The sequence below is a fragment of the Chelon labrosus genome, assembly GCF_963514085.1.
Source record: "Chelon labrosus genome assembly, chromosome: 5".
Classification (NCBI taxonomy): domain Eukaryota; kingdom Metazoa; phylum Chordata; class Actinopteri; order Mugiliformes; family Mugilidae; genus Chelon; species Chelon labrosus.
In genome coordinates, this window is record NC_140341.1 from 27,319,654 (window position 1) to 27,463,832 (window position 144,179).

The 144,179-nt window shown below is 40.0% G+C and overlaps 10 protein-coding genes and 1 long non-coding RNA gene across 12 annotated transcripts in view; 1 reads left to right on the plus strand and 10 right to left on the minus strand.

Annotated features, from left to right (window-relative positions):
* Nucleotides 1-2,626: 2,626 nt before the first annotated feature.
* On the minus strand, nt 2,627-6,693 carry LOC311488084. Its single transcript, XR_014699066.1, has 3 exons — nt 6,544-6,693; nt 5,269-5,361; nt 2,627-3,137 (listed from the first exon to the last, which is right to left on the minus strand). It is a non-coding gene; the product is annotated as an uncharacterized lncRNA (long non-coding RNA).
* A 2,326-nt stretch (nt 6,694-9,019) lies between these two features.
* ifngr2 (interferon gamma receptor 2) lies at nt 9,020-15,828 on the minus strand. Its single transcript, XM_084545159.1, has 7 exons — nt 15,634-15,828; nt 15,028-15,145; nt 13,169-13,344; nt 12,446-12,591; nt 11,150-11,291; nt 10,745-10,884; nt 9,020-10,301 (listed from the first exon to the last, which is right to left on the minus strand). The coding sequence occupies exons 1-7, from the start codon at nt 15,716-15,718 to the stop codon at nt 10,197-10,199; spliced, it is 912 nt and encodes a 303-aa protein (XP_084401285.1). The 5' UTR covers nt 15,719-15,828; the 3' UTR covers nt 9,020-10,196.
* A 1,128-nt stretch (nt 15,829-16,956) lies between these two features.
* On the minus strand, nt 16,957-34,175 carry LOC311488445 (interferon alpha/beta receptor 1b-like). Its single transcript, XM_084545156.1, has 10 exons — nt 32,955-34,175; nt 31,803-31,920; nt 29,742-29,917; nt 28,043-28,172; nt 26,238-26,428; nt 24,418-24,578; nt 23,238-23,391; nt 21,445-21,587; nt 21,040-21,212; nt 16,957-18,930 (listed from the first exon to the last, which is right to left on the minus strand). The coding sequence occupies exons 1-10, from the start codon at nt 33,037-33,039 to the stop codon at nt 18,708-18,710; spliced, it is 1,554 nt and encodes a 517-aa protein (XP_084401282.1). The 5' UTR covers nt 33,040-34,175; the 3' UTR covers nt 16,957-18,707.
* A 117-nt stretch (nt 34,176-34,292) lies between these two features.
* On the minus strand, nt 34,293-48,949 carry LOC311488446 (interferon alpha/beta receptor 1b-like). Its single transcript, XM_084545157.1, has 8 exons — nt 47,924-48,949; nt 42,854-42,983; nt 42,085-42,275; nt 40,420-40,580; nt 39,164-39,317; nt 37,981-38,138; nt 37,579-37,751; nt 34,293-36,099 (listed from the first exon to the last, which is right to left on the minus strand). Exons 1-8 carry the CDS (start codon nt 48,012-48,014, stop codon nt 35,877-35,879), a joined length of 1,281 nt encoding a protein of 426 aa, XP_084401283.1. The 5' UTR covers nt 48,015-48,949; the 3' UTR covers nt 34,293-35,876.
* A 2,941-nt stretch (nt 48,950-51,890) lies between these two features.
* LOC311487802 (interleukin-10 receptor subunit beta-like) lies at nt 51,891-60,462 on the minus strand. The gene is made up of 7 exons (XM_084544182.1): nt 60,275-60,462; nt 59,898-60,021; nt 58,524-58,696; nt 56,561-56,715; nt 55,738-55,888; nt 53,670-53,812; nt 51,891-53,464 (listed from the first exon to the last, which is right to left on the minus strand). The coding sequence occupies exons 1-7, from the start codon at nt 60,330-60,332 to the stop codon at nt 53,201-53,203; spliced, it is 1,068 nt and encodes a 355-aa protein (XP_084400308.1). The 5' UTR covers nt 60,333-60,462; the 3' UTR covers nt 51,891-53,200.
* Nucleotides 60,463-61,796: 1,334 nt separating this feature from the next.
* Nucleotides 61,797-69,090, minus strand: LOC311487803 (interleukin-10 receptor subunit beta-like). The gene is made up of 6 exons (XM_084544183.1): nt 68,894-69,090; nt 68,505-68,628; nt 68,106-68,278; nt 67,001-67,155; nt 65,210-65,360; nt 61,797-61,999 (listed from the first exon to the last, which is right to left on the minus strand). Exons 1-6 carry the CDS (start codon nt 68,949-68,951, stop codon nt 61,854-61,856), a joined length of 807 nt encoding a protein of 268 aa, XP_084400309.1. The 5' UTR covers nt 68,952-69,090; the 3' UTR covers nt 61,797-61,853.
* A 1,995-nt stretch (nt 69,091-71,085) lies between these two features.
* On the minus strand, nt 71,086-79,342 carry LOC311487673 (interferon alpha/beta receptor 2-like; the record flags this gene model as incomplete). The annotated part of the gene is made up of 7 exons (XM_084544027.1): nt 71,086-72,186; nt 73,102-73,223; nt 73,743-73,905; nt 77,125-77,285; nt 78,158-78,333; nt 78,817-78,949; nt 79,246-79,342. 7 exons carry the CDS (start codon nt 79,340-79,342, stop codon nt 72,049-72,051), a joined length of 990 nt encoding a protein of 329 aa, XP_084400153.1. The 3' UTR covers nt 71,086-72,048.
* Nucleotides 79,343-81,204: 1,862 nt separating this feature from the next.
* Nucleotides 81,205-92,882, minus strand: LOC311488047 (uncharacterized protein; the record flags this gene model as incomplete). Its single annotated transcript, XM_084544550.1, has 7 exons — nt 92,597-92,882; nt 90,595-90,724; nt 88,821-88,990; nt 88,017-88,156; nt 87,562-87,721; nt 86,084-86,199; nt 81,205-81,948 (listed from the first exon to the last, which is right to left on the minus strand). Exons 1-7 carry the CDS (start codon nt 92,643-92,645, stop codon nt 81,205-81,207), a joined length of 1,509 nt encoding a protein of 502 aa, XP_084400676.1. The 5' UTR covers nt 92,646-92,882.
* Nucleotides 92,883-93,262: 380 nt separating this feature from the next.
* Nucleotides 93,263-104,572, minus strand: LOC311488695 (interleukin-10 receptor subunit beta-like). Of its 2 annotated transcripts, XM_084545548.1 has the most exons (8): nt 104,547-104,572; nt 104,115-104,219; nt 103,840-103,960; nt 99,370-99,527; nt 98,636-98,808; nt 97,793-97,952; nt 97,042-97,160; nt 93,263-95,868 (listed from the first exon to the last, which is right to left on the minus strand). In XM_084545548.1, the coding sequence occupies exons 2-8, from the start codon at nt 104,158-104,160 to the stop codon at nt 95,116-95,118; spliced, it is 1,530 nt and encodes a 509-aa protein (XP_084401674.1). In that variant the 5' UTR covers nt 104,161-104,219; nt 104,547-104,572; the 3' UTR covers nt 93,263-95,115. The 2 variants fall into 2 exon arrangements, with proteins under 2 accessions (XP_084401674.1, XP_084401675.1); XM_084545549.1 differs by lacking the exons at nt 103,840-103,960; nt 104,115-104,219; nt 104,547-104,572 and adding an exon at nt 100,806-102,243.
* Nucleotides 104,573-113,955: 9,383 nt separating this feature from the next.
* On the minus strand, nt 113,956-121,012 carry LOC311487843 (exosomal polycystin-1-interacting protein-like). Its single transcript, XM_084544237.1, has 2 exons — nt 120,748-121,012; nt 113,956-115,338 (listed from the first exon to the last, which is right to left on the minus strand). Exon 2 carries the CDS (start codon nt 115,273-115,275, stop codon nt 114,514-114,516), a length of 762 nt encoding a protein of 253 aa, XP_084400363.1. The 5' UTR covers nt 115,276-115,338; nt 120,748-121,012; the 3' UTR covers nt 113,956-114,513.
* A 22,783-nt stretch (nt 121,013-143,795) lies between these two features.
* LOC311488048 (CD276 antigen-like) overlaps nt 143,796-144,179 on the plus strand; it is a gene marked incomplete at its 3' end in the record, with an annotated part of 5,807 nt that continues 5,423 nt past the window's right edge. Inside the window, exon 1 of the mRNA XM_084544551.1 lies at nt 143,796-143,861. The remainder of the gene's footprint in view (nt 143,862-144,179) is intronic.

The following is a 144,179-nucleotide window of genomic DNA, read 5'->3' on the forward strand; positions in this document are numbered from 1 at the left end:
TAACAATCCTGCCACACAGGTGGGTGTACTCAAGGGATGGGAATGAAGGATCTGCACAAGTGGTTATTCTCCACGCTGGAGGAAAAAGAGTGAGAGAGGGACTGGTTGGGTTAAGGAGGGTAATGGGTTCAAAGGTGGCCAGGAAGGAATACACAAGCTAAGGGTACTTAACTTAATTGAAGTATAAAACAATAAAAGATAAATATGTAATAAAAGAAATGTGGTTATAAAAAACAAGAGATAAAAGCATGAAGAACCAAAACACATCAGAATCATGCTTTAATGAACATTTAACATTGTTAATGTAATTTCTTCCTAACAAACTCTTCTGATAGACGGTGCAAAAATGGTCAAATTACTTCTTTATCATAGACATGACTTATTGTCTTATTTGAAGTATGTCTTAGTTAATGACTAATGCTGCAATGAGTTACAGCTACTTCTTATTATTGGACTGTGATGTTAGCCACATAACTGTAAGACATATGAGTATCAACCTATTAATGTTGGAGTACCAAGATGAAAACCAGGTAAGCATTTGGAATGCAGAACTCTGAAATGTGTATTAGACAAACCTTGATAAAGCTAACAACTAATACCCTAGTCCTGTCAAACGTTGCGTAGTGAGGTTGTAACGTGAGGTTTTTAATGTATCATGCTTTTGAGTTGTTTGTCCGTACATTTATATAAATCAAAGCAGTCTAACTATTAGGAAAAGTTCAACAGCACCACCATCCGACCTTTTTAATCATCTGTTATCAAACTGGAGGATTGATTGATGACATTTTTAACCCATGTAATGATGATATTTCCTTCAACATGGCTGCAGCTTTCGTAAGTCCTTAACTTTAGAAGTTGGTTTCTCCCCCACTACATCGCTCTAAAAAACTAATCCAAAGCAAAGACAACTGGACTCAAGATGCTTTACAAAATGCAGCCTGAAACCTGGCCTGAAACCCCCAGAGCAAGCATGAAAGCGACAGTGGCAAGGAAAAACTCCCTTTTAACAGGAAGAAACCTTGAGCAGAACCCAGTTCATATGGAGGGACCCATCTGCCTAAGGCCAGCCAGGTACAGACAGAAAAGAGAGAAGAGAACAGCAAGATAAACATACATCTGTCATAGATACATACATCTGACATGTAAATGTAGAATCTGATGATGATGCAAATACAACATACAGCTGATGATGTTACATTGATGATGTGACAGTTTGAGAATGTAAGAGGTATCATAGGAATCATATCAAGCTAAAACTGCATGTAATATCTCTCTTGCTAATTCCTGTCAATGCTCTTGCCGCGGCATTTTGAATCAATTGGATCAAGGCATTTTAAAGAGCTATGTGGACAGCCAGACAGTAATGAATTACAGTAAACCAACATGGAAGACACAAATGCATGAACTAGTTTTTCAGCATCACTCTGAGACAGGATGTTCCTAATTTTGACGATGCTACGCAGGTGAAAGAAAGCAGTCCTGGTTACTTGTGTTATGTGCAAATTAAAGGACATATCCTCGTCAAGTATAACGCCAAGGTTTGTTCAGGTTAACCATGCATGTTCATTTTCTTTTTTTTTTACAATTCTGGGTTATTCTGATTTTACTTAGTTGACTTTATTTAATACTTTTTCATATCACCTCAGACTAAAGCAGTGTGCGTGTACCTTGTATTTAGGTGTATGAGCTACGTTGAGTGATAAATTCGTGGCAGGTTTGTGTTGTTTACCCACTGGACTGGTGCACATTCCTCACTGCACCAAACTACTGTATATAAACGACATTACCCAGATTTTGCTTTGCTGTTTTGTCTATGGAATGCAATTCCCATGTCGTTAAGTGACTTTTTATTATGATAGGTTAGATTAGATTAGTTGGTTAGGTGCTTATGACTCCTGTGTTTCCATGTTTCAATGTCTTATTTACCATCTGTCTATGTTTTATTTTATTATATAATATGTTTATTGTGATGCACGTTGTCATTTTTATCTGTGAAAATTGCTAAATATATAAACTTACTGGCTAGCAGGTAGAGCTAGCGTTCATACTTGATGCGCAACCGTTGGCGCGTGGTGGACCTGACGTGATTCAACCTCTGTAACACACACACTCAGAGGATCACATGAGAGGACAATGTCGGGTTTATTCCAGGTAAAAAAAAAAAATACCTGACAAAATCTGTTCAAGCCACAACCCACACAGCTTTCTACTGCAGCACCTGCTTTGCACTAGTTTAATATTGGTAAGCAGATTGAGTCAAGCTTGCTGAAAAAAATGGGATCATATTTTAACTATAATAATTCACTAGTGAACTTAATATTTACTACAGATGCATATGTTTACTAATAATTGCAATAATATGCATTAAAAAAAGAAGTGATGTATTAAAAGGGAAGTAGACCAAAGGGAAGTGCACCAAAAACAGGGAAAACAACTAAACACTGTATACAGTTAAAGATTATTGCCCTGTGTTCATGCTCTAATCCCACTTTCTGTCCTATATTAGTTTTTGTTCTTCTGTCTGTGTTTTTGTCATGCTTTTGTACTTGATGTAACTTGCTGTTAAACAAAAAAGAGATGAATCTGTACAATCACTGAACTCAGACACTGCAAGAACACACATGGAGAATGTTCATCTTTTACTTAAATTTATTAGGGTCACAAGAAAGAACAGCCCCGTGTACTATATGAGTATATGATTTGGCACAGCGTCATCAGCAGTATTATTTATCCAGACTGATCAGTTCCCCTGTTAGGGAATTGGTGATCAGGCTATCATTCTTTCTGCTAACTCCAGCTGGTCACAGCTTTGGATGAAGTATGAGTCAGAAAGAATACCGAAAGCTGGAAGCAGGTGAGAGTTCAATACAATGAAGGGTTTATCTGTGTGGCTTTTTATAGTGGGTGTGTCTGTGTGTGTCAGGGTGAAACCGGGAAGAGAACGTAGATAACCAGATCTTTTTGTGTGCACTTTTCTTTTGTTATTTTGTCTGCCCCCATGTTATGAACCTTTCACTCCGCCCTCCAGCTTTCTGTTTACTTTCAGGATCTGCACTCTTCATTCCGCAACGCCTCTACCTCCTGCGTTGGATGGGGAATCGATGCGGGTTTGGCACTCATTCTTCCATCTTTTTTCACTGCACAGACAGAGGGAGAGGGAGAAACCGAGGTTGAGTAACCATGAAAAATGGAAAGCAGAGATTTATTTTTTATTATTTTCACCCCACAGTCCATTTTTCTCTTTACAGTTTCGATGCGTTTCACCCATTTCTTACTGCAGCCACAGAAATCAGCAATCCACATTTGTTGAAAATGGTCATTCACAGCAACTGAGGTAACAATCAGTCCTTTATTTCAGTCACCGGTAGATTTAAGCCAGCTTCTCAGTGTCTCATCAGACTGACTGCCAGTCATGCAGTCTGAAAACTGCTAGCTCTAGATAGAAAATAACAGCTCTGTGAGCTGGTTGAAAATTGGCCCCATTTTAAAACTGTAAGAGGGTCCTATATGTGCACTTAAGGTGTCACCAATGACCAAGTGCGTAGGCAGCAAACCACATAAGCAAAAACGATCACAATGTGAGCTGCAGAACAAGTCATCCACCTGCTCTCTTTCCTCACATTTCCAGTAAAGGCCAAAAGTAAAGTAGTAAATTAGTGAAAAAAATCTTTAAATGTGCAGAGTTAAAACATAAAGGCCTAAAATCCTGACTCTCAGGTTTAATTTGAATGTATTCACATCCAGATTGAAGGAAAGGTTTCATAGACAGTTGTGGCATGCGCCGTTGTTATGTCTTCATCACTTGCAGGCTAGGAGTCGGGAGTCAATTTTAAACGTGGCATTTGAATTTGGAAACATTTGCTCTGAACAGAGAACATGCATTCAGAGGAACTAGCAGTGCAAGGGAAATGAACAGCAGGAAGACTAGGAGTGGCCGAGAGATGCATACAAACTGAAAATAAATATCACTCCTAACTTTGATTTACCTTTGAATTATACAAATTTTTAAGTTTAAAAAAAACAACAAAAGAGGCAATCATGGGTGATGTAGATTAAGTGCCATTATGAATCGACAGGAGAGGGTGTGCATTGCTCGAGAGAATATAATAGTAAAAGTTAGAAGTGACCGTACTGTGTACCACAAAAACACCCTGAGACAAAAAACACTCTCTTGAACCAATCAGGGAAAGCAACCAGACACCGTGGCCCCTATCTAAATAAACACACGGACAGTGTTCATGGTTCTCTCTGAGGGGGAACGATGGACCCCATTCGTTCATCCAATGTGGCCTCCAGGCTGATGCATGCTTCTCTGTCTGCCAGAGGGGCGAATGGTGCAGCTGTTACACTGGATCTGTATTCAGGCAGTGATTCAGGGGGCCCTGGAAAATCTGTGTGGGGTGGTACCCAACTCTGGTTCAGTTGGTGGAGTGGTCAGTCTTCTATCAATCCTGATATAGGCAGCAGGTGCCCTTCAAGTGGTTGAGAGGGGCATCGAACTGGAAAAGACTTGCCTGGAGCTATTGTCAATAAAGACAGCTCTAGAGCAGGTGGTTACTGCTGCTGAGAGAGCGTTTTATTTCCTAAACCTAATGCAAATGACGAGGAGAGGGAACTTTACATGCCTCGGGCACGTGTGCAGGGTGCGCCACCGTCAACTCAGCGTCTTGCCCATTAGATCTGTGATTCGATCCAACCTTTATTCTAACAGGTGGGTGACGGTGTTGACGGCTCATTCTAAGACGTCTGTGGATCTTTGTTGACAACAATTTTGTACAACTTTGTTGCCCATGCACAACTGCCATCCATATAGGGTAGTGACACCTCTAGCTCCTGACACTACTGGTCAGATTAGTTTGCAAATCAGGCAACCACGAATGGAAGATAGCAGGCCCCAATTTAAAGATACTGTGTCTTCACTTTTGTTCTGTAGCAGGAAGTGGTGTCACGTGTGTGATTTCAATCACATGAATCTCCTGAGTCACCTCAGGTTTACAGAATAGTGTATAAGTTAAGTAATTCTGTGTCCCACATCCCACAGTGATCTATAGAACACCAATAAGCCACCTATTGCACTTACCCACTGCCTTGAATGTAATTTGATTGTAAACAAATGTTTGCATTATTTTAGGCCACACTGAATGTGAAGTCTCCTGTCTGATGTTATTCATATTTCCATGAATAGGTAAAAAGTTACAATCTTTCTGTTCAAAAAAAAAAAAAAAAAAAAAAAAATTCAGACTTTATGATCATTTGAACTTAACCCACCTTTTGCCTGTTTACATGATGTGGTGCTTTTGCGCTCTGGCTGGGTCTCGCCTCCCAGTGCAGCCCGAACCTTCCGCACCACATAGCTACAGGCTGTAAGCAAAGGATGACATCTGTTCACATATAATCACACTTAACTCAACTTTCATGAAACCATCCCACGGGTTACACACAAAGAAATTAACACTACACTGATCAGGCATAACATTATGACCTAATATTGTGTAGGTCTCCCTTGTGCCTCCAAAACAGTTGTGACTCATCAGAGAATGGACACGGTCCTTCTGAGGGTGTCCTGTGGTGTCTGGCAACAGAATGTTGTTCGTGGGGGCCTTTGAGGGGAGGGGCCTCTGTGGATCATCCCACAGATACTTGATCAGTTTGGGATCTAGTGAATTTGGAGGCCGAGTCAACACCTTGTGCTGTTCTTCATGTTTTTTTAGTTGTTCCTAAAGCGTTTTTGTTGATATTGTTGTATATCTGAAAACAGACTTAATCGCTAGCAATTACTGTATGTTCTTGGTTGTCTGGAAATATGCAGTATTGAAATGTACAATAATCAGTTACAGTATATTCAAGTACTAAGTACTGTGTTTAGATCTGAAGTACTTGAGTGTTTCATTTTCCTGCCACTTTTGACTACTCAGCTATATTTTACAGCTTTAGCAGGAAGTTGTATATAGTTGAGTAATAGTTTAATAAAAGCCTTAATTATAAATCAAACTTCACAGCAGTACAGTGGTCTCTAGAACTTTGTCAACAGTCGAGTAAAACCAATGTTTTTGCTACTATAGGCTCTTGAATTTGAGATCAAAATACGAGACTGTGTTTTTTTTATTGTATAGTACAGAGTTTAATTCTTAATGTTCCTGTTTTATTGTTGTAATGAAATATTTTCTCAGTATCTCTGTTTAGCTTTCACAATTATCGAAATCTTTCTGGAGGCATTTAACAGACCCAGGAGCAGACAAGCCTGTACTTCCTGATGGGGAAATGCTGAGTCACTGTAACAGCTTATCCAAGAAGAACACTCCTCCTGCCTTCTTTAACTTTCTACCTGTCCACAACTCTGTGTGAAGCCAGTTACTTCATAAAACAAAAGAACCCAAGAAATAGGGAGAAAATAAAACGTATTTCCGAGATGTGATTTTGATTTCAAGTATTAATTTTGGTTTATGTCATGTAGGAAACAAGTGAACGCAATGAATTTCTCCTTACTGGTTGAACTGGAAAACAAATACTAAAAATGTGGATTTAAAATCAGCAAGGACTCACCATTAACGATCATTCACACCATTTCTCTCAGGTTTAGGTCTGCTGTACCAGGTCAAAATGCAGCCTCAGTGATGTGCAGAGTCCGGAACAAAGCTGTTTCTGCCTGTGTTAGCACTCAGATCTGAAACTGGATCTCTTCCTCAATAACAAGTTAATCCCTCCTCTGGCATATCTGCCCCACCCCTTCTGTGGTGAGATATCAACTGGGCAGCAGTCCTCCAGAGAAGGAATTCCCTCTTCTTATTAGTTTAAATTAGAATGTCGTGGTCAGCTGTAACTCATATTCAATATTTGTAGACATATATTTCATAGCAGAGGAGGTCAGTACCAATAAATATCATTACCCAACACCGTTACCCAAATGAGTATTGAAATGATCCATCCATGGCTGTTTTTCACGTTTTTGGCAGACCCAACTCAGTTATAGTCTTTGGCTATAGTTAGTGGACTTAAAACTTTGACATGCTTCAATAAACAAGACAAGTTTATCTTCACTTGGTTCATAATTGACAGAACTACACAGAGATAAAAGTGTAAGATAAAATATAATATTGATTACATAAGTCGTTATCTGCAAATGTCTCTGTCATTCATTATTACTTATGCTGACACTAGAGATGGGATTTATGGCTCTTTGGAGGGAGCCGGATCTTGAGGAGCAGTACAAAAGACTGGCTAGTTGTTACAGTCATTTATTTTTTTGAAGTCAACCAGGGGTAACTCGTTTTTTATCAAGGAAACAATCACTGGTAGGAAACATTCCACAAGGTGGTGCCACATCCCCATTCTTTGCCTGTGAAATCACTATTTTGAATTTTCCCTCACCTAAAAAGCTTTGTGGCACAATAAAAACTATGCAGGCTATTTTTCCCGTTGCAAATATCTCCTCCTCCTCCCTGATAAAGCTGAAAATCTGGCTCCGCTCCAATCTCCTGTCAGTCGACTCGGCGGTGCTCACACTTTTCATCCCCATTATAATGGGATGAGTTAGCTGATAGCTGCACATACTGTATATAGCTGTGTTCACGTGAATGAAGCCTGCTGTGGACAACTCAAACTCGAAGATGTCATTAGTTGTTCACGTGAACACACTGGTGACACGTGAAGAAAGCGTAGGTAATTTGCATATGAGAAGGGCTCGCAAACGAAAGGCTCGCAACTGCGAACCGAGTCTTATCGTTCACTTAAAAGACTGACTCGTTCGCTAACGTCACATCACTGACACACTTATTTACATTATTCCTCTCCTGATCATTTTGCCTCTTGCACAATTTACGTCCCTTCAGCCACTCAGCCTTTACCTTCAAACTGTTTTTAAGTTGTTTCAAACTTCATATACAGTACATTCTATATAGAGCACTTCTATCACAGCCAGTGGTACAGGTCAACGAGGTCAACCTGAGCATCAGATTCTAAAGAGTCTCAAGCCAAAAGATTGTATACAATATTGTATACATGTTTGTGATGGCATGGTGAACGGACAACTTGCCCTTAAGTTAAAGTTTTATATGAGAAAGTAAATGGGGGAGCCACTGTAATATTTAAAAAGTAGATAATATTATATAGTCATACTTGTATACTGCATGACAAAATAAAACATACTGACACCTTCAACATTAACACCACTGACAGGAGAAGTGAATAACATTGATCATCTCGTGACAATTCAATGTTCTACTGGGAAACTTTTGGACCTGGCATTCATGTTACTTCGACATGTAGTAGCACCCACCTAGACCAGACCAGGCACCCCAACCCCATAGCAATGACACTCCTTGATGGCAGCAGCCATCCCCAGCAGGATGCAGCCTGACACAGACACACACACAAAAGGGTTTAGGAACAACTCAAAAACATGAAAAACAGCACAAGGTGTTGACTCGGCCTCCAAATTCCCTAGATCCCAGCTGATCAAGTATCTGTGGGATGATCCACAGAGGCCCCTCCCCTCAACCCATAGGACCCAAAGTCCCCCACTAACAACATTCGGTTGCCAGACACCACAGGACACCCTCAGAAGGCCCATGTCCATTCTCTGATGAGCCACAACTGTTTGGGAGGCACAGAAGAGACCTACACAATATTAGGAAGGTGGTGATAATGTTATGCCCAATCAGTGTAAGATTGTGTAGTGCAGAGAAAATAAAGGTTTTACTGTATTCTGCCTTCAATGAACAGTGTTGAGTACTTACACAGTGCAGCCCTAGCTGGGTGGATTTTTCAGAGCAACATGCAATCATTCTGTTTTTTTAAATGTTTTCATGCTTTGAGCAGCATAAGTGGAATCCCATTCACATCCAAATGAATCCAGGAGAAAAACACTTCAAACATTCAACCATGATTTTACTCATTATCACAGAGAGGCTTACAATTATTACAGTAAGTAAAAAAAATAATTAAAAATGTCGATGGTTATTTAACAATTCCTCAGTGTCCATGAACAATTTCAACATTAGTAGTTCATTCATTTTGACACACACACACACACACACACACACACACACACACACACACACACACACACACACACACACACACACACACACACACACACACACACACACACACACATTCGTCAAATAAACTCACATTCCTTCACACATAATCATTCCATAAAAATCAACTGGACTTTTACTGTGGACCCAATTATATTCAATGTTACTTATTTTAACTAAGCTTTTCCACTCAGTCTTATGTCATCGTTGCCTGCTCTGTGTGCCCTGAATTGCCCCCTGGTTCTTGTACAAAAAAAAAAAAAATACATCATAATTTAATATCTGGCTGGCTGGGCAAAAAATGCACCTTTTGTATAAAATGGAAGCAATCTCAAAAAAGAAAAGCAAAACCAGCAGTTGCAGTGGAGGGAGCAGTGTTAAAAAAAAAAAAAACATATTAAAAAACAAGCATGAGTTCGTTAATACTGTTGAGCTTACATTTATTTCACTAAAATTCAACTGCATTTCTCTTTTTTTAGTATCTGAAAGAAATGTGGGATGAGTTGAAATGTTTACAACTTTTGAACAGGAAGAAAACACCAGAAAACATTTGAGGAACCATGTTCTTGAGGACACGGCTGGGTTGAGGTTATTGTTTAAAAGTGCAGAGAAATGATTAGCTAGAATTTATATACTATAAAAGATCAAATAGTCTTATCAGCATTAGCAGTGTTCTTGTCTCAAAGCAACTACCTGTGGCAATTTTCCTAAAACTAAGTAGTTGTGGTAAGGCCACCCTCATCCACTGCATAATTTAAAGGCACACACAAACTGGCCTTTTAATTGTAGTATTTCACAGTTATGCTTATAAAAGGTGCAAAAGGACTGCTGCTTCTGTGAAAACATGTCTAAAAATTGATGTTTACATTTTTTTATTAGCTATGCTAAAATACTTGGAAGCAAACGAGTATGGGATGAATAACGCCAAGCGGAGCTGACCAGTCTGGTAAGTGTCTCAGTCTTTGCTGGAATATCAGTTAAATGTAAAACAAATAAGGCCGAGTTTTAATCTTGCTTATCGGTCTCAGGATAGTGTGTGGGGGACATCGGTGGGAGCGTCTCCAGCAGTTCAAACATCAGCTCTGACGACCACAACAGCAAATAACCATCAAAGGCAGATTAGAAGGTAGTGCAGGAGCAGAGATGGCTGTCGTCATTCTAGTTTGAACTCCTCGTAATGCTTGAAAGTACATTACAGCCCTCCTCATTGTCGCCTGTAGTGAGGATGGAAATGTGACGTTCGGGCAATGGTTCCAGAAGCGACTACAGGAGAGAGAGACATCAATCAGTCATTATTACCTTAACAGTAACGCAAGGTACTGTTACTTTGTGTGTGTGCCGACCTCCTGAACAGCATGGAGCTCCAATGAGAATGTCATTGTCAACATTTACATGGTTTGTTCACATTCTGAGAGAAGCCAAATGAGGGTAATAATGAATTAAATAAATCATCATATGTATATGAATGTTAGTGACCCACTATAATTATTTAGTCTGTCTGGTTTCACTCTCGGCCCGAGAGTGAAACCAGACAGACACTTCCTCCAGACTCACTCATCTTTACGTTTAATTAATACTGTGCTCTATACCTACACTGTACTTATCTAATAAACTGTCTTATTAACTAACTAACTTATTGTCTGAGTGTACATTCGAGGTGACCAAGTGGTTGTGTGGTCAGTGTGTTGAACAGTGTTAGTGCTCACTTGTGGCATCTCATAAGGGGGCTGCAGCCACTGTTTGATTTTCTTCCGGTGGAATATGTAGACGTATGCTGAAACTGCTATCACAATGAGCAGGATGAAAACCAGCCCAGCTACAATCATCACAGTTTTATTTGAGTCACCTGGTAAAAGGGAAAATACAAACAATCAATACCATACACAATACAAGCCATTACCAGTTTTGTCATGTTCAATTTTTCCAACTTTATGAGATGGAAAACTTCTACCGTTTAACAAAACAAAGGCATTTGGACTTCATCATAGTGAAACACTTTAAAAAAAAATAAAGTATTTTAAGTATTTAAAGTATTTAAAGCTAGGATTTAAAGAATTCTTAAGTGGTGTGTGTTGGACTAGTCCAGTAACAGCTTCAAACACAGCTCTTACTTGAAAAAGGAATGACTTCACACTGGACACAGCTTGCCAGGCCAAAAGGCTCGTCATAAATAAAATACTCCACACTCGTACAGTACCGCTGTCCTCCCTCCAGATCGTTGATAGACATTGAGGAATCAGTGTCACGATACACCTGTTGAAAGAATTGCAGAATTTGGATCAAATTCACATGCATAATGCATTGCTGGGCTATGTAGGAGCAAACGTGTATATATTTTTTACAATAATTAATACTCGCTATATGAATATTAATAATTTGAATATCTTCTTATTCTAACAATTAAAATTCATATAGTGAGTATAAATTATTGTAAAAAAATGTCTTAATAACAACAGGTCTCCAAGTGTATTCTTAACTATTCATCTGGAAATCTGATTAATAGTTAAATGATAACTATAATCAAAATTAACAATCAATAGTAAGGCTTGATAGATTTGGAGTTGGAATGGTGGTAACATTCACCTCTGTGCAACATTAAACAGACCAACTTATATATTCAAACATTTATTTAACGGTAATAAATGAAAAGACAGCATATACATCTGAATCTAAACTAATCTAATCGGTTAGTGCCAGAAAGAAGGTTCTTCCTCTGTTTGACTTCTATGTGCCACATGCAGGACGTGAATGCATGATGCAGGACAAAGGAATCTGTTCAGCGGGAGATTTAACTCTACCCTGCTCACGTGTAGTTAATAATTAGAATAATAATTTATACTGTATTCATCCCACATGGGGAAGTTCTTTCTCTGCATTAGACCTATCCATCTGTTCACACAGTAGTGTGTACACTTGGAGCAGTGGACTGTCACTTCTGTAATGTAGCTGGGGAGCAAATAAGGGGTTAGGTGTTTACTCAAGGCAATCCAGCCATGGACACAGGGGGATGCCAACCTAACCACTAGTGTCTATGATCCTTAAGGTGCTGGGTTAGAAGAAAGGATTCTGGTATTCCAGTGTTTCCCATTTGCAGACTTAGTCATTCAGAGACGCTACGATCATCATCTGAAAAGGCCCCAGGTTGGCCATGCTTCATGGTGAGGATTTCTGAATATGCCCTTCTACTGCTTCTGTTGTGTGAATGGTGGAGCAGATGAATGTGGTCAATAAGAAGTGTTCGGGTTAACATCAGAGTTTGTTAAACATGCTTTCTGGAACACGCCCCAGACTTTGGCTGTAGTCAAGAATCCTTTTACCACCAGTGATACAACTGCATTCAGGTTGATCACAACTGAAGCAAGCACTTACAGAAGAAGAACCCTTACAAAATGTATATAAATGTTTACCTCCAGTGTGTCTCCCTCCTTGCCAAAGTACACTCTGTGTTTGGCAGACGTTCCATGTTTATCATGCAGCTTGGGGTTCTTGCGCAAATGTATAGTTAGGGAGTTAGGCCGGGCTGTCAAACTGACCTCAGGAGTACAGGAGTCCTCTGGAAGTGCACAGTGAGTGTTGACAGACAGGAATGATGTGTCATTATTAAGACCAAAGATACCACCATTGTTCTTCAGGCATCGAAAGGTGAGTGTTAATGGCATCAAAAAGACAGACAAGTAAGAATAGATAAAAAATACATTCTAAAACTAGAAACAACTATACATGTTGCATGAATAGGTAAGCTCATATGACTATCAACAACCTTGAGGACTTAATATAAACTACAACTACCACAACTACAACCTAGGAATCAGCGTAACACAATAATTCTGATGAGGTCAAGAATGATTTCTGTAGCTGTTTTTAAGGTTAGGATGTTTAACTCCTAGAATTACACTCCATGATATCAAGTCAGTATTTTTGTTCAGTTTGTACACTGGCTGCTGAGAGAAAGGGAGATTCTAGGACTGAAACCTGTCATTTCCTGACTTTGTATCTGTGTGAGTATACATATTGATATACTATTGTATGAGTGTCTTATGTGTGTGTCCACTAAGTGCTGTATGTAGTAGAAGAGATTAGTCAAAAAATCAATGCATCAGCTAAACTGATGCTAACACTAGGTTTCTTACCGTGTATTCTGCAAGCGTTGACTGGTTTGGAGAAACTTCCTTGTATCTCTGCTTTCACACACAGTCTAACACAGGCATGCTCGGCCTCAGCTTTGGGCAAAGTGACATTGCAGGAATTTGAAGATATCTTGGTGCAGCCTGGTACAGCTTTCCACTTGGTGCAATTATTGTCAGAGCTAAGGACAAGAAACAGAAACAAGACTTGACTCCACAATTTAAAACCATTATTTAAACTATGACACATAAGAACTACTGCCAATATGTGATTTCATAATTATTATTATTAGTTGCCCAAAATAGTTGTAAATTCAATGAATTGCTTAATCGTGGCAGCTCTAAATAATAGTTTGTACACAGACACACTGTGTGCATTACCGCTGGCTGTTAGCTGTGTCAGGAAAATAAAATCTTTCCAGTAACTTCCTCTTGGCAAAAACAAAAACTAGAAGCCTAAAATATTAGTCATTGGAACAATGCCAAATTCAGGGATTTACGTGAACACCCACACATTACCAGAAGCTAGAGATGAGACGTTTGATACGGAGGCACCGAAGCCTGTTTCACTTTACAGTAGTGGTTTAAAACAGTGTTGAGGCTTGTATCAAATCTCCCTGATCACAAGACCAATGACGTTGGAGACTTCATACGTGACAATGAAACATCGACTAATTCCAATAATTTACACCCCTTCATTCCTTATAAGGAGACACAAAAAGCTTGGTGTCCCCCCTCAGCTTCACAGCGTTGCATAAGAACTTCTCAGAAACCTTTAGTCATACCTCCAAAACACTGATGTTGAAATACCTGTGATCTCACATCACAGCAAAAACCTGTCATATCAATCTGAACCATGTTTCAAGTAATAGGTAGTAACAGGGCAACACATTCAAAAGTTTTACTAGTAAATACATTCATTCATTCATCTTCTAAGATCGAATCTCTTTACAGTACAATCAGGAAGAAGGCCCAAAAGCTTCACAAGGCTTCATCCTTCATACCTGGCTCATCCTCACTGTCAACGACATGCACAGCGCTCAGTTCATTTTCATTTGTGTAGCTGCATTGGCACTGCAACAAACTTAAAAAATAACTGAACATGTGTTCAGACTTGGAGGAAAAAAGTACTAAAAGACAAAAGTCCAGCAGCACAGACACGGACACAGGTAAGAAGACAGCTCAGGTTCTCCTGTCGAGGCAGTTCTGCATCCAGTGTGTGGCATCCTTGGTAGGGATGTGGACGTGGTGGAGGAGTACAAATACCTGGGAGTGACTACTGACAACAGACTGGAAGACCAACAGTACAGCTGTGTACAAGAAGGGCTGCAGCAGACTCTATTTCCTGAGGAAGCTGAGATCATTCATTGTGTGTAGCAAGACGCTGGAAATGTTTTACCAGTCTGACCAACAGACTGAATAAACTGATCAGGAAGCCTGGCTCCGTCACTGGCTGCAGACAGGATCATGGATAACCCTGACCACCCTCTCCACCATACAACAGACAGACAACGAGGCACCTTCTCCAGAAGTCTCAGACAAATTCGCTGTTGCAAGGAACGCTACAGGAAATCTTTCCTGCCTCAAGCCATCAGTCTGTAGAACTCCTCATCTGTGTGTGACAGATGCCACTCTGGACTGGACTTATTGTTACTGCACATTTGTTATATATTATCTGAGTATGTATGCTGAGTGCCTGTACACTGCTGCTGCAACAGTGAAATTACCCAGTTTGGGATTAATAAAGAATCTATCTATCTATCTAAATAGAGTCAGGAACTGACGTGATAATGATGTTGAGCTTCAAAACTGCTCAGCTGGAAACCGTTGGCTGACATCAGGGTGGGTTTGTCCATAGGCCTCACCTGCAGTACTGAATGGTGTAAGTGGTGTTCCTCCCGTCCTCTGTGGCAGGATCCCATGTCATCTCGTCCTGATCAACACGGACATTCAGTGGTGGTGGTGGTCTCTCCTTAGACAATACTGGAACACAAATAAAGACAATTTGTGACAAAGGGTGATGGTAGAAAAAATACCCCTGATTTGACTTTTCTACCGCTTTAGGAAAGTACAGCTTCAGTTTTAAAATGTTTCCAATCCACTTCCTCATTTCGTTAACCGTTTAACCATTTAAGGTAAACTGACTAAAGTATTTGTAACAAAAAGACTACAGTCTCGAGAAAAGATGCGTAATAAAGAAGAGTTAATAGTGTGTTACTTTCAGTGGGTCTCTGTTTGCCTTTTACAAGTTAGGGCCTTTTCAGTGACGTTTAACTATCGACTTAAAACCAAGCTTTCAGAGTTAGAGTTAACAGTGAAAAACTCTCTGTTTACATCTAATTGTAGAGGCCTGCGTGGGTTTTGACAAACGTTACGACACCTCTTTAATGCCGCCTCAGAGCATAGCAGCTAGGGCTAACAAGGCTAGCCAGCTAAAAACCGAAACTCGACTGAGAACTTCGACGAGGTACCTTGGAGGACGGCTTGGAAGCACAGGAGAACAAGAAACATGGCGGCGGCGTCATTTCGTAGAGTGCGGCGAGTCCCCGGGAACATTAGTCTCCATTACAGGCGGAACGTGTCTGATGTACGGCTACAACATAACATTCGGTGTGTAACAGTCAATGTTTAGCATTCAATGCTAGCTCATCACTTCCTCAAAGCGTGACGGAAATACAGGAAGTTCCTTTTTTTTTTTTTTTTTTTTTTTTTTGTAGCTCACTTCTGAAACGCCTCTTAAAGGAAAACTTAATACTAATAATACGAATTAGTAGTGGACTAATACTACTACTACTTATAATAATACAACAATAATAATACAAATACTAATAATAATAATAAGAAGAAGACGACGATGAAGGAAGAGGAGAAGAAGACCCAAGTTCTGTGGACGTAATTTGGGGGCGGGGGGGGGGGGGGGGGGACACAGGGGACATGTCCCCTGCACTTTTTCAAAAGGCCGTTTTGGTCCCCTGCACTTTTTACCTTCCAAAAACAATATTATGCTATAGTAAACAAACAGAGACACTACTCCGGCTTCCTCCCACCATCCAAAGACATGCTCATTAGGTTGATTGGTGATTCTAAATTGGCCTTAGGTGTGCGTGTGAGTGTGAATGGTTGTCTGTCTCTGTGTTAGCCCTGCGATAGACTGGAGACCTGTCCAGGGTGTACCCCTGCCTCTCGCCCGATGACAGCTGGGATAGGCTCCAGCAGACCCCCGCGACCACAGAGACATGTCAAGCACTAGGACCAAGCGGAAAACGGCCGCTCAAGCTGAAGCCTGTTTCCCGTAGACGGGCTCTGGTTTCCCTTAGTTTAGACCCGCCCACAAGCTCCTTGATTGGCTCTGCCGTTTCTTGTGTGATTGGCCGTCCCCGCTGTCACTCCACCTTGCTGTCACACCGGTCTGCTAGTCTGCGGTCAGGAGTCCTTGTTAACCTGCTGCTGTAAATTGGGCGTTTGTTCTGCCTGGGTCACGTCAGCTAGAAGGATTGTAATATCAGAGGTGTCATTTATGCATAAACGTTTGAATCGGTGTCCATGTGCGTATTCTTTAGAAGTCAAAGTGTAAGTTATTCAAAGAAATGCGTTACACCCATCCTGCAACACCTTCACTGGCTCCCAATAGGGCAGCATATCCACTTCAAGATCCTCCTCATCATTTACAAAGCTCTCAATAATCGTGTAAAGTGTATTAGTTTCATTGAAAGTGCTGATAAATAAAATGTATTATTATTATTGTTATTAAAAAAAGGGAAAAATGCAATATATACAAATGTGATTGCATACATCCAAACTCATGATAATTGTGAAACTGCGTTATTTCCTCTATAACCGTATCATCAAAATTGATGATTGTTGCACCCCAAATTGTCCCACTGTTCATGTCATGCATCCTGAGTTGGAGTGAAGTTGACTAACAAGGTGAAATACAGAATTGGGTGATAATGTTTTGCTACATGCTTTACAACCAGTCCAACAAAAATAGGGAACATTAAAATTAAAAGTAGCAATAGAAAACTAGACTAACTACTAGAACTACTAGAAAACACAGTGAACAGTGAACCCCCCTTGCCACCATCACCTAAGTGCTGGCTCTGAGGGTCTTGGGCTCAGGGTACCGTGAAAAGCTTTGAGAATATTTTTATGACTCTGGATAAAGAAAACTCCACAAGAGGGAATTGTGACATGAAATCTCAGCAAATTGACAGCTGATGGATGTGAAATAAGATACATACACTGACATCACCATTGCGTTGTACAGTCATTTCATCAGTTACACTGTTTGACATAATTATATAGAGTTTTGACAGACAATGGTGGGCAAGGTGTTGACGTATTGCAGAGTGGGAAGTCTAGAAGCTACAGAAAATTAAACGACAACAGTGATCGAGAGTTGATTTTTTTTGTACTTACTTTTTAATAGACACAGTATAGCGATTTTACAAAAAAAAAACAGCTGTCTTAACAGGAGTTGTGTAGACATAGACATTTCATATCCACTGTTAAGCTTACAGAGCAGACATCTTGTATCTACAGACAAAATAAAAATGCCAAGCTGCATTGCCTTTGTTAAATGCAAAAAGTGTAGAATAAGTGCTTAAGTGTATTTGTGAGGTATCAATGTCTTTGACACAAAAAACAACGAAAGAACGGAACTGATTTCCGATGAATAATGTGAATTAAAGATAGTTAGTTTCTTCCCTCTCTGAGTGGTACAAACATAACATGAAAGTAGGTGGAAAAGTTTTTTTTTTTTTTTTTTTAATGTAAATGAGGAGATTTGTTTGGATGCACTGGTGGATGTTAACAACCTGCTTTGGTAAAACTACATTGTTTAAATTGAACTATTCCAGTTCTTGTAATCTAATCAACCTTTTTTAATATCACCCTGAGAGTAGATGTTCAATTTAACTGAGTAGTGACTGCAACAGACAAGTACACCCACCACCCACAATCTGTCTGTTTAACTAATGCTAATTCATTTGTACCTCGAGGCTACTAATGTGAACTTGTTAAAACAATGTGTCAGTTAAAGAGAAATAACACCAATACGCAGACTGCCAGTGGGTCAGATTAAAGCTTCACATCCATCACTCACATCATGAAAGCAGGGTTAACACAATGGATGTTGGAAATGAGAGAGAGAATGTAAAATATACTCAAATCAGGATCAGCAGTACTTCCTGTTCATAAGCAAGATTATTTTGACCAAAAAGATGGATCTGGGTCTTCAAAGGCATCAGGAAAGTGAGCTCTGTCAGCAGTGAGTTGGTCCATCCTCAGTGACACCCCATCTCCATGGAAGTTGGAAACATTTAGTGCGATAGCAGCAAGTCAGTTTTGTTCATTGTGAATCACTCATGGGCTTATATCGTGTTTTTCCCCTCCATAGTAAGTTTTTTTTTAAAAAAAGCTTAAGCTCCTTGTTTCAAAGTGAAAGGTGGAAAATAGGCACAATTTCCACAAATCTATAGCTTCCTTAATATAAATGTCTCATCATGCTCTTCTTCACAATTGTCTTTTTGTCCCAGGCCCGCCTTCAGACAGACATGTCTGCAGTGCCCTCATCTGCAATCAGAAGTCGGCTGTTGAGGCATGTAACCATCTCGTGCATCTTCACTTTCTCCAGGTCAACTCGGCCCTTCAAGCAGTCTTCTGCAAAGGACAGGCTGTTGTTGGGCTGCTGCATGTTGGAGCTGCCCCCCGTGGAGTAAACGCCAGAGTCTCCACTGCTGCTGCTATTCTGACGACTGTGTCTGCCACTGGAAAGATCAAGGGAAAAGACCATTATCATTATTTTCCATTGATAACTTGCATGTATGGTTTTCTTCAACAATTTTAAGTTACATGTTTCCCATGTCAGTGGGGTAATTAAATCATTTACCTCGGATAAGTGATGATATTGACCAATTTAAAAAAAAAAAAAAAAAAAAAAAAAAAAGCCTAAAAAGAGAGAATGTAAGACCGCTTGAGCCTCTTGTGTTGAAGCGATATGTTTTAGTCCATTTTATTGAGAAGATTACGGGCACTTATCCTAGTGTGACCGTGACAACTAGAAGACATTAACTGCAAAGAAAATGGGCACCTACGCCTAATTTGTCCACTAGGGGTCAGAGTTGCAGACATGACACAAACCCTGAGGCCCAGAACTAAACAGCAAATGGCAGAAATGTGCTGAAATAACACTTGTTTTTCTTAGAAAACTTCAGGGTATTGATAAAATGTTTTGTAAAAGGATTGTTCATTAAATGTTAACATTTTCCTAATGTTCTTCTTTGCACTGACACAAAGGGGACATTTTCGGCCATCATTATGTATAGGTTATTATGTTACTGGTGTGGCTCCACTGAGCACCTGACACCCCTGGTCTACACACTTTACTGTCAAAACTATTACATATTTGATATTTCTATGTATGAACGTGGACAAAACTGAAATTGTGTGCAATGCCCCAGACCAATCATAGAGTATCTGACTTACCTCTAGGATTAGAGTAAGAATAAAACCATCAATTAGAAAACTTTGATAGATTGATGTCAAACAAACAGGAAAGCCTGTTTTTTTCTATTTCTCCCGAACACATCTGTCCCCATTAGTTACATCATTTTAGTCATCAGCCACTTATTTTAATGATGTAATCACAAACAAGTTATTTTTGTTTAGATTTATTTCTGATTTAGTTAGTTAACAGCTACACAGACTGAACAATTTAAAAGGTTCTCCTTACTAATGAATAGACATCACTAAATGGTAAATGGTCCTGTATCTCTTGGTACTCAAAGTGCTTTACAGTCACAATCACTTGACATGACACATTTACTAATTCATTCACAAAAGCACAGCAATTAAGCAGGTGGTTCTTAAAGTGACCCAGGATTTAGTTTGTTCACACTGCTGAAAGAATGTGGTCAAAAGCAGCCCACAAAAACACACAACTGCTATAATAAATGATCGCATGTAAAGGGAAAAGCACCTTAAGTGAAGTCTGTTCATTAGTAATGAGAGCCTTTTAACATATTCTGTCCTTGTAGCTGTTAACTAACTAAGAAATAAATCTAAACACAAATTAACAAATGAAAGTATCTGTGTGTGACCCTGTCATTCAATAACGTATGTATAATAAGTATGTAGTTAATTATTAATACAATGGTAATGTAGGAGCTTCTTGGAGTTAAGTGAGGTCGCATGTGAAGACACATTTTAATGCCTGGTGTGAACACAGGTACTTTTGATCGGATTGCCCAGGTTGGACGTTAATGCAAGGTCTGAACAGGGCCTGAGTGACAGGATCTCAAATACATCCTCCATGCCTCAGGGGCGTGTTCATACCCGGAGCTTGAGCTGGCAACTTGTGATCAGATTACTCAAACAACCAGGTCTGAACAGGAACTATTTTTTCCTTGTAGCTGTTATGTAAATAAAAAATAAATAAACAGAATTAGAATTAGAATTAAATTTAATTACTGAATATGTGTAGGATGTGTAATTCCCTAATAAGAAAAGCGTATTAGCACGTGGTTAGCCAGCAAAATGTTCGTATTGTTGTAGCCTTGTGGCTTTAATACCTCAGTAATGACTGGTGTCTTTATATAGGAAATCTTTCTTTCACTGGACTCAGTTAAAAACTGAGCTCTGTGTGGGTCTCTTGATTAACTAACATCAGGGCAACATAAGTCACTCTTCACTTTCAGTAAGTACGATAGACTTAACAGTTCATTACATTCTAGGATTTGTATTAGTACTGGAGTACTGAAGTCTGTTGGCCCAATATTTCACCCCTTTCACCTTCCAGAAATTTCCAAATTAATACATGAGTTATTTGCATGCAGAGCAACACTTCAGTAGATGGAGCATCAAAAATGAAATATAACCTGGTGTCTGGCTGCAGGCCTGATGGGGGTCCTGTCAGGGCCTCAGGGGGAGGAATGAGGACTTCCAGGTCCGTTGGCTCTGGGCAGACTGTGACGTTATCACAGAAGAGCTCTAATTCTGACTTTAAGGTGAGGAGGTGAGGAGTGTCAGACCCAGGAGAGTCACAGAGAGTCTGGAAGGGGAGACAAGAGAGGCCGAGATGAGACAAAGGGATTTGGCTTTTTTTTTTTTTTTTTTTTTAAAACACAGCAGTACCAGCAACTATAAGTTGTTTCCCCCAGTCAGTTAATTAAATATGCCAAAACTACATCAATAGGTGTTAGGATGTTAAAACCATGAAATAGATTTGCCTGCTGCCTGCACATAGTGAAATCTGTAATGACACAAATGATATTGTGGTGTACCTGTGTGAAATGTGAAGCCAGCTTGGTGGATGGGTGGAAAGTTTCCTTGACTTTCTGGTAGCACCAAAAGGGGCTGAAGAGTAAGAGCAGCACGGCCAGGAAGCAGACAATGTACCCCATGGTCTGCCACCATGGAACAGCACCTGCGTGTACACACATATTGTACATGCATAAACTGGATCGTATTTGTGTATAGTTAGATGTTAAAAGCTCAAGTTGTCGTCACATCCTCCCAACACACACACACAATAGCCTACTATTTTAGAGCATATGCCAGGGTAGTTGTTGAGCTTTGTAATGCTAACCGCTGTTTGCAGTTTACACTATACCTTTAGATTTGATATAAATCTGGTGTAGTATAAACAATTAGCTTACACTACACCGTTTTCAGAGGCAGTTTTAAATGCATTTGGATACTGATAACCAGAACAAATATTTGGATACTAGTATTGATTGATTTAGTCGTGTAATTTTTAGATTTTAAAAATGTGCCATTTAAAAAAAACCTGTTCTTAAAACTGTTTTACAGTAACGCCATTTGGCCAGTTGAAAGAACGAATGCGTGAACACACCCTAGTCCAGTAGGAGACTAGGGTGTGGATCAGTAAATTTACAGCAGGTTGTTCCACTGCTGTCTGTTTTATTTAGATTTGATTCCCTGTGACGTCACATGTTGTGGTGCATTCAATGCTCCCTGATGTGGCAGGCTAACCTAACCTAACCCTAACCCTAACCCTTTCAAATCCTGTTAAGCACACAGGCATATAAAGCACTTCGGTGTGCAACATAGGGTTCATAATTTATTCGCGTCTCCTCTCATGTGAATTTTCTCCCAAAAACATTTTTTGGGCTTATTATATTCTAATTAACATTCATCTCTGAACCACCTAGAATTTACTCACCATAATAATGATAATAATAATGATAATAACAATGAAGAAAAAAGAAAATCAGTGATGTACACACAATGCCCAAAAATGCTCAAACATCAAAGTGTGGGTATTTCTAAAAAATGACACAGTGCACTTTATCACTAATGGCCACTATGACAAAGATCCACATTTATATCAACTTTACTCTCCGAGTGGGTTTAGCAAATCCAACCTTTAGCAAATACATAATACAGCTGCATTCCAATTGCAATCACGTAATCAAGTCAAATCACTGCCAACGCTGTGCTAATTAATGACAAAATATAGTAAAGAACACATTTTCTGATAAGGTCATACCTGCATAAATAAAACAATCAAATTTATTTAACAGTATTATTAAAACTGAAATAAAGTTAAAGATTGAAATGGGCTCTTCATTCATAGATAAAATGTTAAAATATGTTTTAACAGTACGTTTTATATAGATTTAGATGAACCAGCAACTGAGTGAAAAACAAAAACGTGCAAGGAGAGAGAAAAACAATAGAAATCCTTGATAATAATAACCATGATAATTAATACTGTCAAGAGGTCCTTCTCATAACACAGTAAACAATTGTAGATTAAAGTTTGTCAAGAATGGTCACAAATGCGTGTTCCACGATCCACAAGTGAAAGATAAGATTCACAAACACAAACGGTTTGTGCCCGAATTTTGGTGTGGATTTTAATTCACACGCAACTACTGAGCAATCTGAACATGCGCACAATAATTTCACACATGCACACACAGCAGTCTGAATAAATATTATTTTATGCAGTGCCATCACCGTTCCTCAAAGGTGACGCCAAAGCATGTGGCTATATAAATGTATGTATGTTGCACATTTATAAAATCATTATCTTTTCACTCAAATGTACCTTCAGTCTGCATGCAGTGCGGTGAGGTGAAGCTGCTGTTCTTGTCGTAGAATTCGTAGCGTGACCGCACGCTCACACAATACCAGGTCCAGGGCTTCAGATTTGACAGAGTAACCAAGCTGACGTTGCTCTGCAATGACGGAGTCGTAAAGTCCTAGGGAACACAAGGAGAGTGCAATTTAAAATCCACGACGGTTACTTCATTTATGTACTGCCATATTAATGTTACATTCTGAGTTAGGATCTGCGCTAAGATGGCTGTAGGGATATAGTGAAATGAAGCATGGAAGGAAGGATGGCACTTTGCAATCCAACATCCGCCTTGCAGTCAAGATACAATGGAGTAATAATGGCGTAGAGGCACAGTCATGTGGATAAAAAACATCCGAGTTTGTTCCAGCGTGTTTAACTACCTGCGCATAGCGACCCTGTGACTACAGTTTCTTCTTATGCCTTGGACAACATTACGGTTGCAAAATCAGGATTTTAAAAGTGCAGCGTAGTTGCTTCAAGATGGCTTAAACTGAATGCTGGTTAACATGTAGTATGCCTGGTTCACGTTTCCATGGCAATCTAATACTTTACGCATTCTGTTGCCCAATAACAGATACAGAAAAATATGTCCACATACAGCTTTACTGGTAATATTGCCATGTAAAATACTGTATGAATGAACACAGAGTAACAAAGAACAAATTGAAGCAAACACCTGAAGAGAAACATTTCTCCATTTATGCTTAAGACTTCTTGTAGTGTCAATTATTTGTAAAGGACTTTGAGGATTTTAGAGCTAACTGCAGTTGACCTGCTTACTGCTTTATGTAAAAACAGCTCACAGGAAAACACTGCACTAGTTCACTTCCCTTGCAACAGACAGGAAACACCTCTTCCACCTGTGCAGAGCGTAGCTGCACACCAATAAATCAGCATACGTTAAAGACGCGTAACAGAAATATAGGAAATAGGTGCTCAGCTAATAAGGTTAATTATGGCAGCTTTATTAGTTTAAGTGGGAAATGCAGCATCAGTTGTCACCAGGTGTCTTTCAGGAATGAACAGAAGATGGAACATAATTCAACAGAATTAAGAGAAACAGAAATTTACTGTAGGTTAAAAACGGTTGCAAGACACATAAAAGGACAGACGATTCAATCTGAGGAAGGTAGTTCAGTGCACCTACCTGTCTGTCTGCAGAGCGCTCCCAAACATAAATAAGGTAGTACAGGTGTGAAATATGGTCCTTCATGGAGCTGTTGGTGCTGGTCAGAGGGTCAGTGATGAAAACATCCAGGCCACTTCCAGCAGGAGCAAGGTCTACTTTGGATGGAGGGCCCACATCAGCTAGAAGGAGCAGGACACAGAGACATGATATGAGGTTTCTGTTCTTCAGTAGGTAAAAAACTACAACCAATGTGTAATCATTTTCTAAGCATTTTAAATGAAATGTAGCCATAACTACAAAAAACGTAGGCTTATAGTGTCACCAAACAATTAAAAAAAGAAAAATATCATTAAAGTTTAGATTTAAATAGGCATTATTTTCTGAGTGGGATAACACTGTTAAAGCTCTGATAAAAATACTGTGTCTCAAATATGCCATCTTTCTTACATTCCTAAATAACTTATTAGTACTTGAAAGTAGACTAGACTTGTTGTGTCATGCTAATGGAACAGGACCGCAGCAGGGTGTGAGTAATACTCAGTGCTTAGTATCACACAACTAATAAGTTAGGCTATTATCATCACATGACTGTTCCTCATCTCCTGGTGATACCCTGCAATAAGATGAAACATATCCACAGTGAAATCTGGAAGCCTCCCAGGAGAAGGGGAACTGGAACTGAAACTCCATTAAAACGGCCTGTGAGCTATCTGGCAGCCGGTTGCCTTACAGGCGGTTTAGGCTTCTGTGTCAAATTGACACAGAAGCGAAGGCGACAGCGCAGCGAAGGCGACAGCGCAGCGCATACGCAGTGCACACACAGACCGTACACAGACCCTAGCGCTGAAGCTGAGAGCTGTGATTGCACCGCTTGGTAGTAGCATGTTTCTGCTTTAGTACGTCCGGCTGCTTCTCCATGTCCACAATTTTCAAATTCATTCATGCGTAGATTACGGCGTCTATGTCTGGCGGTACCTTAAATGAGCCTTAAGCCTGGCAATTCTAGATCACCTCTACTGTACACATGACCCTGCTTGACTACTAAACTCAGGTACAGGCAAAGCACTAAGGAGCACTTTGAAAACAACAACACACGCAGCATGTGGAGAGGCATCAGGACAATAACGGACTACAAGTGCAGCAACCATCATGTCAGCCTTGATCCCACCCTCCCCTACACCCTGAACAGTTTCTCTGCACGCTTCGATACACCTGGCTGGGAAGAAACTAGGCCTCTCTCCCAGCTGGAGGAGCAACCTTTTGTCAGCATCTTGTCCTGCAGCTTCACCAAATGAGCTCCACCCTGAGGAGGATCAACATCAACAAAGCTGCAGGACCTGATAAAGCGGCGGGCCGCACCCTGAGACTATGTGCTGACCAGCGGGCAGGAGTTTTTCTGGACATTTTCAACTTGTCTCTGCAGCTGGCCACAGTCTGCCCCAAGTCCTCCATCATTGTACCTGTACCTAAAAAGCCGGCTGTCACCTGCCTCAATGATTACCGCCCTTTCGCTCTGACCCCAGTAATAATGAAGTGCTTTGAGAGGATCATCCTGACGCACATCAAGGACGCCATCCCTGCCCACCAGATCGCCTACAGGGGGAACTGACATGGTCTGTCAACATTGCACACCTGGTGAAGAAGGCTCATTTGAACTCTGTCCACGAGAACTGGATCTGAAAGAGTGCTAGCCGGATCGCTGCAGATCCCACCCACCCGGGCCATGGACTGTTTGTACCTCTTCCGTCATAGAAAATGTACAGAAACATCAGCTTCCTCCCCAGAGCTGTGAAGTCAATCACCCCCTTATTCATTTCCAAGTCATCCCTCTCTCTTACCGTCTCTGTCAGGGCGGAATTCCTTCTGCACCCAGTCCGAGTGACACCCGTTCGCATTGGCTTGCACACGAAGCATGAAGGTGCCAAAATAGTGCAGGTTTAACGTGGTAAAGTCACAAAACTTGTCTGAGGTCTCTTTACACACAAACAACCACTTTGGACTCCTCTTCTTAGACTTCAGATGGCGCGCCCTTGGTTGATAAGAACAAAAACAGAAGTCATTAACCATGGTAACTTTTTTGTCTTTTTAGCAACATATCATGCAAAACCATTATGTTATTGCATCTTGTAGCTTCTGATTAGAAGCTATAAGAGACAATAAAATTACACTGACAGACATCTAATATATTGGCTGATTCATGACTGGTGCCTGACAGGGCCACAAAAATCAATGGAAGATCCCAGGTGGTGAAATCCTCCCTCAATAATGTAATGCAGTCTGCAGACTAATCCTCCAATCCTCCAAAAGAGGCATTATTTAAAAGCACTGTGTGAAAAATGAAAGTACTATGGGCGAGTAATAACTGTGTAGCTCATCTGCTGAAGGCATCCTATGGTAACCTATAATGTATCTGTGGACAAACTAACACAGTTATACAACAAACAATGTAACTAACACTTAATTAACTTTAAACTGAGGACTATTAGGAGAGATATGCAAGATGGCACCCCAGTGTGTGGCCAGCCGTCTGCCTCTGCTACCTATATCAATAAAGTACATTTACAGTTACATTTTGAATAATTTTTCTGATAAGTCTTTAAATCAATTATTTATTTTTTTCAGTTAATCTATTGGTTATTTTCTAAGTAGTTTATGAAACCTTTGGTTAACACATAACAAAATGATAACCACTGTTTAAATGGAAACTAATATTTATATGGAAAAGCCTGCTTACACTAGTGCATAACGATGACTATGATTACTTACTTGTTTAGTTTAGAGGTTTCTATGCGCATAAACAAACCGTGTACAACTTGCAAGTACAGCAGAAAACAGCACTGGCATACTAGCACGTAGTATCTGTTGTAGGGACTATTGGTTGAGTTCTTATCTGTAACACAACTGATGAGAATATGACAACGACTCCCAGGAACTGACCACCTTTCAAGAATCAGACAAAATGCTGTCATGTTATCTTGTCGCAAAGCATTTGCACTGCTGTAGTTTTTTTTTTTTTTTTTTGAAAGCATTCATCATATTATTGGGTGAATGTGCCTATTTTTATTAGTTTAGATTTAAAGAATTCCCACACGTTAGGCAATCTGGTCAGCAGCATGCCTGGCAGCAGGAGATGCCATAATTGGGAATGAGTATGAACAGCCTGAACAGTCAACATATTCCAGACAAATTGACGTAATAATGCAATCAACATCACTTCCCAGTCTTCTTGTTTAGCTTTTAGTAAATGGCCTTGCTTTTATATAGCGCTTTTCTACCTATTGGTACTCAAAGCGCTTTACAGTCACAGACACATCAACCCATTCGCTCACACAAGCACACACACATTCACACATCAGTGCCACACACTGGGAGCAACTGGAGGTTCAGACACTTCGGCATGTGGCACATGGTTCGTGGACAACACGCTCTACCTACTGAGCCACAGTAAGGTCTGCACTTTAGGGGAATAAAAGAGGTTGGATCCTCTCTGTTCAGCTGTGCTACAGTGGTGTGCCGTTTCATTTTTGACGTGCATCAAGGCGATGGCTGATGGTATTTGTGGTTGAGTAAAGAGAGTTTCTCACAAAGTCATAAAAATAATAGCCTATTAAAAGTCTTAAACATTGAACAACATGAGACTTACGCAACGTATTGTGTTGTGAAGGTGACGTTGTCAAACTCTTCAGCACTCTGGTCCCACTCCCAGCGCAGTGTGTAATAAGTGTTCAAGGTATCCATGGCAACATCCCGAGGAGGGGCCAGCTCTACTTCAGCTGAAAGATAAAAGGAAAAAGACTTAAAAATCACATATAATCACTTCATTATTGAATAGCCCTTATTATGCGGCTGAAATTTTACAGTATATTCCTTATCAGTATATCTGCAGAATATTAATTAAACCAAAATCTAGGTAAGTTTAAAATTTCAAAATCCAAAAATGAGAAAAGAACTGGTTTTAAAAATATTCTTGTCCCATCAGCATATTAGTATCCGCCTGTCCATGGTCCCCATTTTGGTTTTTAGGGAAGTTGAACACTTTTCCATTTTCCCAAAACAGCTGGCTAGTGTAGTTTTTAATGAAAGTCAATGAAAAAAGACTAAATAGTGCATTTGTTGGGGACTATTTTCAGTGGTGGATTTTGTCAGTTGGTGAGTATTTCTTTCAGCAGTTTTTGAACAGCAACAACAACAAGTACCCAATGATTTATCAAGTGAGGGAAAAAAATTATCTAAAGGGAGAAGAAAAAAGCCAAAAAAAAAGCAGAAGTGGGCCAACTTTGTTTTCGTCTTCTGTACAGTGTAACCTCTAAAAAGAGGATCAGATCAAAGCAAACAAAAAAACATAAATCACTGAATATTTCTAACTGCTGAGATTCTGCTGCCTTTCATCGTTTTTGTTGAAGGAATATAGCCATTTCAAGTCATTTGGCATCCCTTGCTAGCTCAATAAAGGCGAAAATAAATATTCACACCAAAACTTGTTTAAACTGTCTGCATGACTCATCAGGACATGGATAACAAAAGAAATTAATTTGTGTGAAGGAGAAATGGATTTTTTGGGGGAAATTTCCAGCTGATCTTAGTGATTCCAGCGTGTTCAAGCCATAATGGTTTCTCTTTCAACAACCGAGAAACCACACAAGAAAAAGAGGAACAAAGAAGGAATCAAGACACGGATATTAAAATCCCCAAGCATAGGAAGTCCATCATATTTGGCCATAAGAAATGAAAGAAATCTTAAATGTATTCATTAAAACCACTTTTGGCCTTGGGCAGCGTATATACCAATTTATCATCCTAACATACGAGACAATGTCGAGTCATGCTACAGAGAGGATATCCATCATCTGGTCAAGTGTGTGTGGCTTGGACAATATTCTGATCCACAACAACAAAAGGGAGTCTGGATTTTAAGGAACCAGGACACAAAGGACTGATTTACTGTAATTTATACTGTAAAGCAGTATGGCTCGAGAGCCAGAAGGGGCTCTTTCGATGACTCCATCTGGCTCGCAGATAAATCTTAGCTGACATTTCTTAACACAATAAGTAATGAATAATTCCGCTGACAGTTTAAAACTGCGGTCAAGTGAGCCGTCGTTCGCAGAAGGGTTGGATTTTTCTTGCACGTCTATTTGTTTACACATGGTACGGGTGCCGGGACAGGCCAAAATGCGAAATGCAAAAAAACCCCAAAAACCTAAAAAAAAATTTATTCGGTGGAAGAAATATTATATGGCTCTCGCAGAAATTTATTTTAAAATACGTGGCTTTCATGGCTCTCTCAGCCGAAAAAGTTGCCGACCCTTGAACTAAACTGATGCTAACACTAGGTTTCTTACCGTGTATTCTGCAAGCGTTGACTGGTTTGGAGAAACTTCCTTGTCTCTCTGCTTGCACACGCAGTCTAACACAGGCATGCTCGGCCTCAGCTTTGGGCAAAGTGACATTGCAGGAATTTGAAGATATCTTGGTGCAGGCTGGTACAGCTTTCCACTCAGTGCAATTATTGTCAGAGCTAAGGACAAGAAACAGAAACAAGACTTGACTCCACAATTTAAAACTATTATTTAAACTATGACACATAAGAACTACTGCCAATATGTGATTTCATAATTATTATTTGCTTGATCATTAGTTGCCCAAAATAGTTGTAAATTCAATGAATTGCTTAATTGTGGCAGCTCTAAATAATACTTTGTACACAGACACACTGTGTGCATTACCGCTGGCTTCGAATGACGGATGGGTATTATCAATATTTTGATTTACGTGAACACCCACACATTACCAGAAACTAGAGACGAGACATTTTACACGGAGGCACCGAAGCCTGTTTCACTTTACTGAAGCAGAGTGGTTCAAAACAGTGTCGAGGCTTGTATCAAATCTCCCTGATCACAAGGTAAGACCAATGACGTTGGAGGCTTCATACGTGACAATGAAACATCGACTAATTCCAATAATTTACACCCCTTCATTCCTTATAAGGAGACACAAAATGCTTGGTGCTCCCCCTCGGCTTCACAGTGTTGCATAAGAACTTCTCAGAAACCTTTAGTCATACCTCCAAAACACTGATGTTGAAATACCTGTGATCTCACATCACAGCAAAAACCTGTCATATCAATCTGAACCATGTTTCAAGTAATAGGTGGTAACAGGGCAACACATTCAAAAGTTTTACTAGTAAATACATTCATCTTCTAAGATCGAATCTCTTTACAGTACAATCAGGAAGAAGGCCGAAAAGCTTCACAAGGCTTCATCCTTCATACCTGGCTCATCCTCACTGTCAACAACATGCACAGCACTCAGTTCAAGTTCATTTGTGTAGCTGCATTGGCACTGCAACAAACTTAAAAAATAACTGAACATGTGTTCAGACTTGGAGGAAAAAAGTACTAAAAGACAAAAGTCCAGCAGCACAGACACGGACACAGGTAAGAAGACAGCTCAGGTTCTCCTGTTGAGGCAGTTCTGCATGCAGTGTGTGGCATCCTTGGTAGAGGGTGACACTTTTTCGGGGCTCCCGCGGGTCACGGTATTCCCACAGGACTATCGGTAACGACAGGGACACGGAGCCGGAGATTAAATTAAAACGGGGATCACGTGATCAGGATATGACAGGAGTATTTTTGTGGGCTCGGGATGGGATGGGAGCGACAATTGATTCCCGTGTCACCCTCTAATCCTTGGTAGGGATGTGGACGTGGTGGAGGAGTACAAATACCTGGGAGTGACTATCGACAACAGGCTGGACTGGAAGACCAACAGTACAGCTGTGTACAAGAAGGGCTGCAGCAGACTCTATTTCCTGGGGAAGCTGAGGTCCTTCATTGTGTGTAGCAAGATACTGGAAGTGTTTTACCAGTCTGTTGTGGCCAGCACCCTTTTCTCTGCTGTGATCTGCTGGGGGAACAGCATTACAACCAGTGACGCCAACAGACTGAATAAACTGATCAGGAAGCCTGGCTCCGTCACTGGCTGCCGACAGAATCATGGATAACCCTGACCACCCTCTCCACCATACAACAGACAGACAACGAGGCACCTTCTCCAGAAGTCTCCGACAAATTCGCTGTTGTAAGGAACGCTACAGGAAATCTTTCCTGCCTCAACCCATCAGTCTGTAGAACTCCTCATCTGTGTGTGACAGATGCCACTCTGGACTGGACTTATTGTTACTGCATATTTGTTATATAATGATAATTTGTTATTATCTGAGTTTGTATGCTGAGTGCCTGTACACTGCTGCTGCAATCTATCTATCTATCTATCTATCTATCTATCTATCTATCTAAATAGAGCCAGGCACTGACGTGATAATGATGTTGAGCTTCAAAACTGCTCAGCTGGAAACCGTTGGCTGACATCAGGGTGGGTTTGTCCATAGGCCTCACCTGCAGCACTGAATGGTGTAAGTGGTGTTCCTCCTGTCCTCTGTGGCAGGATCCCATGTCATCTCCCCCTGATCAACACGGACATTCAGTGGTGGTGGTGGTCTCTCCTTAGCCAATACTGGAACACAAATAAAGACAATTTGTGACAAAGGGTGATGGCAGAAAAAAATACTCCTGATTTGACTTTTCCACCGCTTTAGGAAAGTACAGCTTCAGTTTTAAAATGTTTCCAATCCACTTCCTCATTTTGTTAACCGTTTAACCATTTAAGATAAACTGACTAAAGTATTTGTAACAAAAAGACTACAGTCTCGAGAAAACATGCGTAACAAAGTTTAGGGGTGCTCAAGTACCCCTAAACTTTGTCCCAAGTGTCAAAGTGTCCCAGCAAAATAAAAGTTGTTTTATTTTAAAAGGGTTTGTCTATGATAAGACGACAAAAAATAGCTCAATCGAAGAAAATATGTTTAAAAATAACATTTTAACGTGGACCACCTGAGGCGTGTGGCTCCTATAAGTTACCAAACGATCTATTTACTTTATCACTCAGCACCAACACATTCCAGTCATTAGCAACAGCCCTAACTTTTACTGTTGTCGTTATTGTTCAGTAGGAGTTTACTAGCTGATGTTTTTTTCTCTCTCTGGTAAGCTAATAGTGCAGGTTGTCAATCAACCTTTGTCCACAGTTTATATTAAGCTTCTGGTCTGTGCATATGTGTTGATGTCAAAGCCAAGGTTTAAGACTAATACTGCCTATCTACAGAGGACATTTACAGTTTTTGCAATGATGGGTGGGGCTTTGGTACCTTTCTCTTTCTCGTCCATCAGTTATATGAAAACTTAAAACTTAAGCCTAAGAGCATAATAAGATACAGTTAGAATAAGTATATATATATTTGAAGTTACTTTGGTGTAAGTAACTTAAAAGTAATGCAGTAGTGCCTTACAATTCAGAGACAGTAATATTATAATGTAACGAATGACTTTGAAATGACAGTAACAAGTAATACATAATATATTACGTTTTTGAAGAAACTTGCCCAACACTGGTTGGACACCTCTTTAATGCCGCCTCATAGCATAGCAGCTAGGGCTAACAAGGCTAGCCAGCTAAAAACCAAAACTCGGCTGAGAACTTCGATGAGGTACCTTGGAGGACGGCTTGGTAGCACAGGAGAATAAGAAACATGGCGGCGGCGTCATTTCGTAGAGTGCGGCGAGTCCCCGGGAACATTAGTCTCCATTACAGGCGGAACGTGTCTGATGTACGGCTACAACATAACATTCGGTGTGTAACAGTCAATGTTTAGCATTCAATGCTAGCTCATCACTTCCTCAAAGCGTGACGGAAATACAGGAAGTTCCTTTTTTTTTTTGTTGTAGCTCACTTCCTGAAACGCCTCTTAAAGGAAAACGTAATACCAATACTAATAATACTAATAACACTAATACTACAACTTCAAGATGAATGGCGTGCTCAATTCCTTTTGAGTTTGATTTGGGTGCTCTTCGGTCCAAGGTAGAACATCTGAGAGGCAGCGTAGAGAAGGAATTCTCTGAAGCCGAGGCACTCCTTAATTAAAATGTCTTTATTACAAAAATGACATGTCCTAACTAATGTCCAGTTAGTATTAATACTAATACAAATACTACTACTACTATTAATAAGAAGAAGAAGACGACAACGAAGGAAGAGGAGAAGACCCAAAACACAAGATACACATTCACATTCGCAGTCATTCACATACACACTAATAATATCTCTACTGGTATTAGTGAAGTTATAAACCACGAGACAGCAGCTTTAAATTATATTTTTTTCTTTCAAAGTAGACAAATCACAAAGCACTTCCATCAGTGGGAGACAATTTTCCATAACTCTGTGCATTTAATGTACAACCTCAGGATGATTTGAGGAGCTTCCTTGCCCTGATATCTCCTCCTTTTGCCAGCTTATTATTCCAGCAGGGTATCTGACGACTTGCAGGGCTTATGCATTTATAGCATGGATCTTTTTCTTCCCATTCACCTGACTTTTCAGGACTTGCCTTACTTCATGATGCTGTGGTGTATATGAGCTTGTTCGCCTCAGTGAAGGTCACAGAAATGAATTGTTGGAAATTCAGGCTTTAAATGTTCTAGTAGACTTTCAGAAGTCTAGTGGCCTTATGCAATCTCGCAGAGTGGGAATGATGATATCTCCCCTTGCAGTAGCATTTGTATTGTACCTTATATTAGTGGCATTAAGCTGTAGCCCCAGTATATAGCCCACTGTATTGTATACTGTATATTTGTACTGTAGTCTGTACATGATTATTGGCCATCTATACTGTTCACTGATGGCCTTGAACATATCACCTCTAAGTATCATGCCATCATGATGTTTGTATTTTGGTGTATGTACACTGAATGCACTGCTTGCCTTTAGTTTACTTGTCTTTTCAGAAGGCAGAAGGATCCCCCCCATATGAGTTGGTTTTTGCTCCACGGTTTCTTCCTGTTGAAAGGAAGTTTTCCCTTGCCACCATCACCTAAGTGCTGGCTCTGAGGGTCTTGGGCTCAGGGTACCGTGAAGAGCCTTGAGACTATTTTTTGGACCTGGATAGAGAAAACTCCACGAGAGGGAGTTGTGACATAAAATCTCAGCAAATTGACATTCTGTTGCAGATGCAACAGCTGATGGATGTGAAAGATACATAAACTGACATCACCATCGTGTTGTACAGTCATTTCATCAGTTACACTGTTTGACATAATTATATAGAGTTTTAACAGACAATGGTGGGCAAGGTGTTGCCATATTGCGGAGTGGGAAGTCAAACTGGATCAAGCTACAGAAAATTAAACGACAACAGTGATCGGGAGTTGATTTTATTTTTTTGTACTTACTTTTTATAGACACGGTATACTGATTTTATATTACAAAAAAAACATTTGTTTTAACAGGAGTTGTGTAGACATAGACATTTCATATCCACTGTTAAGCTTACAGAGCAGACAAACATTTTGTATCTACAGACAAAACAAAAATACCAAGCTGCATTGCCTTTGTTAAATGCAAAAAGTGTAGAATAAGTGCTTAAGTGTTTTTGTGAGGTATCAATGTCTTTGATACAAATTCACTGATAGTGTAAGTCACAAGAAAAAAAAAAAACAATGAAAGAACGAAACTGATTTCCGATGAATAATGTGAATTAAAGATAGTTCCCAACCTTTTCTTCCCTCTCTGAGTGGTACAAACATAACATGAAAGTAGGTGGAAAAGTTTTTTTTTTTTTTTTTTTTTTTTTTTTAAAATGTAAATGAGGAGATTTGTTTGGATGGTCTGGTGGATGTTAACAACCTGTTTTGGTAAAACTACATTGTTTAAATTGAACTATTCCAGTTCTTGTAATCTAATCAACTTTTTTTAATATCACCCTGAGAGTAGATGTTCAATTTAACTGAGTAGTGACTGCAACAGACAAGTACACCCACCACCCACAACCTGTCTGTTTAACTAATGCTAATTCATTTGTACCTCGAGGCTACTAATGTGAACTTGTTAAAATAATGTGTCAGTTAAAGAGAAATAACACCAATACGCAGACTGCCAGTGGGTCAGATTAAAGCTTCACATCCATCACTCACATCATGAAAGCAGGGTTAACACAATGGATGTTGGAAATGAGAGAGAGAATGTAAAATATACTCAAATCAGGATCAACAGTACTTCCTGTTCAGAAGCAAGATTATTTTGACCAAAAAGATGGTTCTGGGTCTTCAAAGGCATCAGGAAAGTGAGCTCTGTCAGCAGTGAGTTGGTCCATCCTCAGTGACACCCCATCTCCATGGAAGTTGGAAACATTTAGTGCGATAGCAGCAAGTCAGTTTTGTTCATTGTGAATCACTCATGGGCTTATATTGTGTTTTTCCCCTCCATAGTAAGTTTTTTTACAAAACAGCTTAAGCTCCTTGTTTCACAGTGAAAGGTGGAAAATAGGCACAATTTCCACAAATCTATAGCTTCCTTAATATAAATGTCTCATCATGCTCTTCTTCACAATTGTCTTTTTTTTCCCAGGCCCGCCTTCAGACAGACATGTCTGCAGTGCCCTCATCTGCAATCAGAAGTCGGCTGTTGAGGCATGTAACCATCTCGTGCATCTTCACTTTCTCCAGGTCAACTCGGCCCTTCAAGCAGTCTTCTGCAAAGGACAGGCTGTTGTTGGGCTGCTGCATGTTGGAGCTGCCCCCCGTGGAGTAAACGCCAGAGTCTCCACTGCTGCTGCTATTCTGACGACTGTGTCTGCCACTGGAAAGATCAAGGGAAAAGACCATTGTCATTATCTGGGATAAGTGATAATAAGTGATGGTATTGACCAATTTTTTCCAAAAAAAAAAAAAAAAAGAGAGAGAATGTAAGACCGCTTGAGCCTCTTGTGTTGAAGCGATATGTTTTAGTCCATTTTACTGAGAAGATTAAGGGCACTTATCCTAGTGTGGCCGTGACAACTACATAGAAGAACGAGAAAAACTGCAATTTTTCAAAAAAATTGGCACCTACTCCTAATTTGTCCAGTAGGGGTCAGAGTTGCAGACATGACACAAACCCTGAGGCCCAGAACTAAACAGCATATGGCAGAAATGTGCTGAAATAACACTTGTTTTTCTTAGAAAATTTCAGGGTATTGATAAAATGTTTTGTAATGTAAAAGGATTGTTCATTAAATGTTAACATTTTCCTGATGTTCTTCTCTGCACTGAAACAAAGGGGAAAAGTTTGGCCGTCATTATGTATAGGTTATTATGTTACTGGTTCGGCTCCACTGAGCATGTGACACCCCTGGTCTACACACTTTACTGTCAAAAATATTAAATATTTGATATTTCTATGTATGAACGTGGACAAAACTGAAATTGTGTGCAATGCCCCAGACCAATCATAGAGTATCTGACTTACCTCTAGGATTAGAGTAAGAATAAAACCATCAATTAGAAAACTTTGATAGATTGATGTCAAACAAACAGGAAAGCCTGTTTTTTTCTATTTCTCCCGAACACATCTGTCCCCATTAGTTACATCATTTTAGTCATCAGCCACTTATTTTAATGATGTAATCATTACATTTTAATGCCTGGTGTGAACACAGGTACTAAAAGCTGGCCACTTGTGATCGGATTGCCCAGGTTGGACGTTAATGCAAGGTCTGAACAGGGCCTGAGTGACAGGATCTCAAATACATCCTCAATGGGGCGTGTTAATACCCGGAGCTTGAGCTGGCAACTTGTGATCAGATTACCAGGTCTGAACAGGAACTATTTTTTCCTTGTAGCTGTTACGTAAATAAAATATAAACAAACAGAATTAGAATTAACAAATTTAATTACTGAATATGGGTAGGATGTGTAATTCCCTAATAAGAAAAGCGTATTAGCACGTAGTTAGCCAGCAAAATGTTCGTATTGTTGTATACAAAGTAGCCATGTGGATTTAAATTACTGTATTACCTCAGTAATGACTGGTGTCTTTATATAGGAAATCTTTCTTTCACTGGACTCAGTTAAAAACTGAGCTCTGTGTGGGTCTCTTGATTAACTAACATCAGGGCAACATAAGTCACTCTTCACTTTCTGTAAGTACGATAGACTTAACAGTTCATTACATTCCACGATTTGTATTAGTACTGGAGTACTGAAATTTCCACCTTCCAGAAATTTCCAAATTAATACAGGAGTTATTTGCATGCAGAGCAACATTTCAGTAGATGGAGCATCAAAAATGAAATATAACCTGGTGTCTGGCTGCAGGCCTGATGGGGGTCCTGTCAGGGCCTCAGGGGGAGGAATGAGGACTTCCAGGTCCGTTGGCGCTGGGCAGACTGTGGCGTTATCACAGAAGAGCTCTGATTCTGACTCTAAGGTGAGGAGGTGAGGAATGTCAGACCCAGGAGAGTCACAGAGAATCTGGAAGGGGAGACAAGAGAGGCCGAGATGAGACAAAGGGATTTGGTTTAAAAAAAAAAACAAAAAAAACACAGCAGTACCAGCAACTATAAGTTGTTTCCCCCAGTCAGTTAATTAAATATGCCAAAACTACATCAATAGGTGTTGGGATGTTAAAACCATGAAATAGATTTGCCTGCTGCCTGCACATAGTGAAATCTGTGATGACACAAATTATATTGTGGTGTACCTGTGTGAAATGTGAAGGCAGCTTGGTGGATGGGTGGTACGTTTCCTTGACTTTCTGGTAGCACCAAAAGGGGCTGAAGAGTAAGAGCAGCACGGCCAGGAAGCAGACAACCAGTGAACCAAGAAAGTACCCAATGATCTGCCACCATGGAATAGCACCTGTGTGTACACACATATTGTACATGCATAAACTGGATCGTATTTGTATATAGTTAGATGTTAAGAGCTCAAGTTGTCGTCACATCCTCCCAACACACACACAATAGCCTACTATTTTAAAGCTGTTGTTGAGCTTTGTAACGCGAACTGCTAGTTTGCAGTTTACATATCTTTTGATTTGATACAAACAGTGTAGTATAAACAATTAGCTTACACTACACTGTTTTCAGAGGCAGTTTTAACTGCATTTGGATACTGGTAACCAGAAAAAATATTTGGATACTAGTATTGATTGATTTAGTCGTGTAATTTTTAGTTTTTAAAAATGTGCCATTTAAAAAAAACCTGTTCTTAAAACTGTTTTACAGTAACGCCATTTGGCCAGTTGAAAGAATGAATGCGTGAACACACCCAAGTCCAGTAGGTGACCAGGGTGTGGATGAGTAGGGTGTGGATCAGTAGATTTACAGCAGGTTGTTCCACTGCTGTGTCTGTTTTATTTAGATTTGATTCTCTGTGACGCCACGTGCTGTGGTGCATTCAATGCTCCCTGATGTGGCAGGCTAACCTAACCCTAACCCTTTCAAATCCTGTTAAGCACACAGGCATATAAAGCACTTCGGTTTGCAACATAGGGTTCATGATTAATTCGTGTCTCCCCTCATGTGAATTTTCTCCCAAAAATATTTTTTTGGGCTTATTATATTCTAATTAACATTTATCTTTGAAACACCTAGTATTTACTCACCATAATAATGATAACAATAATAAAAATAATGAAGAAAGAAGAAAACAGAACAAATGCGTATTTTAGTTCACTCGCAACTACTGAGAAATTTGGACATGTGCACAATAATTTCACACATGCAGTCTGAATAAATATTTTATGCACATTTTGTTTTATTGCAAATTTACAAATCTGATCGTTAATGAACATGAACATGGTGACGCCAAAGCATGTGGCTATATAAATGTATGTATGTTGCACATTTATCATTTAACATTATCTTTTCACTCAAATGTACCTTCAGTCTGCATGCAGTGCGGTGAGGTGAAGCTGCTGTTCTTGTCGTAGAATTCGTAGCGTGACCGCACGCTCACACAATACCAGGTCCGGGGCTTCAGCTTTGACAGAGTAACCAAGTTGGCGCTGCTCTGCAATGGCTGAGTCGTGAAGTCCTAGAGAACACAAGGAGAGTGCAATTTAAAATCCACGACGGTTACTTCATTTATGTACCGCCATATTAATGTTACATTCTGAGTTAGGATCTGCGCTAAGATGGCTGTAGGGATATAGTGAAATGAAGCATGGAAGGAAGGATGGCACTTTGCAATCCAACATCCGCCTTGCAGTCAAGATACAATGGAGTAATAATGGCGTAGAGGCACAGTCATGTGGATAAAAAACATCTGAGTTTGTTCCAGCGTGTTTAACTACCTGCGCATAGCGACCCTGTGACTACAGTTTCTTCTTATGCCTTGGACAACATTACGGTTGCAAAATCAGGATTTTAAAAGTGCAGCGTAGTTGCTTCAAGATGGCTTAAACTGAATGCTGGTTAACATGTAGTATGCATGGGTCACGTTTCCATGGCAATCTTATACTTTACGCATGTACAGCTTTACTGGTAATACTGCCATGTAAAATACTGTATGAATGAACACAGAGAGGAACAAAGAACAAATTGAAGCAAACACCTGAAGAGAAACCCCTGTGTAAAACATCAAAATTCACTATCAAACGTTTCTCTTTTTATTGATTTGTTGTAGCCCGTTATAGTTTTTTGTCTCCATTTATGCTTAAGACTTCTTGTAGTGTCAATTATTTGTAAAGGACTTTGATTTGCACAAACTTGTATAACTTTTTCAGTGCAATGTGTGGATTTTAGAGCTAACTGCAGTTGACCTGCTTACTGCTTTATGTAAAAACAGCTCACAGGAAAACACTGCACTAGTTCACTTCCCTTGCAACAGACAGGAAACACCTCTGCCACCTGTGCAGAGCGTAGCTGCACACCAATAAATCAGCATACGTTAAAGACGCGTAACAGAAATATAGAAAATAGGTGCTCAGCTAATAAGGTTAATTATGGCAGCTTTATTAGTTTAAGTGGGAAATGCAGCATCAGTTGTCACCAGGTGTCTTTCAGGAATGAACAGAAGATGGAACATAATTCAACAGAATTAAGAGAAATAGAAATTTACTGTAGGTTAAAAACGGTTGCAAGACACATAAAAGGACAGACGATTCAATCTGAGGAAGGTAGTTCAGGGCACCTACCTGTCCGCCTGCAAAGCGCTCCCAAACATAAATAAGGTAGTACAGGTCTGAAATATGCTCCTTCATGGAGCTGTTGGTGCTGGTCAGAGGGTCAGTGATGAAAACATCCAGGCCACTTCCAGCAGGAGCAAGGTCTACTTTGGATGGAGGGCCCACATCAGCTAGAAGGAGCAGGACACGGAGACATGATATGAAGTTTCTGTTCTTCAGTAGGTAAAAAACTACAACCAATGTGTAATCATTTTCTAAGCATTTTAAATGAAATGTAGCCATAACTACAAAAAACGTAGGCTTATAGTGTCACCAAACAATTAAAAAAAGAAAAATATCAGTAAAGTTCAGATTTTAAAAATGATAATAAAATAAAGCTTCTCTTTCTCTGGTAAGTGGTTTATGTTATGACAGATGGCTGTGGTTGTGGCTGTGGCTGTGGCTGTGGCTTTGGTGGTCGAGTAGCCTGTTTACTAATCACAGGGCACATTCGATGATCAAAACACTTCTGAGCCGTGTTGAACACATGCTCATTTGTCCGTCATTTTTTTGTATACCTCACTGTCTTTGTATTTGATTTATGTCAAGTGTTTCTGACACTGATTCCCCTTTGGCACAAACAGTGCTGTATCTATGTATTTTTAGTTAGTGTCTAGTTTCTATTGTCGTCTTTGCTTTCAATTTCCTGTTTTTACCAGCTGCTCAAACTTACAAATAGCACTGTTTTTTGAAAAATGATGATACTTACTGTGTTTATCTTGTCCTCGCAGATAAAATCAGTAAAACGCCTACACTTGAATAGGCATTATTTGTGAGTGGGATAACACTCACAAATAATATTGTGTCTAAAATATGCCATCTTTCTTACATTCCTAAATAACTCATTAGTACTTGAAAGTAGACTAGACTTGTTGTGTCATGCTAATGGAACAGGACCGCAGCAGGGTGTGAGTAATACTCAGTGCTTAGCATCACACAACTAATAACAATAAGTTAGGCTATTATTATCACATGACTGTTCCTCATCTCCTGGTGATACCCTGTAATAGAATGAAACATATCCACAGTGAAATCTGGAAACCTCCCAGGAGAAGGGGAACTGGAACTGGAACTCCATTAAAACGGCCTGTGAGCTATCTGGCAGCCGGTTGCCTTATAGGCGGTTTAGACTTCTGTGTCAAATTGATACAGAAGCGAAGGCGACAGCGCAGCGAAGGCGACAGCGCAGCGCATACGCAGTGCATACACAGAGCATACGCAGACCGTATACAGACCGTACACAGACCCTAGCGCTGAAGCTGAGAGCTGTGACTGGTCCGCTTGGTAGTAGCATGTTTCTGCTTCTCCATGTCCGTCTGCTTCTCCATGTCCGCAATTTTCAAATTCATACATGCGTAGGTTATGCCGTCTACAGTCAGGTCCATAAATAATGGGACATAGACACATTTCTAATCTTTTTGGCTCTATACACCACCACAATGGATTTGAAATGAAAAGAACAAGACGTGCTTGAACTGCAGACTTTCAGCTTTAATTTGAGGGTATTGTACTTCTTCCGTCATGGAAAGGGTACAGAAACATCAAAACCACAACCAGACTGAGAGACAGCTTCCTCCCCAGAGCTGTGAAGTCAATCACCCCCTCATTCGTTTCCAAGTCATCCCTCTCTCTTACCGTCTTTGTCAGGGCAGAATTCCTTCTGCACCCAGTCCGAGTGACGTCCGTTCGCATTGGCTCGTACACGAAGCATGTAGATGCCCAAATAGTGCAGTTTTAGCGTGGTAAAGTCACAAAACTTGTCTGAGGTCTCTTCACACGCCGACAACCAGTTTGGACTCTTCCTCTTAGACTTCAGCTTGTACATCCTTGGTTAATAAGAAAAAACAAAAACAAAAACAGAAGTCATTAACCATGGTAACTTTTTTGTCTTTTTAGCAACATCATGCAAAACCATTATTTTAATGCATCTTGTAGCTTCTAATTGCCAATTAGAAGCTATAAGAGACAATAAAATTACACTGACAGACATCTAATATATTGGCTGATTCATGACTGGTGCCTGACAGGGCCACACAAATCAATGGAAGATCCCAGATGGTGAAATCCTCCCTCAGTAATAATTGGGAATGAGTATCAACAGCCTGAACAGTCAACATAATCCAGACAAATTGACATAATAATGCAATCAACATCACTTCCCAGTCTTCTTGTTTAGCTATTGATCCCTACCTGAATGTTAGTCATAATTATTTGACCTGCTTATGAACATCGCTTACAGGTTGGATCATCTCTGTTCAGCTGTGCTACAGTGGTGTGCCGTTTCATGTTTGACGTGCATCAAGGCGATGGCTGATGGTATTTGTGGTTGAGTAAAGAGAGTTTCTCACAAGGTAAAAAAAATAGCCTATTATAAGTCTTTAACATTGAGCAACATGAGACTTACGCAACGTATTGTGTTGTGAAGGTGACGTGGTCAAACTCTTCAGCACTCTGGTCCCACTCCCAGCGCAGTGTGTAATAAGTGTTCAAGGTGACCATGGCAACATCCCGAGGAGGGGCCAGCTCTACTTCAGCTGAAAGATAAAAGGAAGAAGACTTAAAAATCACATATAATCACTTAATTATTGAATAGCCCTTATTATGCGGCTGAAATTTTACAGTATATTCCTTATCAGTATATCTGCAGAATATTAATTAAACCTAAAATCTAGGTAAGTTTAAAATTTCAAAATCCAAAAATGAGAAAAGAACTGGTTTTAAAAATATTCTTGTCCCATCAGCATATTAGTATCCGCCTGTCCATGGCCCCCATTTTGGTTTTTAGGGAAGTTGTACACTTTTCCATTTTCCTAAAACAGCTGGCTAGTGTAGTTTTTAATGAAAGTCAATGAAAAAAGACTAAATAGTGCATTTGTTGGGGACTATTTTCAGTGGTGAATTTTGTCAGTTGGTGAGTATTTCTTTCAGCAGTTTTTGAACAGCAACACCAACAAGTACCCAATGATTTATCAAGTGAGGGAAAAAAATTATCTAAAGGGAGAAGAAAAAAGCCAAAAAAAAAAAGCGGAAGTGGGCCAACTTTGTTTTCGTCTTCTGTACAGTGTAACCTCTAAAAAGAGGAACAGATCAAAGGAAAAAAAAAAAAAAAGAAATCACTGAATTTTTCTAACTGCTGAGATTCTCCTGCCTTTCATCGTTTTTGTTGAAGGGATATAGCCATTTCAAGTCATTTGGCATCCCTTGCAAGCTCAACAAAGGCGAAAATAAATACAGTTGAAACCAGATGTTTACATACACTGTGTTAAAAGACACATAAACCTTTTTTCCTCACTGTCTGAAGTTAAATCAGACTAAACCTCTCCTGTTTTAGGTCAGTTAGGATTATTTCTATTTGCTAAATGCCACAACAATGAGAGAGAGAATTTCTTAAAGTATTGTTTATTACTTTCTTCAAAGTCAGAAGTTTACATACATTTCCTTAGTATTTGGTAGCATTGCCTTTAAACTGTATGACTTGGGTTAAATGTTTTGGGTATCCTTCCACAAGCTTCTCGCAATAGTCTGCTGGAATTCTGGTCCATTCCTTTTGACAGAACTTGTGTAACTGAATCAGGGTTGTAGGCCGCCTCGCTCGCACACGCCTTTTCTGATCTGCCCACAAATTTTCTATGGGATTGAGATCTGGGCTTTGTGATGGCCACTCCAAAACATTGATTTTGTTGTCCTTAAGCCACTTTGTAACTACTCTGGCAGTACGCTTAGGGTCATTGTCCATTTGGAAGACCCATTTGCGCTTTAACTTCCTGGCTGATGTCTTGAGATGTTGCTTCAATATTTCCACATAATGTTCTTTCCTCATGATGCCGTCTATTTTATGAAGTGCACCAGTTCCTCCTGCAGCAAAACAGCCCCACAACATGATGCTACCACCCCCATACTTCACAGTTGGGATGGTGTTCTCAGGCTTAGAAGCTTCCCCCTTTTTCCTCCAAATGTAACGATGGTCATTATGGCCAAACAGTTCCACTTTAGTTTAATCAGATCATAGGACATGTCTCCAAAAATTAAGGTCTTCGTCCCTGTGTGTTTTTGCAAACTGTAATCTGGCTTTTTTATGTTGCTTTTGGAGTAATGACTTCTTCCTCGCTGAGTGGCCTATCAGTCCATGTCGGTACAGGACTCGTGTCACTGTGGAGAATGACACTCTCTTACCAGATTCAGCCAGCATCTTGACATGGTCTTTAGCTTTTGTTCTGGGGTTGATTCGCACGTTTCGGACCAAACACATTCATCTCTGGGACATAGAACCCGTCTCCTTCCTGAGTGGTATGATGGCTGGACATTCCCATGGTGTCTATACTTGCCTATAATTGTTTGAACAGATGAACGTGGCACCTCCAAGCATCTGGAAATTGTACCCAAGGATGAACCAGTCTTGTGGAGCACCACAATTCTCTTCCTGATATCTTGGCTGATTTCTTTTGATTTTCCCATGATGTCAAACAAGGAAGCAGGGTGTTTGAGGTGTAGCCTTAAAATACATCCACAGGTGTGCCTCCAATTAACACAAATGTTGTCTGTTAAGCTATCAGAAGCTTCCAAAGCCATGACATCATCATCAGGGCTTTCCTTCATTGTTTAAAGACATAGTAATCTTTGTGTATGTAAACTTCTGAGTTTGAAGAAAGTAATAAAAAATTCTCTAAGAAATTCTCTCTCTCATTATTTATTTAGCAAATAGAAATAATTTTAGTAATCCTAACTGACCTAAAACAGGAGAGGTTTGGTCTGATTTAACTTCAGACAGTGAGGAAAAAATGTTTATGTGTCTCTTAACACAGTGTATGTAAGCTTCTGGTTTCAATTGTATACACACCAAAACTTGTTTAAACTGTCTGCATGACTCATCAGGACATGCGTTACAAAAGAAAAAAGAATTTGTGTGAAGGAGAAATGGATTTGTTGGGGAAATTTCCAGCTGATCTTAGTGATGCCAGCCAGATGTTCAAGCCATAATGGTTTCTCTTTCAATGACTGAGAAACTACACAAAAAAAGAGGAACAAGGAAGGAACCAAATCACACTCAAGACATGGATGTTAAAATCCCCAAGCATAAGAAGTCTATCATATTTGGCTATATGGAATGAAAGAAATCTTCAACTTATTCATTAAAACCACTTTTGGCCTTGGGCAGCGTATAATTTATCATCCTAACACAACAGAACAACAATGACGAGTCATGCTACAGAGAGGATATCCATCATCTGGTCAAGTGTGTGTGGCTTGGACAATATTCTGATCCACAACAACAAAAGGGAGTCTGTGGATTTTAAAGAACCAGGACACAAAGGACCGACTTACTGTAATTTACTGTAAAGGATACATTTACCGTAAATACCATGGTCGCCATTGACTGACAAAGATATCTATCTATCTATCTATCTATCTATCCATCCATCCATCCAATGGCAACCATTTTATTTACTGTAAATGTATTCTTAACAGTAATTTGCAGTAAGTCAGTAATTTACACACACACACACACACACACACACAAATATATATATAGGTAACTAGTAATAGTTAACAACGGCCATTTGTTCAGAATAATGAAACCATAAAGACTTAGGCTACCTTTACACGGAAACTATCTGAACCAAAAGCGTAAAAGTGGCGTTTCGTTTTCACTTTTAACTCCGCATTTAGACGAGCGTTTCTGAAACAATTCTGTGTTCAAACGGAAACGCAAAAGTGTGTGAAATTTCATACACATATGGCTAGGTGGCAACACTCCCAAGAGTGCCTGCGTAGAGGTATTTACTTTTCTTCTACTTTTCCACGCTTAGCGCGCGAAATACATTAACCAAAACAACCACTTGGATACAAATTATTGCGGCTAGGGCCTGTTGAACCTCCATCGCGGAGCTCGACATGTTGTTTACTTGTTTTTCCGGTCCTGTCGCATGCCTGTCACGTCATTTCTATTCGACGAGAAACGCAGTTTTGCGTTATTCACCCTTTGCACGGTGATGCGAGGGTGGAGCGTTTTTAAGATTTCCACTCTGGAGGGTGGTTTCACTTTTTTGCGTTTTCAACCCCCAAAAACGCCGTCACCATCTAAACGATATAGGACATCCGATAAAATGTTTTGCGCTTTTCACCTCCAATCGTTTCCGTGTAAAGTGCCCCTTAGGGCCCGTCCACACTGAAACGCAAAAACGCCGAAACGCATAAGTTTTTCATCGTTTTGGCCTTTCGTCCACACGTATCCTGTAAACGCATTGCCCTAAACGCACTTTTCTGAAAACGGGTCCCAGGGTGGAGAAATTCGAAAACGCAGCTCTTGCGTTTCTGTATAGACGGCGAAAACGGCGAAAACGATGATGTCATCGGCACACCCCCGAGCAGCCTTCCACCTCCCGCGAGACGTCTCCTAACAACATCAACAACAATGGCGGACTACATGCTAGTTTTCATGCTGGAGACGATATTGAGCCTATTAGGGTTACTAGGGCAAAATATCATGCTCCTGTGCCACCACGCTGAGCAAAAAAGGCGATTTGTAAACAGCGCTCAAGCTTTGTGCGCATGCTCCGCATCTTCCTCTCCATTTTTGGTGATTTTCTGAAACCGAAACAGCGCCACTTATAGGCCTGGAATAGGAAGTAGCGTTTTCGGTCGTGCTGAAACGGACCTGTGTGGACGCGGATATTTCTTGAAACGATGATCGAAAACGGAGAGGGAAAAGACCGTTTTCGTACGTGTGGACGGGCCCTTAGAACCAGTCTCAGATTACCTTGGCAAGCACCTTTACCTTGTTTGACAAGCATTTGTTTACCTTGGCAATGTCAAGGTAAACAAATGCTGTTCAATCGACAGTTTATTTTATTCAACATAACTGCAGGTCTACTTCAGCAAACAAGATCTATTACATGAACGATATTTATATTTTTATTAAATGCTAAAAAACAACATTAAACCCTCACTTTGCAATAACCACTGACAGTCCAACTCTTTACATATTGACACATCTAGTCGTGCATGACACATCAAATCGCGTTTTAAATTGAACTACATGAGTGAACACGTCCTTACACCTCGTCTAAACGAAATGGAATTGCTAAGAGCAATCACACTACTTTCAGTTTAGCTTAGCACACCAGAGATCAAGCTTGTATTTTGACCTAATTTGTATTATGACCAAAGTTGAAGCAAACTTACGATTTTAAGTAACTTAAGCCCGTGAAAATAAAGGACTTATGTTGAATGTTTATTTGGAAATGCGGAAACTGCGTGATTTTGAAAGACACGGGCCACGGACGCTACCAATAAGACACAGAGGCCTTTCTTTTATAAATTACAGAGTACATTGGCAGAGATGCCAGCCCTTAATATTAGCCTAGTTGGTGTTACAGACAGCATCTCCTTTAAAGAAAAAGGACCAAATACATTCCAGTCATAAATACTAACCGAATAACATTAGCATGCTAACGTTGACTGCTAAAGAACTTACCAGCGCTGTTCTGAAGGCACCATAAGAGAAGGCAGACATAAGATGCAGCACCCATGGTTGTTGTTTTGCGAAGTACAGTTAACTTTTCCATCGACAGTTCGTCGTGCGGTTATCGTGTAAGATCTGCTCGGTCCATGGACCACGGTCTACGGCTCGGACGGACTCACTTCTCTCTCGACGAATCTTCTTCTTCTTCTCTTCTTCTTTTTATATGGCGGTTGGCAGCCAGCTTTTTGGTGCATTACCGCCACCATCTGGACTGGAGTGTGGATCAAAAGGTCAACCTACACTTACAATTTAGGACAATACATAATTACATGCTCTATGGTCTCTTGACTATTGCAGTATTCACACATTCCATCAACATGTTTTTTCATTGTAAATAATGTTCTATTTAATCCTGTATGTCCTAGCCTCATTCTAGATACCACATCTTCTTCCTGCTTTCATCTGCACATATTCCTGCTCCTCCCCACCTTTCCTTGAATGCTATACAGGTGTCTCCCAGACTGTCCATTATCCCATAATAATTGCCATTTTCCATTTATTTTAGATTTAATTATGCTCTTGACTTCAGCTTTGCTGTATTTAATATCTACCTCTATATCAGACTGTCCTGCTGCTTTCTTCGCACATTTATCTGCTAGTTCATTACCTCCTACACCTATATGAGCGGGTACCCATATAAATGTAGTACTACTACCAGCCTTAAGCAGATTGTTAGCTAGTTGGATTATTTCATACACTATATCTTGTCTAGATTCAGAGTGAAAACGTTTAAGGCTTATTAAAGCTGAGCTGGAGTCTGATGCAATCACAGCTTGCTTAGGTCTATTGCTCTCTATCCACAATAAGGCCATCCATATTGCTATCATTTCTGCTGTGTATACAGCTAAATTATCAGTAATTCTTTTTGCAAATTCAAGTTCTAATTGAGGGATAACATACGCAAATCCCATTCTTTTATCAGTCTGCTTAGATGCATCGGTATATAAAATGACTGCTTCTTTATATTTGCTAGCTATGTAACTCTGGACCCTGTAATAAGCCCAAGTCAACTGGGACCTCTGACAGCAGCCAAGGAGGAGAGACTGGATAAGCCACTGTAGGACTTATTTCCAGAGCACTGATTCCCATAGTTATTACTTTTTGCCTTATGGTCCAGCCAAAGCTTTTAATTAGGTCATTCTCTCTTTCTTGACATTGATATAAAATTGACTGACTCATGTGTTTTTCACTATGACCCTTTAGATTTGCCCAGTACACAAGAGACAGCTGGTCTCTTCTAAGATGGAGAGGCATCTCCCCCATCTCTACCTGGACTGCTGCCACTGGCGTTGTCTTAATTGCCCCACAGCATAGCTTCAAACCTTGATGAACACAAACCATTCTGATGTTTTCCTAAAATAAATAAAGTGCTGTTCAGAAACGTGTGACCAATCCTCATTCTAGAAATAATCACCTGTTCCTTACGTCTCATTCCTTCTCTTTTACAAACATTAACTGAGTCAGTTACCTACTAGATAATGAAAATAGGTGCCTCCCTTTGTTTTCTTGCTCCCAGAGCTGTTGCCATTTTAAAATGGTTTCCTGCCACACAATACTTTTACCCTCAGCCTTGGATAAATTTATGTCGACATCTATGTTTTCCTTTTGAACAGCTTCCTTGGCCAACTTATCAACTTTTTCATTTGTTACAATACCTACATGAGCTGGGACCCATATAAATGATATTTCTACTCCTCTCATTTTCACATCTCTAATTGCCAGAAGTATATCATATACAAGGTCTTGTCGACTCTTTGATGACCCTTTCCCAATACTATTGACAGCTGACACAGAGTCACTACATCAACACTTTATGGTTTTGAATGTGTTCAGTCCTCCAACTGCCATAAAGGAACTGATGGCCACAGTACTCCTGGACAAAAGGTCTTATCCCGTATAACCATTTCCTGTGCCAATGCCTCCTCTGTCCATCCAAAACTTGGAAGTCTTGCCCTCCCTCTCTCCCAGCTTGACTGAATTGCTATTTTAACTGGATGAACATCCCTTTGGCCCATCAAGTTAACCCAATAGTTAGCCTGCAGCTGCTTTCTCCTCAAATAGAGTGGCATTTCTCCTATTTCTACCTGTAAGGAACATACTGGAGAAGATCGCACAGCTCCTGTGCATATTCTTAATGCCTTAGCTTGAACTACCCGCGATTCTTCCTCCTGCTCCTGCTTCTTCTTCTTCTTCTTTCGTTTTGAATGGCTTATTTCAAACCAGCATTACCGCCACCAACTGGACAGGAGTGTGAAGCAAGCCATAAAACAGACAAAATGACCGAACATTTTTAATTTCATTATTATTATTATCTAAATTATATTCTTTTAAAAATATTAAGATGAAAATCCGTGATCTGTTCTGACTGACAATATACCAGATTTAGTGCATGCTGGCGCAAAAAAACTTTCAGAGGCAGTGTTTATTCTCCTCAGTCCTCTGCAATGCTAATATTACTGTGTAATAATCAGAGAAACTATCCATTTCCTTCTTTAAAATCTTTCTCTGAGATATATTCTGTTGCACTTGGACGCCCTGTATACCGGTCTTTTGGAGCCGTCTGTAAATATGATTATTAATTTTGAGAAATGGTGATAGGTGATAACATTACGCTTGAATTCATTAATTCATTCATTTTCTGTAACTGCTTGACAGGTCTCCAGTCTATCGCAGGTCTAACACAGAGAGACAGACAACCATTCACACTCACATGCACACCTACGGCCAATTTAGAATCACCAAATGAACCTAATGAGCATGTCTTTGGACAGTGGGAGGATTCTGGAGTACCCGGAGAGAACAGATGCAGGCACAGGGAGAATATGCGTCCTTTAATTTCTGCTGTACAAAGAAGTCTATATGTGGCGTGGGGAATAACCTGGGCGTTATGGGTGTAGTGGCAACTGTGGGGATATATTGTAATTGGCCTATATTGTTTGCCTTAGCATCACCAATTCATCCAAAACCCGTATAATTTGACTTGTTTTGGCCAGGGCAATCAGTAACACAATCTTTGTAGGATGTAAATCATTTATCGCCCTAAGATCAAACCTATATGCCAGCATAAGCTTCACTCTTCTTATTCTGAGAGACATTTCACCCATTTCTACCTGTATGACTGAACATGGAGATATTCTGAATGCTCCGGTACAGATTCTCAGCACGCAGTACATTCACATTTCTAAGGGTTTTTCTGCTACTGACATGTAAGATATGCTTTCGTTATCAAAGGGATCTCATTAGAGTCCCGTTTTGGTAGAAATGTCCTGTTTTCTTCCTACTCCCTTCCTGATAGACAATGAATAATATTATTGTGGAAGTGCACATTCCATCCCAAGAGACCCAACTGCTTTGTCATGCTAAAAAAAGTTGTTCAAAGGGCTTTAACAATAGGTGCGAGAAACAGATTGCTTGTTTTTGCAGCAGATAATCTAAATCCCCATTTTCCCCACTTCCCCAGCAGCTTGTGTTTTCTGTCTTATATTAAAGACTACTGTTTATATTTTTTACACAGCATATATATATATATGGCATATATTCATAAACCTTTGCTGCCTTGCTGTTGTTCAAATATAGTTGTAGAGAATTGTGATTTTGGTTCACCTCACATGGGGCACCACATAATATGTGAACCGTATATATCTGTATATCCAAAAGATATAAAAAAAATAATAAAAAGCTGAAACAAGGGCAGATGTTCTTGTAGGGTTTCTTGGAGCTGCTTCACCACACATCTAAGTAGTTTGTTCGCTTTTAAAGAAACTCACAGGACTAGTGTCTGTTAAACCGAAAAAGCTGAGGCATGCTACAACATGTGGAAGGTCATTTATTGATCTTATGTTTATCTGAGATTCTCTCTTTATTTAAAAGCAAATTTCTTAACCGATGTCATAGCAACATGAGAATTTAAACAATATGTGCAAGAGGGAACAGCTCATTTTGCACTCATCGTGCAACATATTTGAAGTTAGCATTGAAACTGCCAACTTGCCGCCTTAAATCAGAATCCATTGGAGCCATTATGGTTGGCTCACATATTGATAAGGGAAGTCTCAGCTGTCTTAGGAACACATGAGAGACCCGCTCAGGCACTGGGAAGCAAGACCTCAACGGTGCTTGGCAGCTGGCTAGCTGAGAGGATGTTGTACCAGATGGTGTCTTCAACATCAGACAGGAACTGGCAGGTTCTGACTGACTGAATGAGTAGAGACTACTAGACTGGAGGGCTTTCTGGTTGATGGCTAGTAATCTGGAACGTTGGTTGGGAAAACAGTTGTGACTGTGTGCCTGTGTCAGGCTGCATCCTGCTGGGGATGGCTGCTGCCATCAAGGAGTGTCATTGCTATGGGGTGGGGGTGTCTGGTCTGGTCTAGGTGGGTGCTACATGTCTAAGTAACATCCACATGAATGCCAGGTCCAAAGGTTTCCCAGCAGAACATTGAATTATCACAAGATGGTCAATGTTATTCACTTCTACTGTCAGTGGTCATGGTGTTGTGGCTGATCGGTGTATATGTATGTAGGATTTGACATGCCACAAATTCAGTTTTATTCCTTACCTAAGAACAGAGCAGAATCTGAAATTTTTCATTTAACATGTCACACAGCTCTATAAAATATATGGCAGATATTCCAACTTAAGGACTACGCTATAATATACATATATTGTTGTTGTCACAATAAAACCAACCTCATCCAACAGGGACACACCAACTTTAATTAAGTTTAACTTCATAAAACATTATTGTGTAAACTAGACATTAACAGACACTTCCAGTTCCAGCTTCCATGAATTGTCTATTAATCTTAATAAGAAAAATAAAATACTTCACATTGCCACAATGAGGCAGTTAAAAAATGCACTCATTACATCGTGGTTTATGCACTTCCACATCCATATTATAGCGTCATGGATAGGAACTAGTGTATGGACATCTCATAGCATCATGTCAGCTTACATACTTCACTTCCAGTGTTGTCAGTGGAAGTGGAGTGTGCCATGCTCCTTTAGTATAATCTGTGGAAATACTGCAAGAACCAAACAAAATACAACAACAAAAATATCATCACCTGGATGTGGTCTGAATCCTGTAGCAACACATCGCTCTTACAACATCATTTCATAGTAACACCGGCTTTAAAGAGCAATGTGGGACTGTTGCAGAATTGTTGCAGAAAGTCAAGAAAGAATCAGTCTGTTTCTGAGAGTCTTTAAAATCGTCTGTGACGTCAGTCTTTAACACTCCCACCTGACTGCAGCTTGCCAGTCGGCTGTTCATTATTGCTTTCATGCTTTTCAGTCTTCCTTTCCTTCTCTCCCACACAAACTATAACATCGGGCGGTTTGTTGTAGCTTCTTCCAGCTGCCTCCAGAAAGCCTCCTTCCTTAGCAGTCCTGTTGCCTTCCACGCTGACTTCGTGGTAGATCTCCTCAACGGGGTGCGCGTTCCGCATGGCCACGTACATGGGGGAGTTTAAAGGTGCCAGCAGAGACTGGAGAGCAGGAAGGAAGCAAGCTAAATCAGATTTGTGTGTTCACTTAAGACCTCCTAATACATACACACATGGATATACACATGTGAAAATAGTACGTCAATAGTACGTCCGTGGAAGTACAAGAAAATCAAGATTTATCAAGGTCTGAAGACAAATCAGGTTTTACAAACTCAAGCCAGTGCAAGTACTCATAAACACACACCTCTTTGAACTGCACATCTCGTAAATCTTTTGGACTGAGAAACTGGGAGATATGTTTCCAATACACCACCGTCACCACCACCAGAGCCACTACCACTGTCATGATGACAATTGCCACCACGACCTCCTGCCAGATAGATTTTTCTGCAAAGCAATCAGACCAAGAACAGGTAAGGTTAAGCGTCTGACTATAATTCAGGGCTATTTGCTGTCATGTCCTGGAGCATTCTGATTTCAGTGACTGTAAAGTGCCATCTAGTGTATGTTTTCTTTAGCCCTATATACATGGAGGATATTAAAAAGAACATTGCCATTATGTACATGCACTTTGCAACTCATACATTGTGTCATATGTACATATACATATAACAACATTTTATCAACACTGTGAAAGAAACAGTTCTTAATACTGAAATACAATGGCATAAAAAAAGATACTGCAATTTGACCAGCTAATGGTTTGATCCAATTTTTTTGTCCTTTTTTCTTATAGTTGTAACAGGCTATTTTAACGCCCATTTTCTGATTGTTCATTAAAACCATCTAGAAGAAGAGGAGGGACTTCTTTGAGAAACGTCAGGTGTGAACCCATGTGGACTGGGCGCCTTTGAAGACTGTAAAATACGAAAAGAACATACTGCCAAAATAACTTATACCAAAGTTTTAGTTAGTACCAAATAGTGTCAGTCTTCTTAGTTGACAAACCTATTTTAGTTCAGTTGACACATACAGCCCAATTTAATCTCAAGGGAACTGGACCACTAACATAATAGCATAATGAGCTATAAATAATGACACCTATTCCCTTTGTTTTAGTGCAAAGAAGAATGAAAATGTTAACATTTAATGAACTATCCTTTTAAAATACCTTTCATGAACAACCTGAAATTTCTCAAGAAACAAAAAGTGTCATTTCGGGGCATTGCTGCCATCTTCTGTTTAGTTCTGCGTCTCAGTGCTGTGTTACTCCACAACTCTTCCTAAACAGTGCGACCCCTAGTGGGCATATTAATATTAGCAGTTATTTTTATAGCTCAAACTAAAAGAGCTGTCATGTGATATACCGCCCAGAGTGTACCAGCCTCTCTATTAACGAAGGCAAGATAACAGTTACATTTATTGAAAATTTACAGCTAATGATTTCTATTTCAACTGGCTTCTCTAATAATGTCTGATGTATAAGATTTAATATACAATTGTTTGTACTTCAGTAGCCTAGTTAGTCATGCCTCTGACTCTCTTATTTGATGAGCCATGCCTGAATAGCTGAGCCAGCTATTAACGCAAGTTAATAGTTACATTTATTGGAAAATTACAGCTAATGCTTTCTATTTCATTTTCGCACTTTGCAAATTCATCCAGAGGGCCATATGTTTGACACCCCTGGACTAAAGGATGTTTAGATTGTCCTTACAAAAAACTTACAACTGGCTTCTCTATTAATGTCTGATGAATAAGATTTAATATACAATTGTTTGTACTGCAGTAAAACCTACCCACCTACAGTGGGTGATGAACTAAGCCTACTGATGAAGAGAGGTTCAACTTAGTTTGCATAGGTAATCTCTTCATGAGTAGTTCAAGAGAAGGATATGATGCATACTAGTCATTCATTTCACATTTTTTTTTAAATTTACAAAATTTGTTGTATACACACACACACACACACACACAAAATGTAATGGAAAACAGTAGTGTGTATGGACATATTGTATATTTGTATGACCCCCTGATTTCATGTTCTGACTGAGTATACTTCACACTTCACATGTTAATGTGGAGTGTTTCTGGTCACCATATTAGCCTGACATGTGTTGATTAGTGAGTTAGAAGATGAGTCTAATGGGATTGCTAATAGTTTGAAAGCTTTCTGATCATAAACCATGAATTCCTGTCCAAGATGGTGTGAAATTGCCATCCCTACAGCCCCACCACTAGAATTCAAAATCTGTTTACCCCAACCTCCTGTCAATCTAAGAATAAACTCCTTCTCTGCTGTGATGGCTTGCAAATAAAACCTTTTCAGGTGGATGTGCTATTTTACTGACTTCTATAGAAAATATAGTTACCATTTGTGGTGCTTTCACAGACAACGCTGCTGGGGTTGCTGGATTTAATGTTCCTGTATGTGTCTATTTGGACTTGAACACAGTACTTGCTCCAGGGGTCCAGATTATTCAGAGACACCCGGTTCTGCAGGAAGCTGCTGATGCTTTTGGCCTGTAGAAAGCAACAGAGAAGTGGTCAGGTGTATTCTGCTCTACCCATGACTGCTTTCAGAAGCTACACAAAACAAACAAGGACACAAAGCAAACAACATCCATCAGGGCTTTTTGTTTCAGTTGAGTAGAAATCTAGTAGAACATCATCGCATTATGAATGAGCGCATTATGTTGACAATCAGGACATCAAGCAACTGTAATCATTCCTTGACTTTTCATTTATGTAGTTTCATCAGTATTTATGTTCATATAATTTAATCTTAAATAGCCCATTAAGTTCCATAAAATTACAAATAAATAATTAATAATAATAAATGTAATGTAATGATTGATTCAAAATGAACTACAGCAACTTTTGAAGGTACAGACAAAAGACTCCAACAAACATCTGGGAGAAATAAACTTAATCCTTTTAATGTTTTGACTTCAGTTTAATGGTCTAATTAATGTGACTTACTAGTGCAACTGGATATCAGTTCAGTTCAAACTTATTTCTGGGAAACATCCAATGCTTCATCTTTTTTTTCCCTAATACACTGATGCACACGAAGTGTGAACCCAATCCATACTCATATTCTTGACACAGGAGGATAATGCTTGTTAATGTTTTGCTCATTCCACTAAGCCTCACAGGAAACATCACTTGGGCAAAGTGAAAGCGGTATCCTACCTTTTCTTTCAAGCCGTCCTTCCAGTAGGTGATATTGTAAGTAGCTGAGGTGTACACATTCTTCAGGGTTGAGATCTTGAACACTGGCCCTTCAATGCTGACCTCCAGAGATGGCCCGTGGGAGGAGAGAGACACGTTGGGTGGGCTGATGGAAGCTGAGGAAGAAAATGCACACATGAGACATTCTGGTACCAGGGGCGATTCTAGACCTACAGCTTTGCTGGGGCACAGGCCCCCAACTCCCAATACATTAAAAAAAAAAGAAAAAAAAAAAATTAAATGTGTGCGCAATATGAAATAAATGGCTAGCCTACGGGTACAAGCTTCAAAATCATTATTGTCACTGTCATACTGTAGGCCAGGGATTCCCAAAGTGTGGTGCGCGCACCCCTGGGGGTGCGTGAACTGCCTCTAGGGGTGCGCGAGATGAAAAATGCAATGGCGGAGAAGAAGTTATCTTCTTCTACGCACCGTATATGCGCAACTAACAGAGCCAGCTGCGCTGCACTTGAAAATCGTCAGATGGATCCTCATTTTTTATATCTGTTCCTGAGCCTATGCTCTTTGTTATTTATGTTGTGGGTCTTGTGTAACTTTATTACAATTTAGTTAAAATTACTGGCGTTCTAATTTTATTTCCAAAACCGCTGTGTTATGATGACGTCGTTGTGTTAGCTCCACGGTCATTTACAGTTGCTGCAATTTTTGTTCAATTCGGCTGAAAATATTAGCCATATTTCCCCCAACTTATCTGCTTTCTGCCTCTGAGCCTGTCCTCATTCTCTTTGCTCTTAAAAGTGGAAGCTTGTGCGTAACTTTGTTTCATTATATTGTTATAAGAGTAGCGTGGCTCCTTTTAAGGGGGTAGTACAGTGTGCATGTGCGACCGTAACGTGTGTGTGGGTGGTAGAGCGAGAGTAGAGCGAGTGCGCCGGTGAATGGAAGTAACAGCGAGACGGGTGCGTCAGCGCGGTTGGGATATAGAAGGGGGTGCGCGGCCAAAAAAGTTTGGGAACCGCTGCTGTAGGCTATATTAAACCACTGGTAAAGATACAAGGATAGTGACAGGCTCGAGTCATGACTAAAGCAGGCACGGAGATGCGCTCATGAATGCCGTTTCCAGCGAGAGCAGCGCTAGAATTTTACTGGGGCACTGGAGACTTTTACTAAGGCACGTGCCCCAGTGAATAAGGTCTAGTAACGCCCCTGTCTGGTACCCACGTGATCACACATGGTAGTAATGTAATGCTTGTTTGGGAATTTGTTGGGAGTAGATTCTGTTTTTCGATGACTTGTGCAACACTTTGTATACTTGTGATTGTTGTCAAAAGACCAAGACATTGGGAATGTTTGCCTTACTGCGTTGACCTCACCTGTGCTAAGCTACAACTGCACATGCATCCTGCAACTTTTGCACATGAAGTGCATCACTTAAATTTCTCTCAATCTGAAAATGAATGCAAAGTTAGATAGTATGATGACTCAGTTGGCTTATCTATTGCTATGAGATCCCATTAACAACATGCCTCTACCTTGACTTGTTTACAGATATTAATTTAAACTGATTTTTTTCCAAATTTATTTGAAATATTGCCCACTCTTTCAAAACTGAAATGTCTTTTTTTGCAGTTTAAAACTATATCACAATTCTGATAGCAGCAGGGCCCACATGACTGTCTCCAACCTAATTCATTATTTTTTGCTGATGTGCTCACTAAAGTAAGCTTCACATACAGTCAACTTTTTCCTTTTTTTTATTTAAAGGGCTGCTTATTAAATTGCCAACCCTGGTAGTTAATGAAAAGAGATATGTAGGAGGGAGAACAGGCCTCCTCGTTTTATACTTATAAACCAGATCAATGCATTGTTTTCAGATGAAGGCCACTGTGCAGTTTTTGAATAAAAAGGACATACAGAGGGTTTTACACTGAGTGTTCAGAAAACAGAGAGAGTTCCTACTCACTGTCTTTGTCCATGGTGATGTTGTTACTTTCCACCCAGGAGGAGCTCTCTGCACCGAGCTGTGCCTGCACTCTGCCTAAATACTTTCCGTACACGCTGACGTTGAAGTGGGTGAAATCACATTTGAGGGCTGAGATGTTTCTACAGCCTGTCCTGAAGGGTGTGACTGTGCTTCTGTGACAAAAATACATGACTAATATTACAGATCTGTGTGTTCTGAGTTCCCCTTCATGTGTTTGTGATGGCAACACACACACAAAAGAAGACAAATTAACAATAAGCCACAACAGCACACTAATAAGGAACTTTAACATGAAGTCATAGATGTGGTGGAAGATACGGACACAGGGAGTGGGGGAGAGCAGAGATCTCTCTTATCTATTCTTAGCAGTCTACAGTAGACTACTAAAAATAACACCACAAAAATGAGTTAATTCATTCTACTACTGATATACTGTAGGCCCATCAATTCACAGACACAATGTTCTGGTTTGTGTTAAATAATGACATTTTCTTCACCAGGTCTTTGTCATCTGTCTTCACCATCCATTGTGTACATATAAACAATAACCTGAACAATTATTTTTTGTTTTTAAACATTATTGTCATGCAGTAATTTTTGTGTATTTTTGCGCCAAATAGTGAAATAAATTAATAGTTATCAGATCATACAGGTAAAGTTGTGCTGAAAAGATGAAACATTTTCTTATGTGGTGTGTAAAGGCAAATTCAAATTAGCCTGACAAACCAAAGGGTTAATACCAAAGCAGTGTGTACACAATCAAGGTGAATTGGTTTAGTTCTGACTGAGGGGTAATGTAGTGTGCACTGACACATAAACACCATCACCATGAGCTCAAAGCCATCAGGTGATGCGTGGTTTATACCAATTTGACGCCAGCCCAGATCCTACGAAGACCCTAACATTGTAGCCTGACAAGACTGTCATTGGTCCGCTTCCACTTTAGTATTTCCAGCTGCTTCTCCATCTCCGCAATTTTCGACTTGACTGTTTTCAATAAAGATGGAAAACATCGAGGAAAGATTAACTGAAGAGTTTCAAAGATACAAATAATTGTACGACTTGTCAGGAAAAAGAAACCTGGCTGGCAAAAATGACATAGCGCCGACTAGCGTTTGGGTGGTGTTTTTACAGAGCAAGCCAGACTGACTAGCCACAAATATAAATGGTTCGCACCCTGTCGGCTGTGTACGTTGGTTACGCCCTCTATGTACCGCAGTACCTTAAATGAGCCTTTAGTCTGTTGTTATTTGTGGGAGATGCGTGTGGGGTTTATTTATGGAGGGGGGGTCCCATTACCGAAGTTTCCACGGTTTACTAAACAGGCTAGAACCGCCTGTGGTCTTGACTCACCTATAATCAGTTGTGTACACCAGTCCGCTGGCTGCCCCCTCAGGTGGATCCCATCGCAGCACCAGATCCATGTCATCAGAGGTCAAGCGGACGTTGGTGGGTGCGTTGAGGACTCCTGATACCACTGTCAAGGTTCAAACACAAAGTCAGGACTGTTTCAACAGCTTTATTAACACTGGCTTTCACTAGTTTAAATGTACAGGGCTGGTAATAAAATAGTAGTGTATTGTAATTTCTTCTAAATATTAAATAACAGAAGTACTCGACATGGACTGGGCTTTCGAATAGATCAGATAGTTCCTCTTAAGCTCCAGTTCCAGTAATTACCCCCGCACCTGGGAAACATCAACAAACGCGCTACAACGAGTCAACATTACCTCTGGAGCCGCACAGTGCGGAGAACGTCAGGATAAAGGAGCAGATAGAAGCTGGCATGTTATCCCAGAAGCTCTCTGGTGTGTTTAGAAGAATCCCCTGCAGCTGAATGGTGTGTCTGTATGAGATGCAGTCAATGGTTTCACTTGTGTATTTCCTGGTAGTATTCTCAAACAAGAGAGGCGGAGATTTACGCGGAAACAAAACTGTAGCGCGACGCGTCAGCCTATCAGTGCCCTAGTAAACTGAGTCACACGTTAGAAAGCTACACCGACCAGCCATAACATTAAAAACATCTAGTGGAGAAGTGAACAGACTTGATGAGCTAATATACGATGTACTGGTCTACTGGGAAACATGCGTCATGGCATTTATGTAGATGTTACTCTGATACGTAGCCTACTTCCGTGTGAACTTTCTTGCAGACCAAGCCCACCCCCATGGCAACGGCATAATTAAGTTCTTTGCACCGGACAGCCACAACATTAAAACCACTGACAGGAGAAGTAAACAACACTGACCGTCTTGTGACAGTTCAGTGTTCTGCTGGGAAACAATTGCTGGGACAAGCATGCATGGGCGATTATTTTTCAGCTGGCAACCAGTTATTTAACCCCAACTGAAGCAATGAGTAACTTTGCATTTCTTAAACAACCATGTCGAAAGACATCCTGTGGTCTTGGAAAAGATGTTAAATCTGTTTGAGAATTGACCCTTAAGGGTCAAATCATTGGCATGGATCAAGCAGAGAAAACACCTAAGGAGATTGTAGAAACTACTAAAATTGGGTTAAGAACTTTCCAAAGCATTGTTAAAAAATCCATCAATGGATTTTTTCTTCCCTGATAGCACAGGTATATTCCAAGATGACAATGCCAGGATTCATGGGGCTCAGATTGTGAAAGAGTGGTTCAGGGAGCATGAGACATCATTTTCACACATGGATTGGCCACCACAGAGTCCAGACCTTAACCCCATTGAGAATATTTGGGATGTGCTGGAGAAGGCTTTGCGCAGTGTTCAGACTCTCCCATCATCAATCCAAGATCTTGATGAAAAATTAATGCAACACTGGATGGAAATAAACCTTGTGACATTGCAGAAGCTTATCGAAACAATGACACAGTGAATGTGTGCTGTAATCAAAGCTAAAGGTGGTCCAACGAGGGTGTGACTTTTTTTTTTTGGTGGCGACTTTTTTCTTGGCCAGGCAGTGTATTTTCTACTGTCAAACTCTACACTGAGAAATCTATCGTCATATCAAACAGCTTCTGTAGATTCCTTGTAAATATGCCACATTATATATAATCTATAATATTTGTTTTCAAAATATCCTTTCCTTGTTCACTTCAGTACAGGTAAAATTTTATACAATAAGATGAATAACCTCTTCCTCATTAGAGAGTGAAATGAATGCTTTAAAGCTGCTCAACAGGTTATCAAAAAACAAAAAATACCATAATAAGCATTATCTATGAGAATCATCAGCACTCATGACAAATCTCAAAACCATCTGTTCTGTGATTTCAGTTTTCTTTATTGAGAAAATAATCATGAAAGAACTCTTACATTAGTAGTCACTCATAAACACACACAACACACATCGTTTGGACAGAAACAAGGCGGGATATGTTTCCAGTACACCATCATCACCACCACCACCACCAGAGCTACTACCACTGCCGTGATGACAATTGCCACCACAATCTCCTTCCAGATAGATTCTTCTGCAAAACATTCAGACCAAGAACAGGTAAGGTTTTCCGTCTGACTATAATTCAGGGCTATTTGCTGTCATGTCCTGGAGCATTCTGATTTCAGTGACTGCAAAGTGCCATCTATTGTATGTTTTCTTTAGCCCTATATACATGGAGGATATTAAAAAGAACATTGCCATCACGTACATGCACTTTGCAAGTCATACATTGTGTCACATGTACATATACACATAAACAACATTTCATCAACATTGTGAAAGAAACAGTTCTTAATACTGAAATACATTGGCATAAAAAAAGAAACTGCAATTTGACCAGCTAATGGTTTGATCCAATGATCCAATTTTTGTGTCCTTTCTTCTTATAGTTGTAATAGGCACTCCTGTAAAAAAGTCTGCTAATATGTCTGTGAAATTGACTCTTAAAGGAGAACTCCGGCGCAAAATGAACCTGGGGTTAATAACACATGTGTACCGAGTTCGACCGTTCTCTGGTATTTGTTTTCATGCATTTGTTTTGTTAGTCAAATGTGACCAGTTTTCTTGCAAACCGCTAATTAGCGTATGACGTATGACACTAGCCTTCGGGGCACACCGACACATAAAAAGAAATCGCTATTTCTATACCACTAACAAGGCTCACAATATCACCACACTCACACGGTAGCATAACTAGGGTCTCTACATGTAAACCGAAGCATTGAGAACTTTGCAAGTATACAGGCAGTTTATTAAAAAAGGAACACAGTACCGTTCATGTCTGGCTCGCATATCCAGGCGGGCGCCATCTTGGGGAAACTGAACTGTCTGTTGCTGGAAGAAAGCACTGAGAGCATAGAGAAGCACTGAACGAAGAGAGTTCAGTTTCCCCAAGATGGCGCCCGCCTGGATATGCGAGCCAGACGCCAACGGTACTGTGTTCCTTTTTTAATAAACTGCCTGTATACTTGCATAGTTCTCAATGCTTCGGTTTACATGTAGAGACCCTAGTTATGCTACCGTGTAAGTGTGGTGATATTGTGAGCCTTGTTAGTGGTATAGAAATAGCGATTTCTTTTTATGTGTCGGTGTGCCCCGAAGGCTAGCGTCATACGCTAATTAGCGGTTTGCAAGAAAACTGGTCACATTTGACTAACAAAACAAATGCATGAAAACAAATACCAGAGAACGGTCGAACTCGGTACACATGCGTTATTAACCCCAGGTTCATTTTGCGCCGGAGTTCTCCTTTAAGTATTTAAACTGAGTTGAAAGGGCAACGTTTCAAATGATAAATTTATCACAGAAGTTATTGTAGGGGCTGATGGAAGTGTACAATAAAAAATTACCAGCATCTGTAGTTAGCAAACTAATCCTATATGAAGCTGGATCAAATTGGTTTTTTGTTACTTGATAAAGAAACTGATGCCTAGTAAAAATGTGACTGATAGACGGCCATTTTCTGATGGTTCATTAAAACCATCGAGAAGAAGAGGAGGGATTTCTGTGAGAAACGTCAGGTGTGAACCCATGTGGACTGGGCGCCTTTGAAGACTGTAAGAACATACTGCCGAAATAACTTATTCCAAAGTTTTAGTTAGTACCAAATTGTGTTAGTCCTCTTAGGTGTCAAACCTATTCTAGTTCAGTTGACACATACAGCCCAATTTAATCTCAAGGGAACTGGACCTGTAACATAATAGCATAATAACAATCTATAAATAATGACACCTATTCCCTTTTGTTCTAGTGCAAAGAAGAACGAAAATGTTAACATTTAATGAACTATCCTTTTAAAATACCTTTTATGAACAACCTGAAATTTCTCAAGAAACAAAAAGTGTAATTTCGGCTCAACGACTCTTCCTAAACAGTGCGACCCCTAGTGGGCATATTAAGATAAGCAGTTACTTTTATAGCTCAAGCTAAAAGAGCTGTCATGTGATAGACTGGCCTGGTGTACTATGCCTCTCTATTAAGGAAGGCAAGTTAATAGGTACATTTATTGAAAAATTACAGCTAATGATTTCTATTTCAACTGGCTTCTCTAATAATGTCTGATGTATAAGATTTAATACACAATTGTTTGTACTTCAGTAGTTAGTCATGCCTCTGACTCTCTTATTTGATAACCCACCCATTTTCCAGTGTTTTCACAACACTTATGTCTACAGTGCATAATGAACTAAGCAGTCTGATGAAGAGAGGTTCAACTCAGTTTGCATAAGTAATCTCTTCATGAGTAGTTCAAGAGAAGGATATGATGCATACCAATAATTTATTTTTAAAAAATTTAAATTTCCAACATTTCTTCTATTATATACATAAATATATATATATATATATATATATTTATATACTCAGACTATGTAGTGGAAACAGTAGTGTGTATCGACATACTGTATATGTGTATGTACATATATACATGTGTATATATTATATACTATTACTGTAAAATACTTACTTAATACAATAGTCATAGCCTGTTCCCTATTACTGGATGAATTTTGCATGTTCTGCTATTTGCACCTCTGGTTAGATGCCAAACTGCATTTTGTTATGTATGTACCCGCACTATATGCAATGACAGTAAAATCTAATCTAATCTAATCTAATCTAATCTAATCTAATCTAATGTTCTTGTACATTACAAACACAACATCACAATCACGGTGAGCAGTTTCCTATCAAGTTAAAAGTTACAGAGCACATGAGCCATAATATTATCTCCCATTGACTGTCAATTAAAATCAGCATGAGCAAGGTTATAAGAGGAGTGTTTTCGTACGATGTTTTGTCTGACCACGTCTGAAAATCAAAAGGTGCCATAATGTATAGAAACAAAATAAGCAGATGGATCACTTGTCCTACATTTCTATGTGACGTTCATGTACAGACTCCCTGATTTCATGTTCTGACTGAGTATACTTCACACTTCACATGTTAATGTGGAGTGTTTCTGGTCACCATATTAGCCTGACATGTGTTGATTAGTGAGTTAGAAGATGAGTCTAATGGGATTGCTAATAGTTTGAAAGCTTTCTGATCATAAACCATGAATTCCTGTCCAAGATGGTGTGGAATTGCCATCCCTACAGCCCCACCACTAGAATTCAAAATCTGTTTACCCCAACCTCCTGTCAATCTAAGAATAAACTCCTTCTCTGCTGTGATGGCTTGCAAATAAAACCTTTTCAGGTGGATTTGCTATTTTACTGACTTCTATAGAAAATATAGTTACCATTTGTGGTGCTTTCACAGACAACGCTGCTGGGCTTGCTGGATTCACGGTTCCTGTCTGAGTTTATTTGGACTTGAACACAGTACTTGCTCCAGGGGTCCAGATTACTCAGAGACACCCGGTTCTGCAGTAAGTTGCTGATGCTTTTGGCCTGTAGAAAGCAACAGAGAAGTGGTCAGGTGTATTCCGCTCTACCCATGACTGCTTTCAGAAGCTACATGACAGCCAAGAGACAGCAAGGACACAAAACAAACAACATCCATCTGGGCTTTTTGTTTCAGTTGAGCTTGACAAATAGTAGAACACCATCGCATTATGAATGAGCGCATTATGTTGACAATCAGGACAATACACAACTGTAATCATTCCTTGACTTTTCATCAATGTGGGTATCAGTTTGAATTCAGCCATCAGTTTTAGATAGTACTTAGTAGTTTGTGATAATTCATCGTTGATATCTTCTTGAAATAGAAGTCTGAGAATCAGCGACGTGCACAGACATTAGGAGGGGCTATTGCTCTTACCTGGAAAAAGGGCACCACCAACTAAAAAGAACATTTTGTCACAGGACTACATAGAAAAATAGGTGCCAAAAATGTTCAAACTACTGACAAATTGACAATGAACATATCATATATAATTATAGCAAAAGAAATGGCCCGTTCATTGCAATTAAACTATAAGTGCAATTTCTTTCCTCACAGTTCATACATAAATAAAAAAACATCTAAAAGTTAAATAACATTTGTTAATAAATAACAAAACAATTAAAGTCTAAATAAGGAAATCAAATATCGGCCTGTTGTCTCGTCAGTTTTGACAGTGCTGCATGGAATGAACTCCCCGCCCCCACACACATACATACACACACAAACTCACGTTTCTACCGTAGTGAGGAGACTCATTAAATTAATGCATTCCCTAGACCCTTACCCTGAACCATCACAACTGAATGCCTAACACCAACCCTGCGCTGCCTTGAAGGCCTCTTTGGCGGCACAAAACACCATTCAGGCTCCGCTCATGGGATGTTATTAGCTTCCTTTGGTTCGTGTTACTAACATATAGGCTAACGTTAATAAAAGGCAATGTTGCGTGACTGGAGGCAAACGTTAAGAACTGCACATTATTCGAGGCCAGGTGGATACTTTTTTGTATTATTCACAGAGCATTTGTGATCTCCATAACTTCTAAAACTCACCTGACTGACAAACTTTCCCTCTCGTACACCCACCCGCAGTGTTCAGTGTGTCAGAAAGTCACGTGACGAGGGGCAGAGGGCGTCGCTGATGTTTTTGATTACAGAAAAAAATGTCATCAGTATTTATATTCATATAATTTAATCCTAAATAGCCCATTAAGTTCCATAATATTACAAATAAATAATTAATAATAATAAATCCAAATCTACTGATAAAAGCTTTATATGGCGTAATTTCTAATTTTCTAAATGTTGAAATTGAACTACAGCAACTTTTGAAGGTACAGATGAAAGACTCCAACAAACATCTGGAAGAAATAAACTTAATCCTTTTAATGTTTTGACTTCAGTTTAATGGTCTAATTAATGTGACTTACTAGTGCAACTGGATATCAGTTCAGTTCAAACTTATTTCTGGGAAACATCCAATGCCTCATCTTTTTTTTTCCTAATACACTGATGCACATGAAGTGTGAACCCAATCCATACTCATATTCTTGACACAGGAGGATAATGTTTGTTAATGTTTTGCTCATTCCACTAAGCCTCACAGGAAACATCACTTGGGCAAAGTGAAAGCGGTATCCTACCTTTTCTTTCAAGCCGTCCTTCCAGTAGGTGATATTGTAAGTAGCTTGGCTGTACACAGTCCTCAGGGTTGAGATCTTGAACACTGGCTCTTCAATGCTGACTTCCAGAGATGGCCCGTGGGAGGAGAGAGACACGTTGGGTGGGCTGATGGAAGCTGAGGAAGAAAATGCACACATGAGACATTCTGGTACCCACGTGATCACACATTGTAGTAATGTAATGCTTGTTTGGGAATTTGTTGGAAGTAGATTCTGTTTTTCGATGACTTGTGCAACACTTTGTATACTTGTGATTGTTGTCAAAAGACCAAGACATTGGGAATGTTTGCCTTACTGCGTTGACCTCACCTGTGCTAAGCTACAACTGCACACGCATCCTGCAACTTTTGCACATGAAGTGCATCACTTAAGTTTCTCTCATTCTGAAAATGAATGCAAAGTTAGATAGTATGATGACTCAGTTGGCTTATCTATTGCTATGAGATCCCATTAACAACATGCCTCTACCTTGACTTGTTTACAGATATTAATTTAAACTGATTTTTACGCTCAAACGCACGTTCTTTCAGGCAGCATGGCATTCTGTTAACATGCCTTCATAAGATACAAAGAAAGACAACCTCATCCCTCTGTGTAACCTGACTTAATAATGAGGAGGTAGTCTTTCACCTTCTGAAAGTAAGGCTTGCCAGAGAGTCCGAAATGATATATTGAAATATTGCCCAATCATGAGCTGATAGCTGCATGTATGAGTTCGTCCTCTGCTTCTGATAGCAGCGGGGCCCATATGACCATCTCCAAAGCCAGAGTAACCTAATTAATTATTTTTTGCACCGCAAGAATCTGATGTGCTCACTAAAGTAAGCTTCACCTACAGTCAACTTTTTCCTTTTTTTTATTTAAAGGGCTGCTTATTAAATTGGTAACCCTGGTAGTTAATGAAAAGAGATATGTAGGAGGGAGGACAGGCCTCCTCGTTTTATACTTATAAACCAGATCAATGCATTGTTTTGGAGATGAAGGCCACTGTGCAGTTTTTGAATAAAAAGGACATACAGAGGGTTTTACACTGAGTGTTCAGAAAACAGAGAGAGTTCCGACTCACTGTCCTTGTCCATGGTGATGTGGTTACTTTCCACCCAGGAGGAGCTCTCTGCACCGAGCTGTGCCTGCACTCTGCCAAAATATTTTCCGTACACGCTGACGGTGAACTGGGTGAAATCACATTTGAGGGCTGAGATGTTTATACAGCCTGTCCTGAAGGGTGTGACTGAGCTTCTGTGACAAAAATACATGACTAATATTACAGATCTGTGTGTTCTGAGTGTGTTTGTGATGGCAACACACACACAAAAGAAGAAAATTAACAGTAAGCCATAGCATATTAAAAAGGAACTTTAACATGAAGTCATAGATGTGGTGGAAGATGAGGACATGGAGAGCGGAGAACTGAAGTTTCCACAGGGGACTAAACAGGCTAGAACCACCTGTGGTCTTGACTCACCTATAACCAGTTGTGTACACCAGTCCGCTGGCTGCCCCCTCAGGTGGATCCCATCGCAGCACCAGATCCATGTCATCAGAGGTCAAGCGGACGTTGGTGGGTGCGTTGAGGACTCCTGATACCACTGTCAAGGTTCAAACACAAAGTCAGGACTGTTTCAACAGCTTTATTAACACTGGCTTTCACTAGTTTAAATGTACAGCGCTGGTGATAAAATAGCCTTCAGTGTATGGTAATTTCTTCTAAATATGAAATAACAGAAGTACTCGGCATGGACTGGGTTTTCGAAATAATAAGATAGTTCCTCTTAAGCTCCAGTTCCAGTAACATGCCCCGCACATGGCAAACATACTAATATTAACAAACGCGCTACAACGAGTCAACATTACCTCTGGAGCCGAACAGTGCGGAGAACGTCAGGATAAAGGAGCAGATAGAAGCTGGCATGTTATCCCAGAAGCTCTCTGGTGTGTTTAGAAGAATCCCCTGCAGCTGAATGGTGTGTCTGTATGAGATACAGTCAATGGTTTCACTTGTGTATTTCCTCGTAGTATTCTCAAACAAGAGGGGGAGATTTACGCGGAAACAAAACTGTAGCCTGACTTGCGGTTCAAAAAAGATTGGGGATCCGGCTCACTGAACCAGCCACCAAAGACGACTCAAGAATCATGAATCCAGACGTCCATTTAACCGGCTCAGTTGATTCCTACCACATTTGATTGATATCAATGAACGGCACCATTCAAACATCTTACATCTCACTCATCTCACATCTCACAAAAAAAAAAAAAAAAGTAGGCTACTACCCGACTTCACCACTGTCAAGCAGCGCTGCAGATTCGCTACTCATGAGTCCCTGCTTAACCGAGAGCAGGGAGTCAACAGCCACTCACTCGGTAGTGGCTCGAGAACCGAAACTTAACCGACTCAGGGATCATTCTCATCTCAGAGAAAACACAAATGCTCTTAATCTGTTGCCGCCTATAGTCAGTCTAAAGACGGAAAGAAATGACCATATTTTATAATTTAGACCCGGGCTATTCAATTGGCGGCCCCCGGGCCGGGTCCGGCCCCTGAGGAATTTTGTACCGGCCCTTACAGTGTCGTATAGTTATCACATATAGTCTAATACAGCGCATGACTATGGCTAATTGTACATTCTCTCGTGCAGTAGGAGATGGTATGCACACGTTTAAGTCGGACCTATATTTTGAGGGACCGCCCATGACCAATCAAAGTCGCCATTCGCGCTCGAGTGCAACGCTCTCTGAGCGCGCTGACTGATATACACCTGGCTCTGACCGCTCTGATTTCTTTCTTTCAAGCACGAAGGTTGGAACAAGACACTTAAAAAAAAAAACAAAAAAAAAACGCGTCCGTATTGAGCTGAAACGGGACGCACTTTGTCCCGTATTACCGTGAGAATCACAAACAGTGTGTAAAATGTCAATGGAATGAATGAACAACAGGGCGCTTTATGTGAAAATTTACGGTAAACTTATTCCCAGGCCGTCTCCTGCTCTGTGACCAATGAGCTGACAGCGGGAATACCGCTGTCAGCTCATTGGTCGAGGTCCTGTTGTTTGCGAAAAGAAGATACCGGAAGACAACAAAGCAAACAACTTTTACTCACTTTCTGTTTGAACATTTCTTACTGCACTTTTACAAGATGAATGTTCTGCTTTCTATTGTTTTAAATTGATTTATACAGTTTTAAGTTAAGCAGGACAGGTTTTTTGTTCATTTTGTTATTTTGTATTAAAAATAAATTGTTGAATAATAATTTGTTTTGCACGTGTTCATATCACTCAAAAATATGCATCTAATTCAATTCAGGTTCGAGTCAAATTATTCAACAAAGCTAAAAAAAGAAAAAAAAAATCACCACACCGGGAAGGCAATCGGGTCGGCTGGCCCTTCCAATGAGGTGTCCCTTATTTATTTTTCAGGGAGATGGCAACCCCTTTGTGCATATGTTGTTCTGCATTTACAAAATAGAATACATTGACTCCTTCAGTATGTTGTTGTAATTTCTTTATTTGTTACCGTGATTACTTTTATTCTCTGGCCCCTTAGTTTACCAAGGAAACTAGTTTGCCAAGGAACGCAACTATGCATAGTTGCGTTCCTTGCACCGGACAGCCACAACATTAAAACCACTGACAGGAGAAGTGAACAATTGCTGGGACAATTACTGCATGGGTGATTATCTTATAAACAACCATGACGCAAGACATACCCTGTGGTCTTGGGAAAGATGTTAGTCTGTTTGAGAAGGGTCAAATCATTGTCATGCATCAAGCACAGAAAACACGTAAGGAGATTGTGGAAACTACTAAAATTGGGTTAAGAACTATGCAACGCATGGTTAAAACATCCATCAATGGATTTTTTTCATCCCTGATGGCATGGGCATATTCCAAGATGACAATGCCAGGATTCATGGGGCTCAGATTGTGAAAGAGTGGTTCAGGGAACATGAGACATAATTTTTACACATGGATTGGCCACCACAGAGTCCAGACCTTAACCCCATTGAGAATCTTTTGGGATGTGCTGGAGAAGGCTTTGCGCAGTGTTCAGACTCTCCCATCATCAATACAAGATCTTGGTGAAAAATTAATGCAACACTGGATGGAAATAAATCTTGTGACATTGCAGAAGCTTATCGAAACAATGACACAGTGAATGTGTGCTGTAATCAAAGCTAAAGGTGGTCCAACGAGGGTGTGACTTTTTTGTTTTTTTGGTGGTCCTTTTTTTTTTTGGCCAGGCAGAGTATTTTCTACTGTCAAACTTTACACTGAGAAATCATATCAAACCTCTTCTGCAGATTCTTTGTAAATATGCCACATTAAATATAATCTATAATATCTGTTTCAAAGTATCCTTTCCTTGTTCACTTCAGTACAGTTAAAATATTATGATATCTTGGTTGTCTACAGTTTAAACTACAAGTTACACAGTGAACAATAAGATAAATAAACTCTTCGTCATCAGAGAGTGAAATTAATGCTTTAAAGCTGCCTCCAACAGGTTATCAGTTATCTATGAGAATCATCAGCACTCATAACAAATCTCATTTCAGTTTTCTTTATTGAGAAAATAATCATGAAAGAACTCTTACATCAGTAGTCACTGGGTCAGTGCTAGGGTTCTTAGTAAAGCAGGGTGTACAGCAGGAGAGCTATGCAACATTTTTTTTAAAAAAAGAAACAGAAGTATTCGCTGCAACACCTTTTAAGGAGGCAAATGGAATTGAGATTGAATCAAAGATCAAACATTTATTCTTATTCTTTGCTCCTTTTACATGGGATAACAAAAAGGACAGAAAAAAAAAATGGACCAATAAGTCCACACATATAAACACATACAGTAACAACAGTAAGGCACTAATGCACTTTATTCTCATTACATGGGGATTTCCAGCTTCTCTCCCAACTCTTTTGATATACCCATTCCTTGGGTTGAAAATGCTATTTTACAGATAGCAAACTGAACCAGTCAGTCGAGTCGGGTTCAGCAAAACAAGCTTCTGCTGTCTCTAGCGGCGGTCCAGTCCCTTTGAGGTGTTCCTCAGGCGGCCACAGGAGTCTCTGGGGAGTGGTTGTGAGGTTGAGGCATAACTTGAGAGTTCCGGCAGCGTAGTGCTGTGGTTTTGACCTTTGAAGAAAATGTACAACTAGAAATAAAAGAATAAGACAAAGTCATGCTTTCACACTTCTGATAATACGCCACTCAGAGTCTTATTTGAGCTGTTTATGTCCCTTAGATAACTCCAATAAATGTGCCTAAATACTTGGGCAGGACAGTCTGCTTATACGTGCCTCTTTGACTGGACAATAGTAGCTTGTTTATGTGTGTGTTTATTCAGTTAAAGAATAAAACTAATCCTTAAATAAAACAGTAAAAATTGTCAAAAAAAGTATTTTTATAAGATACGTTTTGTGCTTATCTGTAGTTTTATTTGTGTCAATAAATCACCAGAAAACACCAAATCCAGTGTGGTTATCTGACTGAGTTCTCTACATTGGGTTTAGTATTTGAGACAGCAGGCCAGTTATGAGTAATATGATGAATGTGAAAGAACATGTAACCTAGTGCAATAATGTGGCTAATTTTCTAATAATGTAGCTTTATGGCAGTGAATGTTTCACAATCTCAACCATGCCAGTGGAATGCCACATGGCTAGTTAGCCCGCCACTCAGATCCAGACCGATATATCTCAGCACCGAATGGATGGCATGTATTGTATTCAGTATTAATTGTGACCAGAGGGTGCACCACTATGAGGTCGACATTGGTAAAGCTCTTAGATGGGTTGCCAACATTTCCATCAGCCTCAGCCGTACTTTGCGTTCATGGCGAGTTTGCAAACGTTAGCACAGTAACATGCTAAAACAACTGCTCTACAGGTTTCTGGTTGCTATGGTTAGAGAGGCCATATTCCACGTGTACATCTATGTGCACTTTGTTACTGATGTTACCCAGCCGAGGCGGAAGTAAGTGGAAACATTTGCATTTACAGCAAACCCTGAAGTAATAATGGACAACGGATTTTTCAGATGCCAAAAAAAAAAAAAAAAATCCTGTTACCAGAGATTTGGGCAGGCAATGTCTGAGAAATCTGAAGCTCAGCTGACTGCGGAACATGACCAGTCCCCCGATGATGACGGCCAGCGCACAGAATGCACCCAGCAGGCTGGAGAGAATGGACACTGTGAAACAGGAACACAGCAACGTGGATCATTACCAAACTTGCTTTGAATATCCCACGTCGAGATCCTACTACTAACAGAAACACTTGTGAAGATCTTCTAAAACACTTGACAAAACAACTCTTATACTGATAAACTCATTACATGGAATTAAATATGTAATCTCAAAAGCAACAATTGATAACCACATTCACAGTTTCTCTAAATATATAAGATTAGGATTTTTTGTAATAGTATAAATTCAAGTAAGTTCATAAGTTCATATAACTAATATTTCTGAGACTTTTTTGTGAATGCAATGAGCTCCCATGGCTACTCATTTGCTGCAGTGTGGTGTAAGTCTCCATGTTTCCCAGCAGAACATTTTAATGTCACAAGATGTTCAGTGTTATTCACTTCTCCTGTCAGTGGTTTTGATGTTGTGGCTGATCGGCGTATATTAAAACAGATTCATTAAAAAACAGGTTAAAGTTGACAACTAAAGTCAGTCAAATAAAAAGTCAAACGGCAGCGACGTACGTGAGTGTCTGGGCGGGGGAGGGCTGGTGAAGGCACACTGAGGTTTACTGGGGACAGTGTGGGTAGTGAAGAATGATGTGACTGTGACGGTCACGCAGTACTCCATGGCTGGCTGAAGGTACGGGATCACGATCTCCTCCTTGTAGGGCTGATGCAGTGTGAACTGAAACACAGCACACACACCAGCCGATGAAGGCAGCGAAAACGGCCCTCACCTTGTGTGGGATTTTTTTTTCCAGGTTAGTAACTTCTACACATGACTCCCAGTATGTGACAAAATGAGGTAGAGTGTTGATGAAGCAGGATGTAGTAGTAATGAGGTCTCACTTCTGTGTGTCTGTACTGCCTAAATTTGTGTCTGAAGCAGAGGAGTTCAGAGAGTGCAATAACGAATAGTTCAACTAAGAAGAAGAAAGGGTAACCTGGTTCTGTAGCAACTAAGCAGGTTCACTGACACAAGCAGCACAAGGTTGCCACAACAGGAGCACTGAACATTCATTCATTCATTCATCTTCTGTAACCGTTTATTCCTGTTAAGGGTCGCGGGGGTCTGCTGGAGCCTATCCCAGCTGTCATCGGGCGAGAGGTGGGGTACACCCTGGACAGGTCTGCAGTCTATCTCAGGGCTAACACAGAGAGACAGACAACCATTCACACTCACATTCACACCTACGGCCAATTTAGAATCACCAATGAACCTAACCAGCATGTCTTTGGATGGTAGGAGGAAGCCGGAGTACCTGGAGAGAACCCACGCAGACACAGGGAGAACATGCAAACTCCACACAGAAAGGCCCAGTCGGCCCATGGTTTCAAACCCGGGACCTTCTCACTGTGAGGCATCAGTGATAACCACCTCGCCACAGGGAGCACTGACATTTACCCAGTCAAATTAGAAGAAGATACCCGGCGAGTACTGTCATCAATCCAGTACTCACTATCATTACTAATATTTTGTACTGCATTTGTGCAGTACTAATCTTTCTAAGATTACTACTCAGACACACTCAGACAGTGAGTGTAGAAGGGGTTTCTCACACAGTTGGCCCCCATGTTGTGTGCTGACCGACAAAGCTTCTTCTCTGTGGAGAAATTTCCTAATGACAAAACCTGATACCCTCTTCATCTCAGGTTTGGGGTCTCCATACTCTGAAGTCAACGGGAGCATCGGCTCATGACACAATTTGATCATTTTTGACAATGAATCTATTGAATCCATAAATGTTTTTGAGACAGTTCCTAGTGACCGTCAGTGGGACTAAACTTTAAGACTCCTCCACATTTTCAGACCTAATGGCTATGTCCATCTTATGGATACTGTACTGTATATATTATATATACAGTATATATATAAGTTTAATAAAGTAGTAAAAAGTACAGCAAAATGTATTGAATTTTCCCCAAGAAAATGCGCCATGCCATGGGATCAATCAGAAATGAGGAAGAAACCAGACTGAGTCACTGATTTGTCATTTTAACTCCCTTGATTTTGTTAGTTCCTTCAATAAAGGAGCTAACTTTCATCTTTTGTGTTTCACTTTACTTTCCTGCTAGATTATTTGACATGTTGCTGACATTTCTAGGAAACAGGAAGCATGTTTTGACAGTTGGTTTCTCATGTTAACTTTTTACCTTCTACTGTCTGTCTAATAACTTCTTCTTATGTTTCTGCAAGGTAAATGACATTTACGAGTTTTTCCTTGAACACAGGAAAACGCGATGAGAGGAAGACGTGGGTGAAAACCACACTCACTGAAAAACATCAGCCGTCTGAGGGGACCCGATTCCTCTGTGCAAGTGTGTGTGTGTTTTGCCCAGTTATTTGATCTTTCGTTCTTTGGAAGACTCAACAGAGCTATACAGCAGAACTGTTGCTGCTGCGAGTACAATCTCTGATGTGGGAAAATATTGGCACGCAGTTCAATACATGGTAACCCCATTTTTATCCAACCTCTGAAAACAGCATATAAAGAAAACTATCAATGCAGCTAATGATAAAAATAAAAACCTGCGCGGGTCTTTGAGTTGGAGTGATCCAGTTATAAATACTGCTTAATGCATATATATATATATATATATATATATATATATATATATATAAAACACTAACGCTGCTTATGGCATCCTCTATACATACTTAATGCCATTTGTAAGTGAGTGTGTACTTGAGCTGAGCTTCTCTCCACCTGCACCCTGGTTATAAGGCACTCCACTCGCCTTATAACCAGCATATATACCCTGGTTCTTTAAGTCAGTCATCCAATTGTCACTCATGATCATCAGATTGTTCAGTCGCCCGATGCAGTGCAACACTGTATCTGCTTCAACACCTGCTGACTCTAATCGCCACCACTGTACCAGAGCCATGAACAGCTGTTTGCTGTGTGTGCGTAACAACACAAAGCCTTGGGGAGATGGTACACATTTCAGAGCGAGCGGTGAATTCTGGATTGAGAAAATATGCAGCTTGACACAACGCAGCTCTTTTTGCATCACCATCAACACACGTTGAGGCTAATTGACCACATGTTGAAATGCTCTTCCCTTTTCAGCCAATCATTTATAACAGTGTTAATCATTTACAAATGTCAGACGTCAAGTGTGTTTAATATATAACTACATCTCTAACTGATATTTCTCTATCTTGCAAATAGTTTGTTGCAGCTTATTACAGATCGATATACACCGAACCCGAATTAACCCTGCGTGGTGCACGGCAAAGACAAAGTGACTACACACAATATTACGACACAGTGGTAACAAAATACCCCAAAAGTTCATCTCCTCACAGCTGTGATCACCAATGGCCCAGTATCAATGCAGCTCTAATTAGGAAGTTACTGTAACTTAGGTCCAGGAACTAGACCACACCCCAGGTAGTTCTATTTCCCATGCTACCTATAAAAGTGTGTCCTAACCCTGTCGCTCTCAGTTCTCAACCCCTACCCTCCCCATCCCTCTGTTTTCTTTTCTTCCTCTTCCACCTTTCATTTCAGGAACCAGTGAGACAAGGAGCCAGGGCTTCCAGAGGCGTGCCTCCAGTCTGAGTCTCACTCCCTGGGTTCCTCTACCATCATCCATCTACACATTCTTCCCCCTTTATCCCTTCCCTTTTACCCTTTTCATTTCTCTACCCATTCCCTCACAGCCTGTCTACCAATAAATGTTTTTGCATCAATTAAGGCTTGCTGGTGAATAAATCTATAAGCTGCAGCCAACCAGACACAGTTATGGACTGGAGAGAGAAAACAAAGATCCCAAATTAGACTAAAAGCCTCTGAGGAGATGAGGAAAGAGTCAGGTGATAAGCATGTGTAGGTCAAGTAGGTCATTAACCTTTTTCACACAGATCCATTGTGAATATAAAAATATCAAAACATACCTCTGAGTCATCCCTGGTTCTTTGCACGTGGAGGACAACGTCTCCGTAGAGGTCCTTCAGCTGCAGATCCGTGTAGAGCACCCTCTCTGTAGGAACTCTGAGCTGCAGGTTCAGACAGTTCCCACAGCCAGACACAGACATGTCAGGCGGTCCCAACACAGCTATGGGTAACAAGAACTCATCGTCAGTCCACTGGGAGGAGTTTCATTTCAGGATTAATCATGAGAAGTAAATGTGGCTGCTATCAAGGAGATGATTTGCAACACTCCATTATTTTTTTTTTATCTGAAGGTTTTGAACCTGGTACATTTGTATCTCAATGGTAGGTGTGTGGTTTCTAAAGGGTAGTTGTACTACTCTAGTTTAACGGAAATCATAATTTGATGAAAAAAGGAAAAACTGTATTGACTCACATGTAACTGTAACAGATCTGTTGAATTAGCTAAAAACACTAAATCATAAGCTGAATCAAGTAATGGATGTTTAAATAAAAGTAGACAGCTGAGAGCAATGGATTCCATGTTTTCTGCTGAAATGAATCAACAGATTAAATGCTTGACTGAATGTAATAGGAAGTTAGCTGTGAGTAAGAAATAAAATGCTTCGTCAAACGTAATTAATAGCGAACAAATGGATTAAACTGCTGAATGCAGCGCTGGCTAAAAGGAACAGCACGGTTGCCACAGCCAAATGTGATAGCGGAATGTAATGGATTACATGTCTGGATGAAAAAATATTAAAAATTATTCAAAGAGTAAACACAAGCAAGAAAGTCAAATGGATAAACTTGTTAACAGTTGACAAATAATGGATAAATGATGGTTAAAATAGTCAGATAATAGTGAGATTGCTAAAGTTGCAAATCTAACAGGCCTGTAGGGTACATTGATAAAAAAAAAAAAAACTGGGGATCTCAAGATTAATCCTGGAGCCACATACTATTAGGAATTATTGTTTTACACTGTATGCTGCATCCTGAGTCTTAAATATTTGCAACTTTCCGTGTACGTAAGTAATGTTGGTAATGTCTCACTGTCTGACAGAGGCTGGAACCACCCCGACACAGTCCAGTTGGATGTCTGGTTGTGGACAATGGCGTGGATGCGGGCTTTGTAGTGATCAAACGGGTCTTTGAACGCTTTGGTTAGGTTACACGTCTGTTTGGCCTTCAGCTCCGAGCAAACAGCCACGGGTCTCCACGAGTTCTTCCTCCAATGTCAAAGAAAACACAGTCAAACATGGGTACGATGATCATTCTAAAGAAGAAATATTCGCCCCCCAGCGAGAAGGCAACTTAGCAGACGTTGTGCGTCACCCCAGACAATCTGCCACGCAATAGTTTCAAGTTCACCGCTTACTGAGGCAGTGCCTCAGAAACAAAAATGAAACACGAAACTTGTGAACTACTGAGTTGAGCAAGAGAAGCAGAAACATAAATATGGCTGCGTACATTTCTAAAAGATGATTCAACTATGATTGATGTAAATGAGGACTGTTTGACATAAGTAAGCGGCATCTGTCAACCGCTTCAGTCGTGAAACATAATAAATATCTGAAACCCTGTAGAATGGATTGTCATAAAATTCTAGTGACCAAACTGACGGTATCTCTGGCTCTAAGCTGCTGCTGTGTCGGTCTGGACTGCTTTTAAGTAAATTTTCTATCGCTATGAATACCTGAATACCTGAATACCTGGAGCGGAGGATTTGGACAGTGAAGTGAGCGTCAGGGGGGGTCAGGGGGCCTGGCAGGAAGCTGAGCGTGTGCTCCATGTTGAAGGAAGAGATGACAACGTTTGAAGGTGAGGGCAGGGAAACGCACACAACTGAAGAGGGGGAGAGAAGAAGTATGCAGACTTCAAAATTTGAATTCACTGTTTATACTTGCTTGTCTGCATCTCCTCCCATTAACACAGTGTGCACAAGCTAAAGAAACATGTCATGTACCTAAGAAAACAACTGAACCATGAGCAGTAGAAAGTCAAACAGAATTACAGCCGTGATACATGTAAAATTCTCAGCCTAAAGGTGATAAACACACAAATACATAACACTTTACCAGTACATGGACAGTCAAGAGTAACCATACATTAATGTCACATATTCTATTCTATTCTATGACTTCTGCTAATGTTTAAACGCTCTACCTCCTCCCCACCTCCAATCCAGGGAGCATTGCCAAGGTGCAATTGCAGAAGAAGAAGTGTCCACAGCCCCATCGTCTCTGTGGTATGGCTCACAGCTAACCGTCTCACACAAGCTGATATGGCTCTTCTTTTTAGGTTAGAGCACAACATATAGTAGGTGAGATGGGAGGGAGATGGGAGGGAGCTGGGGGTGAGTGTGTGTGGCTGTTGGGAAACGAACGTTTACAATACAGCACTAGGTTTCTGTTTCCCCTGAAGCCCCTCCCTGTGCATGTCGCCCTTCAAAGCGTGCACTGAATTGTTTTCCATCGTTCAGCCTAACTTTCACTTGGCACAGATATGCGAGTTAGGTGGTTGTGTCTGTGCTGATAAAGATTACCTGCCTATAAATGGAACTGTATAAGGTGTAAAAATGCACCTTTATGGTTAAAGCCTGAATCATTCGTGTGTGCTGAGCAGCTCAATCAGAATACTTGACTGACCCTGGGAAGAAATTCAATCATGTCACAGTTGGTCGCACTTAAAAAATAAATAAACTTATTAGACAGAAGTTGAAACACAGTGGGATATACTGATGAAATGTTAGAAACATATAGAAAATGCTTAAGAAAGTAAATTCAGGTAGTTGTACTTTATTTACAGTAGATTTTAATAAAAAAATACACTATTCAACATATTTCTTTCAAAGCTGTTCAGTTTTCACGGGTTCAGTTTCAGTGTGGTTGAAAGAGGATGTACAGCCTTAACACAGTCCGAAATTGGTGACAATCATCAGTCAGTGATATTTCCGAGCAATACAGTTGACGGCATGATGTAAAGAGCGTATGTTTATCCTTTATTCAGGAAACTACTGCTTTAGTCATTACATGCATTTCCTTGGTGGGTGGTTAATGACACATTTTTCTGTGGTCAGAACATGTATTTATTACATAGCCTATTACAGGGTAAAGGTTTCGAAGACAAGCCCAAGGAAGACTGAACTCTGTTCACGACATGTCCATGTACAGCTAGACAATGCAGCCTCTTGTAGCATTTGCATGAAGCCCTTTGTTCTACAGGTTTTTAAAAAACATTTTTCAGACAGATAATAAAAAACAATGAATGATTGATTTGTTAACTTCCATGTCCAGTGACTTCATTCACATACAAAAAAAAAAAGTAATGGCTTTTGAGAATGTGATACCTCAGCTGAGCTGTTTTTAAATACATGGCTACTGGATGAAATGTTAGAAACATATGGGAAATGCTAAATGTGTTTATTCTTAATAGAAGAATGAGTTACACTTCTGTGTGACCTATTCAGCTGTGTGGCTGTCACTTCTGGCTTCTGTGTACTCCATTAATTCTAATACCCTTGTAGGTCATTATTCCTTAATAATATGTGTGTAATTATAAAAATACAGTGATGTTAATTCTCCTAATATTCAATAAGGGATTTGAACGATTTGTATTTGATGAGTGGAATTATGGTGGATATAGATTAAATGAGACGATGCAGTAGTGGGCAGCATAGTGGAGCAGTGGTTAGCAGTGTCACCTCACAGCAAGGTTCCCGGGTCAGACCAGCTGACCGTTGGGGTTTTCAAGTTGCCGCGTGGGTTCTCTCCAGGCGCTCTGGCTTCCATTCCAAACACATGCTATTTAGGTTAAACGGTGACACTAAACTGACTTGTTGTAGGTGTGAGTATGAATGCTTCGTTAGCCTTGTGATGGGCTTGCCCTGCCCAGGGACAGCTGGTTAAAGGCTACCGCATGAGCCTCGAAATATAAGCAATGATACATGATGGATGGTGTTGAACAAAAAGTATTTGAACTGAGTTGATGGAAATGAACTATGGCACAGGCATCTGGACCACAGACCCTTTTTAACACTGGTTTCCACACAGTGTGAAATCATATAACTAACACTTGAGAGACTTCTATACAAAGTTCTGTCAAATATTTGTTCGTGCGCGTCCCATATATCCATTGTGATCAAGTATTTCCTCCTCCTCCTCCTCCTCCTCCTCCTCCTCCTCCTCCTCCTCAACATCAGCACACAAGGGTAAAGTTTCTGTGGTGAATTCCTTGGTGTCCCAAGTTTGTGAGGGCAGGACAGGAGAAGTTTGACACTCTTCTTTGGCACCAAGAGGCTCCACCTCTGGCATGTCAAGGTGCAATTCCTCCTCTTCCTCCAGCCTGCCAAAGGTTAATGTGAAGATGTTCACATCCTGGCAGTCACCCTCTTCCTCCAACTCCTCCCCCTCCAACTCCTCCCCCTCCAACTTTTCCTTGATTATCTCTATAGTCAAATCATTTATGTCTGTGCTCATTGTTCGGTTCAGTCCAGCACTAGCATGAATGTCTGCTGAAACTTTGGCTTCGGGGAGTGGGTTGAGGAAGGCTGATGGCTCGTTCTCTGACAAACTGGGCGGACATTCAGGTTTGGGGGGTGAAAAAGTCAACTCAGATAAAGAAGAAGAGGAAGAAGAAGAGAGGAGGTTTGTCCCCACTCGAACTGTATAATTTCCTCCTGTGCTCTCTTGGGGGTCCTCCGTTGCGTTCTCCTCGTCGCTCTCATCCGAAGATGAATGACTGATCCTCTTCTCATCAGCAGAGGGCGCCATCAGCTTTACGTTCAGAAGGGAAGGGGAAGACGAGGTGACGACGACAGCCTGCTCTATGTGATGGATGGAAGACTGAGACAGAGACAGACAGAAAAACATTAAACGGAAAGAAGATTACCAAATTGGTCAGACATTTCACGGCCAAATTTTGTAAATTCGGTCCCTTTGGAAGAACAATTAATCCGATGGCAATGAATCTGAAGAAAAAAAAATCAAACAAGGTGTTTCATTTATAAACTTAGATTTTTTTTTTTTTACTATTATAAGCAATGTGAGGACACAACATGACATCAATTAGACATTGATTTTAATGTCTAATTTCCAATTAATCTAACACCGGTCTTGTATGGGGGATCTCCCTATATATTGCTGTGGTTCTGGTTCAGTCAATAAATGATGGTACATGAAACTTTATAAGCACATTCAAACCTCGCTTGCATGAGACACTGCAATCATAGAAAGGTCAACGGCAAACAACGCCCACATGTTTAACGGTCCTTCTATCACAGCACGCTGTCATTAAATGACAAGAATGTGCTGGGAACTAGACAAGTTGTACTCTGTATTTTGTATATTCCCACATGAAAAGTGTGCAACATGAAGTTGAGATATGTCGTGTAGTTATTACATATGGATAGTCTAATACAGAGCATGACTATGGCTAATTGTACATTCTCTTGTACAATAGGAGATGGTTTGCACACGTTTAAGTCGGACCTATATTTTGAGGGACCGCACATGACCAATCAAAGTCACCGTTCGCGCTCGAGTGCCATGCTCTGAGCGCTGACTGTATACGCTCTGACTTCTTTCTTTCAAGCACGAAGGTTAGCTAACAAGACAAAATATCTCTCTCTACCTTAAAAAAAATAAAAAAGAGTTCAGTAGTTGTCCATATCAAGAGGGTTCAACCATCCCTTGAAAAACAGAATCGTCCCGTATTTAGAAACAAAAGTAAACGTCCCGTATCGAGCTGAAACGGGACGCACTTTGTCCCGTATTACCATGAGAATCACAAACAGTGTGTAAAATGTCAATGGAATGAATGAACAACAGGGCGCTTTATGTGAAAATTTACGGTAAACTTATTCCCAGGCCGTCTCCTGCTCTGTGACCAATGAGCTGACAGCGGGAATCCCGCTCATCTCATTGGTCGAGGTACTGTTGTTTGCGAAGAAGATACCGGAAGACAACAAAGCAAACAACTTTTACTCACTTTCTGTTCGAACTTTTCTTACTGCACTTTTACAAGATGAATGTTCTGCTTTCTATTGTTTTATATTAATTTATACAGTTTTAAGTTAAGCAGGACAGGTTTCTGTTCATTTTGCTATTTTGTATTAAAAATAAAAATATATGTTGAATAATAATTTGTTTTGCACGTGTTCATATCACTCAAAAATATGCATCTAATTCAATTCAGGTTCGAGTCAAATAGTTCAAAAATCGTTTCATACACATAAATAAGCTAAAAAAATAAATAAATCACCACGCCGGGACGGGTGAAGGCAATCGGGTCAGCTGGCCCTGCCAATGAGGTGTCCCTTATTTATTTTTCAGGGAGATGGCAACCCCTTCATGCATATGTTGTTCTGCATTTACAAAATAGAATACATTGACTCCTTCAGTATATTGTTGTAATTTCTTTATTTGTTACCGTGATTACTTTTAGGGCCCGTCCACACGGAAACGCAAAAACGCCGAAACGCAGAAGTTTTTCATCGTTTTGGCCTTTCGTCCACACGTATCCTGTAAACGCATTGCCCTAAAATGCACTTTTCTGAAAACGGGTCCCAGGGTGGAGAAATTCGCAAACGCAGCTCTTGCGTTTTCATGTGGACGGCGAATACGGGGAAAACGATGACGTCATCGCCACACCCCCGAGCAGCCTTCCACCTCCCGCGAGACGTCTCATAACAACATCAACAACAATGGCGGACTACATGCTAGTTTTCCTGCTGGAGAAGATATTGAGCCTATTAGGGTTACTAGGGCAAAATATCATGCTCCTGTGCCACCACGCTGAGCAAAAAAGGCGATTTGTAAACAGCGCTCAAGATTTGTGCGCATGCTCCGCCACTTCCTCTAGTTTTTGGTGAATTTCTGAAACTGAAACAGCGCCACCTTTAGGCCTGGAATATGAAGTAGCGTTTTCGGTCGTGCTGAAACGGATCTGTGTGGACGCGGATATTTCTTGAAACGATGATCGAAAACGGAGAGGGAAAAGATCGTTTTCGTATGTGTGGACGAGGCCTTATTCTCTGGCCCCTTAGTTTGCCACAATTCCCAATTAACTGAATAGCCCTGTCATAGGATAGATTTAATTTTTCTCAAGGTCATGTTGTTTTCATCTACTTGTAGTAGCTTGATGGCATGTTCAATGACCAGTATAACCTGTAATGCCATGCTGCCAGCTTAGCAGCTGACAAAGACATGAATGTTCAGGTTGTGCAAGGCCCTGTTGAGACGTTGCATTAACATCTGACCTGGGCAATCCGATCATAAGCGACCAGCTTTTAGTGCCTGTGTGCATTAACAAATCCGTCTCCAGCCAGCTCTTCAGATCTGATCTACGGTTGTTGGCTCTGTATGCAAGTTAACTCCAACATCTTTTGGGGCGCAGTGGAATATTTTAACAGCTACCGTCACCAATGAGCTCTACCTCTGTTTCAGATGCACAAAAAGCACTGTTTTTTGTGTGTGTCATGACTTTGGCGCACACATGAACTTATTATGTACCTCCACCATGAAGTTAGTTATTTTTGAAACATGCACTAAACTCAGATCATAACTTGAACACTGGAACTTTCCATATATACTGTTGATACGTAACTTAGCCACATATGACTTCTCATACATCAACAAATAACCACATGCTGATGTGTTATTTAGTGACACAGTGCACTCATATTAAACACTCCCCTTTGGTAATTTTTGTTTAGATTTATTTCTTATTTAGTTAGTTAACAGCTACAAGGACAGAATGAAAAAGCTCTCATTACTAATGAACAGACATCACTTGCTGGTCTTTTTTTGCTGCTTTTTCCTTTTTTAGGCAATCATTTATAATAGCAGTTGTGTGATTTTTTCCCCCAATGAAGGCGACAAAAATCTGCTGACACAAGAACACACATTTTTGGTCCATATCAGCGAGCTACCATGGATGTCCACTGTAAACTGAATGGGTCATAGAAATGAGGTATCACATCTTATTAATAGCAGTCAGAAAAGTCAGAAATTTTTATTTCAATTTTACCCGTTGTCTCTCACATATTTGGCATCTTAATGTCACAAATGAATCAGAGAACGACATAGCGTGCCTTCATCTTTTATTCTGATTCACACTTGGTGAACACTTATCAGTCTTAATCATCTAACCTCAACACCACCACTAGCAGCTCAGTTCAGCTGTACCAAGCGCACCCAGCCACCCAAAAGAAACTGCGAGGTGGCCTGCAGCTAGCTGCCTTTGTTGCTTCCCTTCTTAAACCACAAATCAACCACAACAATAGCAAATTCACAAGAATTATACGTAGAACACGTGTGTGTCTGTGACTTCTGCTCAAGTACATATCCGCCTACTGATGTTTTCTCTTACTTTACTGTTTGAGTGTGCCGCTTGCTGTCAAACCGCAAATAAAAACAACTCAATTATTGCATGGTGAATGTAATGGATTAAGCAATAACGGTAAAAGCTGGCAAACTTCATGCCAACTTCAATCATGTTGCATGACTCTAAATTAGTTTTAGAGGTTTTGGAAGCACATTACACTGTTTTGCTGGGTCATGTGACCAGCTAGAATGTGAAGAAGCCAACTTTAGAAAGCAGCAAAAAAAGAATCTAAACTGTGTAAAATCCTGCAAATTATCTACATAAATTTATTTACACTTTACAAGTGGATATTACTGACAAATAGCTACTGGCTAATTTCTTGGCCCAATCAGTTCTCTTCCTCTTGTTCTGCAGAGCTTGCAGGATGTATAGTTGAATCAGTGTAAGTTTGTGTTAGAGAAGCACAGACACTGTATGCTACAGGAAGGAGCACGCAGCATTCTGTATTACCCATTTGACGCGAGTGTAATAAGAAAAGCCTGTGTTATCCAGCTATTATCAGTGGTACTACTGTGCCAGATTGGCAGGCTCATTTCCATTAAAATAAAAGTTAATGGAGTTATCCCCAAATACACAAAAGTAAAAATGACTTACAAGGAAATATGGCAGGGGCCTCCTTTTTAGACAGATGAAACCACTGTAGGCCAGCAGAAGCATGACAATCGCTACAGCTACCAGCAACATGCACAACCCGGCTGAGATGAAGGGGTCTGGAAAGAGGATATATTGTCAACACATAAATACGGACTGACATCCTTTATCATCACTACAACCAACCAAACAGTTAGACCGGCAGTGTTTGGAGCCGTTTCATTTCAAACTCAGCAGAAAAAGTGATTGTTTTACATTTTTCATTGACCATTCTCAATAAAGATGTGAGCAGGGTTACTGATCAGCAGATGCTAAGTGTGCACACTTATGACTAGGGCTGCAACTACGTAAATATATCAATGTATGTGGAATACATCGACACACCACATTTACAACCACAAGTTGTAAATGCACTGCTCTCCAGTGCATTTACAAATGGCAAGCAGTTGGTTTCTGCACATATAGACCTTTAACGTTACGCTCCCGTTGGGCAGAGGCAGTGGTTTGCATCACAACATGAGGATTCTTCTGTGTTCGAACCTGCTGTTTGGGTTTTTCTGTGTGGAGTTTACATGTTCTCCCCGTGTGTGTGTGTGTGTGTGTGTGTGTGTGTGTGTGTGTGTGTGTGTGTGTGTTTCCCGTTTCCCTACATACATGTGCGTGTAAATGGCGTTCCACTACAAGATAATACAGCTGCATTTCACATTACAATCAGCACAAGTCATTGAAGCAAAATTATACTTAACACTATGAAAACTAATTAATGACAGAATAAAATAAAAAAATAAAAAACTTTCCTAATTACACTGAATCTGAACTTTTCTTGAATAGTATTATTTGGTAAAGTTTGAAATGAGTTCTTCATTCATATCATGTTCAAATATGTATTGATTAAGTTTGAATAAGCTTACAATGGCATGTTATGTTTTATTTAGTGACTTCACAAAGGATTAATCGACTACCTAGAAAATAATCGAGACATTAATTAAAAATAGTCAGCAGAATTGTTTTTATTAGAATAAATAATTGTTTGTGCTTGTCACTTGTGCTTATTGGCTCTTTAGCTGAAACATAATGCTGCAGTTGACATTCTTGTTCTGATTTTCACATGTATTCTGATGTGGCATATCCACAAATTATTACTAGAGGCTTTATTAGCCAACTATGCTTAACTGGTGCAAACTCCACATTTTGGAAGAACCCAGTACCAATTAGTATAAAGGTAGGACTTCATGAAAAAAAAGAAGAAGAAATGAATTTAAATTGGTATAATCTCAACTTGGTACTATACAGTTTGTAGTTCCGCTCCTTAAAAGTGCATTTATATCCACCTGGTTTTTGTGCTTGCAAATTGCAGTCAGGAAGTCTTGATCAGTCAGAGATACTGACTGACCTGTGGGTATAGAAAGCCTTAAAAATTCTGAGGAATTTGAAAAACAGAACAGTGAGAAAACCAAGCATAGAAAACATACAAACTGTACCTGGAGCGTAGGTGGCAGGGGTGACCACACACACAGGTTGGCTAAAACTGGAGGTCTTGCCCTCCAAGCTGTCTGCAAAGCAGACTGATACACAGTATTGTCTGCCAGGTACAAGATCCTCCACAGTCACACTTTTCAGAGACTTAGTTTCCACTTCGAACTGAACAAAAAACAAAGACAGGTGTTAGACAAATACAAGACACATTACTCCCCTAAATTGAACTACAAGAACCTAAGTTTGAGACAGATGTGGTTATATATACAATAGATAAGGTACCATGTTTAATCAGTTCTATACTGAAATCTAATTCTATCTGTACCTGTAAGAAGCCAATGTCAAGTATCAAGCATCATAGCCTGTGGCATTTTCTAAAGCAGAGGTGTTGTGCTGAATGTTCAAACTTGTCAACCATAGCGGCAGAAATGGATAAAGGAGTACTCTGTATACACAGTACCGGTTTGTCTTCACTTTTGATCTGGAGTTTGTAGGCAAGTTTGTCATAAAACTCCCAAAGATGCTCCACAGGGGGCCGAAGGTCCACACAAATGTGTCCGTTGCGGAGACTGACTTCCAGCAGTGGCAGGCCCAGGAGGTCTGGGACACATGGGAACAAAATCGAGTCACATAAACTGCTACATATACACAGATCAGGCATAACATTATGCCTGATCCTAATATTGTGCAAGTCCCCCATGTGCCTCCAAAACAGTTTTTCCTAAACTCCTAAAGTGTCCTTGTGTGTGTGTCTGTGTCAGGCTGCATCCTGCTGGGGATGGCTGCTGCCATCAAGGAGTGTCATTGCTATGGGGTGGGGGTGTCTGGTCTGGTCTGGGTGGGTGCTACATGTCTAAGTAACATCCTCATGAATGCCAGGTCCAAAAGTTTCCCAGCAGAACAATGTACTGTCACAAGATGATCAATGTTATTTACTTCTTCTATCAGTGGTCATAATATGGTGGCTGATCATTGTATATGTAGGATTTGTCGTGCCACATATATGGTCATAATGTTATGCCTGATTGATATATAGGAAGAAACTGTAACATCGGTCTTCTCACAACAGAAAAAAACTGATACACCTTTTTTTGGTTTGCTGGATATAACAGCTGTGTAACATAAGCAGCCTATAATGGCAAACTAATCCATTAAAAAAAAAACTGTTTTTTGTTTACAACAATAATCCATATGTCATTTTACAGATATCTCCATTATCTCTCTTCTATTGAAATTCCTTTATTTTCACAACACTGTCACTTACCCAAGGGTTTGAAATCTAGAATGGTGGCAGGTTTTGAGGTTTGTGCCTCCAAGTGAGCTTCCACCTGGATTATGTACTGTCCTCCGAGGTCTTTGAACACCTTTGTCATGTTGCAAACAAGTGGCTGCAGGACATGCTCACAGCCAGCCACTGGCACCAATGAAGATCCCCTTGAGGGTCAAATAAGACATAAACAACTGGAGTTAAGAAAGTGGAAGGAGCAAATGGGTGTTGTTTTCAATCCACTGTTCAGAAGACATTTACATAGATTTATTTACACGTGCAGGAAATGCATACTCCATATTTACCTACATATACTTGCAAAGAAAATGCAAAAATGAAAACCTTGCATGCTCTTCATTTACACATTGTTGCCTGCTTTGACATCAACACAATATAAAGTTTTGGAGCAACTTTCGTAATAATGTCTTTCCTGCCCCCCCCAAGACAGGATGTGTGCTATATGTGCTAATTAATGACAAAATATATACTGTACATTTTTATTAGATTGTATTTATTATTTAGTCTTTCAGTTTGGTTTTTAATTTCAGTTTAGCTTTAGTTTAGTGTGTACGTAGTTTTACATTTTTTCCCAGCTTTGAAAAAAGCCTTGACTAATAGTAGGCTAGGCTAGGATGAAAGTTTGTTTGTTTGTTTATTAAAAGGTTCCACATCGTGCAACGCTGTATGAAATATAACAGCACATCCATCCAGTCAGACAATATCTCATTTTCTCAGTGGCTGTTTTCATTTCCCCTTCGATTAGGTCATTGACTGACAACATGTACGTTTTTAGTTTGAAGTATTGTTCAGCGGAAACCTCAATGTCAATGAACCATTGTTCAGTCAAACTGTGATGCTCTCTTATGCCACATGCTTATTTGGGCAGGTAAGGTTTGTGGTTTGTGTAGGTCTTGATGTCAAGCAACCTGTCTGACAGTAATCTTTCCAATTGTCGCCACAAAACCGATTGTTTAGTGTTTAATGTCTTGTTTTGTTATGTGAGCTGCACTTTAAAGGTTAAGCTTTTAATTTCGTTGTGCTGCTGTGCAATGGCAATAAATAAATTCTGATTCAAACCTTTTCATTGTTCTTCCTTATAACACATTTACTTTTGTCTACTACAGGTTAATTGTCAAAGTATTCCTATGTAGGGCTGTGCCATTTTATTTGGAACAATGCATCAGCATTAATTGATTGTTAATTATTTACATTCATTTCTAAAATGATCAGTCTGGGTTGGTATCAGGCTTCAGCCAAGCCCCATGTTTTGTAGTTATTTACTTTAGGTCAGCCATAAACCGTTTTCTTGGCGGTTGGCTAGTGTCAAAGCTGCCAAAAATCAAAGAAGAACATGACCCAAAATCACATGAAACTGTATTTATTTAAGATCTGATGGGGACTCGGATCGGCCGAAACTTAATATTAAAAGATTGGTATTGGACTGGGGGCAAAAAAAAAAAAAACTTGATCGGGACATCCCTAGTTTGTTGTGTCTGACAACAACAAAAAACCTGTGTGTGCAACCAAAGAAGGAGTAAGAATGTGGAATACGGTGCAAACAAGTAAACATTCAAACTAGCCAGATCTTTCAATGAGTATTGGATACACCTGGCCATGAGAACAACTTTTAAGACTAAGACTGTCGATAAGCTACTATTATATTTACTGCTGTAAATTTACTGAGCAGAACAGAAAACGCTATGAAAAAAATGGTAGCTGGTACATTAAATATTTGATGTGACATCATATCACACACCCAGATGAAACCCACTTTGTTGTTGCAGCGGTGACACTGTAGTAGACTTCCGCTGGTGTTCCTGATCCACGCTCCCATTTCAGCATATAACTGAAGGTGCTTAGGGTCAGGGTAACATTGACAGGAACTGGGAGCTCAAGCAAAGCTGGAATACAAAAAAAGAAAAATTATTTACGAAAGATAAAAGCCAGTAATTGGGTCTCCAAGCCTTGGGGAGTACCATTGCATACGTGTAGAAGATGTAGGGCTGCAACACAATAAATGACGACAACTGCATAATGTTCGTGTTCTCCAAACATATCTGGCGGGCATGTTGAAAAAGAGATTTTAGCCCCCGAAAAAAGGACTGCACTTTGTAAAATAAAACTGCATACCACAGCAGCATGCACAATCATCTCAACAGAGCAGATTCACACACCACATCAACAAGACAGAAGCAAGAGCACGTGGTCGACCACAGTGAGTTTTGTCTGATTTGTTATTTGGCGGTCAGTGCCTGGGAATCTTTGTTGTGTCCACAGCTGCCATGCTTCAGACAAGAACTCAAAAAAGATTCACTAGGACAGATGCTAATGGCTTACACAACACAGCCATTGTCTCTATTCGCACAGTTCTTATGCTGAAAATCTTTTAACAGTCTGTTGTGGGCAGCACTCTTTTCTCTGCTGGGGTCTGCTGGGGGAGCAGGCCCCGCAGGAAGCGACACAACCAGACTGAATAAACTGATAAGGAAGCCTGGCTCCGACTTTTGAAGAGTAGGACACTGAACAAACTGCTACAGATCATGGAAAACCCTGACCACCCTCTCCACCATGTACTTGACAGACAATCAGACAACTTAGTTGTCTCAAGGAAAGCTACAGGGAATCTTTCCTGCCACAAGCCATCAGCCTGTACAACTCCTTATCGGTGTGACAAATAACACTGGACTGACTGTAACTGACACATTTGCACTTGGTTATCCTACTGCACTTGGTGGTCCTATCTTATCTTATCTTATCTAAAAGGCTGCACCGAAACAACAACAACAAACACAAACGCTACATTTAAAAAAAGAGAAAAGTTTCCTGGAGACAACGTGAAGGTGAAAACTATTCCAGAGAGGGTTACAGAGTTTATGGTGTTGGATGAGCAGCACATTTCTGCAGTAGAGAACACAGGTTTTGTCTTGTTGTGCCAATTCAATTCAATTCAATTCAAAGCACTTTATTTGTCCCCAACGGTCAATTTAAAAGGGCGCATTGTAGTAGCAATGTAAGCATCCCCGCCAGGAAGTGTGCCCCTTGCCGCAGGAGCGTGCCGCAGGAGCATGCCGTGGGAGGTGCTGTGGAGGTGGACTGAGGTAACTATGGTCGATTTCACTTGGTTGACGTGGTTTTGGAAAGTAACACATTGCTTCTATCAAAATCAATGCTCATATTGCTCTGTACGTGTCATAGAACTTTAGCATTTACTCTTAGTTCAGAGTCTTTACAGTAAAACAAATGCGATCATATGTTTCCCCCCCCCAAAGACGGTTCTCATGGTCACCTCACAATGTGATAATGTCTGCAATGCTCGCATATCAATTAAACAAAACACGCTGCAGTTCAAAATATTCAATACACAACCCTCTGATCATGTTAAAGAGTTGTTTGCCTCAGTTATGTCTACTGGACTCTAAACGTATATTCATTTTCATTCAATCATAACAAGTGTTAGTGGGATACACATTCTGTCAGACTGATTTTTCCCCTCTGCCATAAATTGTATTTAACCAAAGTTCTATGACACAGAGGAATGTGAGCATTTATTTTGCAGCAAGGGGGACACTTCCTGGCGGGACAGTTACATTGACAGCCATTTATTGGACTTAATACAGTCCCACAGTGCACACGTGATCTAGGAAAATATAAGATAAACAGAGACTTTTAGGAATCTCCAGTTGAGGATATATTATTAATTTAAGATCGGATCTGGGGCAAAAACATCCCTACTTTTCACCCTGACATTTAACAACACATGAATGTGTACTCGCCTGGATAGGCCAGCGGCAGCCATGTGAGCATCCAAACGAGAGCAGTCATGACAGCCTAACCATGATGTACTGAAAGCAGCCTCAGGGAGTCACCACGACTGTCCGGATCCTGGTGCCTCTTTCAGTTTCCCTATGAACACACTGGTATCACAAAAGTACAGGTAAGACTGGCTGCCACTTCTACTTTCGGTCAAAGCACAGGTAAAATTGGCTACCATTTTTACTTTCGGTCACATGTCTCAAATCCTTAGAATACAGTAATTTCAACTGGCTTTAAAGGAAAGGGTCTACCAAGTAGATATAAAACTAACTCATAAACAATAACTAACAGTTAGCTTTTAGAGGTCCTCAAAGTAAGTCGCAACTGACTCGGCTTCAGCATTAAACATTGAGCTAAACGGTTTTAGAATATTAAAAATAAAAAAATCACCAACCTAATATAAAATCGATGTGCCATTTCGAGACGTTACTTTGCCCAGAAACAATCATTCTTCATGTTTTTCACAAGACACCCACTCGCCGGAAAGGTATATACAGTTAGCTAGCTAACTAGCTACGACTAGCATGTCTACTACTAAGAAAAAACTGCTGTAAACGCTACAACCCGTTTGTAACATGTAATGATAAGCTTAATACGACACCTACCTGGCCCAAAAAGCGATTTTATATGAATCCATCAGCTTCAGTTAACCCGCTGCTACCAGAGTCGCTATGAACAACCGACGGATGTCCTGCATAGACTGTATAACTACAGATAGATACAAAACCGCTCACGCCGCCTTTAAGGACCGAGAGTAAAGTTGTATTTTCCATTTGACAGTGAGAAGTGGTCCGTTTGAATGTTTTCGCCTTATGACTTTAGCAAATGTGTTCCCTCTAATGAATGGACATTTAAGAATGAATGGCAAAATAATTTTACTTAAAGGATTCTCTACAAGGCAGCTAGAGATTTGCAGACACACAGAAGGAAAATCGTAATTATGTTAATAAGAAATGTGTTTTAGTACATGGTAAACGTTTATATATTAAACACGTGTAATATACATTGAAAGAAGACACACACAACAGTGTTTTATTTTTAATAAAATAAACAACCTGCCTTCTCCTGCAGTCAGATCGTGGTCATAGAATGCAATTACAATATTTTTCAGCAGTCCGTGAAGGCAGCAGCAAGCAAACTTGACGGGAAGTCATGTGACCTAGTATAAGAATGCAGCAGGCTGTTTGCAGGGCATTGAAGCAGCCTTGGTTTGGTCGGTGTGGTATTGTTGCCATACAGTCATTGATTGTAGCAGAGTATTTCCACTTAGGGCAAGCTTTTTCTTAGCTGTCCTTAACTGTCATGGATGTTTTTTTTTTTTATATTATTGTCTAACCCTCAATATAAACAATAAAGTTCTTCTTGATCTTGATGTTCTCACCGGGTTCTTCCTGCTCCTGTATAATGTCTGTCCTGTTTCCATCCTCATTGATCCCTCTCAACAGTGACAACCACACACAAGCAAATTAAATACAACTAGGAGATAACAATCTCATGATGAGTAAGGCAAATGACATTTGTGACACAGGTTAAGAGGAGGTTGGGAAATATCCAGTAATACATTGTGTAATCCAAGATTCAAAACTTGGTCAAACTATGGTCTTGACTTGGACTGCATGTCCACTGTTTCCTGATACATTTTGCTTTCTCTCTCTGTCTCTCTCTCTTTGCTATCTTCATCCTGCTCTGCCTCCTTCTATTCCTCTCTCTCTTTCTTTGTGCTGAGAGAATAAGAAGTACAACAGATTTTACTATTAATAAAAGGCATAAATTGATTCACATCAATGTATACCAGTATTCTAATTAGTGGCCCAAGGAGCAACAGTGGTTGGAAGCCTATTGTTTTTGTTTGGATTACACTACATCAAGTTTAATTAAATAACCATCCACCATGCTTCATGGTGGGGATGGTGTGTTTGTGGTGAGGTGAAGTGTTTGGTGTCCTCCAAATATAATGTCTAGTAAAACGGCAGCTTTTTCTGGCTGAGCTTGGAGTCTCCCACATACATTTGGGTAAGCTGAAGTTGAAATGTAATAGGAGCGCTGACACCTTTCCCATAAAGTTTCAATGCAGTCTCTACCTCAGCTGCTGAGGCCAAAGTCCTGTGCTAGTGTGATGTATTGTGTGCTGTATGTATTTCTGGGAACCAGTGTGCTGCCTTGGCGAAAAAACTAAGGAATCTAGCACATGATAATACATAATACAACTTACATTCCTTACTATGACAATGGAAATGCAGTAATTACTATTATTATACATTTGTGATTTTCCTTCTATGTATAAATACATTGTGAAACAATAAAAAAAAGGGTGTTGATATTATTAACCACTAGCTCCTGCAGACCTATAATCAAGATTTACATGTAAATACAACTTTCTTTTCTTTATTGAGGTATTCCAGGCCTTACTGGGACATCAAAGCAACACAAGTTTGTGTTTCAAAGACTTGTAGAATGTCCTGTTCTGTCTCTACATTCTTCATCTCCAGTCACAGTAGTCTTTATGTGTGGAGTGACTCAGTCCTCCTGTTTGATCATATGATTCAGTCTGAGTGTCTGCATGGCTCAAGTCTAGGCTTGAGTCTAGGACAAGTTTATGTTCCTGACTGGACAGTGTCAAAAGGTCTGTTAGGGAGACTTCAGTATTCTGCTCCGCTTCCTCTTCCTCTTCCTGTTCAGCTTCCTGTTCCTCTTCCTGTTCCTCTTCATCACATGCAGCCAATGCGCCCAGGGTGACAGAGAACAGATTGACATCGCCAGAGATGTTCATCACCTCGTCTTCCTCCTCCTCCATTTCCTCGAACTCATTCGCGACTTGTCTCTGGACACCAGGTTCACTCCCCCTATGCATGAAGGAAACCTCTGTTTCTTCAGCTTTGACCTCATCTTGATCAAATTCTGCATGCAGTGTCTCCACCTTGGCTGATAATTTCTCTGTGAAACTCCCAGAGTAACGTGACGCAGCTATATTGCTGTTCCCTGACGTATTACCAGAACCCTGGCGGGACCTTTCATCTGAGGAAAGCTCCCCGACTCTGTCTAAGTAGACCTGCATCTCATCCTCATCCTCTTCATCTTCGTCGTCATCTTCCCCCACAGAGTTAGTTTCCCGTTTGGCAGATGGTAGAGTTGTGGGATTGTGCTTTCTATTTTTCCCCATCTCTGAGCAAATGGACAGCTGGTCTGGGATTGTCCTCTCTGGAGTCATGACGTAGCCATGGCTCAGAACTGCCTAGAGAAGCAGAGGAAGAAGGGACGCAGATATAAGAGGAGTGACAAATAAGTATAAACTGTGTAAAAATTGGTGGTTCCACTGAAGCTGTAACCAAAATATGAATGAGTGTTCCATTAGCAGAAAACTAAATTCCCTATTAGTAATTTGACAGGTGATACATGAAGACTGATTATTAATTTATTTGTGCCTTTGAATAGGACTTAATCTCATTACGCTAATGCAAATCATAGTCACATTTACACTTTATGGCAGTAAATAAAGGATTATCTAAACTTCTCTTATGTTATCTTACAGAAGAGTTTTTATTTTCAAAACACAACAGAATCATAGTTTCAGGATGGTGTATACTCTCCAAGTAGTTCTTAGATTTTTACGATATCATCAGTGTTTACTACGCTGATCAGGCATAACATTATGACCACCTTTCTAATAATGTGTAGGTCTCCCTTGTGCCTCCAAAACAGCTGTGACTCATCGGAGAATGGACACGGGCCTTCTGAGGGTGTCCTGTGTCAGTTTGGGATCTAGTGAATTTGGAGGCCAGGTCAACACCTTGTGCTGTTTTTCATGTTTTTTCAGTTTTTCCAAAACCGTTTTTGTGTGTGTGCCTTTGTCAGGATGGGGAATGGCTGTTGCCATCAAGGAGTGTCATTGCTATGGGGTGGGGGTGCCTGGTCTGGTCTAGGTGGGTGCTAGATGTCTAAGTAACATCCACATGATTGCCAGGTCCAAAGGTTTCCCAGCAGAACATTGGATTGTCACAAGATGGTCAATGTTATATACTTCTCCTGTCAGTGTTTTTAATATTGTGGCTGTTCTGTGTATATTCCTGTTTAATGATTAATGAGTTCACACATTAATGAGTTCATACATTTACTCACAGATGTAACGGTAATAGTCTTTTACTTATACCTTTCTACCTATTGGTACTCAAAGCATTTTACAGCCACAATGACACATCTACCCATTCGTTCACATACATATGCACACCACTGCCTGGCACTGGGAGCAACTTGGGGTTCACCGTCTTGCGCAAGGACACTGCAGCATGTGGTCCAACTACAAACCCTCTGGTTCATGGACAAATGTTCACACTTACAGTATTTGTTCAGGTTATCGGAATTATTTGAGTTAGCTTGGTTAGTTTGGTACAGTAGACAGATTTCTTACTATTAGGTCTCTGGGAAGGGCTGCTTTTACTTTACAAAGGAATCCAGTGTAGTGGAGGCAAAGCATGCTGACCACGACAACAATCAGAGGAACAGCAACTCCACCTATAACAACAGGGCCTGAAGACACACAAACGCACACATTAATAAAACCTTTCTTCTCTGGAAAACATAACAAACACTGTGACAACTTATTCTGTAGAGCTTTATTATTGTGCAAGGGCAGAACGAGGAGTATGACACTTTGGACAGACATTTTCCTGAAGGTGCACCAAGGATTGCGTCTTCTTTGTATGGGTTTTCTAAGTCTATGTAGCAACATGTAAATTAAAAAAATATTTTAATTAAAAGAAACTTGGCATCAAAGTGGTGGTATCAACTCCAGACAGTTAGTATAAAGATCAAACACTGTAACTATTTTTCCACAAATGTATATTCTGTGTCTTATTTGAGAATAAACACCCCATAGGATAGACTGGCGAAAACAAAAACTGGATGCATTTGTTAGATGTGATCATTCAAATCTCTATAATTCCATCGTGTATCCAAGGCACCAAAACATCTCAGCCATGAAATTACCAAACTTCACTGGGATATGCTCAACACATCAGACAAGGGAGGACAGTTCAACTTCACACCCCATTATTCATAAAAACCTCAACCTGTGAACTCTCTACAGATTTCACGTCAACATCTTAATAATAATAAGATAACTTTGTGAGAGCAGCACTGACTCTGAAAGTTCAGCTCACCTATTCTCGTTTCTTCATGATGGCTCGTGAAGCTGCAGTACTCAGCGGACGGCTCAGTGTTTTTATTAATGCGAATATTAATGTGCACCTGTACACAGTACTCCACACCACTCTCTAAGTTGGGAAGAGTAAAACTCTTGTTATGTACTGGAATGGACCTCTGCAGATCAAAGAAGAACAAACAACTTGGTTAAAAACATTTACATCTGTGACCACGGCACCATGGGAAATCAAGAGTTTAATTTTCATATCTAAAATCAATTTTAGTTCGCTACAACAATTGCTAAAAGAAATCTGCCGCTCTTAAAACATTTTCAGAAATTGTCTCTCTGTGTTCTGCTCAGTACTGAGTACAAGTCATCCTGTTGGGTGTTCAGCACATAATTTTAGCAGGCAAATATCCAATTTCCATGGATGTACTTCTGCTTATCTAAATATATACAAATCACAGAAAAATAAGCAGAGGTCACAGGTGACACTATTCTTCCATTCTGAAGAAGAAAATGCACTTTTCGTTCTACTCATTTTGGTCCAAGACAGATGAATGACAGATGGAGGAGGAAGTGTTTATTTTATGATGAGTTAATCCAAAACACTAATACAGTTGATTGTCAAACAGGCATAAAGGGCTCTATTGACTTGCCTCTGTTCACTGAGGGTCAATTGAACCAGTCACACAACCTAACCCTACGGACAAGTTGTGCTTCTGGAAAACCTTATGTTTAACATACATAATATGTATGCAAGTTTAACAAAACCAAATTAAACTTTGTACTTCATCATACACAATGCTGTCGAAGATCATTAAAAAAATCTAAAGTTTGAATAAACTGGTATTCTTACCACCGCTCTTTCTTCTTTTTCCGTCTTCTTCCACCACAAGACTCTGAATTCAGAACCATAGAATTCCTGGATGTCCTTAATTTTAGAGCGTCTGTCAGCCTCAGGCAGGGTGATGTTGACATGGATACGGTTGCTACATCCAGCCAGTGAGAGTTGTGGAGGACCTATTTTAGCTTGTCACAAAAAAAAAAAAAAATCAGCCAATTTCTGCTTCAGTGGGGAAAGAGACCAATGCTTTACATCAGTTAAAAGGTGAAAATATGAACGCATCTGTATTAAATTACAATCAGCTGTTAGTGGGGCTACTGGTTATCCTAGCTTCAGTCCTAGCTGGCCTGGTATAATAATAAGCTGATTGTCCATCAAATGACATATTGAGGCAAGTTTCCCAAGACAAGAACTTGTTTTGTACAATATACCATCTTCCAAAACCTAAAGGTCTTTAATTTTAATTTGCAGTGATATACAGGCACAACAGCAACAGCTAAAACACTACTGATTATTGTTTTAATGTCAACTGACTTATTGTCTGACAACTTCAGTAACAATTAGCTTAGCTTAAAAGTTGACCAAAGAAAAACAGATGCTGTAAATAAAGGCTTTAAGTACTATATTTTATTTAACAAATCCTAGTTTTTGTTGCGGCAGTGACTAGATTTTCTCTGGACATTCACTCACAAACAAGAGAATAAGAAAAACTCCCGTTAAAGACTCATATTAATCAAGTTACATACTGTCATGGTAAGGGGTGAAGAGCACAGAACGGGATTCTGCAGAGAAGGTTTCGTTGAAAACTGCTTGGACCGTCAGACAATGTTTCTTCTCGTTGTGTAGTGTCAGCTTAAAAGATGTTGCATCTGTTGTATTTTGTAATTGTTTTCTCCTGTTCACCCTGAACAAAGACGAATAAACAAAAACAAAATGTTATGTCACTTTGGAGTAATTAGCACCTCAGAGCACAGTGTAAAAACTTTTTAATATTTAGTTTGGATTTATTAATATAAATAGACTAAAACATTATTAAATTAAAAAAAAAAAAATGGCCAAAACATTAGAACAGAGCACAGGGAAATAATAAGTTGCTGTTGTACTAAATGTAGAAACTGGCTGATGTTTGTTCCTACACACTACTTGGTCAAGTTCCCTGTTTCTAAAATGCACACTGGACATTTGTAAAGGTTTAAGTTATCATGGTCATGGGGACGTTGCCTTCTACTCTGGGGTGCTCTTGTTGATGGGTACAGCACAAAATAAAATGTGACTGTAACTGCAGGGTTGATTGATCAGTTGGTTGGTTGATATGCACTCATCCAAACAAAGTTCTCATTGGTTGGACAACTGCCAGTGTTATTTTCATAAACCCAGTGTTTCGGTGGCCTAACTAGATCTAACTTAATAAATGTTTGCTAAATGTTTTCTGTACTGCTTGTTTTCCACCTGGCAAACTCTACTGTACTTAAACTTGTGTAGCACTAGGTGTTTTCATTAGAAATGCTCTGATAAACCCAGAGTACACTGCTTGTAGCAACCAGCTGGTGAGCATGGTGGAGCATTTAGTAGCTAAATTGAACACTGGATTCAACAGGTGAACACAAACTGAAATCCAAATGCATTCCACTGCATTTGTTGAATAGTGAAAGAAAGACATTAGGTTTAGTAACCAGGTTGTGTTCATGCACGATTAAGTGCCTTAGTTCAAGGAGAGTGCAGGAGGCCTGAGGCCTTGGTGCCATCTCAAGGGAGATACTCCCTTCTTCCGGAGAACAGATAACATGTTTGTTGATAGGCAGTGTGATGTGTACTGAAGATAATCTAGCATTGTGTATAAATACTGTTTCATTTTTCTGTTCTGGGTGCTCCTCTTCCATAACCTCGTGTTGTGTGAGATTCTGTGCACTGCTTGAATAAAGAGACGCTGACTTCAAGATCCTCATTGCAAGAGTGGCAATTCCCTTTTTCACCTCACAGAGCAGCTTTAAAAACAAAGCTCACAAATTGATAGTTTTCATAAAGCAACTCTAGCGAAGCTGACCCACTATATCACACTTGATGAGACCAGTTTTAGATCATTCCATATTTAGTGCATTATTGAGTATTTCTTACAACAAGATGGATGTGTGGAACTGAGTTAAATGAAACTACAATGTTTACGGTAAATAGTGTGGCTCACTGAAGGGTTTTTGAAGAACAGTTGTGCTCAGTGGTGCAGAGGTGTATCATCCGTGTTTCCCTGTCTTCATTTTGAACACATCATCATATTCATTTATACAGACGGTTATATTTAAATGAAACGTGAACTGTCACACTGACTGTCAAAAACAAAAGATTAGAGAATGTGAAACTCGGAGACACACACGCACACATAAATACTCCATCCTAGCAGCGCTTCATATGAGCTATCGAAACACTAGTTCCTTTAAAAGTCCCTGTGGTCACAGCTGCATCGCATGCTCAGCGAGATGCCACTCGCTTAATCAGTGGAATGAAACGCCACTGTGAGACAACTGCCTCAACCACGGTGAAAAGAATGCAGGGGAGAAAAAGCACCAGCTACTCAGATATTCCATCAAAGACGAGGCTCAAGTAAACCACAGACTTTCAGACTCTGCTCACTGAAAATGTGACAAATGGTAGAGTGTAAAATACAGCTGATAAAAATGGACAAGACAGAGAAAAAAATGTACAGTGCATCCACTATACAAATGATTCTCATTTTTGCCAAACAATTTTTTTCATATTAGCTTTTTTCTATAAGAAGTGTCTAAGTGGTGCTTAGAGGTTTTTGAACCCCTCAGAATTTTCTACATATCTGCATAAAATGACTCAAAATACCAGCGGATAAGTCCTGAAAATAGACAAAGAGAACCCAATCAGACAAAAGAAACAAAAATAATATGCTTTGGTATCTGTTTTTACTGTTTTTACAAAATTAGATCTGTAAGGTGCAAAAGTAAGTGCACCTCTAGGATTATTTCAAGGCCAAATTAGTGTCCATCTATTCAGAAGTGTTTCCAATCAAACTAGTTAGCTAGTTTAAAAACCAGGGATATGTCACAGTCTGAGCTTCTAAACACGTGTGTGTGGAAGTGTATGATGGCACGCCAAATGAGCTTTGTGAGGACCTGAGAATAAAGAGTTCCTGTTGATCATTCAGCTAGAAAAGGTTACAAAACCTTCTCTAAAGCGTTTGGAATCCACAGCCACACCCAAGCTAACTTCTAAGCCACTAAAGACCTCTCTCACACTGGCTGATGTTAATGTCCATGAATCCACCATCAGGACTTTTAAGCGGCCCTGTATAATACCTTTAAAATATCGCACAACTTTGTATTTAAATGTGTTTCCATCCTATCTTCTACACAAGATATAGCAGCATGTAAGTCCCCATCATTCTGCATCAAAAAAAGCTGGGGGCGTCCTGCTAACCATAGCCTTTAAAGTGATTACCACAAACCTCACGTCCCCGGTTAGACTCCAGCACGGGGGACTTGCGTATTGTTCCCCATCTCACTTTCCTTTCACTTCCTGTTATCTTTCAAGAGGTACAGAACGTCCTTAAATACATAAATAGCATGAAGTGGAGTACACAGCACAGGTAATCATCGGCTGCCCTCTGTGCTTACGCCAAGACGTTGCGGTTGTTAAAATAACACTGCCGAATCACCAGTTGACTGTGAAATAACAGCCATATATACTGTAGTTTATTGGAGTAGTTGTGAAGAATCCAATCCCCCCCTGGGGATTAATAAAGTATTTCTGATTCTGATTAGAAGGCCACTTTTCCTTGCAGATGACCTTGAAATATCGACGCCCACTACCTCTTGAGAGCAAAAAATAAAAATAAATACATTTATAATAGTAATAATAAATTTAATGTATTCATTTTTTAAGCACCTTCTATGATAGGTACTTACAGTCTAGTTGTATCATATAGCTATATAATAACTATAAAGTTTTTTTCTCCTTTCTTGCTTCTTCTCCATATTTCACTTCTTCTTCTTCCCTGAGTAACAAATCCAATGATGTCCACTTCTTTGACTCTTTTTTTTTTTTTTGAATAACCAGGTCATGATCTCTGTAAATAGGCACTGCTGTTGAGTTTTTACTTTGAGCATCATAATTTCAATGCCGCCTAATTCTATCATATTTTAGTGATAGCAGAAATCTTCAGTATCCAAAACGGGACTACACACCGAATTCAGACAAATCACTGATACTGTCCAACTCAAACATATAGGGGCTGGCTCGGGTGACCCCCCGCACCATCCCTAGGCTGCTGGGGGTTTCCCATGATGCACTGAGCAAAACTCCTCTACTCTTAAGAGGTAGCTACCCATCCTTTTTATCCATCATCAGTCTGTATCATGCATTCCATCCTGTACGCAGGTATATACTGTATGTAGGCTTCACCTAGATGCAGATGAGCTGGGGTCTGCTCAAGGTTTCTTTCTGTGACTGGATTGAGGCTAAAGGTTCTCTGGGTTCAACCCAGCTTAGAACAGACACGGAGAACAAATGTCGGGGATATGGATCTCCTCATTTGGACCGACAACAAGTACCAATCAGGTGTAGACAGGGTTCAAAATGGTGCAATGGAGGAAATTTGACATAAAGCAGAAAAAAATAATATAGGTCTACCGTAAACGTTAGGCCTTAAATAATGAAATCCAGACAACATCTACCACATTCTGTAGCTCATGCAACATTCTGTTTACAGTTTTTCTTAAGATATTAAGAAAGATAACCAGCTTTGTCTATGTAAGGATTAATGAAGGTGAAGAGATGGTTTGTCAACTTCTGAACCCAGTTATACAAATATAACTATTTATCAATATATAACAATACACCAACAAATGTATTCTCTCCTACAGAACATATGACAAATACCTCAAGAGACTTATAGGTTAAAGCAGCATCTAAATCATGTGTATTGACTGTGTGAAAAAATAAAATAAAAAAAAAAATCCATTGCAAGCCTTTATCATTGTTTCTGAAAATCAAAATAAATAGTCCAATAATGAAATTGAAGAAAAAGAAATTGAGTAGGAAATAATTTTGATCAGAAATGATGACATATCTTTAGAGTAGATACAGGTACAGACACAGCACTAAACGCGTCAAAAACCTATCCCGAAGAACAAAGTCTGGTGGGACATTTTTTCAAGTGAAGAGACGCAGTAAGCAAGACGGTGTGGGGAAATTACCTGACCAAGATTTTATAAACCGTCCCTGGTGGGGTGCCGGGGCCGGGATCCCAGCGGAGGACGTGTCGGAAGTTGACGGAGAACACAGAGACGTTGACCGGTGCGGGGAGAGGGGCGACGACTGCGTGGACAACAAGGGGACACGACATGCGGGGTGAGACGGTTGAGAGGCGAGAACATACCTGAGTACATACCTGCGGACTCTACCAAAGCTCGACCCTGTCAACTAGTCAAATAGTCACTCTATTTAACTAGTCTTCTCTGGGTTTACTCACCTGAATGAAACAGTGCAATAAGATGAACCAGAGAGAAATAGTCCATCACATTGAACTGTAAGCCAACTGGTAGTGTCCACCTCCAGCGGACTGTGATTTGACGGTCTACAAACAGAACAGCAAAAGACACAATAAGCTAATAAATAAATAAATCACATAGGTAGTATGAATAAATGTTGACTGCACATTTCAACCCGTGAGCTAACTTTCCTAACAGACTTGTGACACCTGACTGACCAACGAACCTGACAGTGGTTGAAGTACCATAAACACACCTAGGGTTAAGGGTTGTTTAGTAAACTAATCAGCCTCATTCTGCCAACAGTCGCATTACACCGACTACCTCACTGCAGGTTTACACAGCAGTGGTAGCTGACAGCTAAGAAGCGAGCAGACTGCCTGTCACTGAGTGTTCACGGCTCACTGACTTACCACCGCATTCAGTCCGAAACAGAGAATGTCACGGAAGCAAAAGCGAAAACCCAGTTAAGTTTTCCTCTGTTGTCCAAACTTGAAAAAATGAACAAACACACCCATACTTCCTGCGTCTCCTTCAAAATAAAAGTTTCACCCCAAAGCCCTTTCTCAGTAATTATTATATAACCAGTGTGGAAATATTAGAATTAAAGTTATCCAGTGAGATATTGTTTTATGTTTTAGAGAATATACCGGTGCATATTTGACACGTTGTGTGAGCCCACGGGTCTGTTATATTCTGAAAAATCTATTTTATCAAAAGGAAAATGATCCAACCTCCAAAACCCTGTAAGTATAGCCTAATGAATTTTACGACCTTCTGTAAATGTGTGTGGTTTCCAAGAACAATTCCTAAACCAAGCTTCTTCTTTTTTTTTTTGTCTTGTTAAAAGAGTATGTGATGGGTATCTTAAAACGAAACTTAAACAAAGGCAAGTAGGAACTGAAGGAGCCACCTAGATGCATGGTGAACATTCCAGTTGCCTTTATTTTTTTAGTTTTTTATCTGACGGGTGAAGTACGTCATTTTCAAAGATTGTCAAACCTATATCACACCAGTCATAAAGGTTATCTTTGTCTGTAGTAGTAAAACATCCTCATACCATAATGATGCCAACTCCATGCTGGACTGATGGGGTGGTGGCTGCTATAAACTTCCATAAAACTTTATCACATTTTGCATTATGTTATATGAATACATAAATAGTAACAATGTTTATTTCTTATTTAATTGATTATCACTGCATGTTAATGCTCTGTTCAAGCACATAAATCTCTAACAACATCTAATCTAGGCTACGACCTATAGGGACGTGCATCTCATCACTACATTTGTTGGTATTTTGCTAAAGAACTGATGTGCTGACATTTCTGGCACGTGGTTTCTGATTATATTAAAAAATAATAAGCTGCAAATTGTCTCAATTTTGGAGCAGAAGACCGATGGAGAAAAGCTGACCTGAGAATTAAATGGGGTGAAACAGAAGTCATTTTACTGGGGACACTTCCACATAATTAAACTGGAATTTCCCAGTGGGGTCTGATTAAATGCTGACAGCAGTCAAAATGATAGTGATGAAAGACAGGAAATATCACATCCTGCTGTTTTCCTGTGTATTGTCAACGACCACACTGCCATAACATAACAGGTAAGTTTTACTTACAGACATATGTGCCTTATATTATAATTTAGGTGAAGAAAAAAGAAACAAGTGGGCCACTAACAGCAGCATACGCTTTGTAGTGAGACTCATTGTTTAACCTGGGCCTGTCTGAATGCCATTTGAAACAGGGTATAGAAAACAGGTGTTTGAGATAACCAAGAAAAAGTTGCAGAGAACTACTGGAGAGATGAAGTAGATAAGTTAAGAGACTGACACAGAAAAAAAAGAAAAAAAAAAGAAAAGAAAAAGATTTTAACTCTAAAGCAAGCTGTTTTTTTTTTTTGTTTTGTTTTGTTTCGTTTTGTTTAGATAGCTGCAAACAAAACGTGATTGTTGCATATCCATCTATGAGTGCAAGTATGTTTTGTAGGTTGAAGAGCCAACCTGAAGTTGCCAATTTTTCTGGCTCTAGGTCTTGGTCGAGAAAGCTAGTCAGGAGAGGAACATGAAGAAAAACAATAAGACTTCACCAATGCTTGGGACTTTGAAAAGCTGCAAGATTGACCTTTGAGTTTCTTTTGATTCCTTTGTTCTTTTGTTCTTTGTTTCCTGATTAATTAGCAATTACTATTATTTATTACTTTTCAATACTATTGCGTTGTATATCTTACTATTATTAGTGCTCCATACATACGCGCTCGTATGCTCTTATGCTGAAGTCATTCCACTTCCTTTATCTCTGCTACGTGTTGACAGTCAGCACCAAACCTCACTCGGTAGTTCCCTGCCGACAGCTCTTTAGTGCACAGCTGTTTAGAGATCACTGGAGGGCGCTGCAGCTCGCTTATGTTCCATTACACAACCTACTTAATGAATGACGAAGCGCCATGTGGGACATTTATGGCTTCGGGGATAGTCGTCTTGAAGAACTTCAGTTATGATAAGGTCAATACATTTTTTATTTACTAGTTCCAACAAGGTCAATAAAACGAAATTTATCTTTATATCATATACATAAATATTGTCAGTGTTTTGGAAGCTATTCGCAGCTCTATTAGACGGGTTAGGACGTTGTCCCCATGCATCCTACAACAGGATCATGTCCCAACTTGTTAAGAATTGTTGTGTTTTTTTCTTTTTTTCCCCAGTAATGTCGCAGCTCTGTTATAGCTCATAAAATGAGGTTGACACTCCTTAGATGTACTTATCTAAGGAGTGTCAAACTCGTTTTATTTCAAGGGCCACTTACTGCGCAATTGGATCTCAATTATATAACCTATAAAAGATGACAACTTTCGTCTTTTTTTTTTTTTTAGTGCAAAGAAGTACATTATAAAAATGTTCTCATTTAATGAACTGTCCTTATACAGAACATTTTAATGAACAACCTGAAATGTCTTAAGTAAAATAAGTGCAATTTCGACGCATTTCTTCCATCTAAAGTTTAGTCCTGGGTCTCAGTGTTGTATTATGTCAACTAAACAATACTAAAACATCACGATTTCTGGTGAACAAACTGGGATTAGCAGTTACTTTTATAGCTAAAGCTAAAAGAGCTGTCCTGTAATAGACTGGTGAGTTGAGGGTCAACCCCTCCTCTCTGCCAGTGACAGCTGGGATAGACTCCAGCCCCCTAGAGGACAATTGGCCCTCTAATTGTTCTGGAAAATTAATGAATGACCGAGTTACTTTTATTGAAAATTGTAGTTAATGTTTCTGATGTCATTTTCGCTCTTTGCAAATTCATCCTGTGGGCCAAATTTGACCCTCTGGTGAGCCGGTTTTGGCCTGCGGGCCACATGTTTGAGACCTCTGGTCAACATTAATCAGATTCTGATCAAAACCAGTGGTAAATAGTAACTGGGCTGTGCCTGTGAAGTTGATTTGTTGTCAGCCATACAGGAATCGTATTATCAGGTCACCCCACATAAGCCTAGAATATATTTGCTTACTGTGCAAATTTCACTTCCCTCTCTTTCTCAATACACCACAGTTCAATGAACAACTCAAATAAATGCCACATAACGTAAATTATACGCTTTCTCACGGGAAAGGGGTTACGATAGAATAGACAAAGAGACCATACGAAAAGCAGTCCCCCTTAGCCAAAAGCACACACATCAGTCCCTGCCAGACATAATGATGCCAGCATCCTTGTGTCTGTTCAAGTGATGGCTTCTTATTCAAACGCAGCTTCATTTACAGAAATGTGGAAGAGGATTTAAAAAAAAAGGATTTAAAAAAAGAAAAAGAAAAAGTACAAGACCAAATAAATGTGAAAAAAAGAACATGAATTGGTTTTCTATCAGGGTAGGAGGCTATGGACTGATAGTTGGGGTATCCCTTCCACAGGTAACTTACATCAACACTAGCATATTGGCTGATGCCACTTGAGGCTTTTCATAAAGTTTTTGTTACATAAAACACTTCTATATAAAATCCAACCCAGGCGTTAAATGACTGCTCATAATAATGTTATGTTGAGTGGTGAGGTAGGATACGACTGCAAAGAGCAGGAAATAAAAGAACGAAACTTACCAAAACTGGAACACAGAAGCACTGCAGGGTAGGCAGGGTATCCACAAACACAAATCCAAAAACTATACAAGGACTCAGGAACACTAGGGAACATGTCTAAAAGAACAAAAATAACTCCACAGATGTAACAGCACAGATGACTTGTCAAAAGGAAAGACAGGGTTATATTTACACAAGTGAAACCAATGAGGTGAAGAGCGCACAGAAAAAAGACAAAAGCAAGCCAGGTGAGTGGAATCACAGGGGAGGGAGCAGGGTTATATGCAACGAGAAAACCGATTACAAAAAAAAAAAAATCAGGAAGCCAAACTGGATAACAAAAAGGTACCAAAACATAAAAGTTTTTGAGGCGATACATAATTCAAACTTAAGATGATACGTGAGAATACATTTATTACAGTGGTCTCTTAAGGTGGTCAAAGGTATGCATTTCTGTCTTTTGTTGGTTAAGCTCTTGGAACTGCAGCCTTTATTAAAAGTGACTCAGGTCAGAGTGACACTCAGATTTGACATTTGTCTCTCATTTGAGAGAACTCAACACGCTGCAGCCTAAGAAAACACATGGGAGTAAGCAAAACACAAGCAAATGAAGAAAACGTCTTCATCAATATGACAACACTAATACAACACGACCGACTACTGAAATGCAGTGCAACGTCACATCACCAGCATGTTTTCTTAATTTGCTTTTTTTACTCCTTTAAATCTATTTGCATATGTTTTCCCACATTGCAGTGTGTATAGCTGTCTTAGCCACCATAGAACTTAGAACTGATGGCCTAAAGTTCAATAATAAGTTTTAAGTTGTAATACCAGCTTATTTCTTCAAGATGAGGGCTGATGCCAAAAGTGACAGAACCAAAGAAAGACAGTGTAGAACTACATCACGGCAAGCACGGCATAAAAAATACACTCAACACCACCACAAAACTATTTTATAAGATCTTTATTTCAAACTAAGGGATAACTTGAAGTAAAAAGGCCAAACTTGACAATGGAGTCTGTGGACCAAATAATCCACATCGTCTTTTCATGATAAACATATAAGTTCCAAATTATATACAAATCAAACCTGCCAAGCCATACAAATACACAGTCTGCTCCATAAACACTTTCAGCATGTCAAAGCTTGTATAGGATCAGCAAATCATCTGAAAGTAATCTTTTACAAATATGCGTTGTGCATTTGAATAATTCGATTCCCTGATGTCCATACTTAAGGTGCTTTAATAAATATCAAGAGATGAAGAAAAACTGGAAAGGGAGAGTTTAAGAAAAGAGAGTGATGTCAGACTCAAACATTCTGGTGATCCGGCTTTCACCCAGTCTTGATGTCTTAAGGCCATGTGATGTGTACTAATGTCCTGTTCTTAATGTCTGACAACCATTACCATTAGGTGGATTGTGGAGGTGTTGTTCAGATGGGAATGCAGAATCTTGGCTGGACAAAATGTTTGGCCGTAGAAGCTTCCACCAATTGTTTTTGACTTAGAGCCTGTCCCTCTGCTGAACAACTGAACTGCTATTTATACATGCCAGTATTCCTCTGTTGCCAATGAATCGAAGGACAATGTGTAAGCAAAAAAAATCATTTATGGTGACACACCATGGACCAGCAACTGGACTCCTTTGGTTGACTCCTAGAAGCAGGAAGCTGAGCAAAAGGAAACTCTCATAAACCCACCATACACAGATAAAGTTAGCAGAGATGCCAAAACACACCATGAAAAGAGACAGAACCACGGTTTAACAGTGCAACATTAACTGTGTGATACTGATTTGTATTCCAATATGTGTTGTAGACTTCAGAACCTGTTTCACTTTTATATAAAGACCAGCAAAAGACACACAGGAAGGAGAGAATCTTGGACCAAATGATCCTTCATGCACTATATGCTCCAACAGTTTTTCTACTGCAGGCTGAGTTGTCTTTTAGTTTTGGTTTACATAACCACTGAACACTGTGCCAATACCCAGCACTGTGCTAATAATGAAGGGATTTAAGCCAGTTTCTTTTGGGTGTGGAGTTAACTGAGCAGCAGATGTCCTGACAGCATACGGCCTCTGCTATCCATCTCTCTAAATAATATTATGAATTCAGTTCTGTATACACCATATAACAGTGCAACCTAAATGTATCTGTCTGCAAAAGGTGCTTAAAAGGAATCTGTGAAGAACCATAGTCAATTAATTAAAGCAGTACAGCATAGATTGATTACTTGCACAAAATCAGTGGATAAATGAAACATATACACCGATCAGGCATAACATTATGACCACTGACAGGAGACGTAAATAACATTGACCATCTTGTGACAATCCAATGTTCTGCTGGGAAACTTCTGGACCTGGCATGTGGATGTTACTTAGACATGTAGCACCCACCTAGACCAGACCAGGCACCCCCATGAGTCACAAGGGAGACCTACACAATATTAGTAAGGTGGTCATAATGTTATGCCTGATCGGTGCACAACACTTGTACTGCAGCATATTGCATCCCCCTAGGTCATTTGTTGTTTGCTAACTGAGGTTACAGAGTGACACAATGACTGCAATGTCGGCGTAGGAAGAAAAACACACACACGTGCACACACAGACATTTGCTCGTGCCTGGAAGTTTGCAGATGTGTGTACAGACAACCAGTCCTTAAAGGGTCTGCAGAACAGAAGTGCTGGCATGAATTGTGTTTGTGAGAGCAAAGTCCCTCATAGGACATGAGCTGGAATCGGAAAGAGAAAGGAACCTGAGAGAAAGTCGTATTTCATAGCTTTCAAAGGGGTTTTTCTTTCGAACTGAACTTTCATTTAGTTAGAGTGTTTGTGCGAAATATCTAATAACAAACACATGTTTCATTCACAAACATCTAACAGCTTTAGAGCAATTGAATCACATCCAAAAGGATTCTGGACTAGTTTTTCCTTTCCCTTTTCTTCTCTCTACCTTCACAGCTCCCTGCTAACTTGGCTTTCAACTGGTTTATAACTGCACAATTCATCCAGCTCGACAGAGAGCCAGAGTTTCAAAAGAACTTGTTTTATTAGACCATCTGCACAAAATAAGAGCAGCTGGAATAATGTAGCAGCAGAACATAGCCTTCATAACAGTGAGCCTACTGAGCCTCTCTGTCAGCTCATGTCACAGCAGGAAGACTGGCCCCTGCCTTCTTCTTGTGTTCTTATGCAGCAATGTGCCTTTTTTGTCCTTTTAGTCAGCTTTTACTGGAATTCCTTTCTTTTTTTCTTTTTTTTTTTTCCACAAAGCAACTCTTAAAGCTTCCTCCTAATCACAGCAGTATCAACAAGCTCGGGAACAGGCTCAGTCCCACTCTGGATTCTGTGGAAGGTTTCCAGCCAGCATTCCCAGCAGCCAGCTGCCGCAGTACATCTTGTGATGTGATGCTCTGTACTGTGCAGTAGTTTAAGATGTGGCAGGTGTAGCACAAGTCATGGAAATGAAAGAGAAGATACGTTATTGTTACATTACCCTGTTAGTTAGTACTGACTCATGCTATCCTTTGTTAGATGTGATATAATATGTGATCAGAATGTGTACGATGTAAACACAATATTAGTGGTAATAAAGGTGAAAAATGGATTTTGACACAAAGTCATCCAGAATTTATAAAAATGCTAGATCCACATTAGGATGAGTATTATTTCAGTTTCCTATTGTGTTTTAGAGCTCTATGCTATCAACAAATTTGAATTCAGTTGAATTATTGCAAACATATGGCCTTTGGGCGATCCAGTCTTCTTAATCAATCTTCTAAGTCTCTAGGACTCTAGTGCTGAGTGAGAGAACTCATGCAATAATGCAATAACAATAATAATGCTTCATGTCCTGTATGGAAGCACCTGTATTTTTTGAACTGACGTTCACTCATTTGTCAGTACTTTGGATTAAGCTGTCACTACACGTAAAACTTAAGAACCCAGAAACAACTGCACCCAATTAGAGCCCCAAGTGAAGGATAAAGAACAACCCCCCACTTGGGAGCCTCATCAAAATCTGGAACTTATCAAGTCTCTTTCAAAGCAAGCATGTGGTTTGTCTCCTCTGTAGTATTACTCTAGCAGAAAGCATGTCACACTGCAGTCAGTCTGCACAGTTTTGGCTACATGGTAACACCTGCTGTATGGTCAGCTGGTGTCACACCAGAGAGTTTTCAGTGGCCAGGTATGCTGGTGACCCACAACTACTCAAGAAAGTCTTCATAGGACCACAGTATACATCACATTGTTGATCACTTGTACGTCGCCGGGAAAGGTCCATAAACAGACAATGTGCAGAATTAACTGGCCGTTTCTCAAGGATGCTAAAACCAGCTTGTGCTCACATTGCAGCTTCCAATGTAAAAGATAATTTGATTGTAAATACGTCATTTTTATTGATCTAGATCAGTTACAAGCCAGCACTTTCGAGATGCCAGGCCGATGGCAAAGAAAAACTCCCTTTTAACAGGAAGAAATCTTGAACAGAACCCAGCACATATGGAGGGACCCATCTGTTTGAAGAGACGCATAAAAACGGGAGGTGTGACATGAGAGAGGGGGGGAGAGGAGAAGAGCAAGCCGATAAATCCATCTATGCATCTGGGTAAGGCATATGCAGCATATATGCACGATACAAACAAGATTACAAAATACTAGGTGGTGCGTGATACATGGGGGATTGATAGTGATAAAAACAATGGACAAAACCAGCAATCAAAAAGTTAACTTTTCCTTAAAAATGACAAACGAGAGTGGGGCAGAAAACTATGAAGTCTGTGACGACAGAAAAAAGAATAGAAACTGTTCTAATGCTTGAAATAGCAACTAGAGATGCACCGGATCCAGGTTCCGGATCCGGATCCGGCCGGATAATGGCGTTTTTATGGGGTCCGGTTACTGCCGGATACCTAGCGTGGCAACCGGATCCGGACCCGGAAGAACGTGATTACGCGGTTAATGTTTAGAGAAGCCATCCACTACATTGTGTTAGCAGTCCTCGTCGGAAATGGAAGCAGGGAGCCGAAAAAGTGCTGTGTGGCAGTACTTTAAACTGGTAGAGGGAGATTCAAGTCATGCGATATGCACGCTTTGCTGTCAAAGTTTGTCTCGAGGTAAAAACGTTAAAGTGTACTCAACATCTCCGCTGTTTTACTGCATTATAATGTACAAGCTGATGATCGGAGTAGTATCCGGATCCGGTTCCGGATCCGGCAGGATCTTAAGCAGTGGATCCGGTATCCGGCAGGATCCTAAAAATCAGGATCCGGTGCATCTCTAATAGCAACGTTATGTCATTTATGGCTTCCATGTGACCTATTAAAGAATAGTACTTTCTTAACCTTGCATTTCAACCATCTGTAAGAAGTGTTTAAATTATACTGATGAATGCATTTTTCAGTGCCTTAACAGGTACCATGTATCACGTTACTACCAGTAACATTTGCTATCAGAACATATGGTCCTACGTTGTGTGAAAACACATATCTGAGCAATTTCAAAAAGTTGTATTGTGTGAAACTGGCACAGATCAGACTCACTGTAAGTGCAGAAATATCTAACATCTGAATTTGATAGAGATTTTAAAAGAGCAGCAAGACAGTAGTATGCATATCAAACGAAAACAATTGGACTGCCAGTTGATTCAAAATTGTAATCGCGATTAATCGCATGATAGTTAATTCCTTTTTAAATCCGTTTTAAATCAACAGTAAAGCAAAAATTTTCAAGTTTTTATTACTCTTATCAACATGGGAATGGACAAATATGCTTGCTTTACGCCAGTGTATGTTATTATTATTGCAACAGTCCAACACAATGACAAATACTGTTCAAAATATTCTCCAGAATAAGCCATTCACCAATTTAGCTATGACTATTGAAAGGTGCTTGTAGAGCTGTCCAGGGGTCTTTGCTGCATTTTGTCCAATGCAGTCTGCCTTTGGATAGAGGGGGGAGGGCTCTCTGCTCTCAGCTGTTTGCTTGACCAGCAAGCTCTGCTGTTACACTTTCTGTTTAAGATAGGTGTTTCTTGATTTGTGTTCTTCTTCTTCCTTTGGGATTGTTGACAATTATGAAGCTGGTGTCCGACTCTCCAAAGACCCTATTCAAAGACACATTTACGTCAGAATTACAGCAGAGCAGCCAGTATACAACATATTCTACAAATATGGCTGTGCAACTTTTCCTTTGCAAAGGGATTGTAAAAATATAATTCCTGCCCATCATTTGATACTTCTACTGTACACTTGACCTTGGCCTTGGGCTAGCCTATGAATTAGTACATGTTAGTACACAAATGTGATGAGGAGGTTCTGCGCTGGCTCCTCAGGCTGCTCTCTGGGGTCCAGAGGGTCATAAGGAGCAGCAGAGGATAGAAATGAAAAGGGCATGGTCAGGTGGGGGAAGTGGTGGGAGAAGGTGTTAGCAGGTATCCCTGCTACACTGTAAGCCTTGAGGGCAGAGAGCCCATTAAGCACTGCTACATCCAGAAAGGTCATGTGGAAGGAGGTGGAGAAGTCAAAAGAAAACGCTCGTTGCTCTGCTGCAATCCCTGCTGGGGAAGAGATTGTAATTTCCTGTTTGGGATAGAGCGCTTCGGGTGCTGCACTGTGGATCCTGAGGCTCTGCAGCCCTAGCAGAGCAAGGTACTGACTGTCCAGTGGTTTTATGCCACAAAAAGACAACTGCAAATGACCAACCATGCTGCTGTTTAGCAGCTCCTCCAGGACCCAGAGTTCCTTCACCCAGATGGTGAGTTGTCCAGGTTCTCTGAGCCCTGCGCGGGGCAGGGAGGAGCGTGGGACGGTGTGACATCTGCACAGCGAGTTGGCCAGAGCCTCGTCGCAGTCCCGTATGGGTGTAGAGCAGCTGCAGTTGCGCAGGTTGAATCCCGGGGGGCCGCTGTCGAACAACAACGTGGTGTTGACTGGATGAGTAGACTCATGTGCGGGGGCAGAGGTTGTCTGGGGCGCGGGGGTCAGGAAGAACAGCAAGCACAGCGACCATGGCAACACGGTCCGGGAGAGTGTGTTTGGAGACATCTCCATGGTAATCAAACAGACTACATCTTCACCAAGTGGAGTGAGCTGAATGTGAAGTCATGAATCAAGCTGTAAACAGAAAACAGAAAGGACATACACAGGTTATTGTCATTTGAACAGATGTACCAATACAGAATTTAGATTTTGACACAAACTCTGACTAATCACAGCTCAGCAGCAGAGACGTACTCACCCTTGTGTGACTCGCTCAAGCACATGACACACAAAGAAACTCTCTTTCTCGCTCAGTGCCCTTTAGTAACCTGCTCCTGCCTTGCGCCTGTATTTGTTCAACATGTGGAGGCCAGCTTAAGACCAACAGCCAACTTCATTTCCAGTCCAACTCTCTCTCTCTCTTTCTCTCTCTCTCTCCCACACAGACACAAACACAGTTGAGTAACTTCTTTCTTACTTTCCAATTTTACTGGGAAGCGGTCCTTCCAGGCCCAAGGCTACTGCACATGGTGCACGGCTGCTAATAAAAGTCCCTGTGCCACACTGCGCTGTGGTGAAAAAGGCAGTGCCCAGCCAAATGAAATGCTCGGGAATAATTAAACACTGGCTTCTTTATATCCCCATCCAGTAATGGTGGAAAAGTGGACAGAATAAGCAGCCTTGACTTCCAGAGTCAAACTTTCCCCTCACAGACGAGGACTTTCCAGTGTTAATGTTGGACCAAGTCTACTTGATTATCTGAAAACGTGTGAAAAAAAAAACCCACAGTGACGTGCATTTTCCACCATTTTACTAGTTTGTTTAACTGAGTCAGTGTTTCTTAGAATCAGCAAATATTTGTTTTGCTGCAGTATGTGTAGGTAGTTTCAGCCAAAACGGCAGAACACTTCTCATTGCTTGATATTAAAGCTTTTGTAGCTCCTTACTCATCTAAAAACGATTCCTTGTCAGTGTGATCAAAATGATCGTTGCCAACCCTTTTCTTTGATTAAAGCAAAACCCTAATAATAGTCAAAAAGATCTCAACGGACATAAAGACTTTCAAAAACTTATCTATTATTTACTTACTTCTCTTACATTACAATAATACCTTTCTGTAGAGTTATCTAACTTTAACTAGGTAACAGATTTATGGAAGACATTACACTGATCAGGCATAACATTATGACCACCTTCCTAATATAGTGTAGGTCTCCCTTGTGCCTCCCAGCCTTCTGGGGGTGTCCTGTGGTGTCTGGCAACAGAATGTTGTTAGTGGGGACCTTTGGGTCCTATGGGTTGAGGGGAGGGGCCTCTGTGGACCATCCCACAGATACTTGATCAGTTTGGGATCTAATGAATGTGGAGGCCAGGTCAACACCTTGTGCTGTTCTTCATGTTTTTTTTTAGTTGTTCCTAAAGCGTTTTTGTGTGTGTGTGCCTGTGTCAGGCTGCATCCTGCTGGGGATGGCTGCTGCCATCAAGGAGTGCCATTGCTATGGGGTGGGGGTGCCTGGTCTGGTCTAGGTGGGTGCTACATGTCTAAGTAACATCCACATGAATGCCAGGTCCAAAAGTTTCAGTGTTATTTAGTTCACCTGCCAGTAGTTTTAATTTTGTGGCTGATTGGTGTATATTAGAATACAAATGGGTCCAAAGCACCCACACAGAAAAGTTGTAGCCTGGAAGCCTGACAAAGTCCCATGCCTACAGTTGTTTTGTGCAGAAGTTCTTTCATTCGGGTCGGTGTGTGGTAATGGACCGATGAGCAATGGTGATGTAATTAACCTGCAATAAATATGGCAGTGCGTTAAGTCTCCAGCTATACAGTTCTCACTAAGTAGCATTGACCTAACTAAGCACCAGAAATAAGTTAGGGTGTCTTAAATAATCAAATAATCAATACAATCACTGTCATTCATTTCAAAATTTACTATGTGTTCAATAAGTGTGGGGGCGCAATAATTAGACAGTCGTTATATGTACAACAACATGCATGCAACTAAAAACCCTACAAGGCATACACAGGCTTTTACACTTTATTCAGTACTTTGTTTCTCCAAGGAAAACCTTCCCTTTCTCAATAGCTGATTTACTAGCCACGCAGGGATTTTATTTATAGAAATGTTTTCTGACTACTTTCCAAGGCAGACCTTTTCTTAAAATGTAAAAGAGAAAGATAAAATAACATGGACCTTGTAGAGTAGAACAACACAGAATGATGTTGGTCTCACACTGGCACCACCTCTATTGGACTTTTGGATAGGGCTATTGGATCTGGGTACAAAAAAAAAAGCAACCCAATAAATAATAGTAATAGCTTGCAGCCTTCTTAAGAAATGCTTCAACCAACCAGGAAAATACTCACTGCAAGTGTGATAGAAAACATATTGGTGTTGCGAAAGCTTAACAGAAAATAACTTTTAGCTACAATATGAGGAACTTTCATCAAAAAAAAACTTCATCTGACAGTAACTGAAATGCAACTGCCAAGTTCAGTGAGGTACATTAACTAAATGCACAAGAACATGAAAGAAGTCCTCCCTAGGTGTAAACTAACTGTGTGTGAATTGCTTCATAAGCAGTGAAGATGATGGCCGCTCATCAAAGTGACTTCTTCAGTTCCACATCACTGGTGGGGACTTCAGGTTTTTAATAAAACACATCAGAGTGGTGGACAGCGGCATTAAGTTCTCTCAGCCTTGGCCTTTTCAAATAGTATAGTGTATGTTGAGGAGGACAGAAGCCTCAACATAGAAGTATAAAGAACACGCAATCTGCACACAGATCAGCATCTTCTATCCTCTTCCCAGCACCCTCTGGGTCATCTGAGTCCTTCACTACTGAGCATAGACTTTACCCACAGGCACAGAAGGTAGGGGCACACTTATAACATCATCTTTCAATACTAGACTTTTGCTCAAAACACAAATATGCACTGTATATCTAACTTCCCATTTATTAAAAAAAAAATATATAATACAGGACAAAAAAAGGCACTGGGGAAAGTTGCCAGTGATATTCTCACTGCGTCAAACAACGGCTTTGTTTTTTTATATTTGTCCTGATAGCTGGTAGAGCTGTTTTCAACATCATTGATCGCAGCAGTTCACTGCACAGACTGGAACCTGCCACTGGGTACCCAGTTCCATTGGAGTTCCATTAGTACCCACTCTAATGGAACTCCACAAGATTCTGATCTAGGACAGATCATTTTTACATTACACATGCTTCCCTCAGTCAGTGTTATCAGGAAACACAACTTAACTTTCTAACAAAAGACACCCAGGAATATTTATCTATGGAGGAGGAAACGAATCTGTTAGTCAAACATCACAGTTCTCATAATGATAATGTCCATAATGACTCTTTGGCCCTCCATGCTTTCATACGCCTCTATTGCATGTCATTACCTCTTCGTGTCGCTCTCTACCAAAACAACCATTTGAACATACAGGATTCCACCTACATTTGAACGACGAGGGACACTCATTTGAGGACAAACTTTTTCCGTTCCGAGTTCTGATATCATGACCATGCTGCTATAAATAAGGTTGACTCCAGTGTGGCTGGTTTACAGTAGCAGCTGCCCTCCATATACACAGCCTGTCCTCTCCATCCTCCACCGTCTTACCTCACTACTAATATTAGTCATCGTTTTTCCAGCTGTTCCCAGCGTCTGGCTCTCCCACACAGTCCCTTTTCTCTCTGTTTCCTTCTTTCTGCCCTTGCTGTCTCTAACACTCCCCCTACCTCCTCCTCTTTTCTCTCGTTCTTTTGCTCTCCTTTCCTCCCCTCCCATTTCTGTAATTCCTGCAACAGGCTGCAGCTGCAAGGCCGGATGCTGGGAGAGGGGGTTGAGCAGAGTTAAAAATTGACCACTTAAAACACATTCCACAATACTTAAACGCAAAAATCATAATTTTTTGATGCATTTATGTCATGTTATTTTTTTATACATAACATAAAAAAATAAATAAGTGTCATATAGTAAAAAGTTGCGTTTTCTGGAGTGCATGTATGCAAGTGAGTTAGACTGGAGGTAGAAAAGTGGCGGAGAGCAGAGTCAAATGAGAAGTTAGAAAGTGTTTGTGTGTGTGGGAAAGAGAATGAGGTGGCAGGCGCTCCAGATGCTTTCAGCTCGTTAAAGGAGAGGATCAACGCATTCCGCTGACATCATGTTTTACCACAAGCACCCACCCTAATCCCTTCCTCTTCCTCTTTCTCAATTACAGACTCTCTCTTCATCCGTGTCACCCATCGCTTCACAATGTGTCTTGCTTTTCTCTCTGTCTCTTAGCAACCAGAGCTCAGCCCATGACTCCACCAGTGAACGCATCCAGACAGCCTAATATGCAATTTTCTACGCGCAAAGTTTTATAAAATGCAGAAATTATTAAATTATATTTTACTAAGATAATATTAATAATTAATAGAACACTTATGGAAAATGGAATTATATGGTTTTTGACAGAAAGCTTATAATGTGGCATACATTTGGCACTTACTGTTTCTCTGCAACAAATCCAATTAAAAGATTAAAATGAACAGTTTATTAATTCATGTCTGTATGTCTGTGTTTTTATTACCATTGAATATGGCTATCGACACTGATTATTAATGAATGAATGCATTATCAATAATTAATAATCAACTAATCCATCATTAATCTGTATGATCATGACAGAGAATAATACACCTATTAATCACAAGTATGATTTTTAAATGGCGAAATTATTCAGAATTAAACAGACCAGCTTGTATATTAAAAAAATACATAAATCATTAATGAAGCTTGACTGCAGCTCATGCCAACCCTAATGCCTGTATTTTGCATTAATGTGGCTATTGTGGTTCAGTGGGCCACCCTACTTTGAATTCTGGTATACCACTCACGTACAATCAGTGGGTAATCCACTTTTATTTCCTCCAGTGTTTGACACAGTGGGAGATATTAATGTAAATGAGTAATGTCATTTGTGGGTTCCGAGTCACACTTCTGCGACATTCAGAGGTTAAACTACAGGATCTGTAAATATTACTGGAACTTGGGAAACTTCAGTTCTATTGTGCAGCTCATCGATAGAGCAGAGAGCTAAAGAAGTCTCTGGAAACAGCAGTATTGTTAAATGATCTTGTCGTATGCTTCTTTTCATCAAAGATCAGAAAAACACAGTTAAATCATTTTTGATCTGGCGATTTAAGAGATGCCTACTTAGCAGCTGATGCAAGCAGCTGATGCGGTGCAGTTCTTTTTACTGTCGTGAAGTGGAAGCAGAGCATGTGCTTGGTCTGACAGATTACATCATGACTCAGCTGTGATTTCAGCATCCATGTGTTTCTCATTACAGAATTATAACATAGACAATTTCCCACACTCAAACTAAAGCTGCCATTGAACATTAACTTGGGGTTAACATTTAAGGACAGAGCATCAGTGAGCAAAAATCATTTACAAAATGTTTGGAGATACCAGTAGCACATATGTGTGTGTAGGTAGCAGCAGAAAAAGGATGTGATGCAAGCATGTTGACATGTACTTACGTGGACAGCTCAGAGCTGGTTAAGGTGGCATACTACTGCCGTCTGGCTCCTGGCTGGTCTGTTCTTCCTCATGCGGTAGGAGCAGCAGCAGAAGCTTTAACATCTGTCTGCAGGTTGGCTGGAAAAACTCTAACTGAAAACGGAGAGAGACAGAAAGGAAGGGATGGAAGGAATGGGGGGAAAAAACTGAAAAACTGAGAAGAGTCTTAGTTTTAGGCAAATGCTGGGAAACATTTTTCATTAGACGTGGCAGCACACTGAAACCATTTTCTCTGCTCTCCTCATGTCTTTTTCCCCTTTCCCCTTTTTCCCCCTCACACCACAGGCTCACTCTCCTCCTCTTTTAAGACCCGCCTCCAGTTCGCTTCCCCTTTAGAAGGTTCTGTATGCTGCCATCTCATGGCTCAAAATAATATTACCATGGTAATATAACTGATCCTGGAATCTTTTAAAAGGTTAAAAAAAAGGCCCAGCAGTTTAATTCTTTCTACAAGCCCCACATCTCAACAGTCTAATATAGGGTGAGACTGCTCTCCTGAAGCGTGCTTTGCACATAAGAAATATCTTCTTTGTCTGAGGTAATACGATCACGTCATTGTTCTTGTGTTGGCAAGGTCAGACAAAACTGCAGCCAGTGGGAGGACCAGACTGCCCAATGCTTCCACAGCCATACTTCTGGGTTGAGGCTGAGCAGGCAGCTGAGAAACCAGACAAATATTCCTCTGCGTAACCTGCAATTTGCTCACACTACGTGAGTGGAAAAATAGCGCAACCCATACCGCAGGATATTATGCCACAGCATCAGCTGCTCTTTGTCCATGTGGATTCATTTCTCTCATCGGGGTGCCCCCCAAAAACTTTGCTTTTAATTATTTATTGAATTCTTGATTACATTATGGGCGGCGCGGTGGTTATCACTGATCGATGATTCGAATCCATGGGCCGACTGGGCCTTTCTGTGTGGAGTTTGCATGTTCTCCCTGTGTCTGTGTGGGTTCTCTCCAGGTACTCCGTCTTCCTCCCACCATCCAAAGACATGCTCATTAGGTTGATTGGTGTTTGGCCGTAGGCGTGAATGTGAGTGTGTGTGGTTGTCTGTCTCTCTGTGTTAGCCCTGCGATGGATTGGAGACCTGTCCAGGGTGTACCCCCGCCTCTCGCCTGATGACAGCTGGGATAGGCACCAGCAGACCCCCGCAACCCTTAGACTTAGACTTAGACTTAGATAAACTTTATTGATCCACAAGGGAAATTGCTTGGTTACAGTAGCTTAGTTGTCATAAAAAACACACTCTTAAGAACCTCAGATAAAAAGAAAAGATTAAATTAAATAAAATAGAAATAAAAAATAAGTAGAATAAGATCTAGTAACATAAAATAGAAATAGTATAAGCCAAAATGTACAAATTATCATATTAGAATATGAACAAATGTACAAGAAATGGAAGAATATAAATATAAATTATATATACAGGGTAAGGTGTAAGGTGCAGTTAACAGGAATAAGCGGGTACAGAAGATGAATGAATGAAATGAATGAATGAATGAATGAATACATTACAGTTTTCATAATTTAATAACATAAAAATGTACAACAAAATGTTTAATTTGTACATGACCTCTATCTATGGGCCTTGTTTAGCAGAGGATCAACTGTTGCGTGTTCTAATAAAGTAATTTCCATTGGATGTACACACTTTTTTTTCCTGTACTGCATGTGAAAAGTGGGCACTTCTGTGAGAGGATTTAGGATAATAGAGATGACAATGTAGTTTTTTTTTCTTGTATATTTACATGGCTGCTCCCTCGTGACTAAGTTACCGGGGCTTTTGCTCTTGCAAAAAGCATTGTGATGCTTGGCTTAAGGACTAGGTTTAATTACACAAAGTTACTTTTTTTGCTAATAATTCTAATTGATATTGCTCACATTAAATGTTTGCTAAGTTCAGCGCTCTAGCCAGAAGACAGTTGGCCCAGCTAACTATTGGTGGGAACATACTGTATGGCAGGCATTGGCAGGCATTAAGATGTTTCCCATCATACTCATGTTGTTTGGCAAACAGCTAATACTACCTGGTAGCAGTGGTGGACTGGCCATCGTGAGCACCGGGACATTTCCCGGTGGCCTGGCCGTCGAACTGGCCCGCTCGGCGATTGCCGACGGTCATTAGGGCATCTGCCCCGCTGAAGCTCACACAGACTGAGCAGCAACGTTGGGCACAAACCGCACAAACACACCCCCTCCTCTCTTTTTGTTAGGTTCTTCGTCAGGTCACAGCACTGCAGACATACACACCAGGCCTGGAATTTCGTCATTTTAGGGTCAAGGCCACTTGGCCTTTTGTCCTGTCAATTTTTTGAGGGCACAAAGGCCAAAAGCCAGGGCACCAAGGCCATAAAATAAAACAATGATTTTAAGTCTACGTCCATAATGAATTTAATGTAAGGACTAATGACGCTTCTGTGGAAGATTGGAGTCTCAGTCAAAACTGTCAAGCAGGAAAAGAAACATCTCCTATACTTTTTTTATGTCTGAAGATAAGAAACTATTGAACCTATCTAAAAATAATACAAACTGAACCGTATCAATCTGATTGTTGCCTGTGATTTGTCTGTCTTGTTTTTACACGTGATTATGTTTTTTTAGTATGTTTTTATGGTTGTCTATTTTTTAATAGACAACCATAAAAACATACTAAAAAAGCAACTGAACTGAGCTGAAGAACACAGGAAATTATGAAGTCCATCACTCACTTCAAAAACTGTAAAACTTATTAAACCAATCTCCACACACAATTTTTGCTCAATTGACACCAAATGTGCAAGAGCATCTTCAGACTGTCCTCAAAAAACTACTACACAGATTTTTGATTGATCAAAATTGAGCCTACAGTGCATCAAAATGTTGGACTGTAAATGGTACTGTAAACCTATACTAGCATATAGGCTAGTATAGGGCTCATGGGCTCTTATGGGTTACATAAGAGCCCAGACCGATTTCTCAATCAAGGAAAATTATGGCGGTGGTAAAATAAACTAAATAGACAACAAAGAAAACATTTGACTTTTTATTTTTAAAAATAGCACTCTCATGTCATTTGCAAAACATTGAAACGCCATGACACCACTGAACAATATCTGGCTTATAATTTTTAAACGAACTACAGCAGGGGTGCCCACACTTCTTTGGCTTGCGAGCTACTTTTACAATGACCAAGTCAAAGTGATCTCGCTGTATATATATGTTGTTTTGGAGGTGCATCAGATAAATGATTTAGACTAACATTTTTTTCAATGGCACGCGATCTACCTGCTCTACCTTCGCGATCTACCGGGCGATCGCGATCAACGTAATGGGCACCCCTGTTATAGCCGGTCCGAGCGGTTCATGCCAGGCTCGAAAAAGTCTCAAAGCTGTGTTAACAGGAAAGAGGCAGACTAGAAAACCGCAAAACCAACTAGGGCAGTGCGGGCGGGGCATCAAGGCCACTGTGGCCTTAGGGCAGATATTTTTTCTGGGGCACAAGGCCAAATTGCGAGGGCACGGGGGCCATGGCCCTCGTGAAATTCCTGCCCTGATACACACACCAAGTTTCGTCCCCGCCCGCACCTGTAGCCTAGGTCTATATGCAAAATGGAGCGAGGTCGACAGTTCTTATAAGTTAGTTACACATCTGCAGTGCACCACCTGTGTACCTCTCATTTGTGGTATGGAACCATGGTTGACTCAGTGGTCAAATTTATAACTAGTCTGGTACCTGTTACATTAAAAATAGGATTGGTCTCAAGTTTAGGTGGATGATGGTGTAACCTATTTTATATTATCTACTACTACACGGTTAAATGTGCAGACTACACATTTAACAGTGTAGTAATAGATGAAATAGAATAGAAATTATGTTCATTTTTTTTTTTTTTTTTTTCAGTTTATGTGATTTGAGTACAGGTTATTGCAGCACAACATGTCCCTGCCCCTGCCTGGTAGGGCCCGTAGTAAATATAGAGACTAGCAGTCATAGATACTGCTGACCAGTAATACATCAGACATACGTAGTAATGTGTTGCAGTACTGTAAATTACCAATGTGTGCAGCCTTGAAATCCTTCCAAATTGAGTTTGCGTATTAAAAGGAAAAGATGCAAAGTGTGAGTATGGAGGATTTACAGTTGTTTGGAGGCAGCTTAAGCTGGGGATTGTGAGGCGATTTATGCTCCAGTTCACCCCTCCCAAAAATTGGAAGAGAAATCTGGTCTGGACCTCGCTCATTACAAAGGAAATATTCCTTTTCCGTTTCCTTTTCCTTAGAACATGTCGTAGTATAGTATATTGTATAGTATAACTCATTTATCAGGCCAAATGACTTTCTGGAAATTGGAAATTAAAACTAATTGCCACTGTGAGTCTCAACCAGGTATTCATTTGCCAGGAAGTATGAGTGAGTTTATAAAACAATGCTGCAGAGTACAGTTACTTAGTGGTACAGTGGCGTCTTGGCAGGTGGATATGCAAAATCCATTCCCCACCCCTCTGCCCAACGTGATGGTCCCCCACTGCCCAGCCTTCAGTAGGCTATATGAGTTGTGTACATAGTTTCGAGTAAATGTTGATAAACTGTAACAGAAGTCAAAGTTACCTTTTTGGAGTATTCCAAGTTTGTCCAACTTTTCACTTGTGCCATACAACTATTTTTACTGAACTTTTTACTCTCCTATTTGTCTGACATCATTAGTTATTATTTCTTTGCAGATGACAATTTTATACACGAATAACATGTGGAGCAGATGAAATAAAATACACTCATACATATTACATTTCGCAACTAATGAAAAAAGAAAGTTGCGTGAAAAGTTAACACATGACTACATCAGTAATGCAGTACACATGCATTACACCTCTATACATGAAAAGGATCTGGTGGCACTCAAAGTGCACTTATACAAATTTATTTGGGAGTGCTGGTATCTACCAAGCACCTTTGTGTGATTTTTGTACAACTAATTCTTTTCTAAGGCAAACAAGGAACACACCTTATCAGCCACACACAAAGCAAACAAGGTGCTAGATGCCTATGAATACAGTCACTGGTCACTAAAAAAACGCACTTAAAATTAAAACCAGCTGACATTTTCAGTGTGAACAAAGAAAACTCTCAGCCTCGTCAGCTGTGTTTGTTATGCTGAGCTCGTTGTTCCATTTCCTGTGCATTTACAGTCGCTAAGTCTGCAACAGAGAATCAGCCACAGCACAAGCCACACTGAAATTCAAAGGAACAATGCCATTCTTGGTAACGTCAGTTCTGACTTCCTAAATGTTAAATTCTGAAGTGAAACCCAAAGTTTTACATGCGTAATCTGCGGTTAAACAGACTGGCTGGGAAATCATCCAACGGCTTCTGGATTTTTTTCTGGTTTGATAAAGTTCAATATGACTCGATTATCATTCACAACTTGTCTGGTGGTTTGATTGGGATGTTTTGGGCCCTCTTTCTCTCTGTTATACCAGGAAAATAAAAACCTGTTGTGCTTTGAGCTGGTTCAGATTACTCTAGCAGTGTTAACTGACAAAATTGTCCTTCAGGGTTATCCTTATTAGGGCCACTGTCTTTTGCTCTAAACTCTGGATAGAATAAACTCAGTTCAATTCAGTTTTATTTATATAGTGTCAATAACAGTACAAACTGTCTGAAGACGCTTTACAAAACCCAGTCGGAAACCCCCAGAGCAAGCAGGAAGGTGACGGTAGCAAGGAAAAACTCCCCTTTAACAGGAAGAAATCTTAAGCAGAACCCAGCTCATAGGAATAGAGAGCATCCTGACCTACTGCTGCACTGTGTGGTTCAGCAGCTATACAGAGGAGAACAGGTATTGCCAGCATTAAGTGGTGTGGGTGGCACAGCCGACCATTGGCTCATCGCTACCCCTCCTCAGAGACATTTACACTGACCGACTCCAAAAGAAAGCCAGTCACATTTCCAGGGACCACACCCACCCTGGATTTAGACTGTTTACCACACTTCCTTCTGGAAAAGATCAGTTATCAAAGTTATCAAATCCATAACCAGTACACTGAAAAACAGCTCCTACCCCCAAGCTGTCAAATCTCTCACACCATCATAGACTATAATGCAGTAGCCCCATACATTAAAAAAAAAAATAAAAAAATTGCACCATTGTAAATTTTAATTTTGTCTGTGGCACAGTTGTTTTTACATTATTGTTTTACAATGCTGCTATGACATACCAGTTTATTCTTCAGTATCAATGTCACTTTAATTCACCACCGTTACTAATTACATTCGTGAGCGCATTACTGTCAGCTTTTGCTTGCATATTTAATAGATTTTCTTGTGTGTTGCTGCTATAGTTTTTATTTTTATTGCTGCTGAACCACCTCTATATCACGGAAACATATAATAGAATTTCACCAAAATCCTGATATATCATGTGAGGCTCTCGATAGGTCTCTGGACTTATATCTACTTTTGCAAAACAGCACATTTTAGTTCAATACAGTTCATGGTATCATCAATGTCCATTGTTATATACAGTTAAGCATGCAGAGTTAGGAGAGAAACTAGGTGCCACCAAGTGACCTGTATCCCACCACTCTCTACAAATGTAGGGAGCTTGGCCATAGTGCTATGTATATGTAAAAACTTTGTTCAGCAATTACAAGTGTAACCGTGTCACATGGGTAACCAGAAATAATGCAAAACAAACCTGGGTTAGTACACGTCTGCAAGATACAAATGAATGAATCGATGGGTGAAAAACACACAATTAACAAGCAAGTAGAAATGTGGCCCAATCTCATACTCTCACCCACCTTGTCACAGACGTTTCTTTTTACAACTGTCAAACATGCACAGTCATTAAGTGGCTGAATTTATAATTGGATTGTGTCATCTAAATCATTTACTTGTTTCATAGCCTGTTTCAAAATATTAACAATATAGCTCGATCTTGGAAACATTAAGTCTAGTGCAGTGAAGCCATTCTGTTGACGTACGTCTATACTTTTCTTAAATCAGTGTCTTTCATAGGGTACTGTCCCAATCTGGTTTTTACTAATTTTAGTAAAACCATATTGGGTACTAGACCTGACTGCCAGACCTGAGTGCACATTTTGTCTCTTGTAATATCACCATTCTCAATCAGAAAGAAAATAATCTCTAGACTATATAAATGACTACAAGAAGCAAAAACGGCAAACACTATCTACATAAAACAAAAATTGGAAAGGAAAACTGATGTGAAATCATATCAGGCACAAAGATTACTTTTAATTGGGTGGAACTAAGACCTGCCCTCTCTGGATGATCGAAACACAACAATCCATGAAATTTTCATAATGGAAAGAATTAGTGATGGGAAGTACGACTCTTTTCAGAGATTCTCTCCCTGAGAAGAGTTGGCTCTTATGGCTCCCAAACGGCTCTTCATTTAGCTTCACTCGAAGCCTGCTACTTTATCCTAATTAAGTGATTATGAATGGTTTGTGTGTTGGTAAGCAGTTTGCCATTTTCATTACAAAAAAATTACAGGTACTATAGTTTAACATTTTTAAGCTTCGGCTCTTCCTGATTTGAATCGGCTCTGCTCATTTGCTACAAAGAATCAGCTCTTAGATCCGGCTCATTCGAGAATGACACATTACTAGAAAGAATCACTTTCTCCATGAAATTGCAGGAAGCTAAATTTGATGAAGTTTGGAGGAAATGGAATGAATATATTTACCCCAGATTCAATTCCCTTGTCTAACATGTTTTTTTTGTTGTAGTTTTTTTTTTTTTTTTTGGGTCATTTGTATGCTTTTATTTATTTTAATTTTGTTTATGGCAAAGCCACCCCATTCTGTCCTCACTTTGTGGAAAATGTTGAAAATAAAGAACTACAAAAAAAAGCACAACCTAATACATTTTTTACATCATACATTATTTAAAATACCCTTTGCAGTGTGTGTTTATTGATGACCCTGTTGAAGACCACGAGCCAAAATGTGTCGGTTTAATAAAGTTGTTTCATACACTACAAGTGCTACGGGTGTCTTGACCTTTCTACAGTTTCTCTTCCTCCTCCACACACCTAGATGGTGAAGTCATGCCAGAAATACCATGTGACATGTTTCCTAAATGAAACATGTCACGTGGTCGGGCCAGTTTGAATCGTACACTTCACTTGAATGAAGTCACCCCAAAACACGTGTTTTTACTGAAAAACATGTATTGTCTTAATAAATCACAGTATACTTGCTGTAAAAATAATTGACAGGACAAAAAAAAACAGACTTTACAGGTCAGCCTGTAAAAAATCTGAATATCCTCAGGACGACATCTGCGCAACAAATGAATATTCTTTATGCATCTGATTAAATACGCAACTGCATACGCAACTACCAACGTGAATGCACACAGCATGTGTTTCACTTCTCATTTTTGGTCTCTGTACAGACTGTCTCTTCTTTGCAGTGAAGCTGTATTTTAATCCACATTTCAGTTTGTAATAGATGACAAAACTCAGCACAGACTACATGAAAGATGTTTGGGGATTCTGGAGGTCTGTGCGTTCATGAAACAATGATGCAATTGCTGCCCTATTTAAATCCTCAACTCTATAATTACATATAGCCTATGTTTTCATGAAGCTGTGGTTTTGATGCTTCCTCTATAAAGCAGATTTGGGAGTGTTGAGCAGAGGAGGAAGAGGTGGCCGAAGCTCCCACATGACGTGTCTCATGTCCTGCTATGCGCACTCATAACACTGAAAGAGAAGAGTTCGGAGCCATACACTCTCTCTCATATTCTATCCACCACTGAAAAACTGCTGGGCCTCTTGTCAGGTAGGCTGCATCAGCATTCATCTTCATTACGAGGCTGTACAATATTAATTATATTTTCATTAAAATTCTGGGTGGTCAAGTAGACTATTGAATGCCAACTGTTGCATACAGTCAACGACCGTCGTTTGAAAACCTTCAAAATCTTTTATACATAGTTTAAAACACACGGCACCCCCAAGCGCCCGAGTGCGTACTTGGGATATTCTTCAGCCTTCTCAACATATTGGTGCTTGATCAGCACAGCCTGCCCTTCATCTTTAAAATGTATTTATTTGACCATAAAAACAAGCAAAATGACATGTGGAGAACAATCTGGCATGTTAATGATTGATGACTAGTTCCTAATCTTTTTCAGACCACAGTAAACGCCAAAACAAACTTGAATTTGCTCTAAGTGACTTCAGTATTCTGTGTTTCTAAGCTGATCATTGTTAGGGAGTAATTTGTGGTGATGCCGATGAAGAAGAAGTACCAAAGTCCTGTATGTCTTATGCTGAAGGAGTTTATTTAGGCTCGATCGAGGACAACAGAAGATTCGTCATCACAACATAAGTGCATGAGTCCACCTCAATTCTAAGGGACAAACAGTAAAGCTCAGATTCTTATACTAGAAAGGTGGGCCGAGGCAGCAAAGGGGAGATGTGTTAACATCCATTTGGCTATAGTACATAAACATGAAGATAAGGATTCATACCAGCTAGGAAATACAAAGTGTCCTCCAGTGACGGAGGGCGTTATCATCTAACTCTACAGCTGTGTCTGTAGACAGCCAGAGAGTGAGATTGAAGATGCCAAAGAGGGACCATGGCCTTGGCATGTTCCTCAGAGAGAAAATAGGGCAGATAACTGACCCCAGCAGTAATCTAACATTAACTACACAAACTATCTGTAGGCAAGTGAAATTATTCTCAGAATTGAATCAGAATTTAAATTGACCACTGAAATTTTTATTTTATTTTTACAAATGGCTGAAATGTCAAACATGTAAACCCTTTGCTGCGTCTCCAGATTGTGGTCAGTTGCTTACTGTTTTGTTTTAATTGTCCTTGATATGTTTCTATGTATGGGCCCTGTGCCATATAGAATGGACTGGACATGGTGGAGAAATGTGTGGCTGTGGTGTAACCTACAGTCCTGCAATTTAAAAAGCATGTCAAGGCAAAAAAGACAAGCTCCAAATAGATCTTTGTTGAGCCAGAGATTCAGCAGGAGGAAATTCAGCAAAGGAAATGACAACTAACTTGGAGCTTCCAAATGGCATTTAAAGGAATCAGCACCCAAAATAAGAAAAAATTCCATGGTACTTTTGGAGGAATTGAGAAAACAGTAAAAACCAGAGTAGTTGTGTGGTAATAGTTATGAGTTATGAGTGTAGATTGTACACTGTAAAATACTGTTGAGCAATTCTATGCTGGGTGACCATTAATAATTTGCCTGACTGTGGCAGAAGGCGTAGGACCTGCTTCAGCATCCACTGCTGAAAGGCCCTCGAGCAAGGCACCTCAGTGGCACAATGCTCTGAGTATGCTCACTGTCTTGTGTGTGAATGTACAAATGGTTGGGTCAAATGCAGAAAAAAATATTCCATGTGCAACACAGGACCGTAAAGTATCTAACGTAAGTTTTTTTTCTAAAATGACTACATTACAAACCTCGCAACAGCTCACAGTCTTCTCAGCTTTTCAACCTACAATAAAAGTGATGACGGGCAACACCTTTGCCTTGCCAGAGCTGCAAGAGTGAATAAAGAATCGGTTTGTCAAAAGGGAGGGAGAACACACAGCTCCGTGTCAATGTGGAGGCACCCTGCAGTATGGCACACATTAACTTCGAGCCTCATTATTAGATTGTGCTTAGTTAATTCCCCTTACATGAACCTAGTGTCCCACTTAGACAATCTGATGAATCTCAAAGAACTCTGTAATTGCTTTGGGAACCATTGCTATGAAGTATGTAAGCTATGTATCATCATTTATAAACCCATTATATCCAGCTTATACATGTATGACCTATCAGAGAACAGTGTCCATATCTCTATATGAATACCTCTATCATTCACAGCCTCAAAGTCTTTTGCTTTTCCTTGCAGGTTGTGATGGAACATCTTCTATTGGTTAGCTTGCTAGGTAAGAGTGAATATCATTTAACTACTGTTATTTTATTTAACTTACTAAGTTTTTACCAGTGTAGTTAGAACCAATACGGTTGTGAAATTATGACACTGTAGTTAGCTGTTTTTGAAAGGGTTAAGATGGAAGCTCTTTTGACCATAATTGTCAAAACCTTCTTTTGTCTCATACTTTTGGAATGCTGAGTGTTTTCTCACTTAATATGAGTCCAGTGAATGTTATGGACAAGGATATATTTTACTGTGTATGGTATGACTGGATAGACAGCCTGGGTGTCTATCCAAGTCAGGTATTAAAGGTTATCTTATTTTCTGTAACTGAAAGCAGAGCTAGTTTTTTCCTTGTTTAACAGACTCTCGTATCCTTTTTTGTTTTTTGTAGTTCTACATGTGTTTCTACTTTTGCCGGTTTCGTCTGAGAACATCCCAATCAATGGAACCACAGGAACGGCGTTGTTATGGAGGTGTCATTATAAGGAACCCTTTGATTATATGCAAACCAACATATACTGGCAGGGCAATGACTGTAACAATACTTTAGTTGTTCTCCATGCTTGTGCAAGTGGAAAAGAAGAATTTCAATACCAAACCAAGTTATTTGCGAACAGAACTAAAATATTCCCAGATCAGTTACCTTCTGGAAACTTCTCACTCATCATTGATCCGCTCATTCTGAAAGATGACCGGATCAGCCTGGAAGTTGTTGTTATTAAAAACACAGAACCAACAACACTCTGCCAGACAATGCTCTATGTAGCAGGTCAGTATGCTTCTGTTTTATTTTTTGTTTTTTGGCAAATTGAAAAAAGATAAATTTCTTGTTCTAAAAGAAGCATGTAATCTAAAATGAACTATTCATATTAACCTAAATGCAAAGATAAGTCTAATGAGACATTATGACAATAGTTGGGTTTTTGCTGTCTAGACATTAAGTATTTAAAATGTTTCCGTTCTTCAGGCTGTGTGCTTCATTCCTTTTAAAATAAAAATCAGATACGATTGTGGTGAGGGCTATGGTGGAGCTAAATATTTACGTACCAGTTGAAATGAAACAATCTGACAACGTTACCCTGGGAATTTCACCCAAGCATTAAAACTACAATTCTCAAAGTAACCTATCAATACTGTCATAACCGTAGACTGCATATTGAAGATGGATAGCGCTCCTTAAAAACGAAGCCAAAGCAAGTAGAGCTCCCCCTGGTGGCTGACTGCAGTAAAGGTCATAAGCTCCACCCCCTCTATGTTTGTGGATGGGACTTGAGCCAAACTAAAACACTAAAGTACAAAGGTATTTGACGCTATAGAAACAGGATGTGACATCATGATGATTAACAGTTGCCATGCCAACCACTCATTGAAGCTGTCCTGTAGGACCATAGGACAAAATTAACAAAAAAAAAGGTAGAGTGTATAATCCAATATTTCTTTGTTACTGGTAGAGGTAGAGCCCAGCAGAATATTAAATGAAAAATGAAAAAAAGTACTGTGCAGACTCTGGCTGCAAACTCGCAAGATGGAGCCTCCAGTATCCCTAGATTTATAGCATCAGTCTGCCCAATGGAAACAAGTGCAGTGTGTTGTGCATATTTTATACAGTCTATGGTCATAACACAAAACAATTCAGTAGAGTACACAATAAAAAAATAAAAATCAATACAAGGATACGAACATTCCACATTTTTAAACACCAAACCAGAGAATGCCAAGTTCAAACTACCATGCCAACACTTGCACCGTCACCTAGATGCCTAGCAGCACAGATAACCACAGTGTTAGCCAAACACAGTCAGACAGTTGGCCTCGGGCACACACAGGACGGTTGCCGGGTGTCAGGGAAGCAGACTAAAGGCAGACAACTATGCACAAATCATCTCTACATGCAAAATGTCCCATGGGCAAAGCAGATAAAAGGTGAAGAGCTCCACGGGCAAATGGATCCCAAAGGCCAACTGATCTGAAGGCAGATCAGATAAAAGGCCACAAAGCAGGTATAAAAGGAGAGCAGCTTGTGGAAATGTGTCAACAGCGACGCAGTGTAGCTCCTAGCATGGCTTGCAGGTCCCAACAACTGTGCGAAGCAGTATTTGGATTAAGCAGAAGGGAAGCTTGCAGAAAGTAGCACGCTAACACCAAGTGGTCACCAGTAGCGTTAAACAACCATTTTCAAAAGGACAGGGCTCATATTGAAAACCTGCAACTCTCACAGAACCCAGAACAACCCAGAACAGGATGTGAATACCTTCAGAGTCAGGGAAGTGCTCAGCAGACAGCTTTCTGTTTTTATAGCAACTCTGCAGCTAGTTACATTCTGGACATTTTTGCAAACTGCAGCCTTTTTATGTTCAGTCTTACCAATTTGCATCTTTTGCTGAATTGTCTAAAGTTTTGGTCTTCTCTTGATCTCGGGATCATGTTTACCTATATCCTAGATAGCCTACCTGTTTTAATGTGCAGCGAAGTGTTTTTTTCTTTGTCGTACAAATTATTTTCTGCTCATACCAAGACTTGTAGTCTTTAACCCATATTTTATCTTCTTTTGCTCTTGACTGTTTCATATTTCTTTCATTATTTATTTGCATTTTAATGTATCTGATATACTGTATACATCAATGTTATATGGTCACACAGATAAAATAAATAAATCATATACTAATTTTGACCCATTTACAGCACCCTTCCAGGAACCTCAAATTAAGGTAAACCTAAAAGAAAAGACAGCAACCTGCAGCACACATGGAGGTTACCCTGAACCTGAAGTCACATGGAGTTCTGTGGACCACCAGGGGGGACATATACTTGGACCACTTGAACAGCCCACTGTGACCCGAGAAAAAGATGGCACCTACAGCGTCAGCAGCACCGCCACCATTACAGGATCAGGGAGCTTGACCTGCAGTATTTACAACCCCACTTCAAAACAGACTGTGAAGTCAACTTCAACTTCTGAAGACCCGACACCTGAAAATCCACCTTTACCTCCACCTTTACCTCCAGGTTCACTCTATTTTCAGTTTGGGGATAGTATATCAGTTGTGGTGCACTGCAACAAGCAAGCAGCATTAATAAATTTTGCATGGCCAGGAATGCGTCTTAATCAGATTAGCAATTATCAATGGTAGATTTATTTTTATTTTAGAGAATTCAAATGTTCTTCTTAGTTGTCCTCCTTTCCTACTTCTAATTATATAGTTACATAACTGGTGATATCAGTAGAAAAAGACACAACAGCAGGTCTATTAGCAAAAGCTTGTCATTTCAGTAACCTAGTCATGTATCAAGAGGGCAAATCAGCCGAGGTTAGACTTTTTTCACCTATTTATTTTTATCAGGCAACTAAAAGGTCTCAGTAATTTGCTATCATACATGTATTTACTGTGTGAAAATACTATATACTAATATAAATACTAATACTCTTCTTTCACATTTGGCTTAAAAAGCTTGCTGATAAAGCTAATAGTGCACTGCCTTTCTAGGTGCAAGCTGCTGAGCAACCTCCTGTGATGCACTGAACACTTCTCCTCTACTCACCTCGCTCTCAGTCCCCATGCTTTCACACACCCTTATTACTTGTCATTGACCCCGTGTCTCTCTCTATGGCCCTCCTCTCTCTTACTTTCAGTGGATCTCTCCGGCCAAGCCACAGGTTTCTGATCTGTGGTCCTGGCCCTACTTGCCTGTCCAACGCTTACAGTTTTACCAACTTATTCACCTGCAGTATAAATGACTAACATCACATTTGATAATGATAATGATATTTTGATAGCATAAATATGCTCTGTAAGCTGTTGTACATGTGCTTATCTGCAATTAGTTTAATGTAAAACCACCATCATGACTCTTGTAATCTTTTTCAAAGGTCGACTTCACATTATCATCGGCATCTTTGCTGCTCTCTTGTTCATCCTCATTGTCATCATCATGGTTTGTGCTCAATGTAAGTTGTGCCTTTCATTTGTTGTTATTTTTGAGAAAACACATTTTAGTAGGGAAGACAGGTGCTGAGTCTGCATTGTCTCACTTACAGGCCAATATCTACAACGTTAATAGGATTTTATTTGAAACTGCTTTATCCAATTCTGGCTTCTGTCAAAGATCAAAATGGAAAAATGCACCGCTTGAAAAATACTGTGCATCTTCACATGTGACACTCGGCTGGCCTCACGGCGGTGACAACAATTAATGTCTTTATTTTGCTTCACACTGACACCTGCTGCATTATTCAGTGCTGCATTTTTCAGATCAGTCTAACAAAATAAAAATATTAGTCTCACAAAGTATTATTAACGATAAAAATATTATCAAAATATTTAATAATCAGGCCAGTAATTAATTACAAATTACTACTATTTTTGCTGAGAATGATCCAGTGTCCTCAGACTGTCAAAAGTTAAAACCTGTTATGATGTAGATAACTCAAGGAGAAGGACCCAGGTGCAGGACTCAAGTGCTCAGGCACAAGGTCAGGAGTGAGGTTCAACAAAAACTGGAGCGGAGTTCCAAAAAGAAACAAAGGATCTTCAGGAGCAGGCAGGTGAGAAAGCTGGATCATGGGCTGCACCTGTAGCAAACAGAGAAGGCAGCTACATTTGATAGAGCACTTCAAAATAGACTAAACGTTGAATGCTGGTTCACATGTAACTAGCATCTTAACAAAGCCTTTGTGAAACAAATCCAATCGCACTTAAAGGCTTGAAGCGGAACTGATAGAGGGTCACAGCAAAGGACATGTATGTAGAACAGAGGTTAGGTACACAGACAGGTAGGTGGGTACAACAAGGACTGGTTGAGAGGCTACAGCAGAGATTATGATCGGTACAGTCACTGTACCTCAGGTAACTCAGAAGCTGGGTAAAATCTGCTGACTTTGGACTGACTTTATTGTTGTTGATGTGTTACTGAAAAACCTTTACCCTACTGCTGTATTAGGATGGTGCTGGGACTTCACTGTGTGGCTTTGCGCTTAAAACATAATGACACATCATGTTCAGACAGTCTGGTTTACATGATCATAAAGCATTGAACGAGATGCTTGGGAAGTATTTGATTCACTTCACCAGTATCGTTTCACTGAACAACTTTTTTTCTCTGCTTTTGTTTTAAGACAAGTGTAGAAGACAAATTTACCAGAGTTGGAGACATCAACACTCCACTTGAAGTATGAAGACAGACAGATATTCTCTGGGTGACCTGGTTCATCTGGGTGACCTGGTTCATCTAGAAGGAGGAACTTCTCATCATTCGAACTCAGGGACGTCACAACTTTCAGATGGAATCTCAACAGGACAGGTTGGAGATTTTACAACGGTGTTCTCTGAACACCGAAAGGGGGTATCAATACAATAAGGACAGCCATCTAAAGGAATGCTCAGCCCTGGTATTGACATGCCTCACACCAAGTTGGCTTCCTTAGTACAAGTGTGAAGACACCCAAGATGGACTGAGGTTGCATTTGAGATCCATTTATTCAGACCACACTTGGAGGTGGTCTAGGACACTTGTGAACACATACGTTTAGCAGAGTGAACACACGTTATGTTCTGTTCACACTGATGGAATTGCCACCCAAGTAACATGACATTTGCCTCTTTAATTCACAGATAACACACAGCTGATATTATGAATGATTAAAGAAAAGACTAAAACACTGCTGTCTGTGTTTTAAGACTTCTGCCAAAGGGACGTGACTGTCAAAGTCCAACTACAACCGTAATTCTGATAACTTATCCATTTTTCTGTAAATGTCACTATTACAACCTCAGCAGGATCACCTGATTTATGACTCATGTGTGGCGTCAAAAGACACAACTCTTATTCCAGCTCATTCAAAACCCACAATATTTTTCTTTCAGCCCAAATTCAGCTGACTGCTGGCTTAGTCACAAAGCCAGCAGTCAGTGAGGCGGCAGCTGGTGTGTGCAGTTCATGGACACCTACTTCCTGTTCTTCTGACCTATTGACTCACACATGTTAGAAGGCTGATGGGCCAAAGTCCCTGGCTGCACTTGGTCAGAATGCGAGGGGCTCCAGGACCTTCGCGTATGGATCGGATTGGAAAAAGGTCAAAGGAGTGTTTCAAAATTACGCAAGCTGAAGCAGGGATGAATGTGCGTGTTGGATGATCTGCAAATGCAGATTCAACACTTCACACACGGAACGTAAGAGTCGCAAATTAAATTTCAAGACAGATGCACATGAGAAGTGATATATTTTTACAAATTGGTATGATTTAATTTGAAAGTTTCCAAACTTTGAATAAATCATTACACCTTTGTGCAGATACTAATTTACAAGTCATGACTTTTGACTTTGCGTTTGCAAATTATATCATACGCGTGGATTGCGGTGTTTGCATATACGAATAATATTGAGACATATCTTTCTCCATACCTGGCCGTCAAACTGGCCCGCTTGGCGATTGCCGACGGTCAGGTCGGGTCGCAGTTGATTTTTAAATAAACAATCCATCGTGCGGCTCATTGGGGCATCTGCCCCGCTGAAGCTCACACAGACTGAGCAGCAACGTTGGGCACAAACCGCACAAACACACCCCCTCCTCTCTTTTTGTGAGGTTCTCCGTCAGGTCACAGCACTGCAGACATGCACACACCAAGTTGCGCCCCCGGCCGCACTTGTAGCCTAGGTCTATATGCAAAATGGAACGAGATCGACAGTTCTTATAAGTTAGTTTTTTGTTTTTTTTTACTCACTGTGACTGTTTTATCATATTTTAAATTTCTTTCTGTGTGTGTTTGAAGTTTCCTTGTTCAGTGTTACAGAGAATAAACCTACACATCTGCAGTGCACCACCTGTGTACCTCTCACTTGTGGTATGGAACTATGGTTGACACAGTGGTCAGGCAGGCGTTTTATTGTACCACTGGCCCGTAAAAACATCTACAAGAAATCCTTCATCCCCTCTGCAATAGCCATACTGAACAGCACAAAATGAACACCACAGTCAGCTGATACCTCAACACCCCATGTCCTGTTTGTATATGTCTGTGTGAATGTTTTTCTTATGACTGGAGCCTTGTCAAAGACAATTTTCTGTAACCTTGTGTAACAGACAATAAAGTATTATCTTATCTTATCTTAAATTTATAACTAGTCTGGTACCTGTTACATTAAAAATAGGATTGGTCTCAAGTTTAGGTGGATGATGGTGTAACCTATTTTATATTATCTACTACTACACTGTTAAATGTGCAGACTACACATTTAACAGTGTAGTAATAGATGAAATAGAATAGAAATTATGTTCATTTAGTTTTTTAATTTCAGTTTATGTGATTTGAGTACAGGTTATTGCTGCACAACAGAAATATTTATTTTGTAGGGGAAAGAAACAGAAAAAGCTGTGTGTGGGAGCATGTGGAGCCTTTGCTTTATTATTTTACACTGTCACATCAGTAGGCGCCCAACCTAACTCACTCTTGGTGTTTTGCGTTAATTGGGTTGTGGTGGCCTGGGATGGTATCAAATTCCCGGCCTGAATTATTGTCCCAGTCCGCCCCTGCCTGGTAGGGCCCGTAGTAAATATAGAGACCAGCAGCCATAGATACTGCTGACCAGTAATACATCAGACATACGTAGTAATGTGTTGCAGTACTGTAAATGAATCCAATGCGTGCAGCCTTGAAATCACTCCAAATTGAGTTTGCGTATTAAAAGGAAAAGATGCAAAGTGTGAGTGTGGAGGATTTAGAGTTGTTTGGAGGCAGTTTAAACTGGGGATTGTGAGGCGATTTATGCTCCAGTTCACCCCTCCCAAAAATTGGAAGAGAAATCTGGTCTGGACCTCGCTCATTACAAAGGAAATATTCCTTTTCCGTTTCCTTTTCCTTAGAACATGTCGTAGTATAGTATATTGTATAGTATAACTCATTTATCAGGCCAAATGACTTTCTGGAAATTGGAGATTAGAACTATTTGCTACTGTTAATAACATTTGTGAGTCTCAACCAGGTATTCGTTTGCCAGGAAGTATGATTGTGTTTATAAAACAATGCTGCAGAGTACAGTTACTTAGTGGTACAGTGGCGTCTTGGCAGGTGGATATGCAAATTCCATTCCCCACCCCTCTGCTCAGCGTGATGGTCCCCCACTGCCCAGCCTTCGGTAGGCTGTATGAGTTGTGTGCATAGTTTCGAGTAAATGTTGATAAACTGTACCAGAAGTCAAAGTTACCTTTCCAAGCTAGTTCAACTTTTCACTTGTGCCATACAACTATTTTTTGTCTGACATTAGTTATTATTTCTTCGCAGATGATGATTTTATACATGAATAACATGTGGAGCTGATGAAATAAAATACACTCATACATATTACATTTTGCAACTAATGAAAAAAGAAGAAAGTTGCGTTAACATGACTACATCAGTAATGCAGTACACATGCTCAAAGAGGAGGCTTCTCAACATTTTTTTTAACTTAAAATTGTAATTTATTCCAGTGTTGTATCTAAATATCCCCCCACTATTTAATAATTTTCCTGTGCATTTACAGTCACTAAGTCTGCAACAGAGAATCAGCCACAGCACAAACCACACTGAAATTCAAAGGAACAATGCCATTCTTGGTAGCGTCAGTTCTGAGTTCCGAAATGTTTAATTCTGAAGTGAAACCCAAAGTTTTACATGCGTAATCTGCGGTTAAACAGACTGACTGGGAAATCATCCAACGGCTTTTGGATTTTTTTCTGGTTTGATAAAGTTCAATATGACTCGATTATCATTCACAACTTGTCTGGTGGTTTGATTGGGATGTTTTGGGCCCTCTTTCTCTCTGTTATACCAGGAAAACAAAAACCTGTTGTGCTTTGAGCTGGTTCAGATTACTCTAGCAGTGTTAACTGACAAAATTGTCCTTCAGGGTTATCCTTATTAGGGCCACTGTCTTTTGCTCTAAACTCTGGATAGAATAAACTCAGTTCAATTCAGTTTTATTTATATAGTGTCAATAACAGTACAAACTGTCTGAAGACGCTTTACTTTACAAAACCCAGTCGGAAACCCCCAGAGCAAGCAGGAAGGTGACGGTAGCAAGGAAAAACTCCCCTTTAACAGGAAGAAATCTTAAGCAGAACCCAGCTCATATAGAGGAATAGAGAGCATCCTGACCTACTGCTGCACTGTGTGGTTCAGCAGCTATACAGAGGAGAACAGGAACTGCCAGCATTAAGTGGTGTGGGTGGCACAGCCGACCATTGGCTCATCGCTACCCCTCCTCAGAGACATTTACACTGACCGACTCCAAAAGAAAGCCAGTCACATTTCCAGGAACCACACCCACCCTGGATTTAGACTGTTTACCACACTTCCTTCTGGAAAAGATCAGTTATCAAAGTTATCAAATCCATAACCAGTACACTGAAAAACAGCTCCTACCCCCAAGCTGTCAAATCTCTCACACCACCATAGACTATAGTGCAGTAGCCCCATACATTAAAAAAATTAATAAAAAATTGCACCATTGTAAATTAAATTTTTTTCTGTGGCACAGTTGTTTTTACATTATTGTTTTACAATGCTGCTATGACATACCAGTTTATTCTTCAGTATCAATGTCACTTTAATTCACCACCGTTACTAATTACATTCGTGAGCGCATTACTGTCAGCTTTTGCTTGTATATTTAATAGATTTTCTTGTGTGTTGCTGCTATAGTTTTTATTTTTATTGCTGCTGAACCACCTCTATATCACGGAAACATATAATAGAATTTCACCAAAATCCTGATATATCATGTGAGGCTCTCGATAGGTCTCTGGACTTATATCTACTTTTGCAAAACAGCACATTTTAGTTCAATACAGTTCATGGTATCATCAATGTCCATTGTTATATACAGTTAAGCATGCAGAGTTAGGAGAGAAACTAGGTGCCACCAAGTGACCTGTATCCCACCACTCTGTACAAATGTAGGGAGCTTGGCCATAGTGCTATGTATATGTAAAAACTTTGTTCAGCAATTACAAGTGTAACCGTGTCACATGGGTAACCAGAAATAATGCAAAACAAACCTGGGTTAGTACACGTCTGCAAGATACAAATGAATGAATCGATGGGTGAAAAACACACAATTAACAAGCAAGTAGAAATGTGGCCCAATCTCATACTCTCACCCACCTTGTCACAGACGTTCTTTTTACAACTGTCAAACATGCACAGTCATTAAGTGGCTGAATTTATAATTGGATTGTGTCATCTAAACCATTCACTTGTTTCATAGCCTGTTTCAGAATATTAACAATATAGCTCCATCTTGAAAACATTAAGTCTAGTGCAGTGAAGCCATTCTGTTGACGTACGTCTATACTTTTCTTAAATCAGTGTCTTTCATAGGGTACTGTCCCACTCTGGTTTTTACTAATTTTAGTAAAACCATATTGGGTGCGAGACCTGACTGCTAGACCTGAGTGCACATTTTGTCTCTTGTAATATCACCATTCTCAATCAGACAGAAAATAATCTCTAGACTATATAAATGACTACAAGAAGCAAAAACAGCAAACACTATCTACATAAAACAAAAATTGGAAAGGAAAACTGATGTGAAATCATATCAAGATTGCTTTTAATTGGGTGGAACTAAGACCTGCCCTCTCTGGATGATTGGTACAAAATTATCCATGAAATTTTCATAATGGAAAGAATTAGTGATGGGAAGTACGACTCTTTTCAGAGATTCGCTCCCTGAGAAGAGTTGGCTCTTATGGCTCCCAAACGGCTCTTCATTTAGCTTCACTCGAAGCCTGCTACTTTATTCTAATTAAGTGATTATGAATGGTTTGTGTGTTGGTAAGCAGTTTGCCATTTTCATTCCAAAAAAAATACAGGTACTATAGTTTAACATTTTAATCAAAGCTTTACATGAATAATTGAACCCCAACAAACAAAATAAATAATTACATGCATTTGCTACAAATAATCAGCTCTTAGATCCGGCTCATTCGAGAATGACACATCACTAGAAAGAATCACTTTCTCCATGAAGTTGCAGAAAGCTAAATTTGATGAAGTGGAATGAATATATTTACCCCAGATGCCCTTCCCTTGTCTTACATGTTTTTTGTTGTATTTTTTTTGGGTCATTTGTATGCTTTTATGTATTTTAATTTTGTTTATGGAAAAGCCACCCCATTCTGTCCTCACTTTGTGGAAAATGTTGAAAATAAAGAACTACAAAAAAAAGCACAACATAATACATTTTTTACTTCATACATTATTTAAAATGTCCTTTGCAGTGTGTTTATTGATGACCCTGTTGAAGGCCACGAGCCAAAATGTGTCAGTTTAATAAAGTTGTTTCATACACTACAAGTGCTGCAGGTGTCTTGACTTTTCTACAGTTTCTCTTCCTCCTCCACACACCTAGATGGTGAAGTCACACCAGAAATACAGTCGGACCAGTTTGAAATGCGCAGTCACTTGAATGAAGTCACCCCAAACATGTGTGTTTTACTGAAAAACATGTATTGTCTTAATAAATCAAAGTATACTTGCTGTAAAAATAATTGACAGGACAGAAAAAAACAGACTTTACAGGTCAGCCTGTAAAAAATCTGAATATCCTGAGAACGACTTCTTCGCAACAAATGAATATTCTTTATCCGTCTGATTAAATACACAACTGGATACGCAACTACCCATGTGAATGCACACAGCATGTGTTTCACTTCACATTTTTGGTCTCTACAGTAATAAAGAAATTCCTGCCAAAACCAGGATTACATTCAGTGGCAGGAGACCTGTACAGACTGTCTCTTCTTTGCAGTGAAGCTGTATTTTAATCCACATTTCAGTTTGTAATAGATGACAAAACTCAGCACAGACTACATGAAAGATGTTTGGGGATTCTGGAGGTCTGTGCGTTCATGAAACAATGATGCAGTTGCTACCCTATTTAAACCCTCAACTCTGTAATCACATATAGCCTATGTTTTCATGAAGCTGTGGTTTTGATGCTTCCTCTATAAAGCAGATTTGGGAGTGTTGAGCAGAGGAGGAAGAGGTGGCCGAAGCTCCCACATGACGTGTCTCATGTCCTGCTATGCGCACTCATAACACTGAAAGAGAAGAGTTCGGAGCCATACACTCGCTCTCATATTCTATCCACCACTGAAAAACTGCTGGGCCTCTTGTCAGGTAGGCTGCATCAGCATTCATCTTCATTACGAGGCTGTACAATATTAATTATATTTTTATTAAAATTCTGGGTGGTCAAGTAGACTATTGAATGCCAACTGTTGCATACAGTTAACGACCGTCGTTTGAAAACCTTTAAAAATTTTTATACAGTCTATGTTTAAAACACACGGCACCCCCAAGCGCCCGAGTGCGTACTTGGGATATTCTTCAGTCTTCTCAACATATCGGTGCTTGATCACAGCCTGAACTTCATCTTTAAAATTGATGTATTTGACCATAAAAACAAGCAAAATGACATGTGGAGAACAATCTGGC

Excerpts from the sequence above, each read along its gene's own strand:
- ifngr2 (XM_084545159.1), bottom strand. The coding sequence starts at position 15,718 with ATGTTCCCGGGGACTCGCCGCACTCTACGAAATGACGCCGCCGCCATG. Across the intron at positions 11,292-12,445 it reads AGGAGGGAGACACACTGGAG|GTGTATCGTGACACTGATTC; the intron begins GTAAACATTTAT and ends TTCTTTCAACAG. Across the intron at positions 10,302-10,744 it reads CCCCTTATGAGATGCCACAA|TCGCTTCTGGAACCATTGCC; the intron begins GTGAGCACTAAC and ends TCTCTCCTGTAG.
- LOC311488445 (XM_084545156.1), bottom strand. The coding sequence starts at position 33,039 with ATGTTCCCGGGGACTCGCCGCACTCTACGAAATGACGCCGCCGCCATG. Across the intron at positions 29,918-31,802 it reads TACACCATTCAGTGCTGCAG|CTCTGACAATAATTGCACTG; the intron begins GTGAGGCCTATG and ends TCTTGTCCTTAG. Across the intron at positions 21,213-21,444 it reads TGGCTTCACATTTCACACAG|ACTCTCTGTGACTCTCCTGG; the intron begins GTACACCACAAT and ends CTCCCCTTCCAG.
- LOC311488446 (XM_084545157.1), bottom strand. The coding sequence starts at position 48,014 with ATGGAAAAGTTAACTGTACTTCGCAAAACAACAACCATGGGTGCTGCA. Across the intron at positions 40,581-42,084 it reads ATTCTGCCCTGACAAAGACG|CTGATGTGGGCCCTCCATCC; the intron begins GTAAGAGAGAGG and ends TGCTCCTTCTAG. Across the intron at positions 38,139-39,163 it reads GCACTGCATGCAGACTGAAG|GTGCTATTCCATGGTGGCAG; the intron begins GTACATTTGAGT and ends GTGTACACACAG.
- LOC311487802 (XM_084544182.1), bottom strand. The coding sequence starts at position 60,332 with ATGCCAGCTTCTATCTGCTCCTTTATCCTGACGTTCTCCGCACTGTGC. Across the intron at positions 55,889-56,560 it reads AGGACGGCTTGAAAGAAAAG|GCCAAAAGCATCAGCAGCTT; the intron begins GTAGGATACCGC and ends TGCTTTCTACAG. Across the intron at positions 53,813-55,737 it reads CTGTGAAAGCACCACAAATG|AAAAATCTATCTGGCAGGAG; the intron begins GTAACTATATTT and ends ATTGCTTTGCAG.
- LOC311487803 (XM_084544183.1), bottom strand. The coding sequence starts at position 68,951 with ATGCCAGCTTCTATCTGCTCCTTTATCCTGACGTTCTCCGCACTGTTC. Across the intron at positions 68,629-68,893 it reads CGCACTGTTCGGCTCCAGAG|TGGTATCAGGAGTCCTCAAC; the intron begins GTAATGTTGACT and ends GAACCTTGACAG. Across the intron at positions 62,000-65,209 it reads CTGTGAAAGCACCACAAATG|AAGAATCTATCTGGAAGGAG; the intron begins GTAACTATATTT and ends AATGTTTTGCAG.
- LOC311488695 (XM_084545548.1), bottom strand. The coding sequence starts at position 104,160 with ATGGACTATTTCTCTCTGGTTCATCTTATTGCACTGTTTCATTCAG. Across the intron at positions 103,961-104,114 it reads TATTGCACTGTTTCATTCAG|TCGTCGCCCCTCTCCCCGCA; the intron begins GTGAGTAAACCC and ends TTGTCCACGCAG. Across the intron at positions 98,809-99,369 it reads CTTCACCCCTTACCATGACA|CTAAAATAGGTCCTCCACAA; the intron begins GTATGTAACTTG and ends TTTTGTGACAAG.
- LOC311487843 (XM_084544237.1), bottom strand. The coding sequence starts at position 115,275 with ATGGAGATGTCTCCAAACACACTCTCCCGGACCGTGTTGCCATGGTCG.